Below are 144,179 nucleotides of genomic sequence, written 5' to 3'. Positions count from 1 at the left end.
AGCTGAGGGAATAAAAGACAACATTTAGACAATTCAGCTTTAAAAAAAATGATTATTCATTATGAAAATTGTTGCAGATTAATATTCAAATCGATTGACCGATTGATTCATCCACTGATAAAAATGCACGAGCCGACTGGCCCCTACGTTGGGCCCCCAGAGTACAAAGCAGACAAGTCCTGTTGTTGGTTGAAAACTGAACTTATTCAGACGCTGGAGATGAAGAGTCTGTCTACAGCAGATTCACACGACACTCCTCTGCGCTCATATCATACACAATCCTATAGAGCTCAAAAGAAGCAGACACAATAATAAAAGGATAAGCAGCACAAACGAGTTTCTTCGACGTGTAAAAATCTACCAGGCAGAGTCTCGAGTCGAGTATTTCTCTCCACATTTGCTGCCACAGATTGGACAATGCGTTTAGATCGGATTTTTACTTCGCAGCATCTGTTTTCGTTTTGTCAGATTCATCTGTTAACACACGCGTGTCCTCCTCGGTCCAGTCCGGCTCCTTTTTCTCGGATTTCCTCTGTTGTTTTTTAGTGACCTCGCTGTAAAAAACAACAACAACAAAAACATCAACATCATGAGTCGCAATCAAGATCTGATGATGAACCTCAGCGGCAACGCCGTTACCGTGGAAACTTTACTCTATTGCCATCGAGTTTTATCATATCATAGTAATATACCCTTCGGTGCAACACTTTGTGAGGAAAAATGAACGTTTAAGGGAAAAACAGCTGAAAAAGAAGAAAGATGTGACCTCTTTAGAAGAAGTGGCCAAGGAGCCCCACTCCCACCAGAGGAATCGTCCGCTGATGCTTTATTCCCTTTCATGCACATAAATAAGAGTTTTTCTCTCTGTGGTTGTGTTTTGTGTTGTTAACCTGATGAAAAGGCCTCAGCCTGAGATCTACTTTAGCTACAAACCCACCTGATCAATTTTTCAAAAGGGTCTTTGAAGTCGCCCTTGTTGAATGCAGAGTCCTGCTTCCATTTATGGCGAGGCCTCTTCCCCCTTTTAAGGATGTCACTAGGAGACTCAATAATGCATAAAAAGCAGGGCATTGTGGGATGCTGGCCTAGAAGGAGTATGTAAATGAATGCTGGGTAAGAAGGCCAAACACACAGGCCACTCCAACACATTGTTCTGATTTAAATAGAGAAAAAAACTAATTTTTCTGCAGTTTTAAGTTGTGAGTTTTTTCCCCATTTAATGTGTTTTGACCCGACTCGAGGATAGCAGCAGCTCCAGCAGGACAAAATGTTCTTTCTTCCCCCCATCACAAGAAGCTTGTAGAGTGAAAAGAGCAAAAAATAAATAAATAAATAAATAGATGCAGCATTTCACATTTTCATAGATGTCAGACGTACAATCAGGGCCCGACGCAGACAGCAGGAGGCCAATTTCTCCGAGCTGAAGTATACAAAATGGTTTCCGTAACAAAGACTAATCAGACTAACGCTGAGAATTTTTTGCTCTTTGTTAGTCCTTTTCCATAATTGACCTCTTTCTGCTGATGTCTGTTTAGCTGGCTGAGTGAGTCCATTGTCTGTTCCTAAAAAAGCCTTGACGAACGAACCACTTCCTCACCCACACACACACACACACACACACACACATATATACAGGCAGGAGACGGAGGGAGAGGCAACAAAAACCTAATCAGAGAGCAGTGAATGAGGCCTGGACAGCAGGGGCTGAGAAGGAACCAGCTGCTGTGGAAAAGACAATAACATTCCTCTCTTTTCTCCGCTCGCTTTCTCACAAAGACAAAGACCTGCGACGGCGAACGCCGCTCCTCTACACGTTCACGGCCGGAAACATCGAGTTTATTCTAAACTAAAAAAAAAGTATCTAAGAGTACGTAGTCTGCTGGGTGTCATTAGCAAAAGGTGTTTCCTCGTTTGTTACCGTCATATCTCGGTTACAGAAAGCCAGGTGAGCTTTAATCCTGTTTGAGAAACCGCACTATGAAAGGTAAACTCAGCATTTTGGCATATGAATCAAAATGTGTCTTAAAGTGGTCACATTATGCTTTTTGGCTTTCCCCCTTTCCGTCACTGTGTTATATATCTTTTTTTTTGTGCATGTAATAGTTTGCAAAGTGAAAAAGCCCAAAGGGAGTTTCCCTCTCCCACAGAAGACTCTGCTCCTGAACTGAACAGCTCGACTGCAGTCCGGCCTTTACTTCCTCTACTCTACATCGCTGTGTCGCACGCGTCATGATGCACGAATAGAGCCGTTTCAACAAGTACACCTAAATACGAAATTATAATAACGTTAGATACCCTCCAGGCAGCCAATGGGCATAAAGCTGTTACTGTGACGTAGAGACAGAGCTCATTAAAACGTTAGCTATGAAAGATAAACTAGTTACAAATGAATAACTTCCCACTGTGAAGCGTCTCGCTCCCGTCTGCGTTGTGGAGCTGCTTCGGGCTGTTGGCTGAACCGAAGCCGTAGTAACCGTCAGGACCGGCCCTACTCTGCTTCTGATTGGCTAGTAGTCCTTAGCTCGGTACTGCACATGTGCAACTCCCAACAAAGATCGAATAGAATCGCGACGCCTCACTCGGGAGCTAAAACGGAGCAGCAAAATTAAACCATGTAAACATATTCTGGTACAACCCCAAAATACAATTATGAACCTGAAAATGAGCATATTATGACCACTTTAAGAAGTGAGTATCAAACCTGTCAGGTAAGTTGGCATCGAATGTTTCTAACTAATATATATATTTTGTTTTATTTAAGCAAAGTTCTTTATGTAACAAAAAACTCTTTGAGCAGTTTGGTATATTTTCTATATTATTCACGGCAGCCACGAAATTACACTTCTGTACTTCTATATTATTTTGTATAGTGTCTAGTTTTACCTGTAAGACTCCTGTTGTAGCCTTAACTGGCATCAAACATGCTCATCATTGGAGATGTGAAAACATTGGGCACGCTGCTAGCGGGGCTAAATGTTTGGTGTCTCCCCACGTTCAAAGCAGTCTGGCAGTCCAGAAGTGTTAAAAATCCTTGAAAACATTATGTTCAACCACATCGTAATGGTCTAACAATCAAGAACGGTCCGTTTGTTTCAGCTCGCAACAGGTCTGTCATGTTCAGCTTTTAGTGGTTTAGTTAACACCCAACGTGGACCCATAAAAACTTAAAGTCTGCATCATGTGATCTGCTTCCGCCTCCCCAGAGCATACAAACACCACAGCCAGGTTTCTAATCGCTGTCTGCGCACACATCTGTGGCTCAAGTGGATTAAAAAAGAAAAACAAAACAATATGATGATAAATAAGACAATTCTGGTAGAAGTGAAAGCCTGAAGTTATTCAAAGTGAAGGACACGCTGATTACAGCTTATCGTCGTCTTAAAATCAAGACGGAGAAGCAAAAGTCATGAGGCTGTTTTGGAAGTTGAGGAATATCGGAGGTCAAATACCAGTAAGTATTAATACAGGTAGATACATCAGGTCGCTCCGTGTTGCACATCTCTCAAACCAGGACAGAAGTGCTTCTTAAAGTTTGAGGTTGTGTTGGATTTCCACTGCCAACACTTACAACAACATCCTAATTGATTCGCTGCGAGTCCACACGAGTTCAACAGATCAAGTAAAACAATTAATAATTTGCAGTGAGCAGTCATTCAACATTATTCATGGAACAGCACCCCTGGCATTTCCATAATTACCCATTTAACAGGGCCATCTGAGCCAATCAGGGGTCAGGATGCTGAGGAGGGGCTGACTCAGCAGCTCTGGAGACGGAGCCCACGCTGGCTGACGACAGGCCTGTGTTGGTGGAGGTATTAATAAGCAGTGGTTTAATTACGACACCAGACTTCTTCTGCTCCTAATCGTTCGTTTCCTCTTCCCTACAATCTCTGCACACCGTCAAATTGCGGCGGATAATTTTCAGTTTAGAGAAAAGGATCCAAACGGGACATGAGGAGGATTGCGGGACAGGTCAGCAGAGTTGTCTGATCCCTAATCGACTAATCCCAGCGGTGGGAGGAAGAGATGTGATCCGGTGATAACAGGAGTCGACGCCCGGCAGCCAAAACAGCAACAAAATGACTTTCAACTCCCGTCAGTCGCCCCCCCCCCCCCCTTGTAAACTCCCCAAACTGCAGCACTCCCACTCAATGTTTAATCAGGATGACCTCTTTAGTTCAGGGGATAAATAAAAGATTAAAGAAGAGCCCAGTTAATACAAAAGCAGGAGACTGGGGAGCTCAGAAACTCACTTTCGACTCCAGACTTCTCCGGGCCTGCGCCAGTTTGAGCTGTTGACTCTCCTCACCAACAATAACAGCAGCCTGATGAAACTGACACTGCAGCGAGGCTGACGCTGACAAACAACTATAACTCACCACTTTATGGGAGAGAACAGAGAAGGCGGTGGAGAGGTTTTATGTCCAAAACACTACTACAACCAGGGTCGGTTGTTCTACGTCTTCTGTAGCTGAACAGGTGGAGCAAAGGAACATTTTTCATTTATTTATTTAACCTTTATTTAACCAGGAAAGCCTCGTCGGGATTAAACATCTCTTTCAAGAGTATCCTGGCCAAGACAGGCAGTTACAGCGATGTAAATTTATCTGTGTTAATGTAAATATCACTTTTTAAATCTACACACGCTCATATCCACCTACCTAACGTTTAATGTAACAGGCTGCTTTATAATCATATTTATTTCCCCAATTGACATACTGTTTACTAATGTTACTGTTGTTTTTGTACTATATATCTACATTAAGTGTCAGTCTGTATGACCCGAAGTCACTAAACTGGACATTGATCATTAACATCTCTGCCATACTTGAAATAATTGTGCAATATTCTGTGTCAATACTTCCGTGCAATATTTAGTTTTCCCATGTTAGTTTTCCTATTTATTGATATTATTCATACCTCCATTACTGCTGTGCAATATCTTAATAACCTCAATAAGCTACACTTAACTCAACAGTACATGCACCACTGCTTATTACTTATATTATTAAATTGTATTATTATACCGTATTATCATCATCAACCGGTAAACCCACTTGGTACTTCACACTTATTTTATCTTATACTTATACCCACCTGGTACTTAATGTATTATCTGACCTGTTTTTATAGTTTTTATAGTGTATTGTATTATATTTTTTGCTGGTACTTTCTCCTGTGTGCACTGACGTAAAGGCGAGCTGCTGTAACAAAGAGTTTCCCTTCAGGGATCAATAAAGTATTTCTGATGCACATAGTAGCTTAATGTTTGTTTACCTTGTTGTCCTTGTTTTTAGCTGTTTTTATGTCTATTTCTGTGTATGTACACCGACAGTCAAAGTCCTTTAATGTGTGCACGTACCTGGCCAATAAAGCTGATTCTGAAGATAAAATTTCAACCTAAAAACAACCCAAGAGATGTCTAACACCAGAGAAACTCCAATAAAACCTTCAGAAACCTCAACGTCTGAAGCCAAGCAGCCGAGTGTCACCTGATGTAGGCAACCACAGAAAAGCGCCATTTTTAACTTTTAACCACCCACTATTCCACCTGCTAGTACTACGAAAAGCTACATGAATCTGAACATGCAATATGTGTATTGATAGGTGAGATTTCTCTCTTTTCAGCCATTGTGGTCGTTTTCAAACAGAACACCCTGTTGTAAAAATAATCCAGGTACAATACACAACCTTAAAAATACGGAGTCTACTTTCAAAGCAGTCCGGCAGTTCAAGCGGTTGTTCGACGGACTGTTAAAAGGTTAAAAGGCTAATTAAGTTTAGCTGTGTAGTGGTTTTGTAGCTAATGGAGGAGTTTCAGGGCTGAGCGATAAGATCAAAAGTCTGATTGTTTACTTTTATAATGAAAAAATGCTTTGAACTTCCATCATAGTCATCGTCCGTAAAACCTGGAAGTCTGCACGATACGACAGCTTCTGAAGAAATCTGCTCCCCACGTGAGCGAAGGTTTGTGGGTCGGTGATTCCCAGCGTCCGAATTAGACATCAGCCTCACGCTGTTCTGTGATCTGCTGTCCCGGCCTGCTGTAATGAAGTCTGCTGCTGCTTTAACGGTCTGAAAACTGGCAGAACTGACCTGGGATCTGTAGTTTCCTGAATGCTAACAAATGAATCGTGCTGTAGTGGAAACTCACTGATCTTACAATATGGATAGTAAAACCCAGAAACGTCACTTTTCAGAAAGAGCGATAGAAGAAACCCACACTGAGGGATTGTATGGAGTTACACTAACTAGTAATGCTAAAGTCGATAGCCTTTTATCGAATCTGAATCCTTTTGAATCCCACAAGTGAACGTCGAGTGATGCTTCTTTTACTTCACAGTCACAAAATGATCTTTGGTCAAGTGCAGTCGCCGGCTTGCAGAGAGCACTTTGCCCATATAACAGACACATTTTATTTTCACCTTTTGGCAAATTACCTACAAAAAGTTAATTATATGTGATTAAAGTTAATTTTATATGATTAAAGTTAATTATAATCTGCCACAAGAGCTACGGTCAGCGTCGGCTAAATATGTGAAGCCGTTAGCTGAATTCCAGTGGTGGAAAGTAACTCAGTACATTTACACAAGTCCTGTACTTTTGTATTGTACAGTTGTGAGGTAATTGTATTTGAGTATTTCCACTTTGTTACTTTATACTTCTACTTTACCACATTTTGGAGGCAAATGTACTTTTTACTCCACTACATTTATTTTGACAGTTACTTTGCAGATTCAGATTATTAACACAAAATTTAATCAACTAATAAATTCTGATGTATTTTTATGGATTAAGCTACCCAGCAGTATATAAAGTAATTAAAGTGAGCTCCACATTTACCAGCTGCAACATTAAAGTGATGAACACATTAATGCATCAATAATTAAAATCCAATAATGTATATTATTCTGAAATGGGCCATTCAGCAGAATGAGTACTTTCACTTTTGGTACTTTAAGTATATTTTAATGCTCATACTTTTGTACTTTTACTTAAGTAACATTTTGAATGGAGGGCTTTTACTTGTAGCAGAGTATTTCTACACTGTGGTGTTAGTACTTTTACTTACTTTGAGTACTTCTTCCACCTCTGTTGGATTTTCTAAACACCAAGAAATAAAGTATTTCGACAACCTGGAACCAGATCCAGCTATGGAAACCTGAACCTAACAATGGCCAGACAGAAAGTGGTGCCAGCACTACAGCTCTATATGTTTGCTAAAAACTGGCCCACATCTACGTTCGGACAATATTCAGGTTTTATTTTAAAGATGCTGCACTCTGCAGGCGATAGTTTAGGCGAACCACAAACCTCCTAACACATCATGAAGGTAAGAAACACATTTTCCTGCTGTTTGGAAAAGCAGCTGCAGGAATCTCAACATGACAAAGATTCAACGTAACGTTGTCAGGTCCAGATAGTGAAGCTCCTGAGTTTACACTCCTCTCTCAGTCTGACAGATGGAGGTGCAGTGGGTTATGGGAGCAGCAGGCTGCTACAGCCCATCATCCTGTCAGTCTGTGGGTTAACTGAATCAATTGTGTGCGGGGCGTCCCCCCCTGTCCATACATGCTTACCCTTTAATTGATCGAAGACACCGGACCCGCTCACCACAAACCCAAAGACCACACTTCCTGTTCGGGGGATCATCGCTTGGTGGGAAACATCGAGGAGAGGCAGATTTCATTTTCAAGGTCAAGTTTGGTTTCTGAAGGTCTGCCAATTAGCAGACAATTTTACAGAAATTCAAATGCATACTCCCATCTGCATCGTATAGCTGTTGTGTAATGGTTTAAGGTGGTCTCAAATAATAGCCTGGCCCACACGGACAAATAAAAGCTATGTATGTTCTATAATGGTTCACGTGGTTAATTCAGTATCATGTACATTTCCGCAGCTCTAGTTTCATTAGTAAAACAACAGAGCCATGTTATATTCAACACTCTGCTGGAAACACTTTGTCTTCATTCACTGATTATTTCCCAATCACTTATACTTCGCTTCGACCACAGTTTCTGTATCAACACGTAACAAAATAGAAATTCAGTCTGATTATCAGGCTACTGATGACTCACAGATGATTGCCATAGTGGAGTTTTTGTTATTGTTTGTATGAACTTGAACTTTTTACAGTACAAAGCATGATAAATTGAAAACATGATTCAAGGAAAGCGATAGAAAATGGATCTCAAAGAAATTCAGATGCTACGTTGACAGTCTGTGCCAATTACAAGGCTACAGCTTGTCCCCATTTGTTGGAGTATTTATACCAAGGTTGACGAAGAAGTGCCAAAGAATAAGCTCACTTATAAAATAAATAGATATCTTTGGCAAGCGGAGATGAAAAAAGTGGTATAGTACACTCCACTGCAGTTATATAACAACTTATGACGTGGACCATCCACACAATCCACTTCGCCTCATTGTGCTCTGTGGAAAAAGTCTCCATCCAGCTCTTTGAATCATAAAAAATACATTTTCATGTAATTCATTGTAGATATTCTTGGTCCACATGGGACGATTCAGACTAATTCTGGTGACCTCAAGACCTTTTCTGTAGCGCCAACATCAGGCCAAAGTTTTACGTGATTTAAAGCATGCTCGTGTTTACCAACCCGCCTGGTTTATAGTAATGGTTTTATAACAAAAAGGTCACCAAAGAAATACATAACACTTGATTTTCTCCAGTTTAGTCAGATTAGATTGTTTTTATATAAAAAGTCTTTCAAAATGCAGCTTTAAGGTAGAAAGTTGTGTCACTTTGAGAAGTTTTAAGGACATCTCCTTGTTGAAATCTCACATGAAGACATTTCAGACGCTGCTGTCATGGTAACTGTCAAAATAATCTGCCATAAAGTGGGGTTGAGATGTTGCGGCTCAGCATTTGATGATAAAGTGGGTCTATCTGGCCGGGTCCCACTGCTGACTGTGCACAGCGGTGTTGTCAGCCGGTAAGCTGCTGACCGAAGCCTCAGCCCGCCGCTGCACTCGGTTATCAACACAGAGACGAGCTGGAAAACCTTATCAAGGAAAAAGTCAATACGGCTGCCTTTCCTAATGCTGTGCCCTTTACAGGAAGGAAAAATGCTTCAACAAGGACCCGATTCTAATCTCTGTGGAAAAAGTCAGAACTGTCCTTTAAATTACAGCGTTCAAGGTGAGTTTATCGAGCCTCTGCAGGGCTTTCTGGTTGATTTACATGTAAGCAGCAGGACTGGTGGGTACTTGTTTTATTTCAGTCTCTAATTTTCTAAAATTCAGAAAGAAAAACGGTTTGTATTCATTGTTTATGAAGGTCTGTTACAAAGGTTCACGTGGGCAGAGCTACACCGATCAATTGGTGATCAACTGCTGCTTCGAGAGGTACGGAGGCCGTACAGGACCAAAATACTTTAGACTTTACCAGCTGGTCTCGCTGAAAATATGTTAATGCGTTTCAGAGTGACAACATGTTTATAACCAGGTGCTGGGAGTCAAATCACAACTGAGCCCTTTTAACATTTTCCTTATGTTTTCAATGTTGGTTAGTTATTTCTGTTCATTACTAGAGTCCTAATACTAATACTTGATTTGAGTTTTTTTAAAATATATAATATCGATTAATCTGCACATTATTTTCTCAATTAAATCATTTTGTCCGTAAAATTTCCCAGAGTCAGGGTTTTCATTTTCATAGCTTGTTTTGCCTGACTGACACCCCAACATATCACGTTTATTATCATAAAAGACGACGAAATCCAGCACATATTCACATTTGCAAACCTGGAACCAGTGAACTCGAGACTGTTGCCAAATAACCTTCAGATGATCGACTGATCGACTAATCGTTTCGGCTCTGTTATTGACAGATAAGGAAAATCAAACTTCTACAGCAGAAAAATAAACTTGTTAAGATATAACACTAACAGCAAACTATAACAGTACCTTTTAAACTGTAAATCTCACTTTGTACCAACAACAACAACAAAACAGCACACCAAAGAATATTAAAGTTGAGAAAAAAAGAAAATATTATATAAAAATAACTATGAACTATGTAACTTCTTTCAAATCACAACTATAATAAGCTGTACGGAAATATAATAAACATAAATGAAGTAGTCCGTCGTGTCGGCAGGCCTGTATAATGAGAAATACATTTTTGATACGAGTTGAAAAATAATGACTAATAACTTCTTTGTGTGATAAATTATTCTTCCAGTACTCTTTTAGCCGTTTCTTGTTACTTACGGTTCAATATACAGCAGCGTATGCTAATGCTGCTTTTACTGTGATATGCTAATAATATCAGTCCAGCAAACATTTTCATCTGGTTCTATTCATTAAAAGCACATAATCTACAATGTTTACATCTAATTTAGAGCATGAAAGTTCATTCTCAAACTTACTTAAACAGTAGTTTGACAAAAACCACTCAAAGTTCACTTACTAGCTTTTTTCCCTGAGCCTTCAGCTGCTCGGTGGTCATGGAACTAACTCCATCTGCTGAGGAAGACCACGACATACGGTCTTTTTTTGTCAAATATAACCAGTTATACTACGATGTAATTTATCAAAATCAGCATTAAATGTTAAAGTTGTATCATGACACACAGTGTTAAATGTTAAATGACGCCTCCACCTTTTTAACCCCTCGACCCATCTTTAGAAACTCACATCGTTTGTGCAAACACTATTCGAAATCACACAACTTTATTTGAAATTCTCCTGGAGATCAGGAACTCTGAATCACAGGACGTGTAGAAAACTTCTACTTGATGAAAACGTGTTTCAGTGAATGTAAAAAAAAAAATCCCCAATGAAGCACAACAGCAAGCAGACACCGAGGAAATGAAAGCGCAAATCAAAGCTGAAGAGGTTAACAACACCCAACAACATCTTCTGCTTTGGCGTCTCGAATAAAGAGAGCTCGGTCCACTATTGTCCGCTGATTGACAGATTAGTGGTGACTCAAACCTGAGCCGCACTGTAATCTGTTATGCATGAAAGAGCTCACGTACACAAGTCGCTTCCATGTCAAGGAATTTGCTCGCGTCTCGTCGTTCTCTTCAGAAAGACGTTATTCATCGTGTCAGTCAGCTGGACGGCTGAGACGTGGACGATACGAGTGGGTGGAGGAAGAAGAGAAAAAGACTGAATCTGAACCGTGCGAATGACAATGACCCGGCTGACAACAAACAGAAACATGTGTACACACTTTTCTAAACCCATTACCCTCAAATTAAAAAAAAGAAAATCACAAATTCAAATCCATGCCTAAACGCTTTTATTCTGAAGGTCTGAGAAGAAGATAATGACTGTTCCTGTACTTCTATTCTTGTAGAAGCGGCCGTGTGCACACAAAGCTGAGGCCCAGATGACTGGACGGTGATAAAGCGTGTTGCTACGATACCGAGGTGAGAAAATGTGAGGAAGTTCATTAAGGGTGAGGCCTGTGAATGAGGAAGACTGAAGCTCCACAGAGAGAGGAAACAAATGAGTGCAGCTTTTGTCCCTGCAGCTCATCACTACGCCGGCTGTGCAGCCGACAGACCGAAGCCCTTCAGATCTGACGGCGGAGATCAACTGACCTCCGCAAGCTGCCATGTGTCGCACAGATACTGCAGCTCCTCTCCGTCTGCACAGACGCAGAGATTCACGCTGTACATCGCTCGGTCGGCCGTTCTGTTACGTAATAAAAGGACATAATAACACTAAAGAGATTTACTTGTATGGCACTTTTCAAAAAAACAGCAGTAAATCACACCACTACACGCTCAGGTACCAACGTTAGCTTATCGCAGACGGAGCGGCATTGGTGTGTGTACGTCAGCCGCTAGCAAGTGAACAGAAATGTTTGAGATATGTAGAATACAGCGCGACAGACAAGCAGATATTTGGGAGTTGAAAAAAATAAAACAAAATCAGATATTGATATATCGACCTATAGCAAATTCTTTAAATCCCCTCATTGCATGATGGGATATGTAGCTATGCTAGTAACGTATTTTGTCATAGAACTGACTTTTAGTCTTTCAGCTGTAAGAGTAGGACGACAACGGCGACAAAGTAAGTTGGACTTTGTATAAATTGGTTTGACAATCACTTCTCAACACAATCACATTTTTAGACCTTCATGTCTACAACAAAATTCGTGTATTTCTAATAAAAAAGAGCTGCAAACCATTAGTGGATTTATAGATTAGTCGATAGACAGAAAATTAAACAGCAGCTATTTTTGATAAGCGGTTATTCACTTCGGTCATTTTTCAAGCAAAAATGCCGAGCTTTCTGTGAGTCCGGCTTCTCAGGTGTGAGGATCGTAAACTGTTTCAGACAGGTGGTCGGACGAAACAAGACATCTGAAGACGTCGATTTTGGGGCTCTGGGAAATTATAACTGGCATTTGTCACTAACTGGTGACACTGTGTGGAAAAAATGATTAAAATCGAGGAAATAATCCACAGATTGCTGGATAATTTCATTAATCGTTAGTTGCAGCTCTACCAATAAAGTGTAGTTTAACTGTAACCTTCTGGCGTAAACTGATTATTTTAACCTGGCACAAACAAACAATCTTGATACGGATCCATTAGATTTGTTTTTCTTTTCTACTTGTGACCCACAGACATTTTACAGTGTAAAACTAAACAAGTCTCGGGCGGACGAACTCCGTAAAGGAGACACCGTTTCTAAATGACCTCAAACCTAGTTTGGCATTTCTGCACTGCAGTTCTTTTGTTACTAATCGGCCGACATATACTCCGAAACCAACGTGTGCGTACTGGCCTGGCTGATTTATCGGTCTCGCTCTGATGTAGAAACAGTGTCTCCGTTAAAAACACTGGTGGTGTTGGTTAACGTGTTCAGATAAAAGAGAAAGTACTGCACTACTAGTTAGTTTAAGTACAACACTGGTCGTGTGCACTGTACATGTACTGCTCGCCTTGTAAGTTTGAGTTTAATTTGTATTGTATATTTGTATTGTTTAATTTGTATTGTTCTTATTTTATTTATATTGTTAAATTAATTTTATATCCACTGCTAATTATTTTTTACTTTTCTCTATTTATCTGTACTTATTTATGCCCTTGTGCTGCTGTAACACACGAATTTCCAAGTCAAGTCGATTTTATTTATACAGCCCAGTATCACAAATCATAATTTGCCTCAAGGGGCTTAACAATCTGTCCAGCACACGACCCCCTCCGTCCTCAGACCCTCGACTCGAATGAGGAAAAACTCCTCAAAAACAAACCTTTTAGGGGGAATAAAATGTTAGAAAGCTCAGGAAGAGCAACAGAGGACGGATCCCTCTCTCCCAGGAGGGACAGACAGGAAATAGATATGTGTACAGAATAGATTCACTACAGAAAAATCATAGTTTATACAATTATGGTGACAAAATGTAGATTGTAAAACATAAGAGAAGAGTGGGTTCCCCTTCTGGAAATCAATAAAGGTTTATCTTTTCTGTTTGTGCAACAGAGAATCGTATTGTTAGGAGCATAAATGTGTTATTCCTCATTTCAAAATGAAAAAGACTTCCTTTAACTGGTCAATTCCACCAAACATCAGCATCGTTCCCCTGTATAAGAATATTACCCTACAGCCTGTGTGCGCTTTGATTAATTAGCATCGCAACGAGTCCTGATTTATCTGTGAGTCTCTCTGTGAACTCCGCACCTCGTGATACTCAGAGATCCTTCCTTGGACAATCAGGTTGAACTTTGTAAATACCAAATACGCCGATATAATTGACTGTAAGTTTCCTCGCCCTACAGCGGCGTGTGTGGATGGTATTTGAGTGCAGGAGAACATAGCGCTGTGTCCGCTGGCAGGGAAAACACATTGATGTCCATGAAACCACAACAATTAACTTCAGGTCTGCATGAAATTGAGCAATGATATGGACTTGTGCTGAAAACACCGTCTCCACAAAAGGGCTCATAAACAAAACATGCAAATTACTCAGCCACTGTAGCACTTTGTCTCTGCTACACAAACACATCTTCAAAAAGAAGAAGAGGCTCTGCGCACGATGCAGGGAGGCAATTTTTGAATTATTACAGCAATTTTCTCTGCTTTTTGAGCAGGATAATCCGAGCTCTGCAGCACTCCAGTACATGACTCTGTCGTTCCCCGAAGGGAGAACAAGACAGTCTGACGGCGCTGAAGGATGTTTCCACCTGCCACCTTCACAGCTCGCTACAGAAGAAGAAAATGTTTCCAGGCTTCTTCTTTACTAATGAAGCCACATCTAAAGCACGGGGGCATGTCATCGCATCACTTCTATACCTGATGTTACGCTTCCCCTGGGGCTTTAGATCGGGCCTATTCAACTGGCGGCCCGCGGGCCAAATCCGGCCCGGCAGCAGCCTCCGAGTGGCCCAGCGTACATGAATCTGATGTATGACAAAATAAGTCAACTACACATGCGGTGTATGGAAGCAGCTAACGAGTGAGCCGCCTCGCTTCCTTCTCATCTCTGCTGAGAGCTGCACATGCGCAGCACCGATCGGGCGGGATGTTCGCGGATGTAGCGCCGCCGCCGCCGCCGATCACATCTTACACAAATCAACGTTTCCTCACGTGAGCTCCGACCAGCTGAGCAGCTCCTCAAAACATCTGGCTGTCGACGGTCACAAGCAGGAAGTGCTCTGCTGAAAATGTGTCTCCGTCAACGCTGAAACGCAAATCTGACAATGAAAGCCGTCAGTTTAACGCCGCCTGGACCGGCGAGCGTTTGTTTATTTTACCGCCATCTCCGAACGCCTTTGTTTAAAATGTGTCATTACCAAAAACAAAACAAAAAAAAGCTTTTAAATAGGCTGCTGAAGATGTCTGGCCCATCTGCATTTCCTGGTTTTAAAATCTGACCCGGCTGAATTTGAAACAGCCCTGGTTTAGACGCTCGTTAAAATGAATATGCTGTACACGCGGTCAGGTCTGTGAGGGAAGAGACGGCGTCACGAACACGCTGGAGTAACGCGGCCACTGTGACGGAAAATATCTGAGCGTTTCAGAAGAAAATTGTTGTGAGAATAGTGTCGTAATTTCATGAAAAAGTAATAATACTACAATAAAAAGTAATTCACTATAAGATAAGATGCACAGTCATGAAAAAAGTCGTATCATCAGAATAAAGTCATTTCATGAATAAAGTCCTTATTTTACAAGAAAATCAATATCATAAGATAATGTCCTGATATTATGGGAATAAATCACTTTTTCAAGAAATAAGTAATTTATTAAGAGTCATAAAAAGTCATAATTTTAGGATTAAGTCATAATTATATGAGAAAAATGTTGTATCATAACAATAAAGCTGTAATTTTACTAGATAAGTCAGAATATCGTGCCTTAAATTGTAAATTATGTCTTTTCTTGGAAAAGTACAACTTAAGTCTCATAATAGTACGAGGATTCAGTTAAAAGTGTGAGGAAAAAATGTAATATCATGAAAAATCACGTTTTTACAAGAACAAGTCAAAATATCATGAGATAAAGTCTTAATTTTACAAGAAAAAGCTGTCACATAATGCTGTAATGTTATTAGAAAAAGCGGTGATATCCTGAGATAATGTTGCAATTTTAAGACAAAAAGTCATAATTCATAACGTAATTATGAGAAAAGGTCGCAAGATAAAATCATGATTTCATGAGAAATACAGAATATGAGACAACAGTAAGTCATAATTTGAGGAAAAGTTATTATGCTAAAAGATCAAGTTGTAATTTCACAAGAAAAATAATGTTTTAAATAAATATTCAAAATGAAATAAAGTTTCTTGAGTATACTAGAACACTTGGGTATACCTTTACCTAAATAAAATACAGTCTAAAATTGCAATAACTTTGATTTAAATCAGGAACCATCTGATCGAAGAGTCAGTAAGATTATGAAACTGAGCAGATTTTCAATACTCTGCGGTATGGACGTATTTCGGTCGGTGCAAACAAGTGTTGTGGTTCAATAAACAACTAACAGGAAGTAAATACCTTCTCTTCTCACCTGTGATCACAGGTGTGTGACGTTACAGTGGGCAGAGAACGACAGTACAGAAGCCTCGACGGGACGAAGTAAAGGAGGAGTTGTGTCTGCAGCCGGTCTGAACACCGTCTGTGCAGCAGTTACAGTACAGTATGGACGACTCGCCTCACGCTCACACTATCGATTTCACTAAACTTGCATCTTTCATTCTTCACTCTACTAAAAAAAAAAAAAAAAAAAAGCAGTTTTCCAAAAACAATCTCACTCATTATTTATTATTTCCCAGGGGGAGCGGCTCCAAACGCAACAAATAAAGAGTTGTGGAACAGAGGAAGATGAAATTTAATGACTTTTTGGTCTTTTTGTGAACCTGCTGTTGTTTCCAGAGACTGTAACTCTGCTGCCGAACGAGCCTGAGGGAAGCTTCAGCCTTGCCTCCTCGCTTTGAGCACACAGGAAAGACTGTACACGCAGAAACCTTCATCCCCTCCGATCCTGTGATCTCGGCCATATATCTGCTACTAAACACTGAAGCGACGTAAAGCAGTAAAACAGACTTGCCCTCACTGCATGATGGGATATGTAGAGCTGTTAGTCACCTGTTTTCTCATGCAATTGACTCTGGAATACAAACACGATGACGATTATGAAGAAGCTTAATTATTGTGTCATGCATACAACGACACCCAGGCAATTATATTTTCAACATTTGCTTAACCGTGAGGGTTTGTGAGGCGTAAATTGGTCCCCTGCTCACGTCTGCGAGGGAATAAATAAAAAAATATCAATCCAAAACACAACGACAGCATCTCCCTAACGACGGAGCGACTCCATCCACCAAGAAAGGCCGCCAGGTGTGGCTGAAAGCGTCGGAACAAACAAGTAAGTTGGACTTTGCGTTGAGTGTTCGTATCTTTTACAGATATTTCAGATTTTCAGACCTTAAAATCCACAACAAAATGAATGTATTAGTAATAAATAGAGCTGCAACGATTAGTTGATTTTCTGCAACTATTTTGATAATAAATTAGTCATTTCAGAGCAAAAATGCCAGATTTTCTGTGATTCCAGCTTCTCAAACGTGTGGGCTTGCTGCTTTGTTCTGTTTCGTATCTCTGCTATCTGAATATAACGTGAGTTTTATACAGATGGTCGGACACTGGAAAATTATAATGGGCATTAGACAAAACGATTAATCTAGAAAATAATCCACAGATCATTAGATACTAAAAAAAATCATCGTTAGTTGCAGCCCGACTAATAAAGCTCATCTTCACTGAAACCTACCGGACAAAACAAACACTAAATATTCCACCTTGCCTTCTTTCTGAGCTTTTCAGGTTATTTCAAGTAAAACTGAAATCACAGAAGTTCGTATACAGATGAAAATGTGACTCAACTGCCACGAGCGCCGCCGCCGTACAGAAAACATACTCTGCTTTGACGCGCGGCGAGCGGCTGCGGTGTGTTTTAGCCCTTTTCCCTTTTCATTTCATGTCTGTTGAACTGTGACCCATAAAAACTGCAGGAGCCCGTTTTAATAGGATGCAGCTGAAATATTTAAAAAGAAAAGAGCCAGTTTGAGTATTTAAAAAAGGAACTAAAACATTACACATGAAATAAAACTGATGCTAACAGATTTCAGTATTTCTAGGACGTCCAAAACAGCGCGAGGACTAAATTAGAACGAAAAATATAAATTATATGCAAATCAAATGTAAAAAATTGTATATTCTGGGTTGGTAGGCCGGTTTGAGTTGTGTACTGATTTTAGTATTTTCTGCAGAAAGTGAGTTATGATCTTCCTTAGAGGGAAAAAACCAAAACAGATTTACTGCTGCTCCTTTTTTACATTACAGTCTGTTGCTGTGTGAAGAAAGATGGCAGTGTTTTAGAGAGAGCAGCAGCAGCATGGCAGTCAACATGGGTTAATTCATCGCAGCCTTTCTGCTCCCTCTGCCTGCCAGCTGAGCTACATCAGCACTTTTCTGTGAGTCTCTGGAAATGACTGTTTGCTGTTCGGTAATAGGAAGCCGTCACACAGATCCACGACTGCAGGGAGATACAAACCTGGACTGGACAGCGCGAGGAAGGCTGGGTTTGAGTCTGCAGCGGCTGATCTGCAACCTGTTTACCAGCCAGGGCTTCCTAACAAGGGTGCTCGTTAGAAAAACATCCGAGTTTCTAACAAAGTTTTGATACATATGTTCAAAATGAGTCCGGCCGGAGTTTGTTGCATCTCTCTCTCCTTCACTTCCTGTCGTCCGTTTACTGTCTGTAATAAAAAGCTTAAAAAGCCCAAAAACACAAAATAAACAAACATGTAATTCCTGAAGTTGTCATATGCACCCGTTTTAAAAACTTGCTGTAGCAACGTCTCGCTTTCTCACAGAAGACGTCATCGTTAATCCTCAAGTAAAAGTCTAAAAATATATATATTAAAAACACTGAGGTTGGATTTACCTGTACGATTATAGTTCACGTGGTAAATTCAGTTTAAATTAAAATGTCCACAGCACTAATTCCATCAGCAGAGTCATGTCATACTCACCACTCTACTTTCAAAATCGCTGTTAAGTTACTGTCAAGTGAAACAAAATATTTCAGATGTTTGAAATTAAAAGTGTACAAGGAACAGGTGGGATTGTGCTTTTAATGTGAAGTGCAGGAAGTGTTGAGTTTTACTGGCGGAAGCCTAACAGTGACTGAAAAAACTGAAATAAAAAAAGCTTAACAGACTAATCACTGAGATGAAACTGATATTTATCTTCTCATCTCTAAAAAACAGCAAACGTGAGGATTTCCTAAAATGTCAGACTGCTCCTTTAAAGCCGTTTCCTAACTCTCGCTCTTCACTCCAGGCGGTTTCAGACTAACTCCAGGAAAGCATCACAATTCGACTGAAGGTAACACGGATTAAAACACTGATGCAGACACCCTGCTGATCTCCTCGAAGCTGCTAGGGGGCTCAACATTTTTAACCTCATTTGAAGCGGGAACGACCTTTTTAACCCCAAAAAAAACAAATGCACGCTGCCGTTAATGGCCTCTGTTTAGAGGGGAACCATCGGATGTGAAGGTATGCGTTAGTAAAAAAAGAGTAAAAAGACAGACTGCCCTCCCTCAGGAAGAGTCATCACAGGGTTTCCTGCTACGTTGCTTTTAATTAAAGCCGAGCGCTGCCTCCCAGTAATGATTAAAAAAGAGTCTGCAAACAAAAAAAAGAGGAGATTCGCTGCAGCCTCAAGAGCAGGAGGACAAAAGAGGGCAGATTTACAGTCCTGAGACTGAACAGGGATCTGCTGCTTCGTGCTAGTGATATGTGGGTGCCCTTTAGTTGGCCCGTCCCACTGAACACACACCTCCATTTGTCTTACTACAGTGTGAGGATCTAAACCTGTAAAGCCACAATTTTCTCAACAAGATTAAAGTCTGGAAACCATCCACAGCAATTCAGCTCAAACAGACGTGCGTCCGACCAATCAGAGAACTACAGGAAGTGTTTGCATCCACAGCAATTCAGCTCAAACTTCCTGCGTCCGACCAATCAGAGAACTACAGGAAGTGTTTGCATCCACAGCAATTCAGCTCAAACAGACGTGCGTCCGACCAATCAGAGAACTACAGGAAGTGTTTGCATCCACAGCAATTCAGCTCAAACAGACGTGCGTCCGACCAATCAGAGAACTACAGGAAGTGTTTGCATCCACAGCAATTCAGCTCAAACTTCCTGCGTCCGACCAATCGGAGAACTACAGGAAGTGTTTGCATCCACAGCAATTCAGCTCAAACTTCCTGCGTCCGACCAATCACAGAACTACAGGAAGTGTTTGCATCCACAGCAATTCAGCTCAAACTTCCTGCGTCCGACCAATCAGAGAACTACAGGAAGTGTTTACATGATGACAGCTGCCCCTAAAAACTTCAAAATAAGGTGTTGGAAATAAAAATGGTAGCACGATTCTTCAGATGCACAACCTGAAATTTACTCCGGTGACTCTCGACAGGAAATAGCAATAGACAAAATCTCCACTCAAGGTGCACTTACTCACTTTCAACCGTATCACACAGTCTTCATCGGTGCATGCAGTTTGCTCAGTTGTAATGGAGCTGTAGACGTTCAAACTTTTCAATTATTCTGAGCAGTTTTAGGACTCAGCTTAAAAGTTGAGCTTGACAGTTCATTGATGAAAAATCTCCACTCAAGGTCCACTTACTCGTTTTCTCACCAAGGTAAGGAATTAACTGTCAAGCTCCACTTTTAAGCCAACAAGGACAAGAAGTCCTAAAACAATCAGTTGATTAAGCAATTTGTCGAGCGACAGGAAATTAATCTGTAACTACTTTGGAGATTTTTTTTTTTTTTAAATTCACTGGTTCAAGCTTCTCGAACGTTTTCTGGTTTTATAAAAAATAAAAATAAATAAATAAACAGTGAGTGGGTGGACCGTGAGGAGATATTGTTTTGTCAGCTGCTCTGAAACTTATTTTGGCAATGGCTCCTGCTCCAGCCAAGCAAAAATGGTTAACGAGTCCAATCTAAAGCTGATCAGTTAGTTGATTGATCAATTAGTCAACTGGCAGAAAATTAATCAGCAGCTACTTTGTCATTTCTGAGCAACAACTGCCAAACATTCTCTGCTTCCGGTTGCTCAAATATGAGAATTTGAGGCTTTTCTTTTTCTTCTATGATCAAAACTGTTTGGGTGAAACAGTTTGTCAGATAAAACCAGCAACCTGAATCAATCAAGTTCGGCTCTGGGAAGTTATAGCGGGCATTTTTCAGCAGATTAATCAATAATGAAAATAACTGTTTGTTGCTGCTGGAGTCCAATCAGGTGTAGAAAGGGTTGACGTCTCAGTGAAGGACGTCGATCGTTTATGCTACAGTCTACCTAAAATGAGGTGTGGAAGCCATGACTCTAAAATCCACTCCATTTTCTTTCTGTTCAGGGTGACGGGACTGAAGTGCATCCCAGCATGCACTGAGGCGCCCCGCACAGGCTTCCAGTTCCTCACAGAGCGAACAAAGACGGACAGACGCTCCAGTTCATACTGATGGACGAGTTAGCGACCACAGTCCAGCTGAAGGCGAGAGGAGCAGGAAATGAACCTGAAACACTTCCTGCTGAGACTCTCACTCTGTCCCCTTCCACATTATAAACTACACACCGTACTAACGTTATCTGTGCAGCGCTTTTGATTACATGTGTGTGTGTATATATATATATATATATTAGCATTTTATATTAATAGAAAATGATAAAAGACGTAAAGGCAATCTAAGAAGGTCTCAGTATCATCTAAATAGATTACAAAACTGCTAAAGAGATAATGGGAGTATTTGATAAGCTAGCAAGAAAGCCATCACATAGAAAATGCTGCAGACAAAATCCTCCAACTACAGCTACAACTAACGATTATATAAATTATTGATTTATCTGGTAATTATAATCACTTCATTGTCTGTCTATAAAATATCAGTAAATGGTGAAATATATCCATTTCCCTTCGTTTTCCAGATTAATCAAAAATATTCTTCGAAAACTACGAAAACCCTCATTTACGTTTGAGACGCCGGGACCAGAGGATGTTTGGAAATTGTGCTTTAAAAAAAAAAAAAGTGACTTAGCTGCTGGTTAATTTTCTGCCAAGCAACTAATTGACCAAGAACGACTGGACGGCTATTGTCAATTAAATTAACTGTACAAACCAACTGACCTTTATCTGAATAAATAAAAAGATAAATAAAAAGACGTAACCCATTACATTTGTCATTGCAAGATCCTGTTGCCGATGGCAACGCACTCATTTTGCTTGAAAATATTAAAAAAAAGTCCCAACTAAAGGCGTCAGTATGCTTCAAGCAACGTGCTCCGACGGTGGGATTTGGGGGCTGCGTCCAACAGTTTTTATAACTTTCGGAAACAGATAAGATAATAATGCCCAACTGGCCAGGTGTGATTAGGTGTGAAAGTAAGTAGTAGACACGTCATTTGACTTAGTTAGTTTGAAGCATACTGAGTTCTTTACTTCTTCTGCTGTGTGTTGCATTGTGGGACATCAGTACACTTTTAATACACATTGTAGGTACCCTGTTTCTAGGTTTACGGTATTAATTTGTAATTTTCCCACTGCGAACATCCTGCATACTAAAAAACCCCGTTAGAGGAAGTGTGTATTTTGCCATCAGGCCAGGGAACAGCGAGGCCATGTAGTCACAGTAATTATCCAGTTAAAGCTTCCTTCAGTTTAGAGACAAAAGAAGAAAGAAAGCAGGGTGAATTCAGGGAGAAAGTTGTTTAAACGTATAGATCGGCCTCCAAAAGAAAAGCTGTGCGTGAGCCTGGAGGGAACCCTGGTCCTTTACACCAATCTGCTCTGTAAAACCACGAGTTAGTCCAGCAGAAATCCCTAAACCTTCCCCTGGTTTAATCAGCCCTGCAGGAGCCTGTAATGAGCCGTCGTGGGATTAGCCGGAGTTTGGTTTGAGTTGCTGGGAAAGTTCGCCTGCTCACCGGCTTCCTTACGACCGCAGAGAGAAAAAAAGCCTGTCCTCAGTCTATACATGGTCAAACGTGACTACCACCCCCCGAAATCTTTACCTCCATCCCAGGCCTCCTCGTGCTGGGCCGGGGATGGAGGGGTGTAGGGATGGGGGGGGGGTCTCGCTGACGCCCACCAGAGAAGACCAACAGCTTCTCCAGCCTCTCAAATGTCCAATTACTGAGCAGAGCTGATGTATGACACAGTACAGTTAGCAGCGCAGGCCGACCGCTGACCCTCGCTGACTAATGTATGTGCAAAGAGGAAATTAGTGCAGAAAAAAAAAAAGACAGCGTTGTCTTTAAATGGCTTTTAGCTAGACTGGAAACAGTTTCTGTACGAGTTACAGCAGCTGTAATGTCACCGGCAGAGCTGTAAGAGAACAGATAGAAGGGATCCTGCAGGGTTCACAGAGTTAAAGTCTATACTCTGCAAGACCTCTTTAAATACCACTCAGAATAAAATCTAATACCTGTTTCACGATCACACCGGCCAAAGGAAGCAAATTATATATCACGTTTTCAGTACTTCAGCGGTACATATATTATTTCTAATGATATAATTAATAATATTACCTGGATAAGCAGCAGAAAATGGATTTAAGATTCATTAAGTTCATTTAAGTTTTTGCTAAAAATCAACACTTGGCCACTATGAGCGGATGAGCCTCCTGCAGCACAATCACACTTTTAGTTTAGAGGTGTAGAGCGTCTCCTGACCGCGCGCAATCACAATCAGAAACATTTTATAAACTCACATTACTGCCAACAGCAGGCGAGAGACAAGATTTAAGACTTTTATTTTTCAGAAATTTGCTATTTACTCAAGAATCTACCTCTGATGTCTTTGCTTCACTACATTTTGAGAATAAAACGCATACTTTAACGCCATGATCATTTCCTAGACTACATACGTTACTCACTACGAAATAAAAATGCTCACAGCTATCACCCAGGGCTGGATTACTGACCGAGCAACTGGCTTGGCCCCCCAAGAGCTCCAGGGCCCCTGAAAGCTCCAGGCTTACTGTGCGTCAACTGGTTTGAGCTCATTTTATTGGGTTTGGGAGTGTGCAGCACTTTAAGTGTGTCCTGCTTTATTACCTGACCTTGAGGCTCACAACCTAGTTTTGAGACTTTCGCTATTTCAGTTCTGTGTTTATATACGTTGCACCTAAATTAATGTTTAATCCAACTACCACACAGCAAACCTGGGGCCCTGGGATGTAAAACTAAACGAGTTAGTAAATTAATTTATTACACTATCAACTGATCCTAGTCCCAGCCTACAGTGCTCATGGCAACACTAGTTATTTGCCTTTTTACAGAGAAAATCCAGTAATTCTGTCTTCTAGACCCCCCCCAAAACAATCCGTGAGAAATCTATGACGTTGCCCGAGACATTGCATCCCTGAACTACACAGCAACGATGCGTTCGCCCCCCGCCTTACCCAAATTAAAATAACGGTAGCTTCTTCATCAGCCCTGCTTGAGCTTCATCTGATTCATTTTGTCATGAAGCTCCAGTTTTATGAAACACTGCGAAGTAGCTTCATGAATTCTGAGCAGTGATCTCTCATTTTACAACTTACTATCGAGGACAAGAGAAAAATTCAGATTATGGAAGAGTTAACCAGACTAAAAACCCTTATATTAAATCCGATCTATTTTAAATCTTAGTGATGCAGAAACTGTTGTTCATGCTTTTATCTCCTCACGCCTCGATTATTGTAACAGCCCGTTCACTCGTCTTAATCTAAACACTCTGACAGACTGCAGACTGTACAGGACTCAGCTGCTCGGCTGTAAACCAGGACCGAGAGCTGCGACCACATCACACCTGGTTCAGCCTCTTTACATCGGCTCCCTGTTGGTTTCAGGATCGACTTTAAGATCTTGTTGATTACTTTTAAGGCTCTTCATGGCCCCAGATCATATTTTAGACCTTGTAATCCCTTATGAACCTCCACGTAGTCTGAGATCTTCGGGCAGGGGTCTCCTGTCTGTTCCTGAGTCCAGGATGGAAACTAAGGGGGACAGAGCTTTTGCCATCAGGGCCCCGAGGCTCTGGAACAACCTGCCCGAAGACATCAGGCTGTCTGAGTCAGAGTCTTCGTTTAAGTCTCGTCTCAAAACCCATTTTTATCTGAAAGCAGATCCTGATTTTACCTGAACTGGCTGTTTATTGCTTTTATGTGTTTTATTTCTTTATATTTCATCATTCACTGTGGTGTTTTATTTCTCTTGTTGTGAAGCACTTTGTACTTTGTTTTGATAAGTGCTCTATAAATAAAGTTTTATTATTATTATTAGCATTAAACTCTCTAGGATTCTAATGCGTTCACCATGTATAGCATATTCAAGCTGTTTTAAACGGTAACATAACAGCCATGTTTAAGTGTATTTAGGGTTGTTGTTTGCATGCAGCGTTGCAGTCAGTGGCCAGTTCTTTCTAGAAATGTTTAACACCCCCGTTTGCACACTACATGCAGATAATAATCAGTTCTGAGTGTGTAGTGCATTCACATCGGAAAATGAAACTGAAGTATACTTAAAAATGGCAGCACTGGTACTAAAAGTTACATTTTGTGTGGTGTTTCTGACTGTTTACGTGTATTTCGGTAACCAGATTAAAGTCAAAAGCCTGGTCTCTGCAGTCGGTGGGGGATTAGACAAACTTGATCTCCCAGCTGGACGATTTCTTGGCCGTGTATGCTGGTAACCAGGTTTCTAACTCGTCTTTTTACACGTGAGCATGTGCATGATGAAGACTTCAGACGGGGAAAGTTGGGATAAAAGAAGAGATCACTGCACATAGAGATGCATCCTTGCATTCAACATAATCAAACAGAAAACTGAAACTAAGAAGCAGCCTCTCTAAATCCACAGGCGAATATTTGACTATTTGTAAAATCCAGACAGGAAAAAAAAAAAAAAACTAATCAGGAAGCTGCCTCTTGTATCACTTAAACACTCCAAAAGAAGCCTGATTACAGAGCTGCTGCACATAAACACAGATTTTACATTCACCAGGTCACTGCAGTGCACGCACACTGATGTCTCGGAGTAACCTGGTTTCTGGAGTGCATGTAAATGTACTAACTTTCATCCCACAATGCAACACAACAAAAGGGAAACCGAGCAGCCGCTCACAGCTGGAAAACAACATTGGAATAATAGTAGGGCAGCAGCTCAGAAAACAAACTCTTAAATCCTCAGAAAAACATTTTCGACAACAGCTTGCGTTAAGATAAGGTAAACTGAATTGATCCCATGCAGGAAAATTCAAGTGCAGCTAAGGGACTTAAGGGAAATACTCGAATACTATATACACGTACTACATCTAAATATATGAATATATAAATGAAGCGTGAAAAACCTAAAATAAAAAACGGAGGTATAGACTAAATACTACATACACCAACATAAATAGCAACTAAGTGTATTGAGCCAAACATTGTCACAATTAAAAGTGAGGAGACAAGGACGTTGCAATAAAAGAATTAAGCACAAACATTGGACAATTGCTGTTATTTACTGTTAAAGCACGATCACGTTACACTGCCATCCTGCAAATAATCACTCCATTTGTTATTCACTCCAGCTGAAGCCTGCACGGCTGAAAACGTGGTTTTTTTTTTGTTTGCGAACTCTTTAAATTTTTCTTCAGTTCTGACGTGTGAATTCACGCCGTGCAGCAGTGGAAACACTGGAAATGCAGAAGTCATTATTCTAGCTTTGTAAGACCATCACACTACCAGACTACAAAGTGCAGCATCACTCTGCTTGAAATGTTATTTATTCACCCCATCATCAGAGTTTCATCTAACGAGTTTAATGCGACAGTACTTTCTGGTGCATTCATTTCTTGTATACTAACAGGCAGAATATTAGTACATAGTGTGTACTTTACGTCCTCGGTAAACAGTATGCAACTGGGACACACGGCGTTAGTCATGACCTTTAAAAACACAGCAAAGTCCCGGATATCCAACCACCCAGAAACACACCATTTTCTCACTAGAACAAAGCTGATTAAAACCACTTACTTTAAACTGTGAGCAGACTCTTGACCCGCCTTTTCCTCCATGTCATCCAATAACAGGAGCTGTCACAGGTAACTCGCACCAATCAGACGCCTGCATTCCTCTTCACAGACCAAATAAAAAAGCAGCTCCACGCCAACATCAGCCTTCATCCGTTTTACTACAGCTGTGTCCTCCTCTCCTGTCCTTCATCGCTCCTCCAAATCACACTCCTCTCCAGCAAATCACATTTTAGAGAGCACTACTTTCTCTTTGCTTTGACGCTGTTCACATGTACACACACACATATATCAAAAATACACTTCCTGTATAGATGTCCCTATGCGAAACTTTAAAAAAATATAAATAAAAAAAGCCTTAATGAAGTCTACACACTGTGAATGTGTAAGAAGTATCCATGGTTACAGATGCTGCCTTTGAAAGGACTTTACTACTGTCACTGGAAATCTTTCCAGTCAATTAGCTGTGGCCTTTGTTTCAAGTTAAATGTAACACTTCTCAAGACAATAAACAACAATTTTACTCCACAAATGGAATAAATATAAGAATGAAATCCTCGACTCGTCCGTATTCGGGAGTTAAATCCACTTAAGAGTTTTCTCCAGAAGCTGCAAGCACCCTGATCGATGGTGATCTGCTTTAAGAAATAAATAAAACAATAAATGGAGCAGAACTGTCTAAAAAGGAACAAAAACAACTCGTCTCCACCTGACAAGCCAGTAAAAACTGATGCCATGATGCAACAGCGAGCAAGTGGAGCAGAGTGAAGAAGAATCAATGAATCCATTCTTCTTCAAGGGCCAAAAACACGGCCATCAAGGATAAAGGTAGTCGATGTAGATGTTATAGTGGAGAGAGGCCTTCACACTGAACCAGAATATATGAGGGGAATAAAACTGCACTCAAATTCATGAATGCATCCCATCTATTTTGCAGTTCTCCAGTTAAGTTATTTTTATTTTCTAATCATTCCTAGTTTGCATTTACATCCGTCAGCTCCGGAGAGCAGCCTGTTCCCCCTCCTCTGATAAACACTGGCTGTTTTCTGGAGCAAAACAGGGTGTTATTAAAAACGTGTTCTTATTCACAACATGGACGCTGAAGACAGACTGCGCTCCATATTCAAAGCTCGACTCCAAATTAAATCCTCCCGCTGATTAAGTAGAAGCTTTAACTTACATTTTCTCCCTCTCTGTTAAAAAGGAAATAAAACTTTTCATCTACAGGCCTCAAACTGTGACCATGAAATGACCTCCAGGCTTTATTCCAGCCAGGAGACATTTCCTCAATGCTACTAACAAACACTTGTGCAGTTATCTAATTATTTCTGCTTCCAACTGATAAACACTCGCTCTCTTAGCCGCTTAAAGTTCAAGGCGAGTTTATTTCGAGGTAATAGCAAATGTTGACTCAGCCTCAAAGTGTACTTTAGTTTTGGCCAAGATCATCGTGAAATCTCTCTCGGAACAGTCCTGTGTAGGTGTTTAATTTAAGGCTAATTTGGTTTAAGAGAAACGCAGCGGTTCATACGTGTGCAGGGGGAAAAGTAAAAGGTCACATTTTGCTGCTAAAAAACAAGAAACAAAATCAGTATAGTGTGTTGTGATTAAAAACACCGCCGTGCAGTGCTGACTGGGCTTTCTGTCTCTCTTTTCCCTGCCACCCCTCCCCCCCTCCAAACCAAAAACAGCATCAAAGCAATCAAAATGGTAATGTTAGGCATGAATGGGGCCCATCCCCCCCTCCTCCTCCTCCTCCTCCTCCTGCATGAAACTCTGCAGACTTTTTTCCTCTCCATGTTAGAGGGGGGAAGAAACCACCCCCTTTCTCTCTCAAAATGGAAGCTTCCACTACCAAACTGAAAGAAGAAGAAGAAGAGGAAAGAAAATACACACACTACAACACAAACAACAAGGATTTAGATTCAGGATCCAGGCCAGCATCATGACTAGAAACTGGATTACCAGCTGGATGGTGCTGTGTCTTGCTATTGTCTTGCTATGTGGGGTTTTTTTTAAACACACAGCAAGTTTAATGGGTTTAACTGTAACTGCAACAAATCAAGGCGCTGCTCCAAGTGCTTAGAAACTGCATTCCACAGGAAATGGGATCGATTAAAGTCAAGCAGGGGGGGGGGACAGACCTCTAACAATTAAAATAAAACACAATACAACGAGTGGCTAAATAAAAATCGACCTATTTTCCGTGAATCATTCTTCTTGCTAATGTGGGGAAGTTGTGTGCGCCGCTGTCGGGCCGGGACCGACCGGCGGGGCGGTGCAGCAGGGAGCCGGAGCAGCCGGGGGGAGCTGGCCGCGGTGCTGAACACTGTTGCTGCCTCCCTCGGCATCCGCCCAGACCCCGCTGCTACCCGGCTAGCCACTTAGCTTAGCTTCAAAGTTAATATAGGACACCGCTCGCTAGCTCCAAAGATAGTAAAAAAGTGAAAGCGTAATCGGTGGCGAATCAAATGCACCGCTGTGGTCATGTGACCGACAAGAATTAATACCACCAGACTAAGTATAAAGTAACAAAACCGGGGTGTTTAACGGCGTAAAAGACGTTTAAAAAGGCAACTCCGGGGTGATATTAACGGTTAGTTTAACCGATTAAACTTCAACAATAATGTTTCCAAAAAAAAGTCCGAGCCGGATAGTTAGCTAGGCTGCTCCTTTATTAGCCTCCGCCGTTTACTCTCCAGAAACATGTCGACCTACTCTCAAAATGGACGCTAAAAAAATTTTTTTTTTTTTTTCCTCAACATTACACAACTTTGAGTGCCGAGACAAGAACCGGAACGAAGCCCGGCGGTTAAGCTAGCTGTGCTACCCATCAGAACACAACAACGAGAGGGGGTTAACGGTCCACTTTCACGTCCACCATGTTGTTATGGCTAGTTGTGCCGGGAGAAAAGCTTCCTCAGCGGGCACAGAAATGGCAAAAAAGCCCCCAAACAATCCTCAAAGCGAAACACATCGGAGCTTACTTGTTTATCGCTTAGGGCTGTTATTCTTGTTTGCCTGTCGTGCAGCTGCCTCTTAAGCTCTCCGTCCTACAATTAAACAAAAACATTGTCAGTGTAAATGACCTTTTTTTTTTACAACAATGAAACTTCACACCACATAAAACGGGATGTATATATATAATATATATATATATTTTTTTTGTATATCCCCCCCTCCTCCCTCCCCCAGCAAAGTCACGACGAAGGTAGCTAAAGCTGCCAAAATACAATAAAATAAAAGCCAGGCTGGCTAACTAGTAAGCTAGTGATGTTAACCGAAAAGAAGAGGAGATTTATGCTGATAAAGTTTCTCGCACACTCCCCGATCCGCCCGCTCGGATCGCATGGCGGAGAAGCTCTCGGGGAAAATATAACGTTTACCTGTGGGTCTTGCTTCATCTGTGCAACTAGTTTGCAAGCGATGGAGGAAGTGAAATGGGAATTACAAAAAAAAAAAAAAAAAGTGTCTCAAGTTAGTATGTAAGGGAGGAACAAAGCGGGGTTGATGATGATGATGATGAGCCACGGCGACTCAGTTTCTTGCACCTCATAAATATTCAGGTCGCGTCCCGATCGCCACACAGCACCACCGCATTATCACTCCAAAAAATTCTTGTTGCTCGGAGAAAAAGACCTGCGACAATTAGCCAAAGTACTGCGAAAAGTGCACTTAATCAGACTTGGAAGTGGACGCTGTGTCGCCGGCGGACATTGTAAGCGACATGTCGCATAGTTCTTCCCTCGGAGTGTTAACCTCTCGTCCCTTCAGATTTTCCCCCTCCTGCTCTCACTTGCTCATAACACCAATAAGGGTAGAATAACACGATGTTTCATTTACCTGATGACATTGGATTTCTACTTTCAACGCCTCTTGCAGGCCTTGTAGTTCCATGTTCCGACCGGAAAAGCACTTTTCTCCCACTTTCGACGCGGCCGAGACGAAGTTTAAGTGAATTAAAGATTTTTTAAAGCGACAATAACAATTGAAAGAAGAACTACTCAGGCTGCAAAGCAAGTTCTCGCTTCTTTACAGGCTAGGACTCATCACCCACTTTCCGCCCGTCTTCAAAAGTGCTCCAAACCCGGCGGAAAGAGCTCAGGCCCCGGACGGGTCCTCTCCAGATTACGGCCGAACGTCGAGGGGTCCGACGGGGAAGCGGGTTAGCTTTTCTTTCGATAATTTTAAGTTGAAAAACGGGGACTATATTTTGTCCGAGTCCGCGGCTTGATTTCACTTTGCCTGGGGAAAAGTTGCGCTTCGGCTGTCAATGGTAATTCTGAAGTTCCCGGATGGAGCAGGGAGCGCAGAACCCCGCCCCCCCCTCCACAGATCGGGCATGCGCAGTGAGCCAGGGAGAGCCACAACTACTTAAACACAGTATTTCTCATAAAAACTCATATTATCACTAAATAATAAAACTACACACAGATTATGGAAGTATAGAGCTTGAAAATAAATTAAAGCATTCATCCAAACTGGACCTCTTTATACTTTTTTTAATATAAGGAGCCACAAAACAATACCAACCATATGTTAAAATAATCATACAGTCATAATAATCATACAAAAATAATAATAATTGTAATCGTAAAAAAACAAAAATACAAATTCATCAATTTCATCAGAACAAACATCCATTAATCTTACATATGGTAACCTGGAAGTTGTTAATTTAAGCCTGAAATTGATTTGAGTTGATCAGAAGTTGCTATACTTATTAGAAAACTGTTTACAGAACAGCCTCAGAGCTTCAGAGCAACGTTTATGATCACAAGAGCAAGAGAATTAATCACAGGACAAGTTATTTTCTATAAAAGTTGCTATTTTTACGAGTACAGATTTTACTGATTCTGGTGCTCGTACTTGTAAAAAGTACATTATTTGTACCGGATACTCGTTTCAGCCCAGTACTCGCTCAACCCTAATAGATAATCAGTCAGTATAGTCATATTTGGATATTTCCATCAACTGTTTCCTGTTCATGTGCAGAGCTGAGACTCCTCGCCCCATATTGTATGCATTACACATGGACATACTGGCTTTATTTGGTTCTCAAAGTAATCTTTGACTAGCCGATACCTAAAAACATCCTGGTTCTCCGAGTCATATTCATAGTGATTATTGCTGTTATGGCCTGTTGTTACTCCTCTACAGTTCCATATCACAGACTGTATATAAATATAATAATAATAATATATAATATTTATATACAGTCAATGTTTATATACAACCACAGACTGTGAAATTAGTATATCATGAACATAATTTCGCAAACTCTAAATCTTTTTGACCCCAATCTGAGGCCCAAGGGTCTGTAAAACCAGTCCCGGGGACCAGGGGGTTATTTGTACAAATCTTAAATTGTTATTATCAATACCTTGTGAGATGATTAAAAGGCTACCATTTTCTTTCCATTGAACAATGATTTGCCTTATTTAACATAGCTTGTCACCCTCAAATTTCAGCCAAGTCTAAAATAATTTGTTAAATTGGGCTGCAACTAAGGATCATGTTCATCCTTGATTAATTAATCGTTTGGTTTAGTTTATAAAATGTCATGAAATAGTGCAAAATGCCTGTTTGTTCCTACATATTAATGCGCGACTTATTCATTTACAAATTTATAATCTAACTTCAGATTATTCTTGAACAAGTTTCAGAAGTAACTTAGTTCTAAATAACCTATAAAGGCCGTGGTTAGACATCTAACATTATTCATCTACTCTGGATTCCATCATTAACAAGAAGAGCAAAAATGGCAGCAGCAGCATCCACAGCTACAGTCAGAACTAAGTGAGACAGACAAGGAGAATGTGGGAGATTACAGAACATAAAATATGTCGATACACATGAGGCCTCCAACCAAATCTGCCCAGTTGTAGTTTTTTCCTCTTCAAACACAAAGAGGCCAAATGTGGCAGTTTGTTCTCAGAAATCCAGCCTCTTCTCCCCCATTTCTGTCAGTCTGACCCCCGCCACCTCCTCCTCCTCCTCCTCCTCCTCCCGCCCTTTGCACACAAGCCGAGCCGCTATTGGTCCAAGCTGCTGGCTCAGTGCGCGAGGGACGAGAGGGGGCGGGAAGGGCGAGCCAATCAGGAGTTGCGAACGCGGAGGGACGGGACCGGGAACCAATTAGCAAAAGGGGGGACTCAGGGGGGCGGGGCTATACGTTGGAGTATGTGATCTGAGAGTTGATGAAGAGCAGATATGGCAGTTAGTGTTTGAATTTATTGTTAACTCGACAGCGAATAACTTCACTACAGTTTTAAGCACACATTATCTCACTTTGAACATAAAACGGCGGTTATGTGTGTGTTTTTGAATGTTTTAAGTTAGCACAGCGGCCGACATTTTGACGGGTGGAACAGAAAGTAGCACCATGGACAGAGGCAGCAGCTCGAGGGACTCAGAAACGGACATTGCAATTCTTTCGACGGCTCCTATGAGGCTGTTTATTAATGTCGGCGCCGCCACCAGCCTCGAGCTACATTGTGTTTATTAATACAACACTTACATCCGAGGGGAAGTCCCCAAGCCAACATCTATAAATACAGGCCTACATAAAACCTTACAGTAAAGTTGTAGTTTGTAGTCAGCTTGCAGCGTTGACAGAAAGTAGTCCCTCCCTCCGCCGCCCCCGCCCCGCTGCTTGCCCGCCCGCCTGCCCGCTGAACCCCTCCCCCACCCCGGCCAGGTCTGCTGCTACATCAGCTGCTACTTTTCATTTCACGGCTCAGCAGTAAAACTCTTCAAGTCTTCTCTGTGGTGGCTTTCGATTCCAAGCTGCTCCGAGTTTGTAAGCTCTGAGTGGATGCAGACTTTAGATTTACTGTAGCTGCTGCCTTTAGTGTTTGTGGGGTTTTTATTTTTTATTTTTTGGCTGTATGTCTGCAGGGCCGGAGCCAGAAATATATGAGGTCAACCCAAGCCCCCACCCCCTTTATTTGGATTCTATTTAATTATATCATCTGTACATTTTATTTCACAACAATGACACCTAAACATTGAAATGGTGTTTCAGAGTGTTTCCCACAGTGTTCGTTTCGGCTAATAATTTGTGTTGGGCTGATATGATTACCAACAAGAGCCACAAAATATGTTTTTCTTTCGACATACGCTACCTCTCCAAACGTCTGAGGACGCCTGAACGTACTATGTGATGGTTGTGTGTGATTCCAACGCCATGTCGCATACGTGTATCCATCATAAGTGTGATTTTAATGTATATCTGAATGGTGTCTGTAATACTAACGAGACGGCGGTGGTGGAAGAAGTAAAAGTAGTAACACCACCGTGTAGAAATACTCTGCTACGAGTAAAATCCTGCATATACTTTTTTACTTAAGCAAACGTACAAAAGTATCAGCAACGAAATATACTTAAAGCACCAAAGTAAAAGTACTCATTATGCAGAATAATGTATATTATTGGATTATAATTATTGGTGCATTAATGTGTTCATCACTTTAATGTTGCAGCTGGAGCTCATTTTTTTACAATATACTGTGTACTGCTGGGTAGCTTGTGAATACATCCTGATTTATTTGTCGATTATATTTTGTATTATTAATCTGAATCTGCAGAGTGACTAAGAGTAGCGGAGCAGAAGTATAAAGTAGCATAACATGGAAATACTCAAGTAAAGTATAAGTACGTTAAAATTGTAGTTAAGTACAGTACTTGAGTAAATGTACTCGGTTGCTTTCTACCACTGCAAGAAAGTCACAACTAACTGAGAAGTCTAACTTTTCTGATGGCAGACGCCCGTAACGTAAGAGAATGGGGGTGACTGACGTGTTTCGGGTTGACCAAATAATCTCACCACAAGTTACATTTAGTAGCTTTTCTGGAGCTTTCAGTCATATCACATGATATCATCATCATATATCATATTACAACGTTTGAGCAATAAAGTGCTCGAGAAGTGGAAATTTGAACATCTACAATTCCACGACAACGGGGCAAACTCCAGCTGCTGATGAAGATCATGTGGTATGATTGAAAGTAGCAGAACAGCTACTAAACAGCTACTAGATTATTCTTTTTTAACTGCTGTTTCAAAGGTCAGTGGTGACGTTTGAATAAAAATGGCTGAAGATGAAAGCGGTCACGTTACTTTTCTGTAGATTGAGTTTCTGTTCTGAGACATTCATTTTCAATTATCTTCATCTAAAGTACAGTCAGAGGAAGACACGCGGGAACTCAAACAGATTTGATATCAGCTGGACGTTAGTTTTATCTTATAGTCTACCTCGGGCCAGGCCTGGACCGGCCATCTGTCAATACTGGCAAAACCCAGTGAAGCCTGGCTGGTCCTGGACCCAGCCTGGGTCGTCACTCACAGGAAATGTTTAATGAGGAATATTTGGAAAACAAATGACGTACGGCCGGCTGCTCCACTAGCTACGGAAACAGGATTACAGAACTTTTATTTTGGTGGTTTATGAGGGAGGCGTTAGTCAAGCTGACTGAAACAGAAGGCTCAGAAGCACTGACGCCCCTGAATGCAACACCACAAAATGGAGTGAACTACAAATACACGACAGGCCAATTTAATCAGCGGTGGAAGAAGCACTCAGATCCTTCACTGCAGTAAACGTATTAATACCACACTGTGAAAACACGCCACTACAAGTAAAAGTAAAAGTATACCACACAAATGTAAAACATCATAAATAATAGTTAAACACTGACAGGTACGTATACTTTAAGTACATGTTGCTGAGAATACTTTTACTTAAGTAAGGTTTTGAATGCAGGACTTGTACTTGTAGCTGAATGATTCTTTACTGGTAAACGCTGACTGTCGGTATGTCGCTGCTTTGTGTATGCCACTCAGCAGGGGTGAAAGAAGTATTAAAATCTTATACTTCAGTAAAAGTAACAATACCACAATTTAAAAATACTGCATTCAAAATCTTACTTTAGTAAAAGTACGTGTTATCAAGAAAGTGTACTTAAAGTATAAAAGTACTCTCTGTACTGTCACTGTTACATCGTTATATATTATACTGATGCAGTAACGTGTAAGATGCATTTTAATATTGTAGCTGGCTGCAGCAGAGCTAATCAGATTCATGGGTGGTTTCATTTACTGTATAACGATGTGTTGTGTGTCATATGCTCATTATAGGTTTGCAGGTACACAACTACAGGTGCTCAAGTAAAGTACAACTCAGAATTGTACAGCACAGGTACTTAGTTTCCACCATCGGCGCTGCTGAAACAAAACCCAGACTCACATCTTGTTTAATTAAAGCGCTCAAAATTTCCCCTTCGAGCTGAGAAACCTCAAGGCCAATTTAGTAACTGCTCTGGAGCTTTCGATCATATCGCATTGTCTTCATCCATTTTTTTTTTTTAGCACTTTTAAACTGTTCAATGTGTGATTTTGCTCCTCTTAATTCATTAATAAAAAATATTCCAGTTTCTGTTAAAAGTAGTTCGAGAGGTCGGAAGAAGCTCTCTCCTTATTGACGAGCAGCTCTTAGTGAGCGATGAGAAGCCACAGGGTTTCAGATTAGAGATTTTTCATTATTTGTCCTGAATATCTTCTGCTCTACACTGCCGTAATTAAGAGCGGATAGAAAAGCACACAGCCCAAAAGATAAATTAACACGAGGGAGAAAAGCCAGTGTGGTAATCTTCAAACTGAGCCATTAACCTTCTCGTTATGTCACTACAGCTGCTTCTCACAGTGTATTTATTTGCGTGTTTTCTAGCATTAATATGAACATGTGTGGTATAAACAGCAGCAGCGGGACTGACAGTTAAATTTGGCCTAATATCAGCAGAGACACTCCATCACCGAAGTGGTGCTCTGACATTTTTATTTGGTCTTCCAAATGGATGGTTGGCAAACTGCGTCGCACCATGCAGACGGCGCAGGAGCCAAGAACATATCCTTCACTGCTGATGAAAAGATACACTGACATTTGTAAGGATTGTGTCTTTGGGCTTATGAGAGGTTGACATAAATGTCAGCCAAGTGCAGGCAGAGAGCTGGCAGCAGCAATCAGAGCAGAGGAAACACTGCATTCCTCTACCTACAGAAACCCAGTCTGTGTACTGCACTGAGCTTTAAAACCACTGCCACACATACTAATTACCCTGAAAGCTATGTTTAGGTACTTAAATGTAACACAGGAGGTCAACACCTGACAGTATGTATGTTTATGTGTGTATATATTCATATAATATATATATATATATATATATACACATACATAGGCTATTTCTTCACTTCAGAGACGTCTCTTTGGGCTGTTATGTGCTGCTTATCTGGATCTGGATCAGTAAAGCCATTTAATCAATAAAGAATAAATACAACCTTTGTGAAGCTTTTGATATTCAGTTTGACAGAACTCAAGGTCCCCTTATTAGGATGTTCCAGAGCTGTCAATGGTATCTCAAGGATCTGCGGATATATATACAAATTTTAAAGATTCACTAATCAATATTTTTTATTAACACTGGATTAAATAACTCTGCGTAATGTGAACGGTGTTGCTCATACGGACAAACCCACAAATAACTGTCTCCATCTCTGCAGCTCTACGGAGCTTTTCAAGCCTCTTTTAGCTCCTAGTTTCGGTTTTGCGGCACATTTCCTGTCTGGTTCAATTTTAGACTCGCATTCATCGGGTGACACAAACACGACTCCTGATGAATGATCATGTTGCGCTCTAACTGCTGGCGTGTTGTTCAAGTTCAACATATCAACTTAAAAGCTTTGTTTTTGCTGCCCCCAAGTGGCCAAAAAAATGAATGAATGCAGATTTAAAGGGCCAGTGTGAAGGATTTAGTGGCATCTAGTGGTGAAATTGAGCTCGCTCGCATCACCCTCCCCTTCCAAGCGTGTAGGAGAAACTACGATAGCCGAGAAACGCTAACGGCCCCGTCTAGAGCCGGTGTTGGGTTTGTCCGTTCTGGGCTCCTGTAGAAACATGGCGGTGCAACATGGCGGCCTCCGTGGAAGGGCACCCGCTCCCTCTGTAGATACAAACGGTTGATTCTAAGGTAACGAAAACACAACGATTCTTATTTTCAGGTGATTAAACACTGATGAAAACACAGTTATGAATATTATATTCCATTTCTGCCTCCTAAATGTTACAAACTGCACCTTTAAGTTAAAGTCCAGAGATATTATCAACAAAAACAAAACAAAAAAAGTAGTGAAAGTAAAAGTTCTCGTAACGCAGAATGAGTTTATTATCATGAATTATATTATTGTAAGTACTTTAATGTTGTAGCTGGAGCTCGATTAACTATTTCATATACAGTTGGACAGGATGACTACACTGAGGTATTACTACTTTTACTGAAGTAAAAGATCTGAGCACTTCTTCCAAGCTCTCTGTAACAGCGCATCATATTTTATAAGCTGATATGTTTTGTGTGAATGAATGAAATTTGTAAAAATAAATAAATATAATTATATATAACCAGAGTACTGTGAATACATTTTCAAACAATTAAAAATAAGAAAACCAGGTCTCAACTGTACAACTAAAGATCTTTTCTTTAGATAAACGAGATTAACAGATGATTCAGGGACAAACTTTTGTTTGATATTAATACATGTTCTTAAAACTTTTAATAAAGTTATCATTACAACACAAATGATTCTTGTAGATATTCACACATATCAACCTCTAAAAGTGAGTGCTTGTAGTGGGGTAAATGTTTAAAGTAACATGAATGAAAAAACTCAAAGTACAAGTTCAGTTAAGTACAGCACTAAATGTACTTCCCCCTCACTGTTTTTATTTCTTGTCAAAGCTACGTTAGCGCCGTGTGGCGATGGCTGAGTTGAAAAAGCTGCGCTTGTCAAAATTAAGAGTAAACATGTTTATTTTTGAACTGACATGAATGGAAACTAATGGGTGGCTGGCAGGAAGGAAACACATTCAAAGAATCTAAAACAGTACAGAACGCTTTTAGGATGCAAACTACTGCTGCGCTGGTGACAGTGTAGTATTACAGTGAGCGTTAAAGTGGTACCTGTATTATGTGACATCTCATTCAGACTAATGGCAGAGACAATACAGTCGACTGCTGCTCTTTCCAAACAGCACCGACCTCTCCGGGTTGTTGCTCTGCCGAGGCTGTGACCCAGTTCTCTCACTCAGAGCTTCTTTCACTTCACCAATAAACAAACACTTCCTGCGAGTGGTCTCGGCTCGGGCTGCCAGCCGAGCAATTCTGCAGCACCGGGCACAAAGACACAGCTATTGAATGAGTCGTATTTGAACAAAAAAATAAGGCTGCTGCAGTCCCATTCTGCTGTTGTGAATGGGTAGAAAAATGTATTGTTCAGCTGGAAATTTTCATGCAGAGATAATGTGCTGACATAATAATGATTCACGGTGTTTTTTGTGTTACAGAAACATGCAGCGTAGCGGGGAGGAGGCAGCCAGTGCTGGAGGATATCTCGTGTTTTTTGCACTCTTTGTTTTGTAGATTTCTTTGAAGTTGCTGCAAAGAATTCTCTCATGTAAACGAACATCAGGCAGCGTGTGATTAGATTTCTACAAGCTGCAAAGCAGTAATTATCAGATGGTTAACAGGCCTGAGCTCCACAAGCTAACATTAAACAATTATGTTTGATTTCTCTGTGTATTATCACCGACATGACAGGGAAATATACTATTCACAAGCACTTCAGCAAGTGTGATGTATTTAAGTGAATGTAAACTAATGCAAAGCAGCATTGAATTAACACCAAGATCATGAGACATTTCCATTAAATGTAGAAATTAGCGCATGAGGAAGGCCGAGCGTTTGACAGACTGCAGTTTTCCTGCAGTAAGTACAAAATTTTAGCTGCTACAAGAACTATTTTTAAAGGTAAAAAGGTATAAGTTTAGGGTTGAAATGATTATTCAATTCATCGATTAGTCCATTGACAGAAAATTAATATGCAACAATGTTAATAAGGATAAACAAAACATTTTGTTGGATAAAACAAGATGTTTGAATTTGTCCGTTTGGGTTCTGGGAAACTGTGAAGGGTATTTTTCTCTACTTTTGTTATTTTATACACCAAACAACAACAAAACATCCATTAATCCAGAAATAATCGTCAGATTAATCAAGAATGAAAATAATATTTGATCGCAGCTCTATATTAGTTTGCAAAATGTAAATGAGAAATAAATAATAACTATAAAGTTCTAATAAACATTTCGGTGTGAAGTTTTCTTTCTGCCACATACACAGAGTATAAATAGTATAAAATCTGGATAACGAATGAATAATCAAAGCATATTTCATTCCCATTCTTTTAGTTAGCTAGTTTTTGAATGTCTGGCAGCCTGAAATAAGCTAAGAGACCACAAAGAAGCTTCCAGTATTCCAACGTCAGCTAACGTCACAAAGCTAACACACCCTTAGCGGGGTAACATTAAAATCAATCCAACATCAGCTCATAGAGTAAAAAGTTAACATAAGATAACATTAGCAAGAATAAGCTACTTGTTAGCCAAAATCACATACAAGGTTGGTTAGTTAACTTTAGCATGGCTAAGCTACTAGTCACATTAGCTAAATTAGCTAACTGGGCAAGCAGCTAACATCAGTGGATATGAGCTAACAGCAGAATGAAATAGGCCTGGTAGTGTTAGATTAGCTTTGTGTCTGTAGCTTAAACCTCTGGTATTCCAACATCACCTACTGTAACAAGTCATAAGGTTAGCATAACATTAGCAGATCTAAGCTATCATAGCCACCCAAACTAAGATAACAGGTTATGAAGTTAATATTATCATGGCTAAACTACTTGCTATTGAACATGAGCTAATGGGGCATGAAGCTAATATAACATTAGCAGGGCTAAGCTATCAGCCATCCAAAATGAAGGTTACATTGTAAACAATTAGCATGGCTAAGCTACTTGTTATTCAATCAGCTGAGCATGAAGATAACATAACATTAATATGGCTAAGCTACTTGCTAATGAACATTAGCTAACAGGGCATGAAGCTAACATAACATTAGCAGAGCCAAACTATCAGCCATCTAACGTGAAGGTTACATAGTAAACAATTAGCATGGCTAAGCTACTTGTTATTCAATCAGCTGAGCATGAAGATAACATAACATTAATATGGCTAAGCTACTTGCTAATGAACATTAGCTAACAGGGCATGAAGCTAACATAACATTAGCAGAGCCAAACTATCAGCCATCTAACGTGAAGGTTACATAGTAAACAATTAGCATGGCTAAGCTACTTGTTATTCAATCAGCTGAGCATGAAGATAACATGATTTATTGAGGCTAAGCTACTAGCAACATCAGCCAACAGGGTAAGCAGGCAGCATAGTTACCTGTAAGCTTGTAGAATACCGTAATCCATCTGTTTACCTTTGTGTTAATTTAGTGCAGAGGAGCATACATTTTCAACAAAATAACTTTTAGCTTTTCTTCTCTGAATAAATAACTTTCAAAAAGTTCAACTTACTTACAGGACTGCACTCAAACTCGACTTTCATTCAGTGGTTAAGATCCACATCAGCTAGCTAACCTGTCAACTTCCCGACTTATCAGTGCACACAGTGATGCAGAATGTGTCCAAGTTTCAAAGCAACAAGGCCATTAACAAGCTAATCAACATTGCTCAGCAGCTAGCAATGGTATGTTACTTATGCTAACTTCCATGTTGCACAAATCTTCAAGGCCAATGATACAAAACACAAGTTTGGCTTAGCTAACACATGAATCAGAACACACAAAAATAATATAATCAAAACCCAAAATGATTGAACTGTTTCATATGTGTGCTAGCAGAGCTAATTATCACAAGAGTACATGAGAATTTAACACCACAACACCTCCAGGTGTATGATCCTGCACATGTTGCACCTTTTTATCCCCTCAGCCACAGCCTTCACTGACACTACCTGCAGTGTCGGCCATGTTTGGTACTGCCTGATTAAAGCTCCGCCCCCGCCTTCTTCTTCTTTAAAGCCCCGCCCACTGAATTCACAAAAACAAACCCCCCATACTGCCTTACTTTATTTTTACACGCAGAACGCACATTAATTACCATCAATATGATGGAAATGTGTCAGAATTAGCCAAAAAGGCTACTTGTGGAAAGTAACTTTTACTCAAGTACTCAAGTGCAATTTTGATGTACATGTACTTCTACTCCACTACATTTATTTTAAAACTTAAGTTACTAGTTGCTTTGCGTATTCAGATTAATAATACAAAACATAATCATCAAAAAAATTATGATATTATTATATCAATGAGACTTTAATGATCCTCAGGGGGGAATTCACAAGCTACCCAGCAGTATTTAAAGTAATATATATGATATATATATTAATGCATTAAAATGAGCTCCACCTTTAGCTGCATTAAAGTGATGAACACATTAATGCAACAATGATTATAATCCAATACTATAATTATTATTCTGAAATGGGCCATACAGCATAATGAGTACTTTTACTTTTGGTACTTTAAGTATATTTAGATGCTGATACTTTTGTACTTTAACTTAAGTAACATTTTGAATGCAGGACTTTTACTTGTAACAGAGTATTTCTACACTGTGGTGTTACTACTTTTACTCAAGTAAAGAATCTGAGTACTAAAATTAAATAATGTTATTGTTGGTCAGGTTTTCTGTTGTGTTACATGCTGTTCGCAGTATTATAATGACACACTGACAGCTTTAAATTTCCTCAAACTGCAACAAAAAAAACCTTGTTTTTAATCCAGTGGTGACGCAGCTCTTTGGCAACAACCACTTACTTGTTCTAAGTTTGAGGATTTAATAGGAATGAATTATTAATCAGTATAATTCAATCATCTCAGTCTGATTGTTCTAAACTCCCTTCAGTGTTTGCCAAGCCACTTCATATTAAACCAAACAGACAGTTTGTAATCAGGCAGCTTTAAAGAGTCTGACGGGCGAATTCATTTATCAGATGGATATTTCCCCAGGTGGAGGATCAGCTTCACAGGCTGTTATGAGCTCTGATCCAGAGCAGCAGGGAGGAAGAACTCCCAAAAAACATCTGACAGCGTGCTGTTAATGCTGCATCCAGCAGTGAAACATCAAAGACACAATTCATATAGCTGCTGCATCTGTATTAAACACGACTGATGAACAACTACAGGCTGATGTTCTTAAAGAAATATTCATTTCATATTATTCATTTATTTTCTAACCTCCAGGGTCAGCATGTTGGAGGGTATCCCAGCATGCACTGAAACACCGCGGTCATTAATGACAACAAACCGGCATACAAAGACTTTTAACCTGCCAACTTTTACCGCCTGTTCTCGTGGGTTATAGATGAGTTTTCACTCATAACAAACAGAAACCAACCACATTAAAACCTGCAGAGCCAGAGGCAGAGACACTATCTGTGCAATTTGGGTGAAAACTCAATGTTGTGTTTAAAATTGCTCTCAGAAGGAAAATCTAACTTTTATAGCGCTAATATACTGTTGATTGTTTACAAAAGAACTTGGCAAAAGTTGTTGAATGTGTTCTGACTTTTCAAGTCGATGCTTTAAAACAGACGCAGAACTGAACAATGAAAGATGGAAAAACTTTTATTAATTATTATAGCGCTGTTGATGAGTTGTTGATGAGATTTTTCCCCTCTGACCATATCACATGGTTTCATTTAAATAACTATTTCGAATCCTAAAGAGATCAAATTATTCAATACTTCACCAAAAATCAAAGATTAGAGAAAAGTCCAAAATATCAAAAGAAATTTGTGCATCAGAACTGTGTTTTTTCTTCTTTCCTCTCCCATTAATCATCTCACGACCCCTCAGATTTATCAGGTGACCCGTTGGAGGGGCCCGACCCCTAGGTTGGGAACCACTGGACTAAACTAGCTAACCGTATATAAAGTCGTTAAAACTAGCTAACTGTATATATAGCAGTTAAAACTAGCTAACTGTATATAAAGCAGTTAAAACTAGCTAACAGTATATAAAGTACTTAAAACTAGCTAACTGTATATAAAGCAGTTAAAACTAGCTAACGGAATGTAAAGCAGTTAAAACTAGCTAACTGTATATAAAGTATCTAAAACTAGCTAACTGTATATAAAGCAGTTAAAACCAGCTAACTGTATATAAAGTAGTTAAAACTAGCTAACTGTATATAAAGCAGTTAAAACTAGCTAACGGAATGTAAAGCAGTTAAAACTAGCTAACTGTATATAAAGTATCTAAAACTAGCTAACTGTATATAAAGCAGTTAAAACCAGCTAACTGTATATAAAGCAGTTAAAACCAGCTAACTGTATATAAAGTAGTTAAAACTAGCTAACTGTATATAAAGTAGTTAAAACTAGCTAACTGTGTATAAAGCAGTTAAAACCAGCTAACTGTATATAAAGCAGTTAAAACCAGCTAACTGTATATAAAGTAGTTAAAACTAGCTAACTGTATATAAAGTAGTTAAAACCAGCTAACTGTGTATAAAGCAGTTAAAACTAGCTAACTGTATATAAAGTAGTTAAAACTAGCTAACTGTATATAAAGTAGTTAAAACTAGCTAACTGTGTATAAAGCAGTTAAAACCAGCTAACTGTATATAAAGCAGTTAAAACCAGCTAACTGTGTATAAAGCAGTTAAAACTAGCTAACTGTATATAAAGTAGTTAAAACTAGCTAACTGTATATAAAGCAGTTAAACTAGCTAACTGTATATAAAGTAGTTGAAACTAGCTCCACCTCGAGCAGCTACAACAGTAAAATGCTGCTCTAACATTGATGCATCTGTATTAACAATCTAATAATGTCAGATAGAATCAGATATCAGTCACAGGGACAAAACAAGTACTTTTGATAGTTTATTTTGCTGAAAATATGTCTGTACTTTTACTTAAATTGGATTTGTCATGCAGGACTTTTACTTGTAATGGAGTATTTTTCCATTGTTGTATTAGTAGTTTTACTTAAAGGCCCAGCGTGGAGGATTTAGTGGCATCTAGCGATGAAATTGCAGTTTGCAACCATTTGAACACCGCTCGCCTCACCCTCCCCTTCCAAGCGTGTAGGAGAAACTACAGTGGCCGTGAAACTCGCGAAAAACACGAAAGAGCCAGTGTTTGGTTTGTCCGTTCTGGGCTACTGTAGAAACATGGCGGTGCAACATGGCGGTGCAACATGGTGGCCTCCGTGGAAGGGGACCCGCTCCCTCTGTAGATATAAACAGCTGATTCTAAGGTAATGAAAACATAACTATTCTTATTTTCAGGTGATTAAACACTAATGAAAACACACTTATAAATATTATATTCCATTTCTGCCGACAGCTCCTCCTAATTGTTGCACACTGCACCTTTAAGTGAAGGATCTGAATACTTCTTCCACCACCGGTTGCAGTGTATAATTTTAAGTTTAATCTTGTTAATTAATTTAACTCGCTTGAAAATTCAAAGTAGGTACAATTTAGCCTACAGATTTGAGCTACTTTAAAGAATATGTTTGATGGGAGCGCTGTAATGTCTGTGTTCTTATGAATGAATAAACTGAACCCTTGAACATTATTAAAGACCATAAAAATCAAACAGTAGTAAGTAAATTAACATGAGTGAGTTTCTCCATAGTTAAATTAACAGAAGTGAACATTTTACAGTGAATACACTCAAAGGGAAAACCTAACTAAAAATAAGTTAAATTGTTAAAGATGTTGAAGTTTTACTCAACTTTCTCATTTTTACAGCGTCTGAATTTCACACTAAGTGTTATTTGTTTTCAGACACATTTTATGTAAAAAGGAACAGTGACTCCCAGATTTCCCACAAAGCAAATTAAATGAAGTTATATTGTGAAATATTGCTATTTTTGGGACTTTTGAAGGTTGAATCTCTGGTTTGATGGATTGACAGAAGCATTAATGTGAATATAAACAAGTTTTTAAAATTATAAGTGGTAGATTTGTCCTTTTTCTATTCCCTTTAGTACCACTCTCAGCCACTAGAAGGCATTAGGTTGTTTTCCTCCCAGTACATTAAACCTCAGTCCAAACAGAAGTCCAGTTTAAATTTCAGCCCTTTTTCCTCAGAAAAGAAACAGATAAGATTTTTTAAAATGTCTTCTTCCCTTTTTTTAAAAATTGATCCAGCATTTTGGATTATTAAGAACATCAGTTCTGCTTCCTTTTAATTTGTCACTGTACTAATTGCTGTCCACATAGCCAGTCAATTAATTCAACCTAATTATAGCTCCATTTGCAAATGCCTAATTGACACGTAGATCTGTCTGCTGAACGGGCAATTAGAGATGAGATGCATGAAATATTGTACGCATGAAATAAAATGATGGCAAGATCTTAACGATTTAATCAAATATAATAATTAATTAGAAGCAGGAATCTGAAAGCAGTTTTGCAACTGCAAGATGAGATTATTAAGAGAGGTGCTCATTTTTATTCACACAAAGTAAACAAAATACGTTTTCCCTTCACTTCAAAACCTGAAAACACACCAAACTCCATACAGAAAAGAAAGGATTTTATTTTCTGTTTTAGTTTACCTTTATTTTACTGCGAACTAGATTTCTTTAATTTAATTATACAGGAAATGGAGACTTGGCCAATAACTAAGAAACATAATCCAACAGAAATTAATGAAAAAAGATAAATGAATCATTCAGTCATTCATTCAGTGTTGTTTGTTTAAATAAGTTAGATAACCTAATTGAATGAGAATTAATAAATGAATTAATGGATTAATGGATAGGTGGATGGATTAAGGAATGAATAAGAAGAATGAATGAACAATGTATGAATGTACAGTAGACAGATGAATAAATATGTGAATTAATGAAAGAAAGAATCAATGAATAAACTACTAGATTACCTTGTGAACTAATGGATTACTGAATGAATATGCTGAACTAACAGGTAAAAGTAAGTGAATAAATTGGTAGGGGAATGGATGAAATAATGAATATGAATGATTAACAAATTAATCAGTCAATAGATATATTACTGAATAAGAGAATGAATGAATGAATGAATGAATGAATGAATGAAAAAGCCAATAGATAAACTAATGAATGAATAAGTAAATAAGGGACTCGATTGGTTGATTAAATGAATAAGTGACTGAATGAATGAATATATGAAAACATAAATAAGTGAATGAATGAAATAAATTAATTCATTCATTAATGGGTGAATGGACTAACAAATGATGAACAAATGAACTAATGAATGAATGAAAGGATTAATTATTCAAATCAACAGTAACAAATTGGTAATTAATAGTAATGGTGATTAGTTAGTAAACGAATAAGTTAATAAATGGGCATATAAATGAATGAATGAATGAATGAGAGAACGAAAGAATGAATATATGGAATAAAAAACAAGTGAATGAATGAATACACAAATAGATTAATAAATGAAGTAAATCCACAAATAAAATAAGTAAATCCACAAATAAAAACACTAGAAAGGGCTGGAACGCTTGATGCTTAGGTACAAAGACAGACTGACAGAACAAAGGAAGCACGCAGACTAAATACATTCAGGTGAGGGGAGATAACGAGGCACAGGTGAAACTAATCAGAGCGGAGCAGATAATCAAAAATGGCGGAACAAACAAACAAAGACAGGAAGTAAAACTACTAGACGCATGAGGGGAAAAGAGCATTTCAAAACAAAACAGGAAATAACCATACACAAACTTCCAAACCATGACAGGATGGATAATCAGAATCAGAATCAGAATCAGAAATACTTTATTGATCCCCGAAGGGAAACTCTTTGTTACAGCAGCTCGTCTTTACGTCAGTGCACACAGGAGAAATAATAATACGTGGAATAAATAAATGAATGAGTGAATGAATGAATATGAAGATCCAGTAAAGATCTATTGAAAATGTTCCACACCGAGAATTGTGCAGAACTCCAGTGTGTTTTTGTATTAATTTTTAGACGCGCCGTCTCTGCTCATGTGGATCTCAGTTATAGTCATTTTATACCTGTCCCCTGTGTTGTTTGTGGATCTCTGAGGTTAGCGTTCCCTAATCTCACCTCATTTGCAATAATCGCTGATGTTCAACATCCCTTCACGGCCGTTGATCAATAGCTTATCAGCTCTCTCAGGGGAGACGCCGGCTTTGATTCTGCTCACAGATCTGAAGTTTGGTCCCATACAAACCGGCCCCGCTGAGCTCCGAGGGCCCAGACCGACTCGCTCTGAGCCCCTCCAGCTGCTCCAGGCTTCAGTGGACCCCTGCTGAAAGAGGGCCCCCATACTGAGCTGAGGGGCCCTCCATCTTATCAACACACTGTAATTCACTCTGCACAGCAGGAAGGAGCTGCCTCTATTAAAGCAGCAGCCTCTGAAGGAGATGGAACAAATCCTTGACCCGGTGAAGAGAAATCCTGCACAGGAATCATACCACTATCTATTGTTTGGGGAAATATACTAACATTTATAGATACAGACTCATTTTGCAATTAATTAATTATTTGTTAGTCTATAAAATGTCAAAAAAATAGTAAAAAAAAATGCAAATTCCCAAAGCCCAAGGGGACATCTTCAAACAGTCCAATTCCAAAGATATTCAGTTCACTGATATAAAACAGTTTGTTTACGTAAAGATGCATTTGTGATTTCATTAGGAGACAATGAGTTTTAATGAAGTGTTTCAGGGTCTTCGTCCATTATATCTTACATGTAAAAAATTTCATTAAGATTTGGTGCCAAATTACAATGCATCCTCCTTAAAACTTTCATATCAGACAGTTCCGAACCTCACAATTTACATCCAATTTGTGTCCTGTTACGGAACTGCAATTAACGTTAGCATTTTTATTAGCTGTAACAATCTAATTCTAACCATAACCAGGTGTGTTAGCTGTCTAACCCTAACTTTACCTTAACCATAGTGTATTTGTAATAACCACTGCAGATATTATTGAACAAAATACTGTCAGCGTGCTAACATGCTCACAATGACAATGCTAACATGCTAATGTTTACCAAGTTCACCATCTTAGTTTAGCATGTTAGCAGGCTAACATTTGCTAATTAGCAGTAAACACAAAGTGCAGCTGAGGCTGATGGGAATGTCTTTAGTTGTGCAGGTATTTGGTCATAAACCAAAGTGTTGGACACGTTAACATGTTGACCTGAATTCATCCTGAGGGGAACATGAATGTCTGAACCACATTTCACAGCAATCTATCTTGTAGTTGTTGAGAAATTAGTGGTGGATGAACGACAGACATCGCCATCTGTAGAGCTGTGCTGCTAGCATGGCTAAAAACACTGATTCAAGCAGCTTTAAAGGTGCAATGTGTAAGAATTGCAAGATTGTGGCCACCTGTCGAATTCATACTCCAAAAAAATCGAGAGCAGCGTATCACCTGAGTAACCGCTAACTGCTGCTAACTGTAGCTGCCCCGGGGAAGTGTTGGTGTTTACACCTCTAGCACAGGAGCTTTGGACCGCCAGGAGGAGGAGGTTTTCAGGCCTGGGGCGAGGGGGACCCAGTGGGGAATGCCAGTGGAGAGCGGCGCCGGAATAGGCACCAGAACCGGAGCCCGGCGCGAAGGGCAGCGAAACCGGGCTCAGCAGCCTCCCACTGAACACGGCTGGACCGGGACTGAACACAGCCTCCGAGACCGATGGACGCCAGTTTGACGACAGGGAATAAAGTACTGTAGTGGAAATTTCTGCGGAATAAAGAAACACTCAAGGCAACCACTTGTCTTTCTGCAGGTTTACTTCAAGCGTCTGCAGACGGACTCACAGCAGCAAAACATACATCAGTATAATCTGCTCTGAATGAGCACCGAGGGAAAGGAGCATCAGTTATTTATCCAGTCTTCAGGGTCGGGCTCCTCAGCCCGGGGAGAAGAGTGTCCCTGAAGTCTGGACATAACAGTCACTAGGATGTTTTGTAGTTCCATCTCATCATTATGTACTGTTCTCATCACGCAGTCCAAACAATCATGCACAGATCAAGTATAGACGTCAAACAATTATGTACAGCATCTGTATGTTATTATATCAGAGAGTCCGTTTGTTCTTTCCATTACAGTACCAAGGTAATTTGCAACGGCTCCAAACAAGACTCTGACAGAAGAATGTGTGATGAGAAGCAAGGGAACTTTAAATTCAGAGAATTGATGAATGGAGTTTGGTTTGACGTTCTTTGTTTACAGGCGGAAACGTAGCGTTTCAGGACTAACGCTACATCCTCTCCTGATAACAATACCCTCTAACCATTAATCCCAGTGAACTCGGCTGGACCGGGACCATCCAGACCTGGGACCGGTCCTTAATTCTTGTCGTCACAGTGAGGCCGGCTGGTTTAGTACCATTGTGCCAATACAGAGACCAAAACCAGAGATGTCGGTAGGTGTATTTTTGAACTTTGGACAGAGCCATTGTAGCTGTTTCCCTCTGCTTCCAGTCGTTATGCTAAGCTAAGCTAACCATGTCCTGACTCCAGAAAGCAAATAAGCATATTTCCCATAATGCTGGACTTTTTCCTTAAACTTTTTGAATGATATTGGGAATATAGTTTTTATTTAGTTTTATGTTTAAGTTTTATACTATTTAGGGAGAAACCATAAATCAGTCTCTGGATTTCATACTACTGTATATAGTGTATATTTCTCTTTTTATGCTTTAATTTGTACAAAATGAACTCTGATCACTCTGGACTCTTTCTAGCATGTCGATAACAATATCCTTGCTTCCTTTTTTTGGAACTAAACATAAAAATGGTCAAATATCAGAAAATAAAATGCTGGATTTGATTCGAGCCTTTAAAAAAAGCTCAGTCAGTGAGATGTTAGGCTTTAAAGAACCCCTGCTTCTCTCAGCCTCACATGTTGGCTGGCCTGTTCCTTCTACATTATACAGGTTTCCTCTTTTTTCTACTGCCAAGTCTTTCCATTTTCTCCTCGCCAGCTGGTCAAGGGTCTCCTGCTGCCGCTAGGGCCCACAGCTCACTTCCTACTTTCTCCAGCACCTGTTCCTATTTGGCAAGGCCGACTGGGATCCTGAAAGCTTGGAGACGAGCCATCTGCTGCCCAGCTCTGCACCATTTTACCCCCAATCCCTCGAGTCTCTGCATGCATCCTGTTTTTTTCCAGCTCTGAAACACACAGCACTGCTGAAAGATGGAGTAAAAGCTGAAACGCATTGGCTGGCAAATCCCAAAATCTCCATTTAGCTGAAGGGAAAAGCTGAGTACGCAGGTTAAATCAAAGCAGGACGCGTGCAGCAGAGCTCATTTACCTCATGCAGGTGGAGTGATAACTGATGTTTTTCATCTCAAATCCTGAAGGTTATTCTGACCTTGACGTAGCAACAATGGCTTATTTCTAATAGACATTGTTTATCTCAGAAATAACTTTTCAAGCCTCTAAGGTTGAGGGATAAGTTTGAATTCCAGTATCATGTGACACTTTAAAGATGCAAGAGTTTGTTACAGTGCCTGATATGTGACTTGGTGGCACTACGATGAAATCTTACATCTTTAAAGTGTAACATGATGCTTGAAATCAAACTTATCCCCCAAACCTATCAACTTTAAAAACTACATTTTGGTCTACTAAAAATAAGCCATTTTTGTTTTCGTCAATGTTGAAATAACTTTCAGGTTTTAAGATGAAAAATTACAGTTTGAAAACTTAATTCACATTTCAAATTTCATTTAAGGATTAGTTAGAGGAATAATTAAAATTTTGGGAAATACACATCTGTCTCTGTCTTCAAAAATCTCTTCAAGAAGTCACGAAAAGTTTGTTTTTGTCAGCAAGTTTCGAATTTTGGATCTTTAGCATCATATTGTTATTGAACAAATAGTTTCACGGACTATTTTTTGTGTCCAAAGTATAAATATAGCATGTTGTTCATTTGTATTTCTAAGAAAAGTAAGATGGCTTCTTTCTTGACACAGTGTCACACAGTAATTGTACAGTAGTTTTAGAAATGAGGACTGAAATGTGCTGAGATTTCAGATTGTGCAGAAAAGTCATTTAGTATAACAATTTTATTATGAGTATTAGTTGTGGTGTAAACTGTTCGTTACAGATTACTCTGGTAACCACTACAGATGCATGTGTTTAGCTACCTGAACGTGTATTAGCAGGGTAAATGAGCCAACTGAGACGGCAGAAGCACAGAGCCCAGATTTTCTCGTTCTCCCCTCGTGTATGTGTGAAGGTCAGTACTCAGATCTTTTACTTAAGTAAAAGTAGAAATATCACAGTGTAGAAATACTCTGCTGCAAGTAGAAATCCTGCATTCAAAATGTTACATAAGTACAAAAGTATTAGCATCAAAATATACTTCAAGTATCAAAAGTCAAAGTACTCGTTATGCAGAATGACCCATTTCAGAATAATGTGTATAATTTAATTGGATTATAATCTTTGATAGATTGATGTACATATCACTTTAGTGTTGCAGCTGGTAAAAGAGGGGCTTGTTTTAATGACTTTATATACTGCTGTGTAGCTTAATGTATAATAATATATCATATTTTATTTGTTGATAATATTTTGCATTAATAATCTGCAAAGTATCTAACTAAACTGCTGCATTGAGCTGATTTTAACTGCTTTATATCCTGTTGGGTAGTTTAACCTGCAGCAATGCATCATGGTCTATAAGATCATCACGTGTTTGCAGCGTCGCTGTCCTGTGAGAACCACGTATCTCTAAAAAGTCTTCCTGAGCTCAGAGAAACAGCCTGTTTTCAGCTCTGTGACGATGCGTTTTCCAGCTGATCCGAGGGGGGGTTAAAGAGTTTATTCAGCTTCAGGAGGAGGAGAGTTTCCTCAGCACATGAAGGAAACTCTTCATCCTTCAGCTCGTCACAAACACCTGGAGATACGAGGTTTCCACTGGACAGGAAGGGGATGAAACACTGTGATCTGTAAAGTAACTGAAGCCGTCGGTACTTAATTTATCTGTCCTGTATTATAGTGTATTATATTTTTTGCTGAGTACTTCTCTTCCTGTGTGCGCTGATGTGACAGTGAGCTGCTTTAACAAAAGAGTTCTCCCTCGGGGATCAATAAAGTATTTCTGATTCTGAAATGTAGTGAAGTAAAAAGTCCAATATTTACCTCCGAGATGTGGTGGAGTGGAAGTAGAAAGGTGCATAAATTACTCAAGTAAAGTACAAGTACCACAAAATTGTACTTAAGTGTATAGTACTTGAGTAAATATACTTTAAACCACTGCATCTTTCATATAGAGCCTAATTCCAGTGTTTTTACAAAGGAGATCAAACACTACATGGGCTCAGTTTGTTTCGCTATAAATCCCAAAGAGATATATATATATATATATATATATATATGCTGTAGGCATATATACGTATGTACGTATATAAACACACAAAGTATTTTGCTCAAAATCCTTTCATGAATCCCATATCTGTACACTTTAAAATCCTGGCAGCCTGTAGGCCTACTTGTTGTAATGGACTACAACTCCCGTGGTGAAGTAAACGCCGTGTCTGCTGCGCAAGCGCAAAAAGGTGGGGCGCGCGAGCCCATGCGGATATACCCGCTATGTAAAATGGCGGCGTGAGAGAGGCTCGTTCAAAACACAGCGGTTTTACCTGTGGAGGTGGTTTTACTAACGTTTCTAAAACGGTCTGCGTTACGTGGAGCTGTCTGAGACTCATTCAGAGGTAGAGGTCGGAATTTACATTCCAGAAAAGGTACGTCAACTTTAAAGTCATTAAACATTCAAGTCAGCCTTGTATGAGGAGCTAGCTGTTAGCTTTCAAGCTGTGGGCCCGGTTAGCGTTAACGCCGTGAACCCGCCGTTAGCTCACCGGCTAACAACCCGAGGATGGATGTTAGATACCTGAATGAACACTTTACCGGCTTTCAGTGCCTGCACAGTTAAGAGTTAACTGTTTTACCCAGGCTAACTGTTAATCTGACTGAAACTTTAGTTATCGTGGTCCCTGTGAGGAGGAGCTAGCGTCAGTTAACGCTTGTTAGCCTGGAAAGAAGCGCTAACAAAGTAAAGCTAGGTAACTGTTAACTTCTGCATGGCGGTTTTGTTTATCTGAGGTTGAACATCTGTAGCCAACTCTTTAAATCTCGATCAGCACGTTGATGGAGTGAAAGCGGCGGATTAATGTTACACATTAACGATGCCAGCTGCTGTGTTCTCAGGTTTTGGCTGGATGATTGTTGATTATTTTCATCACTCAAATGTTAGTTACTTCCTCTACTAATGCACAAAACATTAGTAACTGGGCAGGATCATTGTGCAGCATTTCAGTACATATTAGAGTTAGAGTAAATCTTTAGCTCAGTCTCACAGACTTTATTCTTATTCTTATTATTTATGGCTTTTTTATTGTATTGTTATTTGTTGCTAACCTACCTCATTTGTTTTGCGATTTATCTGTCTGTCTGTCTCAGTATTTTCTCAGTTAATTGCTTCATCCTTTGGTCCTTTTTTAAAGAAAGTAGTGTTAAATGCCCATTAGAAGTTCCCAGAGCCCAAGGTGACATATTTAAGTGTCTTGTTTTTACCACGAACAATTCAAAAATCAAAGGTATTCGGTGTACAAGCGTAGAAGACTAATACACCAGCATATATTTACATTTAAGAAGCTGGAACCCTAAAATTTGGGACATTTTTTGCATTAAAAAAATTACAAATAAAATTCAATTCAATTTTATTTATATGGCGCCAATCCATAACAGAAGTTATCTCATTGCACTTTTCCTACAGAACAGGTCTCGACCGTATGCTTTATAATATTGGAATAAAAGATGAACTGATTCTCAAAATCAATGAATCAGTTAACTAATAGATGAGTCAGCTTATCTCAGCTGTAGCCCTTACACTCTAGACATGTTGGCAGGATGTCTGTTGGTGTGTCTGTGGTCTCACTAATTATATTAATGTTAAGGGAGATGTATTCAGATGCTTTTATTTAAATAATAGTAGTAATACCACAGTGTAAACATACTCTGCTACAAGTCTTGAATTCAAAATTGTAGTAAAATAAAAGTACAGGAGTGAAGGGACTCATCACAAAGGTAGAATACATCCTGTCAGTGTTTATATTATTATATATTATTGGATTATTATTATTATTATTATTATTATTATTATTACTACTGATGCTTTAGTATTTTGATGTTGTAGCTTGTCAAGGTTCGGCTAATTTGATGCATTTTATATGCTTTTGGGAGGTAAAAAGTGCAATATTTCCCTCTGAAATGTCGTGGAGTAAAAGAATAAAGTAGCATAAAACGGAAATACTCAATACATCCCGACCATACTGAATTTTTTTACATATCGTGTTGCTGTTTTAATGCTTGTCGAATGGTAAGTCCTTGCTGCTGATGAACTGTTTAGATTAAGATGGAGGCCTGCTAACTGTGCGTCTGTTCTGTGTTACAGAGCAGGTGGGATGGCGAAGAGGATCGCTGATAAAGAGCTAACGGACAGGAACTGGGATCAGGAGGAGGAGGGAGAGGAGGTGAGTCGCAAATAAACACAGAAGTTAAACAAATTCAAACTAATAGTCGTTGACAGAAATATTCTTGTACAACCTCAAATAATCATCTCCAGATTTCCCCCCAGTTTACTGCTTTTTATTTTGAAGCTCAATAAAAACTGAGTTTTTGTTTTGAAACTCATCTGTGTAACAAGGACACAAGTTGACATCAGGTGAAAGACGTCCCTCAACCAATGCTGGAATATAAATCGAGTGAAAGAGAGAGAGCCAAGCGACCAGTATGTCAGATCTTGGACGTTGGTGATGTATTAACCTGTAAATCTAACCCAGACACCATGTTGTTCATCAGGCCGGGACGTTTTCAGTTGCAAGTGAAGATGTGTTGAAGAATCGGGCGATTAAGAAGGCCAAACGCAGAAATACTGGAGAGGTAAAAACCATAAATGTCGACGTATAATTAAACTTCCTTACGGAGTTTTACATCCACTTGTGTATGAGATATTGAGTAAATACTGGACGACATACAGAATCTTTATTTTCTATAAATGGCTACAAAATTCACATCAGGTTTGTTCATTTCTAAATGTTGTATTTTGTTTCAGGGTGAGAGTGGAGGAACCTTTAAAGGGTTCAAAGGGTTTTCTTTGGCCACGTCACCAGCGAGTGGAGCCTCGACTCCAACAGCCTTTTCTGGTTTTGGGAACGGTGGAGGTTTTAAGGGCCTCAGCAGTCTGACCAACGGAAACAGCATCACTCCATCGTTCGGAGGTTTCTCATCTCCTGCTGCATCCTCCACTGCTGCACCTGGTGAGGAGACTGATATTTATTGGCTGATATTTACAACATAAGTGAGAGAGCGTATGCGTTATACGTGACTGACAAAGAGAAAAGCTCCGTCTGTGGTGAAGGTGTTTGCGGTGACGAACCATCAGAGGAGAGCGACGCTAATAATGTATGTGTTTGTTAATGGAGAGGTTTAATTTGTGCCTGTCTGCGGGGATCAGGTGGACCGTGACCATCATAGGTACTGCTGTAACAATGAACCAAAGTATTCTCCTCCCCGGTTATTTAATTTAATAAACTGTCTATATTTGGTGAGGTCGTGGCCTAGATTACCTTTTGTTATATAACTAAAGAGTTTGTGAGGTGAGGCCACCTTCGGCCAGACTGTCCGATATTTCCAGGAAGAGATGAGAAAAGTGAAATAAATCCACAGCAGTTGTTTCCCTGACGTTCATGATCTCTTTACAGTGGAGGCGCCGCGCCTCTCCTGAAATAAAGAGAGCCTCTTCTAATGTCAGGAAAAATCTGTGCATTTTTATTAAATATAATATCGGGCTTATCAGGCTTCAGGAAAATGAGCAGTGGTGCGACATCACGCGGTAAACGGCACGTATAACAAGATGAGATCCATCAGGATCCTTTTGATTCAGCTGAGCAGGTGATTGATCGATCACATCATACGTTCGCTTTGAAATCTATACCGTGCGTCTGCAGTCTCCCTGAGAGCTGACTGATGAGGGGAAACCCAGTGATCTTATCACATCTGAAACGCAGCTGATTCAGGGCGCGTCGACACGTGTTTTATAATGTTGATGTTGTTCATGTTCACAAAACAGTTTTGTTCTTTAAACTGGCTGTTACCAATAATAGGTAAATGCCGGGTGCCTGTACTATAACGTTACAGCACTAATTCCATCAGAACAACAAAATAATCACGTTCTGTTCCTCTCATCGAGTCAGCTTCTTTATTTGTGTGTGTGTGTGTGTGTGTGTGTGTTTTTTGTTGCCGCTGATGAAACTCAGCACTGCAGATATTTCACAATAAAAGCCAGAAGTCTTGACTTTGCATCAGCAGCATAGAAATCAGCATAGAAATCAGAAAACAGGCAGGATTCTTACTGAAATATAAAATATACCTGAACTGGAAAATTAGTCATAATTAATAATAATGTAAAATAAAACCTTCTCTGTTCAGGTGTAAATTAAGGCACCAGACACTATTTTAGAATTGACTTTATGAAAGAAAATGGCATGTTTTGATAGAACATAAAGATTTATTTTATGCTCTAAATGTTTTTTTTTACTGTATTTACTAATTTTTTGAAGATTAACAAGTAAACTCTCACATCCGCTTCGGTGTAGTCGATTCTGATTTGATAACCAATAATAATCTTGCAGTCGCAAAAATGAGGATAACAAAGGCCTTCACCGTTCCTAGAACAAAGACTAGATTTAATTATTGTAAATGTGCGTGTAACAAATATAACCTCAGTTCATTGTTATAATAATTATAATATTTCGGCTAATTAACGCCACACCCCGTCTCTGCTCATTGAAAAGCATGTATAGAGGTTACAAAGAGCATTAGAGTAACTTAAACTGATTAAAGGTTACCTAAAGCCTTTGGCTTCACCACTGTAGCGTTGTCTCGTGTGAACGTTATCAGCTGAAATTATCGGAACAAAAACGATGTAATTTTCTAATTTTTGGGCACTGATATATCGAGCATCCCCACATGCAGTCTGTTGGCTGATATCCGTTATTAAGAATCTGCATGTAGCGTCCTGTATTGTTGTTTCTTGGCTTCTTTAAACTGGATTGTGACCTGATTTCAGATCATGTTAATGTTCTCCAGACTTAAACATAAAGGGCCGTGCGCTCTGCTGGCTGGTTTAAGTCGGCTGCTGACATGTAATGGAGTTGAAAATCTGCTCCATTGTTGAGGGTTCTTGGTTTGGCATTAGAGTGTAATGGAGCTGAATCAGCGGGGGTCTGTGTGTTTGCGTCTGGCTGCTCTTTCATTTCATGTCGTCGTGTCGCTGCAGGGCAGGACGGGCGCTGCAGGGAGGGGGGGGGGGCTCTCCTCGCTTCTCTTCCTCTCAGCCTCATCCAGCTGCTGTCACACTTAACATTTCTCCCTTCATCGTCTCAGGTCTAACATTCAACGGCCCCACCTCCGCCAAGCCCACCGCTGACATCACCGCCAAGCAGACCAATGGCTCCGCTCCGAGCCCGACTCAAAGCTCCAGCTCCTGCAGCAGCAGCACTGTCAGCAACAAGGAGTACAGCCGGCAGCTCACCGCTCTCAACTGCTCAGTGCGGGACTGGATCACCAAGCACGTGAACGACAACCCTCTGTGCGATCTCAACCCCATCTTCAGGGATTATGAGCGGCATCTGGCCAGCATCGAGCGGCAGTACGGAGCCGGGTCTGCTGACGGAGGCTCCGAGGAGAAGAAGCAGGGAGGGACGCTGCCAACCACGGCCACCCCTCCTCCTCCTCCTCCTCCTCCTCCTCATCTTCCTCCTCCAGCAGAAGCAGCTCGGCGGCTCCAGCTCCAGCCGCCGCTTTGTTCTCCTTTGGCAAAAATAAGACAGACGACTCGGCCCGGGACAAAAGCGCCGCCGCCGCCGCTCCGATCAACGCCGGCGTCACGTTTAACTTCGGTCAGAAGGTGGACGGCTCGGTTCTGGGCTCCTTAGGGTCCAAAACGACCCCCCCCAGCTTCTCCTTCTCCTCCTCCAGCGCCTCCTCCAGCCAGACCTCCCTGTTCGGAGCTCCTGGATCTGCTGCACCGCTGTCCTTCAGCGGGAAGACATCCGTGGACGCTAAGCCTGCAGGTACACCGTCAGGAAAATATCATTATGTCCTTAAATGTAGAGAGCAAGCTGAGAGGCTGAACTCTGTCATTGTTAAATTCATAATGAACGTTTATTCTTCAGCCAGTATCACAGGAAGCGCAAACAACTAATACTTTGTGTTAATCGGTTTTAGCGCTGCGACGATTAGTCGACCGAAAGAAAAATTAATCTGCAACTAATTCGATAAACTAATCGTTTCAGTCAAAAATGGCAATTGTCACTAGTTGCAGCCAATTGTTCCATTAAATGTCAGAAGTTAAAAATGCCCGACACGAGTTCTCAGAGTCCAAGGTGACGTCTTCAAACGTCTCGTTTTGTCCGACCAACAGTCCGAAACCCAAAGATGTTCTGTTTACTGGGATATAAAACACAGAAAAGCAGGAAATATTCGCTTTTGAGAGGCTGAAACCAGCAAATTATTATAATTTTTTTCCATAGAAGATTACTTAACAAATGTTTTGATGATCGACTAAACGATTAATCGACTAACTGTGTCAGCTCTTCTTCTAATCACTGTTAGGTGAGTTCGCTTAATCAGGTTTTATCTGCACACGATGGTCACAAATGACATACATTCAAATTTTACACAACCCAGAATATAAGAATTAAAATTTTAAGATAAAAACCGCCGTGCAGAAGCGGTTCAGATGTGGTTAGGGTCTCTATTAGTCGTTAATAAATTTGTATTTATCTAGTACTGAAATCAGAAGAAGTCAGAAAACCCGTGTTTGTCTTACTTGTATAAAAGATTTTCTGTCGATCAGCTAGGCTCCATCGATTTGATCGACTCATTGTTTCAGCTCTAGCTAAAACCTTGTGTTTTTTTAATGTACTCTGGTTGGAGAAGTATTCATTTTCATCCTTTTTCCCTTCTAGATTAATTTGTGGTTGAGTCCTTTTCTCCTGTAACAACCCTCATAAAAATCTTTAAAACTGAAGCTCTGCGAGGACTTTGGTAAAACAGTCAGTTATAGTTGATTTTAAGATTTAGTCGCGAGGGATTCGACACTGATATCACTGTTAAACTCTGTGTATATATATATTACATCTATTACACGTCTGTCTGTCCTGGAAGAGCGAACAACAATTCTGAACACAAAGATATTCAGTTTACTGTATTAAAAAAAAAAAAAAGAAACAGGCTGGAAGAAGCAGTTACACTGTGGTTAGTGTCTCTTTTATTTGGTTTAATTGTTAATTAATGAGTGTAAATATAGTAACGAAGTCACCTTGTCAGGTAACTTGAGTTTGTAATTAACAGACAAAGATACAAAGAAGGTGTCGTGTCAAGCAAGGCTTCAGATAACGTTTATTGTAATTATCGGTTAAACTGCTGATTGTTTCGTCAGAGTTGACAGATTCAGTTTGCTTGTTTTATTTCACCATCAGTCCAAAACCTGAAGATATTTTAAGGATATGTTCGCGTTTGAGAAGTCACAACTAATTGTGGGGATTTTGGCTTAAAAATGATTTGATTAGCAAAATAGATGCTGATTCATTTTATGTAGATCGTTTCTGCTCCAGTCAAGTATCAAAAATTCAGCCTCCTTGTTTTTACATTTTAGATTTTTCTCTCGCTGACGGTCTGAAAGTGTAAAGTCAAAGCATTAAATATAAAATGTTATTTTTCTGTCACTTTCTGTAGCTGAGAACGGCGATGAAGAGTCGGAGGAGCCGCCCAAACCTGAGGTCAAAGAGGTGAAGGAGGACGACGCCTTCTACTCAAAGAAGTACTGTTTTATTAATGAAACGTTTTAAATATATTTTGGTCGCACAGTGAAATAATCTCTTCCCCTGAATGAGACCTGTGAGAGCAGGAGTGTCTTTATCTTGTAGTTTTTAACTGAATTGAATTCTTTGTATTCAGTAAACTTTATTTGCCCCCCCAGTGCATTAGTTCCCGACCTTTTTAGCCTGTAGCCCCATTAAAACGAAGAAATCTCTCATTACAGGTTTATCATGTCTCAAGAGATTTCCTCTTTTCGAATAGGAATCATTTTTAGAGGCCTAAAGGGGGAAACTAGCCGCTATTTCACAAGAAAAAGGAAATTATTAGAGAAGTCGGAAACAATTAACAGGATTTATACTGAAGAAAGGTACTGACCCTAGGGTTTCTGTCGTGACCCTTTTGGGGTTCCCCGACCCCCAGGTTTGGATCTACTGCCTTAAGGGGGCAATAAAATAATCAAAGACAGCCAATAAACAAATAACGGGTAGTAACTGGGGTTTTTTTAATGTACATTGTAGTTTCTGCTCTTAGGACTAAATCTTTATAAACTGTAACTGACTATATTTTTATTATATAATATGAACGACTTAAGCAAAAACCCTTACAGAGCTTCACTAAGTGTGTTTATATGTAACAGGAGAATAATCTAGAAGGAAGAGGATGTTTGTCATATTCTTTCCTTTTTAAAGTGATGTTTGTTTAACCAGATTCCATTAAAAAAACATGAGATTTTAGCCGTCAGACTGTAATGTAATCCAAATATCCCTCGATCCTGAAGCTGGTGTTTGTACTTATCTTCAGTCGTTATATTTCTTAAATTCAGAAGTTTGAAATGCCATTTTGCTTTGTGGAATATATGAACATGAACGCGTGGTCACTAATAGATGGTTGGGATGTTTTTATAGGTGTTAACTTGAAGTGTGTTTTTGTTTCTGTCAGGTGTAAACTGTTCTACAAGAAGGACTCGGAGTTCAAAGAGAAAGGAGTGGGAACTCTGCACCTCAAAAAGATAGAGGAGGGAAAAACTCAGATGATCATTCGCGCCGACACCAATCTGGGTAAAAAAATAATAATTCAAAGCTACGTCTTCAGGAGTTACTGGTTTGAGAATGAAACTGACATGTTGGGTTCACTGGAGATCAGTGTTAAATGTCCTGAGCTGAACTGCAGGTTGATGCAGACAAGTTCTGCATTTTTAAGAGAAGATTGAACACTGTGGATGCAGTGAGGAGGTGATTACATATATAAACGGAGATGAAGTCATTTCCACCATCCACCAGGCTTCTAAACAATATACATAAAGTTATTTTTTGTTTATTTTTGATTTACAACAGATCCAGAAGTCCACTATTGATGAAACTCACGGAGCTCACACAGCACTGATTTGATTTGATAGACGTACATGCTTATTATTTATTGATTGTTCGTTTGGTCTTTTAAAATGGCGTCAGAAAATGTTTCCCAGAGCCTGAGGTGACGTCTTCAGATGTCCAAAAACCTAAAGTCACTCAGCTGACGTGGACAAACGAAACCCTGGCAAAACATTACAGCAAGAAGGAGAAACGTTCCTTCTCCACGTTGTCCTCGTACTGTAGAAAGCGTGGGCAACCCGAAGGCGATAAATGATTCAAATACACATAAATATTCAAAGGACAAACTCGCAGACACAGACCAAAGAGGGAACAGTCATGTTTTTCTATTTTAATCGGCTCACTGACAGACGTCAGACTGCAGCTGTGATCAAACAGCTCCACCTGCTGGTCAAACCGAGGGACTGCTGCTTCCTGTAGCTCACGAGACCTCAGAGTGTCCGAACGTCTTAAATCCAGCCATCAGAAGGTTATTGGAGATTACGTTATGTGGCTGAACAGAACAGGTTCGGTACACGAAGCTTTTTACCTGAGATTCATACTGAGGTTGCCGTGGTAACGCTGCTCCTGCTCAGGGTTAATCAGAATCAGAAATACTTTATTGATCCCTGAAAGGAAACTCTTTGTTACAGCAGCTCACTGTCACGTTAGTGCACACAGGAGAAAGTGCTAGCAAACAATATAATACAATACACTATAAAAACAGGTCAGATAATACATTAAGTACCAGGTGGGTATAAGTATAAGATAAAATAAGTGTGAAGTACCAAGTGGGTTTACCGGTTGATGATGATAATACCGTATAATAATACAATGTAATAATATAAGTAATAAGCAGTGGTGCATGTACTGTCGAGTTAAGTGTAGCTTATTGAGATTATTAAGATATTGCACAGCAGTAATAGAGGAATATAATATCAATAAATAGGAAAACTAACATGGGAAAACTAAATATTGCACAGGAGTATTAACACAGGATATTGCACAGTTATGTCAAGTATGGCAGAGATGTTAATGATCAGTGTCCAGTTTAGTGACTTCGGGTCATACAGACTGACACTTAGAGGGAGGAGTTAAAGAGTCTGATGGCCACAGGCAGGAATGACTTCCTGTGGCGCTCTGTGGTGCATTGTGGGGGGATGAGTCTACTGCTGAAGGTGCTAATCCACTTCCTGATTTGGAATCAAAATGGTTATTGGCGGGGTTTTTTTATTTATTTTTTGGTTATTAAAACTGAAAAGGCACCGATCCCGACGGATCAGAAGAAAAGTGTTTTTTAGTTTGGACGAGTCGGTGGCTCGGTGAATAATCACTTGTTCAAAAACAATTATTGACGGATCAAAAACTGTCGTTGAAATATTTGAGACAGTTTAAAATGTCTCAACACGTTGAGTCTTTGGAGCTTTTGTCTGTTAACGTTCAAAATCTGAAAGGAGTTCGAGTGCTTTGTTGCGTTCGTGCTGACTTTAGATGTGACATCATCACATTTCTGCTGTTTACCTCGTGATCGCCGTGACAACAGATCAGATAACTGTCACCGATAACTAACATTACACACCTGTTTGGTGTTTTGGTGTCGGATAAACCTTCATTCAGACCTTCAAACTGGACTTCCTGGATCGTGTGTGTGTGATGTCTCGCCTTAAACAACGCGCCCCCACCGAAAGCAGTTCAAGTGGCATTTTATTGACTGAATGATCAATCGAGAAAACAATCAGCAGATTAATTGATGATGAAAATAATCGTTACTTGCAGCCGTAACTTTAAGTTTCGGTGCTGAAAGAAGTCGAACTGATTCTTAACTCCTTTCAACGCTTTCACTCAAACTGACGCTTCAAGCTCTGAAAGGAGTTGATGTGCCACTTTTTTATAGACTAAACGAATAATAATAAAAGTGAAAGTAGTTGAAGTGCCATTAAAATGTGGATCTATCGGCCCGATTGACGACCTTTTTGTGTTTGTGTTTCTTTAGGAAACATCCTGCTGAACATCATCGTGCAGGCGTCCATGCCGTGCTCTCGGGTCGGGAAGAACAACGTGATGGTGGTGTGCGTCCCCAACCCGCCCGTCGACGAGAAGAACGCCAGCAGCCCCGTCCCCCTCCTCATCCGGGTCAAGACCGCCGAGGACGCCGACGAGCTCCACAAGACCCTGGAGGAGAAGAAAGGCTGAACCCCCGAGCTTTTAGCAGACTTCGCCTGGTCGTCCTCGGACCCTCCAGACTCATCGACCTCACCACGCCGGTTTTATCCACACACACTCACGTAAACACATTTGTACTTAACTCATCCTGGTAAATCACGTTTCCCTCAGTCTCCCACAATAAATTGGTCGTCATACTGTGAAATATTTTCGTTTTATTTTCAATCACGAGCATCAGAAGCAGGTCGTCGTCGTCGCTCTCCGACTCGGCTACATTCCTCCCGGTTCGATGCTGCTGCTGCTGTTTTTATTAGAGAAACAGAACGATGTATCTTATCAGAGTCAGTGTTTCATTTTACTGTTTTAATTTGGTGGTCGAGTGACAGACAGTGTGAATCCAGATGAATTATTAATATTTTGCGACATCTACGATCCTTACCACTGAGGGTTTTTTTTTTGGGGAATCCTCCAGATAAAAAGGTCCAGTCGATTTGGTTTTACAAATTAAATACTTGCAGTAACAGTTGATTTTTTTAAATGAACATGTCGAGGATGTAGTGCGTCTGCGGAGTGTTTTTTGCTCTGGAAACTATTTATTGTGTCGGCAGGATTTGTACTCACTGATTGAACCTCGTGTGAATGTTTCCCCTGAAGAGCTTCTGAAAACGGTGTGGAAGGGAAGTGTGAAACGGGCCGGTTGTTTTTATTTTCTGTAAACATGGACTCTGTTGTTTTCCAAGTGTCCTTTTGTGTGGCCTTCGGTTCGGCCTTCGAGATGAGGCATGCTGTCATCGTCTGAGAACATTTGTAAAGACATTTATTGGGGAATAAAAAGAAACAAACCACCATGCCTGCTGCTTTTTCATTTTTTATTTTTACTTTCAGCTCCATATAGGATTAAACATTCGCCTCCAAAACGTCCTTTAGAAACGATCCTCTGGGTAAATGATATAAATTCAACGTCTCGCAGTATTTCAGGGTTTAAATCTGTGAGGTTAATGGGGTTTTTACGGGACGCCGACAATCACTGATGAATAACCTCACAGTAGCTCAAAATTCAGCCCATTAGTTTCCATAAACTCTTCAATTAAGTTGCTTTACATAGTTAAGTACGAGGCAAATCAATCAGTACAGGACAAAAACAAAATCATTCGAAGAAGATGAAAAGAAAAGACGAGGGGTTTCAGTGTTCTCGTATCCTTGCAGCCGCTGGCGGCTTTGTTGGTCCTCCACGTCGGTCCAGACTGAAACATCTCAGCAGCAGCTGTTTTAATGTGATGAACTAAAATAACTCTGCTGATCCTCTGACTTTCCATCTAGCGCCACCATCAGGTCGACATGTTAACGTGTCCGACACTTTGGTTTCTGACCAAACACCTGCAGAGCTGCACTCTGTGTTTACTGCTAACTAGCTAATGTTAGCATGCTAACAGGCTACACTAAGATGGTGAACATTATAGCTGCTAAACACCAGCATGTTAGCATGCTGATGTTAGCATTTAGCCCAAAGCACTGCACAGCCTCACAGAGCTGCTAGCATGACGACATGTCGACTCTCAAATCCAGACTACAGACTGATTCTGTTATTAGTCTGAAGTGTGTTCACACTGGAAAAGTGACAAATTAAAGTTTACTCAAACCAGATTATTCAGACTAAATAATGATGTATTCTCGCAGCTGGAAAACATTAAAATAAACTTTAAAAAGGTGGTGAAATGGCTCCAGAAAGATCTTGGGAAAACAAAAATAAGTAATTAAAGACATTTTGCAGTAATGCTTCAGAGTCGCAGTGTGATGGAGGTCTGATGTAATGTTTAATTTCCTGTTTGTATAAAGCGGTTAAGTAAGTTTTTTAATTCAACTTTATTTATACAGCGCCAATTCATAACAGAAGTTATCTCACTGCACTTTTCCTACAGAACAGGTCGAGACCGGACTCTTTTAATATTAATTAGAGACCCAAAAACTGCTAAAACAGAACGATTTGTATGTAGTACATACTGTATATGGACACATTTAGTCTTGTTTTAAAAATGGAAATGTTCCCTTCTGATACTTTACTGCTGGACTAAGTCTCCACATCCGTTTATTTATTTTGAAGTGTAACTTCCAGTAATAAAAACAATTAATAGTATAAAGTGTTGGACATAAACAACATCCTGATGATTTATCTGTTCTTAGTCTTACCTGGAGTGGAGTTTACAGGTGTAAAGTTTGTCCTGAAGGTGGCGCCAGAGGCCCGCTCAGGGCAGTCGTGATGAATCTTATATAAGCGAAGCCCGTAATCGTGTTTAACTTTCTTAAACTGAAGCAGGAATCAGGAAAAATCCACAAGCATGGTTTTTTTTTCTGGTAATGTGTATTTCAATAAATAAATACAGGATAATGTACATACAGGTTGGAAACAAAGCAACAGAAGTATGACGACAACACGCACATTAACTGTCTGTGTACAAAAGCCGTGATGAGAAAACACGCCGACTAAGTTTTAACAAAAAGGGTCTAAAAGCGTTTTACAGTGCAAACTGTCACTCTGCTCGTCAAGCGTTCCTCAGTTAAAGCCGTCTTTGCTATTGATCAGCGTGGATACATTCAGCTGGAGGAACTAAACTACATCGTTAACACTGACAGAGTGCCCTGTGGAATATTCGCTGCTTAAATACGACGGAGGAGGAAAAAAACACTGTGGACTGACTTTGATCGAGGATGGCTTCGTCTGAGTGCAAATCAATCGCTGATAATAACTGATCAATAACAACGGCAGCTCACTGACTTCAAGCTTGTGCCTGAACTCCTCGGACGTCGACTCGTGTTTCACCGTTAAGTCATGAAAGCGTGAGACACCAAAATCTTCTACAAAATCAGCGACTGAAACCGAGTTTAATGAGTCACTTATCGATTCTCGAAACAACATTTTGACTTTATTTCTCGAAATCGTCGATATTTTGTCCCCAGCGGTGAATCTGAGACTCCATCTTACCTGGAGACGTGTGATGCATGTTCACTACCTCTGGACATTTGTATAAACTAAAAGAACTGATCAAACAATGTGATTAATCGACCCTCACTGTTTACTAAACGTTCTGTGGTTACTTATTTTCCTCGGTCCATAAATTTAAAAATGTCAAATGTATTTACAATAATCTGCATTTAACGGTATTTTCGTGTTGCTTCCTCGATGATGATAAACGTTTCCAGGAGAAATTCTGAGAAGCGTTTTCATATTCATGCAATCTTAGTATTTATCTGATGATTGATAAATAATTCAGTCATTTATCAAAAAGCAACATTAGGGTTCAATCGTTTTCGTCACAAGCTGATATTATTATTTTCTCAAGAAATCGTTTTTAAAAGTGTCCAAAAAAGTGAAAAAACGCTCATCAGAAAGTTCCCAAAGTGCGACGAGTTATTTGGGGGATAAAACTTAAAAAAAAGTCAAAACGTTACAAGCCGAACTTTGAGATTTTGACAAAAGTTGGAAATTTTTAATACTCAATTATCTGAGTAGAATTGATATATTACGAGTGCCTTTTCAGTTACTTTCTCAAAATATTACGTATTAAACTTAAACATCTCAGTGAAAATCATAATAGTAGGATTCAGGTCTAACTTGTAATACTGTCAATTCTTACTGTAGATTATTTAGTTTTACATTTGAGAATTGAGTTTTATGAACTTTGTTTCTACATTTTCTGTCAATCTGCTCGATTAATCCACGAACGATTAATTATCTGGTTAATCGCATCTTTGAAAGTGTAAAGAAGCTGAAGACACGAGTTTGGGAACGTTTGTTATTTTTGCCGTTTCGGCTGATCGTGTAGAAAGATTCTGGCGTTTTTGCTGTTGAACACTGAATAATACGGATCTTTGGAAGCCTCAGCTGGTTGTTTCTGACAGAATTAGTTTAAATGAACGTGAAGTGAAAGAAGAAACATTAAAGTTACACACACAGTCAGATTTAAGGCTTCAGGAGCACAGAGGGAGAAAAAAGCCACATCTGTCCACATGTGGATCCAATCAGGTCGCTTCCTTTCGTAACTTCCTGTTTTGGGCTTTTTATTCCAGTTTCCCTTAAAAATCATCTTCACTGTTGATACTTTAGTCGTTTTTCAAGTCACTTCCAGTTTGTGAGTCGCAGCTTTTAAACAAAAGCCAGTAGAAAGTCAAAGCTGGGTTTCTGTGAGTTCTTTTTCTTCTTTTTGTTTTTAATTTGGTGAAAAGTCGTCGACCGTACGAATCGTCACACGGCGGCGCCGATTTATTAAAATGCAGACGCCGTCTGCCAGGTCGGGGTGTCGTCCATCACCGGTGTGAAATTCAAAAGAACCTGAACAAACAAACTCACAAACGGTAAGAACTTCATTCGTTCCTCGTTAGTTTTTTTTACTAACTACGTCTGTTTTGAGCCTCAGTCCTTCGTTAGCACCGACTGAACCGCAGCCGTCTTCACGGCTCGAAACTTTGGGACCCGATCGAAACACAAACTTGACTCGCATGAATTCATTTCCGAGATTCAAACTCTTGTTAACTTTGATCTGATATCCTCAATTTATTATAATGTTTAAAGGAAACGATCAACTTTTTTTAATTTTATCTATAAATCGTCATAAACTGAACCTAATTGCGACGCAGCCGATCGGACGTAATGCGGTAACCCAGCTGGGCTGATTGATCACTTATTACTGATCAATCAGTCAGCTGAGCCACAGAAAATTTGGAGGAGAAAAGTTATTTCATGATAATATTTCTGACTTTACTCACAAGCTGTTCTCTAATGAGAATAAAGTGGTACTTTTTTTCTGAATTCTTTTGGTTTAAGTCGTTTTTCAAGTAAAATAAAGTTTTACCAGATTAATACATTTTCTTTTATTTGTTTAAGTAATTATATTTGTCACATTGTAAGTGTTGCTGTGAACGTTTGCGTGGGGGGGCGATTAAATCCAGCTAATGGTCTCAGACCGACGCTGTGATTCACCGTCACTCACAGGCAGTTTGACACATTAAAGTCAGTGTTTTCTAAAAGTTTCAGGTAGCTGCGCAAAAGAAAATTAATCTGCTGATTATCACAAAAACATTAAGTCATTTTTCAAGTAAATGTACCAAATAATTGCTGGTTACAGGTTCTCAAATGTGCTTCTTATCGTTGGCATTTGAGCACTTTTGGAACATTTTTCTGACAAAATAATCAACATGAAGTCAAAGTTGTGACGAACATTTGTTTGTTTTTTCATATTTGTGACTTTCAGAGACTAAATGAGTCTTTGAGAAACACATCTGTCAACGAATCAATAAAAATAAGTGTTAATTGAGCGACTTGTGATCCATTTCCTGTTGTAAACGTGTCTTAATAGACGAGGATTTGACCCCGCTGTGACGTCGCCTGCCGTTTGCTAACGGAGCCGACACTTCGCCTGGTTATAGGAGAGAAGCCGTCTACACTTCCTGTTTCCTCTCGTACAGAAACACGTTTCGCCGCACGCCGTCGTAGATATATCAAAGAAAGAAAACGGACTCCACAAACGTCCACAACGAGTCGTTAAAAGCAGAACCTTCAGTCAAGGCGTCTCAGTGAGTAAAGCAGCAGGATATTTACAGGAAAACACATTCTTCACTTCCTTCTCCTTCCTGGTCAGAGTTCAGCCAATGCCTTTTCACACCGAGGTCATGTGATCCCGACGCCCGTTTCCGTGGAGACGACCTCGCACACAGCGGGAACTGAAAAGAAGAGGAGGCACTTCTCGAATGGCTGGTTTGGTTGTCGTCCCTCCGACTCGTCTCCAGGTGAAGCAGGTGTTTGGGTGTCGGTCTCGCTCTGGACACCGGGGGGCGCTGCTGTCGTCTCAGTGGCCTGATGCAGGAGGCACTTGGTAGTGATGCTCTGAGGGGAGTCCCGCTCTGCTATGTCATCAGGATGGGCTTCTGCCTCACCTCCAGGATGTCTGACAGAGAAACACACATTACGTCAGTTGGACTGATGAACTAAACCCACTGAGGCACATGTAACCTCAACGTCCCAGGTTTGATTCCTTAAGCACCCCGTTAGACGTCGTACTTCTCTCTTCCCTGCGTTTCCTGTCTTTGTCTTCACTGCTCAACTATCTAATCTCATATCTATTAAACTCTTAAAGAAAAGTCTGACTGAAGAACTGACAAAGTTAACAACTGACTAAATACTAACTGACTGTCACTCAAAGTAAAGAGAACTAACTAACTGGTTAACTAAACATTACATGTCTTAGTTCCAGCTGTGTTTTGTCTTAAATCTGACTAAAGATGAAGAATCCGTCAGAACCTGGACTTGTCTCAGACCTGTTCAGTGACTTTCAGGCCCTGCGGAGGATGAAATCAACGATCTGTGTTTGGAAACTGCAGCTTTAAGAAAACAAGATGATCAAGAAACACGACGCAACAACGTTTTAACAACGAATGATCAGAAGAAACATGATTCAAACAGCGGATGCAGTTTGATTTAAAGGAAATGAGGTGAGGAGTGCAGACTCAATACCAAGACCTGAAACCGTCTGTGTGACCTCTGACCTGTGGTGATGCGGTGCAGTGTGTGTGTGTGTGTGTGTGTGTGACCTCTGACCTGTGGTGATGCGGTGCAGCGGCAGGGTGACGTAGGTCAGGTGTGAGTAGAGCAGGAAGTAGTCGTCGGTCCGGTTGAGTTTGAGCCAGGAGCCGACCAGAGAGCGGCCGGTGCCCGACAGAGAGCGAGAGCGGAGGTTGGTGGTGGTGTGAAGATCTGAAGCACAGAACAGGTTCGTCATCCACACCTGACTCACATTATTACTGATTATTAATGTTTAATTATCGGCTGATTGGTTTCAAACAGACATGTGACACGTCTTCTTTAATTAAAGCTGAAACAAACCAGGATTCCTGTTTTCAAAACTCCCGACAAACGTAGCGTTTCATTTATTTCTGACGTGCTGAGCTCAAACTGCAGCCGAGGCCACGACCTTTGGATCTGCTCTTACCAGTAATTCTGCTAAAAATAGATACAGACTAAAACTGCAGGAAAACCAGCCTGACCAGTTTTTTTTACCTTCGTCTTCCTCCTCCCTGAAGAACTCCTCGCTGTCGTTGGCCGAGTGAGACTTCTTCATCTCTGCGATTCGGTTTCGGGGAACTTTACGTCTCAGAGACGGCGAGAAGAAGGAGGGACGGTTCCTCTCAGGAGTCGGAGGTGTGCTGAAGGACGTCACCTGGAGGACGACAGCGACTTAGACACAATATTTATAATATACTGCGTACGTTTACTCAACTGCCGAGTATTTCCATTTTCTGCACCTTTCTGCTTCCACTCTCCACATCTCAGAGATAAATATTGGACTTTTTACTGCACTACATTTATCTGACAGCTTTAGTCTCTAGTTACTTCCTGTCCAGTGAAGACCTTGTATCTCCAGGTGTTTGTGACGAGCTGAAGGATGAAGAGTTTCCTTCGTGTGCTGAGGAAACTCTCCTCCTCCTGAAGCTGAATAAACTCTTTAACCCCCCCTCGGATCAGCTGAAAACAGGCTGTTTCTCTGAGCTCAGGGAGACTTTTTAGAGATACATGGTTCTCACAGGACGGCGACGCTGCAAACATGTGATGATCTTATAGACCATGATGCATTGCTGCAGGTTAAACTACCCAACAGGATATAAAGCAGTTAAAATGAGCTCAACCTGAAACATCTGCAGCAGTAAAATGCGACACACACATGAATGCAGCAGGAATATGAATCCAGAAACATCAGATATAATAAAACACTGACAGGAAGCGTTTTACTGCACAGGGACGACTCTCACTGTCACACTTTAACTCCATGTTGCTGATGATACTTTTACTTTAAGTACATTTAGCTGATTATACTTCTATCTGCAGGACTTTTACCTGTAGAGGAGTGTTTTCAGAGTGGTGTCAGGACTTTCACTGCAGTAAAGGATCTGAATACTTCTTCCAACACAAACCTGCAGACTGAGCAACAGAAAAATAATGTCTATCTGATAACTGATTAATCAGTTATTAAGTAAAACTAACGGTTGCTGACATTTAGCTCAGGATAACACGGGGCGACTTTGTGGACGATTGTAACGTTTGGCGCTAATCATTTCCGTTCTACTGTGGAAGCTGAAATGATCGGCTGCCACAGACCCGCGTGCTAACTCCGGTCTCAAACAGCGAGCTTAACAGTCAGCTGATTCTCAGTTTCTGTAAATATGAACGTTTTCTTTCCGCCGTCTATGATAAATTAAAGGTTTAAAGTTAAAGTGTCTTTTCATCCTGCGCTCTGAGAGTCTGTGAGACACATCTGGACGACAGACTGTTAAATGATGCATAATCCAGTCCGGCTGCATCTATTATTGATCTCGACCTGATTTCATGTCTTTGTATGGCGCTCGTGGAAGCTCTGTGCCGTTAGTCGACTCTCAGCTGCTGAGCTGGAGGCTTTTGTGGTTTTCTGTTCAGTTTCTCGACAGCCGCAGACTAACGGGAGGAAGTGAAGCCCAACTCCTCGTCTGCTTGGAAAACCGCCTCAACTTGTAAACGGGAAGTTTCTGTCGGCTGCCAAACACCAGACTGGTGACGTTTACGATACCTTAAATACAACCTCAGATTTCATTTCCAACTACTTTTATAAAACAAAGAATCTAAACTAGACCTTTTCTAATGAAACAGACATAATAAAAGTTGTTAATCTGCAGGAAATGTTTTCAGGGAAATTTGTGTTTGCTAAACTAGACAAGGTAGAGAAAACTTCTATCTAAGCAGACCAAAAATAAATATCCAGTTCTATGATGCAATGCATGATTAAATGGACATTTTATGTATGTTTTCCTTCATTTTAAACAAAATTAGCACAAACAAAAGGTCAGTTTTGATAACTTCACTAAAGCTGTCAGATTAATGTAGTGGAGTAGAAGCAGAAGTAAAAGAAAATGGAAATACTTAAGTAAAGTACCTCAAATTTGTACTAAAATACAAATAGTACTCGAGGTTACAGGTTCCGTGCGGTTTGTAAATGTGCGTTTGTTTTCCTCACCCTCTCGTGCATGGGTGACACCTGGTCCTCCTCGGTGCCACAGGGCGAGGTGTCACCTGTCGGCACCCTGCTGACGGCCATCTCAGCGTGACCTTTGCCCTGCGGACCCTTCATCCTCACAAACTCCATGTTGTTGTACTTGTAGAAGCCAAAAGACATCCGCTGGGCCATCTTAGCAGCAACACTCACCTAACAGCACACACGCATTAAAGAACCTCAGTATGTAGTAAAAGACAGATGTAATAACGTCGGTTGTGAGGGTTAAAATACTGTGCACAGTCAATATCACACTGTATTTGTATTTAATCACCTTGAATGACGTCTGTATTGGACGTAGTGACCGTATTATTTAGCGCCAAGTCGTACGTAGAACGGAGCTTTTTCAGATAAGTCAAATCCAAGAAACATCCAAGTCGTAAGTTAACTTTATTTACAAGTCAATAACTGGAAATTACAGTAACTCCGGCATTTCATTAGTCTTAGCTTCAGCTATGATTTAAGCTTCATGCTAGTATTAACAGGCCAATATGCTAATAGTAGTATACTCACGTTACATTATGTATGTTGACGTGTTAATGTTGGTATGTTAGCATGTAAACATTACATGCTTAATACCTTGTTAGCGTAATAACATGCTAGTATAAGCATGTTAAGATGCTTACAGTTATAGTTAGCAAGTTAACATACTAATGTTTGACATGTAGGCGTGATATAGTAGCATTAGCTTTTACGGTATCATGTCGTGGGATTTAAGGAAACAATTACATGTTTCTTTTGTTTAATTTGTAATACAGAAGGGTGAGTTATTGTAAACTTCAATAAAATTAGTTTTCAGAATCATTAAAGACAATTTAACTAAAAAACAAACAAGCAAAACACTAATGTTAGCATGTTAACGTGTGTGCAGTTAACATGCTAACGTTTAACACATTATCTTGTTACATAACGCAACATAATGAATTTGAGACCATAAGAAGCGGCTGAAAGCTAGTAAGTGGACATTAAGTTTAGACTATTCTGTCAAACATAATGTATGATTTAGCATTAGCAAGATGGTAAACATTAAACCTGCTAAACATCAGCATGTTAACATTGTGAGCATGTTAGCATTTAGCTCAAAGCACCGCTGTGTCTAAGCGCAGAGGATGCAGCTTCTCACCCGGTTGTCGTAGACCTTCTTGAGGGCCTCGTAGCGGATCGAGCCCTGGAAGATGACGCCCTGGAAGGTGTTGCTCTTGTCGCTCGCCACCAGCTCCACACACACCATCTCCCCCTCGCCCACCGTCATGTCACTGAACACCTACACAAACAATAGCATAATATTACTTTACCTGCAAATAGCTTCACTGACTGCATTCATTCTTTCACCCAACAACCCTCAAGCTCCCAGCCATAAACAGTGGCAAAATCCCCTCATCTTTGTATGTTTGTGAGGACCTTTTGGCTTTAGAATCAGAAGCACAAGCAGAGTGACTGTTGGCTGTTTCAGCTGGCTTTGTGTTCGCCTCTGAGCACCAAAAACGCTCACTGATTTCCAGGAGAGAAAACTCTCTGATCCGGTGTTTTCCCCTCCAGTCGACCTATAAAACGGGGTGTTAGTGCAGGAGCTTGTTTCTAAATGGAGTGAAAAAAGCATCAAGTCACACTTCATTACACCGGCAGCAGCAACTGGAGCCAGATCATCAGCTGCTGTGGTGTCTGACTGCAGACAGTAAAGGCTTCATTACTGAAGGGAAGGCTGCTTTTACACAAACTTACTTTTTACAACTAATTCACTTCAGTTGATTTCACTTCCTTGTATTTACAAGCTCATGGCATCACTGCATGTTTTAGCTCAGCATGTCATATATTGTTATTTTCACGTTGGGCTCTTCACCAGAGGTGGAAGAAGCACTCAGATCTTTTACTTCAGTAAAAGTAGTAATACCACAGTGTAGAAATACTGTTACAGGAGTAAATATCCTGCATTTTATAAGTATTAGCATCACTTCAATATACTTAAAAGTATCAAAAGTAAAAGTACTCATTATGCTGAATGGCCCATTTCAGAATAATGTATATTATTGGATTTTAATTATTGATGCATTCATGTGTTCATCACTTTAATGCTGCAGCTGGTGAATGTGGAGCTCATTTTAATGACTTTATATACTGCTGGGCAGCTTGTGGACCCCCCCCCCCCGGGATCAATTAAGTCTTATCTTAACCTATAAGAATAATAATAATAATATTTTGTATTATTAATCTAAATCAAGTTTTCAGATAAATGTAGTGCAGTAAAAAGTACAATATTTGCCTCTTAGATGTAGTGGAGTAGAAGTATAAAGCATAAAATCTGACTGGTTTATGACGAAGAAGAAGAGGCAACATGGCTCATAAAGGGTTAAAGTAAGTCGTAGTAGAGAGTACTAAGTGTGATCAGACAAAAGTTACCTCCTCAAAGTTGTCGATCATGAAGAAGATGTTCGGGTAGCTCATCTTGGACTCCTCTCCTTTGCTGTCCATGGCGTGTTTGCTGGGAGACGCAAACACTTCCTGTGAAAAACGGCAGACAGAATGAATAAAGATCAGCAGCTTCATTAACCTCCGCTGTGATAAATGGGGTCTGAATCGAGCTAATTGGAGACTGCTCTGGTGTAATGACTGGCTGCAGAGCTGTGTGGTTTCCTACCTGACATTTCTTCTTGTGGATGTGGATATCGCCTGCGTCTGAGCGCGTGCAGACCGCACACGTCACCACGTAGTCCAACTGGAAGAGAGCAGTTTTTAGGTTATTGTGGGAATCAGTGTACAAAGCATATCACAAGATCTACCTTCTTTCAGTGTTTTACTTTAGTAGTTTTCTTGTTTTTTTAGATGCTTTCTGTCTTCACTTGCATGGACACTGACTGAACAGCTACCTTGTTACTGCTTTGTCTCGTCTGTTTAGCTTAAGTTAATGTCATACCGTCCAGATTTTTGTAGTAAAACAGGAAATGCCTGTTGTCGCTATATTCTGAGATAAAACGTTTTATTTTGGGTCAACATTTAAGTCTCACTACTCTGTTATCTCCTGCATTGATGATCTGTTTTCCTCTCTATCCCTGCTTTGTCAGATGTTTAAATGTAAATGAAACCACAATGTAAAACGCAGTAAAATATTCATAAAAATGTGTAGTAAAAAGTTGGTAGTACATACTGTAGTTATCTATCTGTGAACACACTGTATGTGTCCCCTCCATGTGTCCCAAATAAGACAGAAAAGGGCCTAATTAGTACATTTTGCACAATCACACCAAAATCCTGATACATATTTCTGCTCCACTAGCAGTTTGGCCTAAAGACAGCGACATCACTTCGTCACATACCTGACCAAATCACAGGAAATTTGTTACGGGTATTCAAAATTCCTGTTTTTTGTTTATGACAAAGTATCTCAAACACAAATGGCCTGTAAATAATCACAGTCCCCACGTACCACATGCCTCAGTATTGCCTGCATTTAACTTACAGCCAGAATTCAGTCTGTAAATCTTTATAAAACTCATCAATTAAGGTATTGAATCACGTACATCTGAGATAAAACAACACATCATCTGCATAGAAAGACAATTTATGTTCATCACCAATTTTTATACCGAATTACTTATCGCAAAAAGGAGGGGACCTTGATGCACTCACCTCTTTTACTAAAAAGTTTTGAAATATGTTGAATATAAAATCTGAACCCACTTAATGAAATTTGAAGTGTCTGGAACAAGTCCGGCCAAAGTCGTGTTCTTTCTACTCTGAACAGAAGTTATATCGTGGGGATGAAGCCTGCGGGAGACCTTTCCTCTAGCGCCACCATAAGGTCATAATTTACATAACAGAATATCAGAATCTAATTGGCAGATTACCATGAAATCTACAGAACACATTCAAGCTCCCCAGAGGATGAAGCCTGTGCATGCTGGACACTACATGAACACTCCTCCAGCGCCACCTTCAGGCCAAAATGTCACGTTTACTCACAGGATGTGTCATGAACTAATATGAGATGATATTTGTTTATGAGGTGTTATTACATTAGTACTTCTGAGTACTAGTTAATGCTGTAGTTTGCAGAGTTCAGTGTGAGTGTTAGTCACCTTCTGCAGGATGAGGTTCAGGTAGACGCTCTCCTCCCAGTCGATGTCTGGGTCTCCGAGGCCGGGCAGCTTCTTGGAGTCTCTCCTGTAAACCTCCACCTCCACCTGAAACACAACCGACACACTTCATCAGAACCCAGCCACTGATGACATTACAACACACACACATATCTGACGGTGAGTTTATGTGAGCGGGTCAGTCTCGGTTCAGGTGTAGAGGAACCAGGACTCTGGAGACCTCCCGTCACATCGGTTTGACATCAAAGGAGATCAGAGGCTCGGAGGACGAGCTGCAGCAGGTAGATCAGACTTCAGCTACAACAGAGTCCTTTATTGATTCGTTAACTACGACAACATCAAGAAGAGAGTTAAATATGCAGGTATCACTCCGTCAAAGGAAAAGCTTCTGCTGTTTATTCCTGCTTTCCAAAAACAAAAACATGCAGAACGCCCCTTTGTGGTTTTGCCAATTTATTCAAAATCAAAAAATTAGTATATAAATATTCAGACTCCAAATCGAGCTCAGGTGCATCCTATTTGCTTTGATTATCTTTGACATTTCCCAAGAACCTGATTGGAGTTAATTCAATTGGAGTCAGCTGGTGACAAATTCAATTGATTGGACGGGATTTAAAAAAGGCACACGCCTGTTTATATGATCGGACACGTCGCTGCTTTGGGACCAGGTTTATGTCATATTGGAGTTATTGTAATTCCAATTTTTTGGTTTGTAAATAGCATTTATGTCAACATACAAGCCGTAATTAGGGATTTTTCTGAAAGCTCTGATATATTCGACTTGGCGCTTAATAATATGTTAGTGCCTGAAAAGACGCCTCATGTCAGCCAAAGTCCATTCAATTTAACCCAAATTTAGTGGCTACAGTATGTATGCATATAGTAGTAATCACAACACCAGCAAACAAATAATTATTCAGATGAGTGTACTTTTTTCACTTCACTAAACCTTATTTACATTTGTAAACATTATAGAACGTGTGTAAATAATATAGGCTTATACTGTCGATATATTTAAAAACACATTTCTCATTTCTACCATCGCCTCTTTAGCAAAAGGTCAGTTGTCACTCTGATCCACTTACTGAAGGCAAAATGGAGAACAATGTAAACTTGTGCAGGACGACGTGAGCACGGCTGAAGAAAGTGCAAACATCCATATGAGCCACAAAGACATTTCCCTGTTTTTCTGCATATTTGCACAATCAGCAGGTTTCTGTTCCTGTTTCTTCTTGCAGCAGAAAACAACAAGATCTGAATGTGTTATCAATATGTTATGTTTGTGGTGTTGAGTTGCTGTTGTTGTTGTTGTTTGAGACGTCCATGAAGGGGTATTTCCCCCATCGCCTTCGCAGTGTAACCATGGCAACCGTTCCTGTGCTCTAAATGGCTTGTGAGTGATATGAACGCTGGCATGCGGAGACCTTTTACCTCCCTGCAGACCTGCTGAACCTTTATCAGGTCTGTTTAAACAGAGATGTGACGGAGTCGGAGGGGAAGACGACTGCGTTCGCGCTGAAGAGCTGATTCTGAACATTTACTACTGATAATTTAGGGCTGTAACTGTGGCTGATAGTCAGGACAATCACTAAATCCTTAGAACTGTAAAGACTGAGCCTTGAACGTGACAGACTAACACACAATGACAGAATTCAGTAAAAAGGAACTGAAGAAGAGGAAGATGAAGTCGCAGCACGGCTTGAATAATAACGATCTTTACAGATTTCTGGTCCGGCGCTATATCGAGCAATTAATGAAGGTAAATAAACAAAAGTATTTAGATGATATTCTATTAAAAGTCTTCATAGAGGTCCACAACAAACATGTAACTCACTGAATGTAAAATAAACATGGGAAAACCCTCCTCGGGTTCTTCATTACTTCACGAGGCAAATCATTATCGTACGTTCTTTCTGGCAGGAGGTTCATAAAGTTTTACAAAAAGGTGGACTTTCCCTTTAAATAGGAGACTCTGTATTTGGGCGTCGCGCCTTCAGAAAATGTTCCCTCTTATGTCAGATACCTGTCCTGTTGGCAGAACGTGAGAAGAGATCCGGGACACTTTAGACTTCATACGCAGTCGGACGGCAGATCTAGTTCGTCTGAAGCATACCGAGGCCTTTAGGCTGTTTTCACACCAACAGCATCAAAATGCAGCCTCCTCGTTCATTTCAATGAGAGGTCCCGGTGCGGAGACTTTGGCCTAAAATGTCTGACTCATGATGTTTTTTTTTTCATTTTTTAAATTTTTTTATTGTTGAACTTTTGCTCAACTTTCTCTACATGACGTCACTTCCTGTCTAAGTGCAGTTTCTGCCATCGGTGTTCCCGGAGTTTACTTTCCATATTCTCGGACAAATCTAACACCAGGACCTTTTTTTTTTTTTAGCAAAGAGTAAAACTACAGCTCCCAACAGCAGCTCGCGTACTCACGTTATCGTAACTTGGTTTCGTCTCTACTAAAGTAACTTTTTAGCTTCTACAGCGTTCAGTCCTCTCTGTCCTGCTGTTGTTACACACACACACACACACACACGTCTGAACTAACCGTGAACCCTCCACTCGCCGTGGCGTTTAACCTGCGATGGTCTGTGGGCTTATGGGAAATGGTGTTCGTTAAAGGCCGCTAAAAACATGAATATTGAATAAACAATGATATCAGATTGTTTTTTTAAAAGATTACCATCCCTGTCTAGACGTATGGCGTGAACCACATGACACACTGTTGAGTGAGGCTCCGTTGCGATTTTGTTTTGTTATAAAGTGACTCTGAATGCGGTTTTCTGGAACAAAACCTGTAACTTCCTGCTTCACTTCGGCTCTCTACGCAACATCATCTGGCAAAGCCGCATACGTGCAAGAGCCTGAATCCCCAAACAGCAAAACGACATCACTGTGACTGTCTGAAACTCAGCACCGGTCCTCAGAAGAATACAGAAACACACACACAGAAACACACTCCAATCTTTCTGATGCAGCTTGTGTCTTTGACGTGTCCGGACTGCAGTCGGCCGATCTGTGCGGAGATGATGGGAGCTGTTAACCCAACCTGGACGCAGAACGATGCTGTGTAACCATGGAAACCAGGGACGGAGGGGGATGCAGGACAAACTACAAAAGGCAGACAGAGCGTCTGTCCGGATGAGTGATGTTCATGAAATGTAATTATAAAAGAGAAGAAGAGACCAGAGCGGTTATTATATATATTATTATACACACAGTTTTTACATTTAAACCTTTTTACTTTTAAAGGTTATGGGTCTGTAAGAAGTCTAAAAAAAATTTAATTAAATTAAAAAATTGTAACATAGAAACTTAATTTGATTCACACATTTATTTTCAGTTAAATTTACTATATTTTAGTCATTAAACTTGTTAAAACAGTCAAATACAATTCCAGGTAACAACGTAAAGGTTTTATAAGACTTCTATTTCTGTATTTTTATTTCTTTGTTTGTCTCATATCTTTTTATTAAGTATCTCTCTTTGTCGATCAATATATTTATGATCAGAATGACTCATAAATAAAGGATTTCCACCTGCTGTGAAGAGTCTGCCGACGGTTTGTATAGTGTGTTTTCTGCTGCAGCTGAATAAAGCTGGATTCTGACGTTGGAAACGACAAACTGCTGAAAGCTTCGGCTGATGGGAAAATTGATAGTCGCTGTCGGTGCCATTTGTCTCATACGGTGTTATTACATCTGGCCTTTGTATCGTCTCATCTGCCTTCATCGTGACGAAGACCAGAACAAAAACGTTCAGACTGACGCTGTCCTGGTCCAGAAACAAAACTGCTTTGGGTGAAAACTACCGGCGGCTTCTTGTTTTACCGCAAAGCAGCCTGAGTTTTTGCGGGTGCCTTTCTTTTTATGCTGTAATAAGACCGGCTGTAATATAGTGCAAATTACAGCCAGCGTCCAGTTTATTAGGTACACCCAGCTACAACAGCCCTGCAGTAAATCCTCCCTCAGTTATATTATTATTATTATAATGTTCAGTTTGTGTTGAAACTGTTTCAGAGAGCTGTTTCTGTTATTTAGCCTATTCTCTCTCATTTTTTTTATATGTATATATATAAAATTCGTACTCTGCTTGAACTGAATGTGTGTTTACGTGTATAATCTCTCTGATCAGGTGACATTTGAGTGTCAGACCGGTTAAACTGGGAGCTTGTTTTTGGTGTTTTGCTGTTACGAGTCAAAAACCTCAGAAACCTCAGTGGCTTCTGCACGTCTGCGTGTTCGCAGCTGCAGCGCAGCCGCAGCGCCTGCAGCAGCCGCAGCGCCTGCAGCAGCCGCAGCGCCTGCAGCAGCCGCAGGGCCTGCAGCAGCCGCAGGGCCTGCAGCAGCCGCAGGGCCTGCAGCAGCCGCAGCGCCTGCAGCAGCCGCAGCGCCTGCAGCCGCAGGTCAGACCAGACGGATGAGAAATCTGAATCTAAAAGATCTCAAAACCCTTTCGACGTTCAAAGACAGTTACAGTATGCGTGTGAACACGTCTGTGTTTGATTTATGAAACGTAAACTAGAGAACGTGAATATTCATCACTTCACAGGTCAACAAGGACGAAACAGATCGTTTCTAAAAGGATCTGAACTGATAATCATCCCAACATCAGATCAATAACGTCCCCGTCCTGTTCCCAGGGTAAAGAGAGACTCACGTGAAGATGAGTTGCATTTATTGATCTATTAGAAGTGAGAGACTTTGTTGTAGAGAGGTCTAAAAATAATAATCTTATCAATAAAGATATTTGATGTTTTACTTAAAGAAATCAATGTCATCATTGGGATTTTGGTTCAGGTCAGGGCTCTGAATACTTCCGATCAATAACTTGGAGTTTAAAAAAATGTGATAATATATCAGCTGATTGATTAATACGGATCCCTTACATATGTTTTTTTCTTTAAAAATTATGACCAAAATACATTCTGAGTTGAAAAATCATCGATACCGATATGTCTGCAATAAGCCGATTTATTGATCTGGAATATTTTCAGGTGCAAATGATTAATATTTTAAGGGATTGTTGTTTGACTTTCAAACAATAGTCAGGTTTCTTTGTTTTATTTTAGGAAATCCAAAAATTGTAATAAAATAATTCCCGGATTATAATAAATTAAGGGGTTTTAATGGATTATTTGCATGGTTTAAGGGTTTTTTCATCTCTAATTTCGGATCATTAGGATTTTAGTTTACAGAATGAAATGAATGATGTTTTAAGTATTTCGTGGCCTCTACCCCAATGTTTCAGCAAAATTATTGGAATATAGTTATAGATTATCTGCACAGTTTAGTTTTAGGGTTTTTGAAACGATAAAATCCCCTTTAAACCGATCAAATAACATTACATGTACGCATTAATTTGTACCTTAAAAGAAGCTTAATTTTTCAATGTAAGGGCAACTTAATAAATTCACCAAAGGGAATTAAGCCCTTTTAAAAAAAAGTATAAATTAAGAGATGGCTTCTGTGTTATTTGGTCAATTTTAAGGGGTTTTAACCCGTTTCTATCACAATCTATGAATTTATCCATTAATTGTGAATGTGAGAGGTGATTATTTTCGTTATCCTCGAGTAAATCGCTGCTCGTCACCTTTTTGCCCTCGGTGTTTTCTGCGCTGACGTAGGCGAGCTTCCTGCGGACGTAGAACAGCATGTCGTCCTGTCGAGGAGCCCACTTCTCCATGAAATACGTGGAGAACATCCAGGTCCAGAACACGATGCGGTCATCCTTAAAACAACCTGCAGAAACAAAAAGGTAAATGTACGCGATGAAACAACACTGCAGCGCTGTACGCGGCCGTCCTCAGAGGCCATTAGCTGCACGCAGGAAATACAGACGTCTGCACCTCTTCTTTATGCTGACACCTTCGAAACTTTATCAGAAAGCTCTCATATAACCATCTCCAGACTTCAGCACTCCACATTTAACGGATCCTTGTTCAAAATGTTTGTTTATGTTGAAAGAAAACTAATAAATCAGCCAATACAGCGTTATCAGATGTTTACATTTTATTTATTCTTTCACAGACGTTGAACACTTTAAGAGGAAGAGGAAGGAAAGGAGGGAAGAATAAACAACTTACAAACTGAACACATACAAAACAGAACAGAACATTTATAACACACAAAGCTACACACACACACACACACTGTGTGTTTAATGTCTGAAGCTCTAAAAACGGCGTGCGAAGTCGATGCAGTTCGATCCTGCAGTGGTCAGACTGAATCATTACAATTTATTATTCCATTCTTCTCTTCTGGCTTTTGTTCAAATCAAAAAGCAATCTCTCTTTATGGCCACTAAAACAGCTGATAAATTATTCACACGCTGCTGGATTACTACACTCACGCTCTCTTTTATTTTGAAAAATGATCAGACGCCATAAAAAACTGAGCCGCAGTCGATCGATGTCGCACTGATGGTGTGAGTTTCAGACGTCGACCTCCTCCATCACCTCAGGGTGCTCTGCTACCTTTCTACAGGCCGCCCGGCAACTGTTGCCAGGCAACCAGGCAGAGGATGACATGGCAGTAAGTTAAACTTCCTGTTAGAGCAGCTGCCCCCCCCTTCAGGACTCACCACTGATGAACCTGATCAAACTAAAATTAATATTCATTATTTTAATTAAATCTAAAGTTAGAAATAAAGACTTAAACTTCTGAAACAAAAACGTCTTTTAGTTTTTCCACATCACTGCTGACCCCGTGTGATTGGCTGCCTGCCTGTTGCTGAGTTGGACGCTCCAATCAGCATCGAGCTGGCCAGTTTAAATGTCCTATAAGGACGCACGTATGTGGCGGCGTCTTTGTTAAGATCCACATCTGCTTTCCCTCAAACTTCTGTGAAGCAGTTTGTTTAAGATAGAACTTTATTGATCCCAAAGGAAACGTTTGTGCTGAAGATGAATATAATATAAAAATATAAATAATAATCAATGTTGGTGCAACACATGAATGAAAGTGCAGAGCACCGCTTACTATATATAAATATGCTACACGTAGCATTTAAAATTAAATCTTGACACTTTTATTCTTCCCCCCTTTTATGAAACTGAGAAGTTATTGGGCAAATCTCTATGGACAATTATTATTATTATTATTATTATTATTATAAGCATTCAATAAAAATAAACTAATAAAATACATTTTATCATTCAGATTAATTTAAAGATCTCTTGCCCTTGATTTCTTTTCTAGAAAAGGAGGTTTTATTTTCTTTATTTAGCCTTTTTGGTGATTTGTGGAGGTAGTTTCTGACCTGCAGTTAGATATTAAATAGTCGAACTCTGCCAATATATATTTCGTGACTGTTGATGTGAATGATTCAACACAGACGTGAGGCTGGGATCCATCTGAACGTCTCACTTTCAGGAAGAAAGGAATGACCCTGCTGCAACCGGAGACTTTCCATCAAACGAGCACATTAATCAGCAGCGCGAACGACTCGTCAGGCTGCTGCAGTGAAGCTGCTCAGCGTCCACGCAGGAGGACACGACCTCTGGCCTCCGTCCAGTCAGGTTTGGCATAAAGGTCTTCTTCTCGGACAGAGGCGAGTCGGTGAACACAACCTGCCGGCAAACAGAGCGGGGGGAGCTTCCAGAAAGCTGCAGGAAACATGAACTCAAGCTCCTCTTACTGGCTTTTTGCACAGCTTTGATCCACATCTAACGTGACTTTGATGGTATTGTCCTCGCCTCATACATCACGGTACCTATTGTGACACTGAGTAATAATATGGGTCATCAGAGCTGTAGAATACCAGATACTTATATATATATATATATATATATATATATATATAATATATCAACAAAACGGCATAAACTACTCTCAAAACAAATAGCAAATGTCTGTGCTTAAAAAGGTTTTAACGCCACGCGTACGCAAAGACACTAAAGTAGTTTTCTCAAGGGAAACCTGCATTGCCATGTTGCACCACTGAACTTGTAATGTCACTAGCAGTCGCACATGTTAGCGTGAGGGCTCGTTAGCTTCCTGAACACGAGAACAGCCAGGGTTCCTCGGACAACAGCACCCTCGCGGCAAAAACAATCACAAAACAATGACTTTTGGCAAGAATTTTAAAAGTGACCTGAGGTTTAATGGATCCTCGAGGTTAACAGGTTGTGGGACTAAAGGCTTGAGAGCACAAATACAGAACACGCTGTGATATCGGGATTATAAAATGGTTTACACCAACAGAATCACAAGGCTTTGTGCTGTCAAAAATGTAAAGATTGTCAAGGTTGTGAGGATTCGACTGGGGGCCGTCCCGAATACAGTGAGGAAAATAAGTATTTGAACACCCTGCTATTTTGCAAGTTCTCCCACTCCCACTTATTATCCTAAATTAGATGCACCTGTTTGAGGTCGTTAGCTGCATAAAGACACCTGTCCACCCCATACAATCAGTAAGAATCCAACTACTAACATGGCCAAGACCAAAGAGCTGTCCAAAGACACTAGAGACAAAATTGTACACCTCCACAAGGCTGGAAAGGGCTACGGGGGAAATTGCCAAGCAACTTGGTGAAAAAAGGTCCACTGTTGGAGCAATCATTAGAAAATGGAAGAAGCTAAACAGGACTGTCAGTCTCCCTCGGACTGGGGCTCCACGCAAGATCTCACCTCGTGGGGTCTCAATGATCCTAAGAAAGGTGAGAAATCAGCCCAGAACTACACGGGAGGAGCTGGTCAATGACCCGAAAAGAGCTGGGACCACCGTTTCCATGGTTACTGTTGGTAATACACTAAGACGTCATGGTTTGAAATCGTGCGTGGCACGGAAGGTTCCCCTGCTTAAACCAGCACGTGCCCAGGCCCGTCTTACGTTTGCCAATGACCATTTGGATGATCCAGAGGAGTCATGTGGTCAGATGAGACCAAAATAGAACTTTTTGGTCATAATTCCACTAAACGTGTTTGGAGGAAGAAGAATGATGAGTACCATCCCAAGAACACCATCCTTACTGTGAAGCATGGGGGTGGTAGCATCATGCTTTGGGGGTGTTTTTCTGCACATGGGACAGGGCGACTGCACTGTATTAAGGACAGGATGACCGGGGCCATGTATTGCGAGATTTTGGGGAACAACTTCCTTCCCTCAGTTAGAGCACTGAAGATGGGTCGAGGCTGGGTCCTCCAACATGACGATGACCCGAAGCACACAGCCAGGATAACCAAGGAGTGGCTCCGTAAGAAGCATATCAAGGTTCTGGCGTGGCCTAGCCAGTCTCCAGACCTAAACCCAATAGAGAATCTTTGGAGGGAGCTCAAACTCCGTGTTTCTCAGCGACAGGCCAGAAACCTGACTGATCTAGAGAAGATCTGTGTGGAGGAGTGGGCCAAAATCCCTCCTGCGGTGTGTGCAAACCTGGTGAAAAACTACAGGAAAGATTTGACCTCTGTAATTGCAAACAAAGGCTACTGTACCAAATATTAACATTGATTTTCTCAGGTGTTCAAATACTTATTTGCAGCTGTATCATACAAATAAATAGTTAAAAAAATCATACATTGTGATTTCTGGATATTTTTTTTTAGATTATGTCTCTCACAGTGGACATGCACCTACGATGACAATTTCAGACCCCTCCATGATTTCTAAGTGGGAGAACTTGCAAAATAGCAGGGTGTTCAAATACTTATTTTCCTCACTGTATGTTAGTATATTACAGTCCTTTGTTTCTTTATTTTGGTTCATTTGGTCTTGAAAGTCTCATTTAAAAAGGTTTCATACTTGGCTGCTGTCCTGCACATCTGAGTGTTCACGTTATTCCGGAGGACAGCTCTGCAGCAGCCTCAGAGACGTTCACAAAAGTCCTGCTCTATTTATAGCTGCGTATCCCATTTTAAAAATACATCAACTGTGTTATGAAGCCCGCCGCACTATCACTCATCATCTGATGAAAGTGAGCTGAATCACCCAAAATCTCTCTCTGCTGGCACCGGGGAGAAATATCACGAGCCATGGCCGGGCGGTAGTATTTTTCATGAGTTATATAATACCTGGTGGGCGCTCACTGAGGCTCGGTCAAAGCTCCAGCGGCCCGGATGAAAGAACGAAAGGATGGACGAACAGAAACGTCCCGTGTTTCCGTGTCTGTCACTATTATGAGACTGAAACAAATTCACTGAAATTTTATTTTCCTCATGTGGCGTTTTGATGATCGTGGAGAGCGTTGGAGCTGAACCACCTGAGGAGCCCTTAAAATATTAAGGACCACTAGAACCACCTTAAGGACCCCTCAAACCTCCTCAGTGACAACAAAAACCACCTTAAAGACCACTAGAACCTCTCACACTATTAGACTATTAGAGTCACTTACAGAACTGTTAGAAACACCTAAAGAACTCCTAGAACGATCTCAATGATCGCTAGAACCTCCTAAAGGACCTCTACGACTTCCTAAAGGACCTCTACGACTTCCTAAAGGACCTCTACGACTTCCTAAAGGAAGGACCTCTTGAACCTCCTCAGTGACCACAACAACTACCTAAAAAGGACCACTAAAACCTCCTAAAGGACCTCTACGACTTCCTAAAAGGACCACTAAAACCTCCTAAAGGACCTCTACGACTTCCTAAAGGAAGGACCTCTTGAACCTCCTCAGTGACAACAACTACCTAAAAGGACCACTAGAACCTCCTAAAGGACCACTAGAACCATCTACAAATTAGTCTGAAGAAACAACATTTCATTTTAGCTGTATTGTTCTAGTTTGAACGGCTACAGACGTTATGAACTTTAACTCTCAGACATGCACGACTTGTGACAAGAGGTGCAAACACATATTTCTCTATTTTAAAGAGGCCATAAGGCAAAAAAGGTTGCGAACTATTGACCTAAAGACGCATAGAACCTCCTCAAATTACTATAATTAAAATAAGTAGACTCCCTCTTAATATTAGCAATGTCCCACCTCCAGTTTTACGTACCTGTTATGTCTCAGTGTGTGTACTATACTGTTTTTTTTATAACCTTGTGTTGTTTTCAAATGCGCTTTTTTAAATAAAGTGACTTGTCTTGATGAAAAGAGGAGGTTCTGCTGTAGGGAGACTGTAAACCACGTGGCTGCTCTGTCACGTGTTCAGGATGGATGAATGCGTCACGTGATGCGGCCCGTCGTCACTTCTTAGGATCTGAAGCGGTGTAACTGATGACACGCAGCAGGATGGATGAAAGGATTTAGCTCGAAGACGTCACGCGGATCAGACACGACAGCGTCGACTAATCCTGCAGTCAGACTCGAGCTTTCCGCTTCTCGCTGCAGCTCAGTGCTGGCACGCCGTTGACCATTTGAAGCCCGACTGTTGTTCACCAGACTACTGTTTGTTAATGCTGAATTTAAGCAATTTTTCAATGCTGTGTGAAGTTGGATATCTTACCAGAAGAATCTACCAAAACCTAAACTAACTGGTCAGTCAGTAAAGATTTATTTATTCTGAACTTTTCCAAATAAAACCTGCGACGTGCTTCACAACAGGAGCATTAAATATCAAACAGGCAGACAGAGAGTCAGTTAAACTGGATCTTACAGTGAGGCAGTAAGTGTCTGAGCTCTGGAAACGGCCAGTAAACTCTGGTTAAAGTTACTAAGTGGACAGTTCAGTCTTTTGGCCGGTAACAAGGGTCATTTAAATGTAGAAAGTTTTGGGACGTCACCGCTGGTGGCGAGTGAGAAAATGTCTGCTTGTAATTTGGGGGAACCGATCCTTTGAATCAAATCAGAGGCAGAGCAGCAACATCAGAGGCGTCTGGGTTTGCTGACGTGTCCATTTAGCTCCGTTTTATTATTATTTCACTGTATTTATCTACATATTTTCAATTTCATTTATTCTAACTTTTTATATATCAACTGAATTAAACGTTTTGTTTTAATCTCCTGTGGATGGATCCTTCTCAGGTTCATTTACTAGTTTCAGACGCCTGAATGTACGTTTACAGTATTTACAGACCGCTTCATCGCCGTAACGGTCGGAACACATTCATTGTACAAACAGACTGTACAATGTAAACAGATGGGAGACCTCGCACTGCGCTCGCCTTCTGTCTGTGACGTCCTGCAGTCACCACACACACAAACACATATGTGCATATAGATTATACTAATATAGAAACTGTCACACAGACAGAACGGTTGTTTCACTTTGACTCAGATGTGACTGAATCTGCTGAATATTTAATGCAGTCAGAGCGTGAGTCACAGTCAGATCACACTCAGCTATTCCTGCTGTGCAGTTTATGAAGAGCAGACGAGCGAACGGCCTGCTTCTATCGACCGATCCGCGTCTATTTTCTCCGTTACTGAACAGCGTTACAGCCGAGCACTGACGTCTGTGTATTTATAGCAGGCAGCAGAGCCGTATTTCACTGTGGAGGGATACGCTGGTGCGTTAGGAGGTAATTAAACCTGAATCATTGATGTTCATCTCTCGCTCGTCTGACCGTTTCTGCTCCTGTTTGGACTGGTTCCTAAAGGCCGTCGAAGATCCACCCGAGCTCCGTACGTTACAGGACATATTCGATATTTTATGCCGTACATTCTTAAATAAAAGCCGGTATTCAAATTATAAGAGCCGGACGCTAATAAAGGCTGAGTAGAAAATGTGTACTTTCATAGTTTACATGGTTAATTCAGTATAATGTACAACAAAAGTACAACAACAGAGTCGTGTCACACTCACCATTCTGCTGAAAACACTTTAACAAATACCAATAAAGTATCTACCAATACTGTTTTCAATCATTAAAAAAGGACTGTATGAAAATTACTGGGACTTAAAACTTGATTTTATTAGAAAAGCAAGAACTCCTCAGAGTTATTAATATTATAAAAAAACTGCAACACCCTCCTTCTGATATCTCAAACTAATAAACATATGGTGCATTTCTACTTCAACTTTTATATGTTTATGGAATGAACAGTAACTTTATCACTGGCAATTTCCGTCGCCCAAATAATGAAAATTATTTGTTTTTTTTTATACAAACAAATCTCACGAGGGAAGAATGAACACTTCCTGCAGATGTTTCACTTTAAAACGCCTACCAGAGGCGGATGGAACTGTGGCCTCTGAGCTGCAGGAAGGCTTTTAATGTGAAACAGCCGCGCAGGAAGGCTTTTAATGTGAAAGAGCTGCGCAGGAAGAGTTGGGATTCATTGACAGCAGCTTAACAGCAAAGTAGAACCAAGTGGTAATAATTAGTGAGTGAAAACAGCAGAGTGACGACATGACAGCTGAAGCTGGTTGAACGTGATAAACCTGCTCTGCAGCAGATTTGTTTTTGTCATTAAGGGCTCGTCTAACTTCCTGTTTCTCTACACGGTGTGGCCGGTTTGTTGTTGTGAGGCTCGAGGTTCCTCCTGAATCTGGACTTTCTGTTGTAAATTGTTTTTAAAAGTTTTCTGCAACTTCAAATGTTTTGCTCAGCACATCATAAATATACCAACATGTGGATAAAGAAGAAACACAATTCTTAGTCATAGTTTCCTGTATCTTTCACCCTTTCAGTCCCAGGCCAGAAACTGTGTTTTTGTGCTACTTCCATTTATCAAAGTCTCTTTTTAGCTTTAAATACGAATGTGTTTATATTTTTGCACATTTTCTTCTTCAGAGTAACCAGGACCGTTTGAAAACGAAGATTTATTTGATGCGAATAGTTGCAGTAAAGATTTATGATCACAAAACGCATTTGATCAGAATTGTGAAGTTGATCAGAAACAGTGACGCAGCTGATCAGTGACGTCTGTGAGGTTTGTGGAAACTATGAGCTCAACACCAGCCTCGTAATCAATAAATAACACAGGCAAGAATTAATCAAATAAAACAAAGATTTCCTCAAAGTAACTTTCACTCAAATCAAAATCAGGTCACTGACCTTTCTGACTTCATGGGGTCAAAGGTCAACACCTGGAATGTGAATAGTTAGAGAACATAACCAATAAAAAACAGGTGATGCTGACTGGATTTATATAACACACAAGGAGGAGTTACAACCAAGTGTGATGGTTCACGCTGTTCATAAGGACCACGGCTATCGATATGCTGATTGACCAATCGGTTCGTGTACAAGCTCGAGGGCGGGACGCTGGCGTTCTGCTGGGACTGATGCTGAGATCTGGGCACGCAGTGACGTCGCTAAGACGAAGAAAGACGGATGAGTACAACGTCATCAGAGCTGATGGGAACGACGAACGAAACTACCAAAATAAGACTCAAGTTGTAATAAACCGGAACTGTAACTGAATCAGCGTCGACTCCGGTTGAGTAAAGACCTGCGTCACAGTTGATGCTGACGGTCAGAGTCAGACTGAGCAGCCTGTAGAGGACCATCCAAGGACAGAGACTACGGACTCTGAATAAAGAAACACCAGCTCCCGTCAGAGCAGAGGAACCAGCTGCCAGACACAGACAAGCACCTGTGAGGTAACAGGAAGTCGGTAACCTAAACATAAGGATTAAATACACGAATGACATCATGAATATCCTCAGATGATACCCGGAAAATGGCACGGGAATGATTTCCCTTGTTGATCAATCTCTCCGATTAGAATCAAAATCATGATCAAAAGCTCCAGAACACCTGCTAAATAGACCTCGCGGTGAAACTGCTGTTTCCAACGCTGAACCTAAAGTCCTTAAAGCGAAGATTTTTAAATCTACAAACTCCATGACAACTAGGCAATCTCCAGCTGCTGATGAAGACCATGTGATATTATCAAAAGCTCCAGAAGAGCTACTAAAGGCACTTTGTGGAGAGATGTATGTGTGTATCCATCATTTAGTCCAAACAAAACGGCAGAAGAAAGGTTACTGCAGAGAAGTCCCTCTCCTCTCAAAACGGACTACATTCAAAAATGGATCAATTTAAGCCAATAATGTTCATACATTTAATCACAGACCTAACAGAGAGGGACCGCTGGGGTTTTACAGGTCAACGGGGTTTTCTGCTAAATTCGGCATACAAGCGATTCACGTATCAGCTCATTGTTTTAATAAAATGTTAATAACAGTTTGTTGATTCCAACTGGCCAGTCACCCTCCACAGAAATACTGTTATATGAAGTGACTGAGAGTTCGTTAGGACCGTGGGAACAGCAGGTACGTTCATTTCATTACTGATCTTTTTTTTGTAATGAATCAACTAAATGTAAATGTAAAGTAAAACCCATCAGAGTGAAGAGCGAGTGTCGCTGCAGGAGACTAAACTGCAGAACTCCAACTATAAATGCAAACAACTCAGCAGCCGGATCAATCAGTGGAGAGAGAAAGTTCACCCGCATTTTCAGTTTTTCTGAAATTAAGTTCATCACGTCTTTTTATAGATGAACGATCCAAACTGTAGGAAGCAGAATCCAACTGACAGAATTTACCGTTTCACGTCTGCGTGTTCGGCACAGAGCTGGAGTCAGGAAGTTGTTAGCTTAGCTTAGCACAAAGACTGGAAACAGGGGGAAACAGCTAGCCTGGCTCTGCCCAAAGTGAAATAATGCAGCTACGAACTTCTAAAGCTCACTCAACTGCTTCCTTTCAGTATTAGTACTGCACCCGAGTATTTATTCTGGGAGGCTTCACACTTCTACTCCACTTCTCAGAGGGAAATACTTCTCGCTCCATTGTTTTCACGCAACGGCTACAATTAGTTGCTTCGAAGACTTTACAAACCAAACAGCAGTGGATCCAGGACGGCATCCTGCCTACCACTACGGATCAAACGCAAACTTAAAATACATTTTACATCTCACTTCATTTTGAATGCAATACACCATGTAACTACTCTACAGTTCAAAGAGGAATATTGGACTTTTTACTTCACTACATTTATCTGACAGCTTCAGTCTCTTTACAAATAAAAACATTTAAAAACACTTCCAGCTCCTCAGATGTGCAGATTTTCCTCTGAATGACTGTAATAACTGTAATGTTTTTATAACAGCCACAGGGACGTTTCACTGCTTTAACACTTTAAGCACTTTTACTTGTAACGGAGTATTTTCACAGTGTGTGTCAGTACTTTTACTGCAGTAACGGATCTGAGTACTTCCTGCACCGCTGGTAATAAAGGACCAACCATGAGGCCTTCATCATCAGCTGATATTGATCTTTATTAGCGCACATTTCCAAACAATAGTTCAGTTAAATGACCACAAAGTGAACTTGGGAGTTTTTGGCAGGTAATCCTGAAGATACAGAACTCGGCTGTAAACCAGGACCGAGAGGTGCGACCACATCACACCTGGTTCAGCCTCTTTACATCGGCTCCCTGTTGGTTTCAGGACTGACTTTAAGATCTTGTTGATTACTTTTAAGGCTCTTCATGGCCCCAGACTATATTTCAGACTATATTTTAGACCTTGTAATCCCTTATGAACCTTCATGTAGTCTGAGATCTTCGGGCAGGGGTCTCCTTGTCTGTTCCTGAGTCCAGGATGGAAACTAAGGGGGACAGAGCTTTGGCCATCAGGGCCCCGAGGATCTGGTTTAAGTCTCTTTTCAAAACCCATTTTTATCTGAAAGCAGATCCTGATTTTACCTGAACTGGCTGCTTATTTTATTGCTTTTATGTATTTTATTTCTTTATATTTCATCATTCACTGTGGTGTTTTATTTATCTTGTTGTGAAGCACTTTGTTTTGATAAGTGCTCTATAAATAAAGTTTTATTATTATTATTATTATTATAATAATCAGATCTTCCTCATCAGAGGCCCGGGAGTGAAACCGACATGTTGAATTAAAACAGGCTGTTGTGTGTAAATATGTATTAAAAACTATAAACTCGATGATATCAGCTGAACTGAGATGAATATAACAGTGTGTAGAGACCTGCAGGGACCCCTCCACACTCTCGGGGGGCCACAGCAGATCAGTAACGGATCGGCTCACCGAGTCCGCTGATCTCCTGTCGGATGTTGAGTCGGTTCCTCTCGTCGGCGATGGCCTTCAGCATCTGCTGCAGAGAGCCGTCCAGCTCTCCGTTCTCCTCCTCCGCTGGCCCGACAGCCTTACACAAACCGGGGAAGGACGCCATCTCCGAGCTGGGATCATGACAGTCCGGGCTAACAGCTACCGACGGCACCGGTTCACGGTAGCTAACAGACGCCTCAGATTAATCCCGGATGAGATCCTGGCTGCAGAGCTGCCGGTGGCCGGTACCGGTCCGCTCTGACGTGGAGCCGGAGAAAGGAGCGGGTCGGTCGGTCGGGCTGCCGAGGGAGACTCCGCTCCTTCTGTTGTGCAGATCAGCTGGAAACACCCAGAGCACTTCCTGTAACAACACGAGGCTTTTAAAGGGACAGAGCACCTAAACGCTGTTCACACGCGGGCTGACCCGGAGCACGCACAGGTGTCACGGCCAATTCTGTCACCCGGATCATTCTGTGCCCTGGGAATTTATTTCCCCCTCAAAAAAAACTTTCCATTTTATTACAGTCAAACCGAATAAAAGGAAATATATTAAAATACAAATGACAAGAACAGTAAAGGAGTAAAATATGTGTTTTCAAAAATACATATTTAATTATATATATAATCTTGTTTTTACATAATTTTAAAGAGTTTATCAAATGAGTGTGGAGGCCCATTCCCGCAAATGACTTATAATAATTAATTTTGACTTATGAACAGTTTTTTTTTCTATTTTCATCATGAATTATGAGATAATAAGTCAATGAGACTCATTATCTCATAAGTCATGATATAAATAACAATTCTTGTGATAAATGTTGACAAAGTAAGCCAAGATGGTGACTTAGTGACTCTTTATAAACGTTTTACTTACTGTCTCGTTAATTTGGATTTACTATCTCAAACTTTTCACTTAGTATCTCACAATTTTGACTTAGGCTACATAACATTTAAGCTACTGTCTCTCTTTGCAGATCACAAATTTGACTTAGTATCTCATAATTTTAACATACCGTGAGTATTTAAAGCTTCCCCGGTGTTACTTTACGGTAAATCCTCACAGAGACGAGTATTTGGGGTAAATCTGACGGGTCACAGAATACACTGTAACACTTCTCCTGAACTGGGTCTGAATGTGTTGTCCTCCGGTGCTTAGCGGGTCGTGAATCAGACGCACCCCTGTTAGCATCGCTGCTAGGCGGTAGGAGCAAGCAAGATAGTCCCCGCCCGGCCGGCGGCGGGAAAGAGGAAAATATCTTAAATTACCGGAATATGGACAATAGATGATTAGTTCCCGGTAAACTGATCAAAATCTTGGCTCACACATTGCGTAGTCTTCACAGTTTCCCAGTCGAGGTTTAAATTAGCATCCGGCTACACAGCTACGGTTAAAGCTAACGTCAGTTAACTTAACGTTACTTCCGAACTCTTTGGCTGTTTAACCAAAAATACTTTTAAGCACTGGAATAAATCACGGAATGTCACAGAAGAGTCCCGGTGCTTCGTTGTGGCGGTGTTACCGTGAAATGTGCTGTATTTGCCGTTGTTGTGCTGTCGTGACGGACCGTTTTCACCCTTCGTCGGTTGGAACAGGAGTTACAGCGAATTCTGTGACCCGTCAGATTCTGCGACGCAACAGAATCAAACACTGAACCAGACGTGATAGTTTGATGACTTCCGGGATCACCACCTTATCTAAACACTAGAAAAGAACAAGTGTAATTGTGATTTTTTTTAAAAACAAACATATGTTGCGATAACACAGCTGAGATTCATCATCAGGTCACGGGATGTGACGGGTAACAGAATTCTGCGTAACACCGGTGTTGCACCGCATCAAACCCCGCCCGCCCATATGGGACATCACCGCAGTTAAACGAGTGCACCCTTTTGTTTTAACACAAAGGATGACGTCATTGCCTCACGCGCGCCTGGCCGTCGTCACAGTGGGAACAAACATTTAGTGTTTTACGCTTCTGTCTCAGTAACAACACGAATGTTTTATAATGTTACACATTAAAAGTGCTTTTTATGGATTTTATGAAAGGATTAAAAGGTTTTTAAGGGGCTGAAAACCCATTAAAATATACATAATAACCGAATGCATGCCTCTTATTTTGCAGCCTTTTCAGTTAAGGTGCAAATTTATTAATTATTATGTTGAGATAATAAATCTAAATTATTAAAACACATTTAACCTTTTAAGTTAAATGTGTGAAATAGCCAAAATTGTCATTTGATAAAAATTATAAAGCACTAAATTCAAATTATCAAATAATTTTGTCAACATTTTGACTATTTAAGTCAAAATTATGACATCGGAAGTGAAAAAGTGTGATTTAGTACCTCATAATTTTGATTTATTAACTCAAAATTAAAGTTATAACCAAATTTGTAAGCAAACCCCTGAATGTGCACCTTAATTGAAAGAAGTACCTGTATTGCTATTTTGGTTTGTAACCCTTAAAAACTTTAATTCTGACTTTGAAAGTCAGAGTTATGAAATACCAAGTCAAAATCGAGAAAATAAGCAAAATTAGGACTTTAAAAATCAAACTTAATGTAATTCTAACTTTTATTTAACCAGTTAAGTCCCATTAAAGTGCTCTTTGGCAAAGATGGCAGCAGAAACAGTTCGGAGTATCAAAACAAAAACAGGTTTAAACAAAACAGTTTAAACACTAACAAACAGAACAGCAAGAGACAAAGGATTTAATTTAATTTACATTAAATTTGTTTAATTTCCTTTTGCAGATTATTCCAGTGGTTCTCTGTCCTTCCAATACAATTATAGGAAGACAAAAGTTTGTCTTTTTCTGAGTCAAAGTAATAATAAAAATTATAAGTTAAAAAAAAACAACAGATAAAAAGAATAAATACCTGATTACTATCTCATAATTTTGACGTACCTCCAGTTCTTTTATTGTCGTCTTTCCAAACAGTTTGTGTGTTTATCTGTTTCTTGGCCTAAACGGGCTTCCATACAGTGAGACTGTTTATTATAACAGTATAATCTGTTTCCTGACATCACGGCCCGGTTACTCAGGTGCGTTACATCCAGAGATATACAGGTAAAAAGGGGAAAACGTGTATTTTGTTTGCTGCGCTGCGTGTAGTTAGTTTATTAAAACACAAATTAATTCAACAACATCAAGCCGGAAGTTAAACCAGATTAGATTTCACAACTAGATTTTGACCCCTCTCACACAAACGGGGCGTAAAGGTGGGGAACAGCCGCTCAAAGCCCTTTTCCTTCCAGATGATTCTGTGCTTTCGTGCATTTTCATCAGCTTTTAATAAAAATCCCCACAGAGCGATTCACGGCGAAGCTGCGGCTTCGAGGCGAAACACTCTGCAAACAATCCCACACAACGGCTCCCGGGAACATCGCTCCACAAATCGGCACTCGTGTCGTTCGGATCCGTGCGTTTTATTACTGCAGAAGAAGAAGAAGAAGGAAAAGAAGAAGAACAAACAGTCAGATGAAACCGCGGCGGACGTCAGCGGCTCGCCCTCTCGTCGGTCGGACTCTGCGGAAGTTGCTCGGAGGTCTCCCGTCGAGGTCCTGCAGCAGGCCGACGGGGTCGAAGCGAGGGCGGGGGAGGGTCAGCCTCTGGTCGTACTCGCCCCCGATGATGCCGGGCAGCGGGGGGTGGAGGGGCACGGGGACGGGGTTGAAGATGTCCCGGGGGTTTCGGTGGTAAGGAGGGAGGGAGTGGTGGCGAGCCTCGCGTCGCAGCTCCAAACGGATCTTAAAGAAGCGTTTGTAAAGCTGACGAGAGAAATAAAAAGTCAGAATCAACATTTAATCTGTTTCCACAACGACAAAACGGCTGAGAAATAAATGTGGCTTAAACATTTGCTTGAATAATTGTGCAATATCCGTGTAATACTCGTGCAATATTTAGCTTTTTCCTATTTATTATTCACACCTCCATTACTGCTGTTGCAATACTACTTATTACTTATATTATTATACCAGTAAACCCACCTGGTACTTAATGTATTTTCTGACCTGTTTTTATAGTTTTATAGTGTATTATATTATATTGTTTGCTAGTACTTCCTCCTGTGTGCACTGACGTAAAGGCGAGCTGCTGTAACAAAGAGTTTCCCTTCAGGATCAATAAAGTGTTTCTGGTTCTGATTTAACTGCTGAGATCTGCACGTGTCTGCCTCCTGGTGGTGACTAGATTACAGATCATTTATTAAAAAGGAGAAGCTGAACTGAAACGATCAGCTGATCAGTTAATGGGCAGAAAATGAAGCGATCAGAACTGATTCATTGTTTAAACGCTGGAAACTGAATATCTTTAAATAGTTTGGGACTGTTTTTCAGGCAAACTTGGGATAAAATATCCAACACATTCATGTTCTGCAATATATTAAGTGTTTGTTTGTTTTAATGGGGTTTCTGTGAAGACTAACATTATGGGTGCCCCCATATCATAAATCCAGGTGCTCTTTAAGGGACACGTTCATATATTAAAATACACAAAGAGGTTTTTTTAAGCATGAATTCCTTCACTGAAACATTAAAACCCTTTAAAGGTAGAAATTAAGGGGGGGCTTCATGTTATTTTGGGTCCGTTACCCCTTAAACCAGGCCGACGATCCATTAAAAACAACATAATCTAAGTTTGGGGTTAGTTAACGGATACATGAATGGATTTCTATCAGGGCGGAGGTGTGAGGGATTATGTGCAGATTATGGGGTTTTTAGTTAGTAAATAGCGTCACTCAGTCAGTGTTAAGGGGTGTTTCAGCTTCTCATATACCTCTGCGTGGATTAAGGGGTTTTTAAAGCGGCTAAAATGTATATTTTCATAATAACAATGTGCGTTTCAGGGTTAAGATGTACTGAACAGCCATTACTGACGTTTCACTGTTGCTTTTTAGCTCTTAAAAACCTTAAACTGCACAGATAATCCGTTAAAATAGCTTTATTACATCATTATAAATGGGTAACGTAATTAAATGTGAAGGGTAAACAACAACAAGGGGTTCAGTTTAATAATGAATGAACTGGTTTACAGACATCGCCCGAGCTGTGCGGCCTCCTGATGAGCATTTTTCACTATTTTTAGATGTTTTATATAAAAATATTTACGTTGATTTATTGATTGGGTGTCTTACAGTTAATCTAAGTTGTGTTTACTGTTTGGTGAGCCGCTCACCTCTTTCCAGTCTGTGTCTCTGGGTCTGCCGGGATCTGAATCTGAACCACAACACGGACGACGTTAACGATCTCACCCACAAAGACACACGTTTTTCTTTCTGTACTTAAACGCCTCGACGGCGGCGCAAACATCACCTGTGAAGTCTCTGCGGTACAGGTGTCTCCACAGCGCGGAGTCGGCCGTGGCGGTGTTAAAGTGCCTGCAGACCGAAGACAGTCTCACCACGGAGCCGACGTCCAGCAGTCTGAGGACTCTGAGGAGGAGCTCCGGAGGAAGAGCCGCCAGGCCGAACGCCGCCGGCAGAGCCATCGCTGGGAACACAGAGACATCGGAGACTCAGCGGCGACCTCAGCGCCCCCCCAGCTCACTAAAGCTCATATTCTAACTCAGTGCTGTCCTGAAGTTCGAGGTAACGTCTGGCAGCTTTAGTTACGGGGATAAATAAAGTATCTGTCTGTCTAACTAATTCAAAATGCGTCACTTTGACTGAAAGACTCTACATGTCGTGCTCTCAGAGCAGCGAGACGGGTCCGTACCTTCTCTGGCGGCGGCGATCAGCGGGTACGCCAGCTGGTCTTTGAAGGTTCGGGACAGTTTGTTCAGGTCTTTGAAAGCCGCAGCCGCACTTTCTCCTGAACAACAGAGACAGAGAGTTATTCACAGAAGCTCCGACGCCGGGTTGGTGTCACATCGGCCGATCGGAGCTCTCTACCTGGCCACTCGTCGGTCACGTAGCCGGATGGATTCAGACACAGTTTGCGGACCGCGTCGACTGTTTGGTTCACCTTCAGAGTCGCTGCGGGAAGAGGAAACAGGTCAGAGACACGGCAGAGGTGTTTCAAGATACGTTTTCCATTGTTATGATATCTTTAATGTTACAAGAAATAAAAATCTTTGTGAAAGTCTGAAGTAAAATAAAATGACGACAAGGTTCAAGGGATCGATTAGTTGTTTCCCCCCCGACTCCAAAGCTGCCCCGTAAAACTACAAATCCAGACACAGAGCTTTTCCAAACTGTTCTCCACAGGGTGTAAATCTTAACAGATAAGCTGCCCAACACTCATCATCACGTAGCGTCACATCAGTCGATGTGAGGGGCGAGCGTCTCCTCCGACCTCTCGGTTGAAATGTGGATGTATCCGTTAACCCGGATCGTGAAATAACGGTAATAAACTCACCGTTAATGACGAGCACGGGGGCCATGCACACAGCTACCACCATGGCGAGGCTGTTCTCACACAGAGGATGAGTGTACTGCAGTTTGTAGACTCCGCCTGCCGACCTCCACCCTGCGGGCATCTCACCCGCCTTCATCTCACAGCCCTGAACACACACACACACACAGCGTATTTCATCCATCGGCCGCAAGACTTCAGTCCATAAGGTTCTGCAGTGAGAAGCCCGCAGCCTCACCTGAGGAACAAACCCGGTTTCGAGCATCAGCAGGTGTCCGGCCACCACGACGGCGTCGCTGGGACTCGCGGTTTGGGCCGAGTGGTAGAGGAGCTCCAGGGAGAGGGGAGCCTGCCGCTCCTCCGCCTCGCTGCACAGCATGGGCTCCCAGCCGGAGGCCGGAGGTCCGGACTCTGCAGGGCCGCTGCCGGGCTGCTGGTCACAGACACGTGTAAACACAACCGCGCTGAGCAACACGTACCATCGGTTTGGAGGAGATGTGAGTGGAAACATTACAAATATATTCAAAAACATTTAACCTTTAACATGAGAAACAAGCTCGCCAACACTGTCACACTTCAATCTGTGTGTGTGTGTGTGTGTGTGTGTGTGTGTGTGTGTGTGTGCGTTCTTTTAACACTTGCGTGCACTTGTGCTTCACGTACCCGTGTGAGCCACGCCTCTTTGCCGATAAAGTTTTTCTGATTAACGCATTTTGGGAGAATAAACGTGTGACCGTGAGAGGCATTTCAGCTCGTGGGATTGGTGAGGACAGCGAGGAAACACACGCATCAGCTTCACTGCAAACAACGAGGACAACGCCGCAGACGTGACGGACACGAGGACAGTTCCCGCTTCCGTGTTTGCTCTTGTGAAAAGTCTTTACGTGGTCACCTCAGTTCATAATAACATAAAGCAGTTCCTGACCTCCGAGCTTCTGCTGAACAGTTTAGACTCCTCACTTTAACAGCTGATTTTTAACTTGATTTGAGCTGTTTAAAGTTAAACTTTGTTGGTTCTTCTGACTCTTTTCAAGTCTGAAAATTGGATTTGTTATATATGTATTTTCCACACAGTAAATTATGTATCGTGGTTTATAACGAAGCTTGGTTTAGAAAATCCTTAATTTTATACAGTTTTGCAACTGACTTTGAGATGTTTGCTTTGGTGTAATTTATATGTGGTTTGTAATTTCAGACACTCGAGGTTTAGAAGGAACTTTCTGATCAAAGTCAACAAGATGATCAATCTGACCAGATGTTCGACGACCTGCAGAAAGTTTGCCCTTGTGGTTGGCGGCTTGTTCAGATCTGTCTCTGCGTGCTGTGACGTTTCAGATAGACACGTTTTAATGATGATGCGTTCAGAGAAACGACTCGGCGTTAGACGCGCTGAGTTTACTGTCGGGGTTCAGGGTTCATCAACACGACAAGTCCGAACAGATTGAGTCCGACGCGCAGCTCTTTGACTTCATACTGGATTTTCTTTCAAATTATTCACACGCACGCTTCACTGACAAACCACTTTCACTTTGTTCCTTAATGTGTTCACTGACGCCACGATGAAAACTGAGACGACTTAGATCTTTTTCACATATAATATCCATTTTTAAAGACAAACCGGACTGAATCCTATTTAATTTTTAGCATAAGAACAGATTTTACTTAAATTTGATGAAAAGTTAATGGAGTTTGGTGGAAAGATGCCTATTTCTACAACAAGTCATCATTGAACATTTTTGCATTTTTCTCATGAACTACTGCTTTTACTTGCATGAAAATAATCTGCCATCACTTTGTGTATTTTGCGTACGAGTGTGGATCAGTTTATATCAAATCAATGCTAGAGCTCGACTTCTCCGGTTCAAAGTGATCCGTACTCTACATTACTCCAAAAACATTACTTTTTCTATCGGTTTCACCTTTCTGTAATAAATATAAAGCATCAGAGGGCCCACACTTTGAATCAGTTTTCAAACCTTCCATTAAATAACGTCATGTTTTAACTGTCTAACTGTCTGCGTGAGCATGTTTTATTGTTTTTTAATGGCTACTTTAACACCTGGCAGTTAAAAATGGGCCTTTTGTAACGCTGGCACATTTACAGTGATCATCGTCCCTGAGAAGAAACTAATAAAAGAAAAATGATGAAAACCAATCTAGCCAACTATTTATTGTTTTTAGATCAACCCAATTTATCATTAAAGAAATTGTTTAAACACTAAACGAATAATTACATAATATAATAAAAGATTACATTTTGGGGCTTTTTCCCTTTATTTGATAGGAGCAGCTGAAGAGAGACATCTTTTAACTCACTTCTCAAAACTGATCTTTTCAAAAAAGCCTTTTGTTAATGTTTAACACGTCTTATCTGTTTTATTATCATTATTGTTTTGATCTTTATATATATATATATATATATATATATATATATATATATATATATATATATATATATATATTATATTATTGTTGGGTATTTTATTCCATTTTATTTTTGTATTATTTTTATTGTCAAGTTTTTATTTTCCTCGTTGCCTCCTGAAATGTTTGAATCCTGGTTCAACCATGTAAAACACTTGGAACTGTGTGCTGTATAAATAAAGTGTATTATTATTATTATTATTATTATTATTATTATTATTAATAATAATAATAATAATAATAAATGTAGTGAGCAGGACATTTTACAGTGTAAAAATACTGTAAACTTGTCCGTGCTCTCTGATGGACAAACAGTGACATCTTCTTATTGGTTAACGTTTGTTATGATATATATATATATATATATATATATATATATATATATATATATAGATATATATATATATATATATAGATAGATAGATAGATAGATAGATAGATATATATATATATATATAGATATATATAGATATATATATATATATAGATATATATATATATCTATATATATATATATATATATATATATATATATATATATATATATATATATATATATATATATATATATATATAGATATATAGATATAGATATAGATATATAGATATATAGATATATATATATATATAGATATATAGATATATAGATAGATATAGATAGATATATAGATATAGATACATATCTATATCATATCTACTGATATGATATAGATATAGATACACACACACAGACTGTTGTAACTGTAACTGGACCCTTATTTCACTTTCTGTTTCTTGTCAACGTTTGATCTAATTTATCTGAAATTGTTAAATTAAATCACGTCTGCTGAAGGTGACATGATCTTCTCTCTAAGGAGCAGCTGCTGAGCTTCAACAGAAAGTTACTCAAGTGCTCTTACTTCCGTATAATTTTGAGGTACTTGTACTTTACTTGAGTATTTCCATTTTCAGCCACTTTATACTTCTGCTGCACCACATCTCACATAAGACTAATAATACAAAAGATAATCAACAAATAAATTATGATGTATTATTATAGATTACAATAAAACTTTATTGATCCTGGGAAATCCACGAGCCACCCAGCAGAATACATTCAAAAATACATACTTTTGTACTTTTACTTAAGTACAATTTTGAATGCAGGACTTGTAGAGTATTTCCACTCTGCGGTGTTACTACGTTTACTGAAGTGAAAGATCTGAGATGGACAGGTTCCACTCACCTGGTTGGACGTCATGGCAGCAGCCTGTCGGGTCTGTTGGTTCTGCTGTTGCCTCTGGGTCTCTGTTCTGCTGCTCGTGGGGTTGGTGGAGGCGGTGGAGGCGGTGGAGGCGGCGGAGGCGGCGGCTGCAGATTCAGGCAGGACGACGCAGATCAAATCTCCGGAGACGATGCCGCAGGACGCCAGAGTCTGACCGGTGTCCGACAGAAGCTCCGAGCCGTTCAGAGACAAACTGAACTCTGTTTCTGCACTGAGAGAGAAATTACCATGCCGATTTATAATAATACATGTATATTTACAAGAAAATAACAAACACATCAGCTTATACAGATACTACACAAAAAACACAACATTCAGACACAGAAAGAAAGACAACGGAATAAAAGAGACACGGAAACAAAAGAGATAAAAATTTAAATAAAACAATCCTTAAATACAGTATATTCTGTAAAAAACATACAGAATAATAATTATCATAAAAACATAAATAACAATATTGATCTTTGAGAGCTTTGTTCTTTTTTTCTAAAGCAAGTAAAACATCTCTGTCTTTGAATAATCAGTATTTAATTAGAAACTGTTCCTGTTAATAGTTTATTAATAGTCTAACAGAACGTGGGTCCCGGACTCAGGGCTGGCGTCTGACCTGAGTCCGTGAGAAGGCAAAACTGTCCCCCTGATGTGATCTACGAGCGCTGTCAGACTGGGTTCTTCTCCCGGTAACTCCACCCTGCTGGTCTGCCGGTTGATCCGAACCCGCAGCTTCATGCTGTAGACGGCAAGTGAACGAACACGAACAGACTTAACAAGAATAAACCAAACAGATCAACCACAACCTTTTTTTTTTTTTTTTTTTTTTTTTACTTACACAAGAAACTAAATAAAGTACTGGTTCTACTGCTGATATGGACGAGAGAGTTATCATCCTGTTTTTATTTATGGTGGGGGATCGAAGTTGCTCTACTGCTCATTTAAATGTGATAATATTATGTAGAGTTATGGTACTAGACGACTTTATGAGTTATTGTGTATTGGTGTTTGTTGCAGTCCACATACTTTTGGCCACATATCATACCTAATATTATACCTTCATCTGTTTTCTTGTTTGTTTTTGTTTTTTTTTACAAACGAACAGGAGTAGGGCTAGTGCAAAACCTGACGCACAGATTTCATAAGAATTTGATGGAAACTTAATGGAGTTTGGTGGACAGATGCCGATTTCTAAAACAGAGCATCTTTGAACATCTTTGTATTTTCTCATGAACTATTACTCTTACTTGAATGAAAATAATCTGCCACATGTATTACACGATCGCCCATCACTGTGTGTACATTTACAGCATTTAGATACACTACATTTAGAGCACTGTCATGTTGAAACATGATCAATCTTCCCCAAACTGCAAGCATAATGCTGTCCAAAATATAACTGTATGCTGCTAAGATTTCCCTTTATTGGAACTAAGGGGTCTTGACCAGACCATGAAAAATAGACCCAGACCAAAAGTACACTAAAGTATGTGCACAGGGGTGTCCACAAACTTTTGGCCTTATAGCGTACTTGATATTTCTGTTTTTACAAACAACAAACAATCATGTTTGCATTTTTTGCAGGATAGCTCAAAACCGTTTTAACAGATTTCACTAAACTTTGTTAAAAAGTTAATAGAGTTTGGTGGAAAGATGCCTGTTCCTACAACACATCATCTGCAAGCATGTGTGTCTTTTCTTATGAACTACTGCTCTTACTAGATAGGAGTGTGTCCACATACTTTTGGCCTTATAGCATACCCGATATCACACCTACATCTGTTTGTTTTTTTTTTACAAAAAAAAAACTGAATCCTGTTTTTCTTTTTAGCACAATACCTCAAAATGACACTTTTCACTAAAATTTGGCAGAAAGTTAATGGAGTTTGGTGGAAAGATATCCATTTCTACACCAGACCATCTTCGAAAAGCTGTGTATTTTTCTCATGAACTACAACTACTTGAATGAAAATAATCTTACATATATACCGTATAATTGTCCATTACTATGTACTAAGTTATCCTCCTGATAGGACCTAAAACAAAAACTCCACGAGTCATTAATTTGCTCTTTTTCTGGATGAACGTTTAGCTGATTAAAGCACAAAATCCCACCAGAAATCTCCATTTTTATTTTTTTGACGAGTCATTAACGTTGCTTTCCGTGTTGGGAGAACTGCAGCTTTGTGTTGGCCTGAAACCAGACTGAGTTTTCTAATTCAGCCCGAAATTCAGATTAAAATAAACTTTAATTTTCCGTTAACTAACGTTAGGAACCGATAGTTTGGCTGACAACAAAACCATCAACACGTTAGATAAATAAATACAGCAAAATAAATACAGCGAGACAGAAACAGATTCAAGAAATCCAGCACAAGTCTGACATAAAATGCTTATTATTTGAGAAGAAATTAAACGTTTCGTTTTCGTTTCTAGTCAAGAGTCTGGACGTTAGCTAACTGCGTAACAGTGGAGCTTGCTAGTTAACTTAGCGTTAACTAGCTTAAGGTTAGTTGACTTTAAGCAACGTTGCGGTGATGAAAGCAGTCAGAGCTTCAAAGCCAAACAGAAAAACACTTACATGATGAATTAAAGTAATTATATCCAGGTCGTTTTTAAGACACTTCTCCGATAAATCGCGCTGTAAACACAAACTAGCCGAGTCAAAGCTAGCGCAGCTAAACAGGCAACTTCCGCTTTTCAAAATAAAGATTTTCAAAATAAAACCCGCGTTAGCGTGTTTCAAAATACAGAAGTGGAAAAATACTGACCTCATATTTATGCTAATTTCAAAACAACTCTGAACTCATAAAAGGCCTAAAACTATATTAGAGTGAATTTCATTGATGGAACCTCTGTAAGAACTTATTTGTAGGCAATTCAAAGTTCTTAACATAAGACACAAAATGGCATTTAAGTCAAAATATAAAAGAAACACGTGAAGATATGAAAAGAGTCAATTTAAGTAGAATGAAAATATGTCTTTAAATATGTGACCTGTGATATAAATTTCAGTACCCTGTTGTGACTGAGTTTGAGGGTTCATTCATGAAAATAAAAAAAATAAATCGTATCACTTATTTGCTCAGTTGCCATGGAGATGGTTTAATTGCCAACACGTGACCTAAAGCTGTAATTCTGGTCACGTGATTTTGTATAGTTTTCACTTATTAGTATTTTTTAACTGCAAGTCTACAATTGTTATTAATATTTGTATCTTATCTTAGTTATCTGTATATATTTTAATAGCCAATTTCTGTTTTATGATTATTTTGTTTGTTTGTTTTATTGTTTACCATATCATGTTTCACTGTTGACAGTGTGATAAACATGTTCCACCAACTGTACTGTAAATTTGTTCAATAAAAATAAAAATAAAAACTTTGTCCTTCACCCTCCGCGGGTGGTCTCGTCCTCCGAGCTCGGGTCCTCTACCAGAGGCCTGGGAGCTTGAGGGTTCTGCGCAGTATCTTTGCTGTTCCCAGTACTGCACTCTTCTGGACCGAGATGTCTGGTGTTCTTCCAGGGATCTGCTGTAGCCACTCCTCCAGTTTGGGGTCGCTGCCCAGTGTGCTCCGATGACCACGGGCACCACTGTGGCCTTCACCTTCCAGGCCTTCTCCAGCTCTTCTCTGAGCCCTGGTACTTCTCTAGTTTCTCATGTTCCTTTTTCCTGATGTTGCCATCGCTTGGTGTCGCCACATCAACCACAACGGCTTTCCTCTGCTGTTTGTCCACCACCACGATGTCAGGCTGGTTCTCCATCACCATTCTGTCAGTCTGGATCTGGAAGTCCCACAGGATCTTGGCTCGGTCATTCTCTACCACCTTTGGAGGTGTTTCCCACTGTGACCTCGGGGTTTCCAGTCCATACTCAGTGCAGATGTTCCTGTACACTATGCCAGCCACTTGTTTATGGCGCTCCATGTATGCTTTTCCTGCCAGCATCTTACACCCTGCAGTTATGTGCTGGATTGTCTCAGGGCCTCTTTGCACAGCCTACACCTTGGGTCTTGTCTGGTGCGGTAGATCTGGGCCTCTATTGCTCTGGTGCTCAGGGTCTGCTCCTGTGCAGCCATGATGAGTGCCTCTGTGCTGTCCTTCAGTCCAGCCCGCTCTAGCCATTGGTAGGACTTCTTGATATCAGCCACTTCAGTTATGTTCCGGTGGTACATCCCATGTAGGGGTTTGTCCTCCCATGATGGTCCCTCCTCCAGCACGTCTTCCTCTGTTCCCCATTGCCTGAGACATTCCCTGAGCGCGTCATCTGTTGGAGCCTTATCTTGGATGTACTTGTGGATCTTGGATGTTTCATCCTGGATAGTGCCTCTCACACTCATTAGTCAATGGCCGCCTTCCTTACGGCTAGCATACAGTCTCAGGGTGCTGGATTTGGGATGGAACCCTCCATGCATGGTGAGGAGCTTTCACGTCTTAACGTCTGTGGTCTGTATCTCTTCCTTTGGCCACCTTGTTATTCCTGCAGGGTATATATAAAAGTGTGTGTGTGTTTTTATGGAACAAATTTCAATAAAAAAAACAATATATTTTCAAGGCCAGTCGCCAAACTTCCGGCTGTACTTTGTCTCTGCTCAACTTGACTAAACTGACTTGACTACAACTACGGCGAGCGAGGAGTAGTTTAGTTGTTGGCTAACGTTAACACTCCGACTTAATACAATATTAGTTTTTAACAGCAATTACTGTAAGAGTTCCGCATGTACATCAAAGGAGTCACACAGACGACATTTTTGTTTTGTCCTTTAGGAGGAATGTTTTCGTGCGTCATGCCAAATTAACAACCGCGTTTTGCTGTCAAAACGCTTGCGAGCTTCCGTACCGCTCTGACTGGTGGCACTGGGCATCAGTTGAAACGCAGCATTAAACTCTGTGACATTAAACCTTTTGGGATCCGAACAATGAGTCGAAGTTATAACGATGAGCTGCAGTATCTGGAGAAGATCAGCAGGAACTGCTGGAGGATTAAAAAGGGTTTTGTTCCCAACATGCAGGTGAGACTCTGGACACACTTTCAGCTGCTAACGTGGCTAGCCGGCTAGCCGGTTAGCTTACGGAGCCACAGTTACACAGTCAGTTAGCACACGCTGGATATTTATGTAAACTTTGACCAGGCAGGCACTTCCTTATGAAAATATGACGATAATAAAATCAATGTAGTCACAAGAATCAATTAAATGATCTCCGAAAAACCAAAGTTAAAACCTGCTGACGTTGCTCAGTGATGTAACTATTAGGTATAAAATGTTAGCCGAATTAAAGGGCGGATCCTACTGATAAAATATAATCTAAAAAACATATCTAATTACAGTCTACAGTATGATAGGTAGGCAACCTGAACTACAATTAACAGTTTTTCTAATCGACATCCGATTTTGTTTTCGAGAGATTAAAACCCTGATGGCATGTGTTGTAAAATGATTAATAAATTACCTCGTAATCAAACACTTTGATTGAGATCCCATAAATCTGGTTATTAAAGATTTGTGACAAACAAATGAATAGGATCTATACATAGACTATAAGTAATGTGAGTAAATAATAGAACATATTGTAATTTGTGCTGCCTGGTGAAGACAAAGACAGCTTTCCACATTGCAGCAACTTCCTAACTAGTTAATTTAACCACATCAGGTGGGAGCACCAATCAGATCAATCAGTTAGGAGTGCATAAGGGTTTGTTTGGAATTATTCCCAGCTCATCACACTGTGTGTTGATTTGATTAAACGCAAATTAATGTAGAAATTTGCAACATGTGAGCACAAAACTGAAATAAACTAGATTTTGACACAGCGACCTTCTTTAGGAAGTAAAGCACTGACACGCAGATGAAATTTGGAGCTTCTGGAGGCCCGGGGCGTTTCCCCACCTGGTCATCCAGCCGTCATGTATTAGACAACGTGAAATAGAAATGCGCAGAAAGAAAATATTGATTTCTTTAAAGTACTTTAGTGATGCTTGAAGGAGGCAGATTTGCTCCTTCAGCTCAAAGTGGATTAACCGTGAAAATCGTAGAAAAGGTTTCAGTCGTAGAAAACAACTCAAGAATAGGCAATTTTTTCTGAAAACAGCGTCCAGACGACTACGACTGAAACCTTTTCTACGACAGAGCACTCCTGGACGAATGAGGGAAGACACCGTCTTATTTTGAAGAATTTTGGGCAGAAAACCTTGGATCTGGTTCGGGAACTCGAAAACACAGCCAGGAAATTAGCAGACCCCAGGAACCATCTCCGCTTTAATCTAAGATGCAGGCAGAGCAAGATTATTCCCAAGAGCCTACAGATTAAACCGGCAGTAAAAGGACAAGGAGCAGAGCAGATTTGGACAAGAAACCTGACCCAGATGCTCAGTGAAAGGATCAGGAAAAACAACTCAAGAATAGACAATTTGAAGAACAGAGCAGAATTTTTGCAGAAGAAGTTAACAAGCATTGTCCCAGAAGAAATCCTGAAGAGAGTGATGGATTTTACACAGATAGCACAACATCGGAAGAGCAAGGAACGGCAAATTAAGAAATTTAACATCCTTTTGAATAAGAAGAATCTGGGAAAGGACCAGCACAACAGGAGATCAGGGCCTGAACAAAGGGAGACGTGTGTTGACATAACTATGAAAATGATACGTTGTCATTATAGTTTCTCATTGTATTGAAGCTGCGTGAACATTAAAGCAGTTTTTCTTTCTCTCTCAGGTTGAAGGAAACTTCTACGTGAACGATTCACTGGAGAAACTGATGTTTGAGGAGCTTCGTAACGCCTGTCGAGGAGGAGGTCAGCCGCTGTTCACCTGAGCTCTGTAACCCGCTGAAATCATCGCCACGAGTTTCGCTTTACTGACTGTTTTGTTCCTCAGGTGTGGGCGGCTTCCTTCCGGCCATGAAACAAATCGGGAACGTGGCAGCGCTGCCTGGGATCGTACACGTGAGTAACGCGATTACATGCTAAACCCTCGGAGAGGTTTGACCGTGAGAACGTGCTGAAAGTCGTGTGCGTTCACGCTGCGTCTGATTGCTCCACAGAGGTCCATCGGCCTCCCAGACGTTCACTCCGGATATGGATTTGCGATTGGAAACATGGCGGCCTTCGACATGAACAACCCGGACGCTGTGGTGTCTCCAGGTAAGTTTCTAATTTCAGGTATCTTGAGTGAATTTAATCAAAGCAGAGTTTTATTGCAATATTCATTCAGTCATGTGCAGATGGATCATCACACCGTTTCTCCGTACAGTCTCAAACGCCACGCAGCGTCCAGACGCTGACAGTTACCTTTATTTGATGCACAGGCGCTCAGCTGTTCAGTCATCTCTCTCTTCTTCAGGGAGTTTCTTTCTCGTTCGGAATCGAGTCGTGACACCAGGAGTGAAAATCACTTTGAGGTTCGCACTCCAACGCTAACAGCAGACGGATTAGTATCAGTAACAAATGTAAACAACAACAACACATATTTTAAATGATTTTTAGTACAAACTGACACCATAACAAGAATAAACGCATACGCAGACATGATGTAACAAACCAGGAAGCGACTTCACCCTCCAAAACAACAACAACAACAACAACAACAAACAGAGCCGCGGTTTCTCTCTCAAATTACACTCAGTGGGAAAAAGTATTGTCAGCAACTTAATGATTATATAATTATCTAATGCCAGGACCTTATTTTCTGTTAATATCAATGAGCTTATTTTCCAAAAATGTAATAAAGCAAACAGCTGATACTGATGTTCATCTGTGGCGAGATAAAATCCGTCTGTGTGAAAGTCGAAATGTCCGCCTGATGAAGCAGCGTTTGGTTGTTCCTGCAGGCGGCGTTGGTTTTGACATAAACTGCGGCGTCCGTCTGCTGAGGACGAACCTGGACGAGGGAGACGTTCAGCCGGTGAAGGAGCAGCTGGCCCAGTCGCTGTTCGACCACATCCCAGTGGGAGTCGGGTCCAAGGGAGTCATCCCCATGGGGGCCAAGTAAGGAGGGATCCTCCAGGACTGAGTCTAGATCCACAGCACAAACCTGCTGCACCTGTTTACCTGTGTGTGTGTGTGTGTGTGTGTGTGTGTGTGTGTGTGTGTGTTCAGGGACCTGGAGGAGGCTCTGGAGATGGGGGTGGACTGGTCTCTGAGGGAGGGCTACGCCTGGGCCGAGGACAAGGAGCACTGCGAGGAGTACGGCAGGATGCTGCAGGCCGACCCCAACAAAGTCTCCTCCAAGGCCAAGAAGAGAGGCCTGCCGCAGGTATCCCAGCAGCCCCGGCGCTCAGAGCTTCGTTTACACCTGTTCTCCATCCGTCTGCTGCCTTGTTTAACCCCCACCCTTTAATTAACCCCCTTAAAATGAACGGGGGCTTCTCTGTGAAGTGATTCTCTGGTTGTTGCCACACCTACGACTGTTTATTGAATGACTTAATGTTCGGGATCTAGCCCCAGCTGGTCCAGGTTCAGGTTCAGGTTCAGGCTCTCCGCACTCTGAACTCCGAAGCTCCCGAGTTTTTATTCAACGTTTCGTCATCGGGCAAACGTCCACGTGAACAAAAAACAGGCCGAAGAGACGAAACGCGACGGCTCCACCTACCAGGAGGTCACATGACCCAAAATAACATCCATGTGAATTTGCTCTGTGCAGAGAAAACACCGAACAGAACAAACAGTCCTTTCTTTGGGACGTTATGTGTTTTCTCACGTCATGTTGTCGGTTTATTCAGTCCAGACACTCAGACGGGTTTCTGACCTGATTCGTAACAGCCTGGTTCTCATTTGTTTGTTGTATTTACAGTAGTAACTATACAGAAGGTCTGTGTCCAGGCGGTGAAGACGTCTTGTGTGTGTTTGTGTGTTGAAGCTGGGGACTCTGGGAGCAGGAAACCACTACGCTGAGATCCAGGTGGTGGATGAGATCTACAACGACTACGCCGCCAAGAAGATGGGCATCGACCACAAAGGTCAGGTGTGCGTGATGATCCACAGCGGCAGCAGAGGCCTCGGACATCAGGTCGCCACAGGTAGGAAGTGCAGCTCGACACGCACCTGGAGGGCAGCACCAGTTTGTCGTTATTTAGCAGCTTTTAAACTGTCCGACGTCCTTTTTATTCAGCACAAGCTCAGCTCAGTATGAAGCTGCCAGGAACCCAAAATACAGCAAGACGAATGTCACAGGCTTATAAAAATGTACAAATCTTTAGTGATAATCCCTCAAAATATTACTATACAACAGTTCAACGTTGTAAAAAAAACATAGTTTCACTATTAATGCACACAAATACAGCAGAAAAATGTTAGAAATAAAACTATAATACTGTCTGTTTACATGTAAAGTGATTTTATCCAAACTGGCCTTTGTGCCTTTTTCATCGAAAGTCTATATTTTCCTGTAAATCACTGAAAATATTAATAATACGTTTTTAAAAATGTCTTTCAAAAGAATATTTATGGCCTGCAGACATAAATGAGACGAGCTCGTCTCCACAAGATGTATAAATAAAGTTATGTTACTATAAATAAAACTCACTGATGAACAGGTTAAGGCCTTTAAATGTCTTTATTGGATCTCAAACTGTCCTGCCACCAAAGGTTTAAAATTAAAACTTTATTAAAACTCTTTTGAAGATTTTAGAATATTAATCTCAAGCACTGATTGTTTCTGTGTTCAGGCTGTTTACCTTCTCTCAGGACATTTAGATCTCAGTGAGACTTCCTGTTTAAATAAAGATTAAGTAAAATCACTGAGCTGCACTGTGACATTTTTATAGAAACGATAAATAAATGCGACGATGACATAAAACTTCAACACAAAGCCGCTTTAAATGAATCCAGACGCTGTTGAAATGTCACGAATGTTGTTGACAGACGCTCTGGTCGCCATGGAGAAGGCGATGAAGAGAGATAAGATCACGGTGAACGACCGTCAGCTGGCGTGCGCTCGCATCACGTCACAGGAAGGACAGGACTACCTGAAGGGGATGGCTGCCGCAGGAAACTACGCCTGGGTCAACCGCTCGTCCATGACCTTCCTCACCAGACAGGTACGCACGCCTGCAGCGTCGCAGCACGTCGGGGAAATCGGAATATTTGGTCAAACTTTTTAAAAGCGTGTCACCGACTCTCTTGAGTTCGGGATTTGTTAGAGGAGAGATGTTTTGATGACGATGAGCTCATTAAAAGACACCAAAGTAATAATGTTTGAGAGGAAACGCGCGATGTGTCTGCAGTAGTGGTCGACTGATACAGGTTTTTAGAATGGGCCGATATCAAAACAAAGAAAAGTCACGTACAGTTCCATTACTCCCATGCACGTCGCACTGTAATACACGTGGTTATCTCAGCCAGTAACATGTTGTTTTAGAAGGGATTTTTATTAATTATGAAGTAGAGAAACACACTGGGTTGTGCTGTAGGTTTCAGAACGTGAGTGGTGTTTGAGGGAGAGCGGGGGACAGTAACATGTTTAACGCTCTTTCAGATTAGATTAGTCATTTAGGAGAAAACACGATGGCGACTGAGGACACTGAGGTTTGCAGCAGGAGAGTTACAGTACGAAACGCTGACGTCGTTCCACGGCAGCCGGCGACGGGGCTGCAGACGATCGCTACTCTGTCAGAAACAGCAGTTTCAGCTCTCAACTTAAAGTCTGATCGCTCCCACAGCTCCTCGTCAAGACGCCGAGCACAACTCGGACTTCCTCGTCAAGAGCGGAATAAAAGTTTAATGTTAAACACTATTATGTTTCCATGTTTAGGAGTTTTGTTTCAAATGATAGGGGGAGATAACACTTTATTTTACAGGTCTGTCATTTTCTAATAAATCATTTCCAAGACAGACAAAGTAATTTGGCTCTAATTACAGGGGAAACCATCTTTAATTGGTAAACTTCCAATCAGTTGATTCTTAGTAATTGCAGGACAGATGAACACGGCCCAGCGCCAGTTTGTCTCAAACCTAACTGATCTTTTAAAACCTTTTTTCAGGCCTTCTCTAAAGTGTTTGGCACCACGCCGGACGACCTGGACATGCACGTCATCTACGACGTTTCTCACAACATCGCCAAGGTCGAAGAGCACATGGTGGACGGGAAGCAGAGGACTCTGCTGGTCCACCGCAAAGGATCCACCCGAGCTTTCCCCCCACACCACCCCCTCATCCCCGTAGACTACCAGGTACAAAACTCCTCAGACGGTCGAACAGGTTGTTTCATGGGGATTTTAAAAGTGCGGGGTCAAGGTTTGCTGTTGTTTTCAGCTCACAGGTCAGCCGGTGTTGATCGGAGGGACGATGGGGACCTGCAGTTACGTCCTCACAGGGACCGAACACGGCATGACGGAAACGTTCGGCACCACCTGCCACGGAGCGGTACAGTCACATGATGTTGAAGCTTGACCACACCTTCACAAAGCAGCGGTTTTAATGCCCAGATGTTACATCTTTGGGGTCCATAGTAAATAATTAAACAGTTACATGTGTGAGTCTTGTTTTAGTGTCTGAACCGGAAACTAAAACCAAAAACTAAAGCGGTGACTTCATTCGTTGACGTTTCAAACAATCGTACTTTTCCCTAAACTACGGCTGAACTACAGAAGTCCGAAAGATTTATATTTTTATCTTGTGGGAACATCATTTATTAATTCACAGGTTTCTCCACTGTGTCGTTGGAGTGTACTGACGACATCTTTTTTTTTTTTTTACTCGAACTTTAACTTCCAACATCTTTTATTTTAAGCCTGTTTAAGATGTGTTGACAGGCTTTAACTGCAGTGAAGCCGCCAGTCTTGTTGACGTTTCTGCTCGATTATATATTTACGACACCCTGCAGCAGATTGTTAATGTCCGTAGAACAAATTGTGGCTTTGGAAGAGTAAACTCACCGTCCCGTTATAAGCTGTATATTTATTTTTGGATGTTTGACTTGTTATTTTAGTGATGATGATGATATAGTGGTATTAATTGCGTGGGTATGTTTAGTTTGATGTCACCTGGAGTCCTGAAGCATTAACGGGTTAACGGCCTGAAACGTGTGCACACTTTAAAAAATCATTGGGGAGTTTGGGGGCTCCGTATTAAATACCTGGAAAGTTTATACAAACACCGATTCTTGGAAATTATCTCCAACTTCAGTATTTAAAGCACATTTTTGCACAAATTGATCACGTTGATACTTTAATTTAGCAAACATTTGACAAAAAAACTCATCAGGGATTTATAGTAACTGACAGAAGAAGCTCGTATTTACTGTAAAGCTGACGAGGCACGAACGCAACAGCTGATCTGAACTCTGGATGTTTGTTTCGTGAAGTTATTTTCCGTTGGTTGTTTCAGGGTCGCGCTCTGTCTCGAGCAAAGTCCCGCAGGAACCTGGACTTCCAGGACGTCCTGGACAAACTGGCCGACCAGGGCATCGCCATCCGAGTCGCTTCCCCCAAACTGGTCATGGAGGAGGTGCGGACAGTATTCTTGGTCAAGCTATAAATATGGCTACGATGCTAAAACGTTATTTCAGTATGAATACTGATGTTATCATTAATGTTTTATACTTTTTTTTGGCTTGTGGCAGCAGTTTTGTTTAAGGTCTGACATTTCAGAAACAGTTTTTCTGTCATTTTTAAAGTTTTTATTTAATTTGTGTGCTTCAATTAAAAATTGTTTTTTTTTTAAGTGGCGCTAAACATCTTCTGTACGTAGACGATCGAGAATTGTTATTGGTGTCATCAAGTTGTTTTTAAATTTGTTTTCAGGCTCCTGAGTCGTACAAAAACGTGACGGACGTCGTCAACACGTGTCACGACGCTGGAATCAGTAAGAAGGCGATCAAACTGAGGCCGATCGCTGTGATTAAAGGCTGAAGCTGCACGACTCGACGTCTAAAGACAATTTGCACGCAACAAAGGATGTCATGATGCTTAAAAACCCAAGAGACTCGTGTTCAGGAAAACAGAAGATATTTGCTTCATTTTTTCTTTGTTTTTTTGGAATGAATTTATGTTTGAGCACAGAGAGAAAAATGAGATTGAAAATTTAATTTCTAAGCTGAAAATGTTTGTTTTTTTGTTCTGTGATTCAAATAAAGGTGATCACTGAATTTAATGTGATACACGCCGTTACAGTACACTCGCTCTACCTCAGCGGTAGAAGAAGTATTCAGATCTTTTACTTAAAGATCGTAAAAATAACAATACAACGATGTAAAAACACTCCATTACAAGTGAAAGTACAGAGGCATAATCGGCTCATATCTGACTTTATTATTATTATTAATACTGAAGCATCAATGTTAGAGCAGCATTTTACTGTTGTAGCTGCTCGAGGTGGTTTTAACGACTTTATATACTGTTTGCTAGTTTAGTCCAGTGGTTCCCAACCTCGGGGTCGGGCCCCTCCAAAGGGTCACCAGATAAATCTGAGGGGTCGTGAGATGATTGATGGGAGAGGAAAGAAGAAAAAACTAAGTTCTGATGCAGAAATCTGTTTTCAGTGAAATGTTGGATCATTTAAACAGTTATTGAAATGAAACCATGTGAGAAGTTTAGCAGAGAAATGTCTCTTTGGTGGAACTGACGACAACTCGGACATCTGAAACGTGACAAGGAGACAACTACACAGATTTTGTGGTCACAAAGTTTAAGTTTTCTTTAAATTGTAACTAACTAAAGCTGTCAGACGAATGTAGTAAAGTTAAAAAGAACAATATTTCCCTCTGAGATGAAGTGGAGTAGAAGTAGAAAGTGGCGTGAAAAGACTTGAGTAAATGTAAGTAGTACAGTAAAGTACTAACATTTACTGTACTACAGTAAACACTGCCAGAATCCGTGGTAATCATGTGAGATGAGATCATTTAGCTGTTGATTTATCCTGAGTTATATACTCAAACTTACCTTTTTCCTCTTGTTTTTCCTAAAATCATAAAACTACATCTGAGCTCGTGATGTGAAGCAATAAATAAAGCAGAGAGTTTGATATCTCATGATTAGTAAACACTTTATTGGTTCTAAAAGAAGGTTTATCGCCATATAAAAACAAAATAAACATTTCACCATCAATGAACAAATGAATTCATTTGGCAAGTTTTTCCTTTTATATGAGCAAACCTCAGTTCCCTCTGCTGAAGATGATTTAAACAGAAAAATAAAAATAAAAACAGGCTGCAACAACCTGAATATTCATCAAGCGTCTAATGAAGCTGATTTTTCAAGTGGTCATGCTATTTAGCACAGCTGATTCTACTTTAACGGGTTTACTAAAGAAGAATAGATTTGACTTCTAGTGTCTGAGTGAATACTATGACGGTAAGATGAGGAACACAAATCACATTAAATCATTACTTCAGGTGTTTGTGATATTTACCATTCAAGTTGATTGGACCTGGTTCATATAAGTTAACAGGTGAATTAAGTGCAGATCCTGACTGAGCCCACTGTGTCGGTGTTTCGTCATTTTAGTGTTGAAACAGATGCATGTGTACGGAGGTGAAACTGTGACAAAACTGAAGACTTTAGAAGGAATAGTTCAATATTTGGGCAAAAATATGCTTATTTCTTTTTGAGAGCGAGATGTTCAGATGGATCTCAATCTCCCGTTTGCGTGTGTTGCTAACAGAGCTAAAGTCAGGACGTGGTTAGCCTAGCTTAGCGAGAAATAGTTACAGCACTCCTGCTTAAACAAACAAGATTCAACATGTTAATCAGTTAGCTTTAGGAGGTGTGCATAGGTGTATTTTTTAAACTTTGGACAGAGCCAGGCTAGCCGTTTTCCGTCTTTATGCTAAGCTAAGCTAACCACATCCTGATTCAGGCTCTGTATCGAACACAGAGACATGAGATTGATATCCATCTGAACATGTCACTCGCAGATAGAAAGTAAACTTCCCAAGATATTGAACAATTCCTCAAAAAAAAAGGAACGTATCAGCTTAACACACTCAAACTGTTAAACTTAAAACAACTGTTAAAAAACAGTTTTTAGCAATGTTTGCATTCCTGAGCCCACACTGTAATTTTTCTGCAGCTAACTGAAAAAAAATAAATAAAAAATACAGATTTATAAGTCCAGTCTGATATTTTTTGGGGGAAATCCTTTCATTTGTTGCTTTTATATTTATAGATGAGAAGATCACTTTCATCTGTGCGTCCAGTCCAGATGGCTCAAGCCCAGCTTAGCATAAAGACTGAAAGCAGGGGGAAACTGCTAGCCAGTGTAGTATAATCACTAGGTACTTATGGCTAGTTACTGTTTTTTAATCTACAACAAAGTTAGCATATCGAACAGTATGCCAGCTGGTTGTAGCTAGCTGTTATAGTATTTGTTTTTAGCTAAAAGACTGGACGCAGGGGGAAACTGCTAGCCTAGCTCCATCAAAAGAGAAAAATAAAAATAATCCACCCTTCAAAGCCGTCCGAGTCACATACAGGTGTAGAAACAGAAATTTAAAAACAAGACATTGTGGTTTAGGAGCAGTTATTTGTTGACAAACAACCACTGTGATACAAGTAATGAAAGTAATAAAATACACCTTTTAACAACTTATGGAAATGTCTGATTTACAGTACAGAGTACAGAGAAAGGTCCAGCTTGTGTTACTGAAAGCAGGGACAAACTACTAGCCAGTGTAGCCACAAAACAGCTAGCATATATTGACTAGGTATTTATAGTTTCTGGTTTGTTTTTTGTTGCTACAAACAGTAAGCGTATTAAACATTAAGCTAGCTGTTTGTAGCAAGTTGTTGCAGATAACTGGTGCAAGTTTAAAGCAAAGCTTAGCAGAAAAGACTGGAAGACAGGAGGAAACTACTAGCCAGTACTGCTACAAAACAGCTAGCATAATTAATGTTATGTGTTCATTAGCTAAATTATGTTATGCAAATTTCCCAAATTGTTGAATTATTCCTTTAAAAAAAAAAAAAGGAACAAAGCACCTTACAACAACTCCAAACTACAGCTAGCATACCTGATGTTGGTAGCTGTTTGTACTAAGCTAGGCTCAACACATCAATGGTATATACCAGTTACCTACAAAGACTGGAAGCTGGGGGAAACTGCTAGCCTAGCTCCATGTTTATTGAACAGGTTTAGAAATAGAAATGTAAAAAAGGAGACATTATGGTTTTAGTAGCAGCATCTGTTGACCAACAACTGCTGAGCAAACTCTTGGATGGATTGGTGACTAGACTGTTAGCTAACAAGATACAACATGTAAATCAGACAGCTTTGGAGTTCTTTGAAGGTGGATTTTTTTTCCTCTTTTGATGGAGCTAGGCTAGCAGTTTCCCCCTGCTTCCAGTCTTTGTGCTAAGCTAGGCTAAACCGATCTCTGTAGAGATGAAACTAATATCCATCTTCTCATCTGACCCTGGAGATGAGGGATGCTAACTGCATATCCATTCCAATTTTGTAACATTAGCTTAATCTGTTTGGCAAAAATGTTTTTGCTAAAGGTCCCCTTATTAGCTTTTTCTGGAGCTTTAGCTAGTAAGTGGACATTGAGGGGGTGGGTCAAGATTAAAGTTTAACTGAATTATTGTGCATGTGAATTTATTTTTCAGCTTTCCAAATATCAAGTTAATGTCAGATTTTGGTTTTGTTGCCTCAGAAAAAAAGCTTCTTTTTACAGATGCTATTTTAAATTGTCGTTCAATATATTTTACACACAGAAATCCATCGAACCAGAGGAAGACCAACCAATTTCATCCTGACATGTTGCATTTTGAGAAATGGTTTATTATTATTAAATATACTGGAAGGATAAATTCGGTGATATTCTATATATATATATTTTTTCTTGTCAACAAATCCAACGTGCAGAGCCGAACTAAAAATGAACTGATCCTATTAACAAATATTGTGTAAATCCAAATATTTATTAATCCACCACTGAAAATAGTCCAACAAATGCATTATTTCCTCCTGTTTGAGTAACGTTTGATAAAAACTACAGTGACCAGCTGTTTCAGGAAATTACTGAGCCTCTTTGAAAAAAAACAAAACAAAAAGAAACTATATATTTGTGAGTTTGTTTGTTTGTTTTTTTTTTTTTTTTAAAAACGACTTTAGTAGAAACCAATGGACCATAAAAAGTACTGAGATGGGTTGACACATTTTTGGTTTTTGTCTTCTCGTGGGATTTGTTGACAGTTAGAAAAATGTATAACGCCACCTGGACTTATACTTTAAACTAGCTTTATTTATATGCCTGCATGACCACATTTAACTGAGCGCAACACTTTCAGGCACTTTCTCTGGAGGTTTTCAAAAAGGTGAAGTTTCTGGGAAAATATAATAAGTTTAAAGCCAAAGAAAAACTGTTAAACTGCTAAACCAAATCACTAGGAACGCACTGAACATCACAAACCGATTTTAACAGTGGAAACAGTAACTGAGATGTACAGTGAGACAGAACAAAGTGGGGCGTCACAATATCCAAAGTGTTAAAGAACAGAAACATCTGTACAGAGTTTTCCCACATCAGCAAAAATGATCAGTCACAAAGTTTACAGTTAGATCTCGTCTCACACTGATTGGTTTCGTTACTGTTAGACAGCTCCTTCACAGTATTGCTCGCAGTAAAGCGTTGCATAATCAATTAGTCGATCATCCTGAATTGTCACAAATGCTTCAATATAAAATTTGTCGAGCTGCTTCTGTACACAAGCAAATCGAATGTTTTTACACGAGCTGTACATGAACGGTTCCTACGAACGAGTTCACGTATTTCTATGGAAGCTCATTATCACCAAGAAAAGACAAAACAAATATATTAAACGTTAGGAATGACAAAAATAAAAATACTCAAAATAAGTCGAATTCATGATGTTTTAAGTCAGACTTGTGAGATTTAACAGGCCAGAATTAGTTAAATGTTACTTACTTTGTCACAAAAATAAGATTTCAGTTCTTCAAAGTCAACATTTTGATAGTAGATCTCATTTAAATTTTTACTAAGTCAAAAGTATGAAGTCACAATTATGAGATTTGCAAAGGTCAAATTATGAGATACTAAGCCAAAAAATATGACAAAAATACTGAAAGTCACAATTATGATAGTAACTGAAAATTCTGACTTTTTAGTAAAATATTTTTAGGTCAAAATCATGAGATTCACAAAGTTAAAAATATGATAAATAAAAATAATGCTAAATAAATATACTCAAAGCAAGTCTTATGAGATTGTAACTAAAAATTATGATTTTTAGTCAAAATTAGATTTACAAGGTAAAAATGTTATGCTAAGTTCCAATCATGAGACTTACAACTTCAAGTTTAAGTCACAATTATGAGTGTAAGTCAAAAATATTATAAATAAAAATAATGATAAACAAAAATACTGGCAAGTCAAAATAATGAGATACTAACAGAAAATTATGACTTTTGAAGTCACAATTATGAGATTTAAACAGGTCAAAATTTGAGAGACACTAAGTCAACATTACGGGTAGTACGTCAAAACTTAGTATCTCATAATTTTGACTTTTATCATTTCTGACTTTTAATCCTTTGTTTTCATTTTCTGGCAGAGATGGGCTTCCATATTTAGTTTCCAGATGGGAATGAAGATTAAAAACAAAAAACAAAACTAAAGCTAGGAACTTTATTTACATTTTTTTTAACATCTTATTCTCTTATTTACAACTTTGTTCCTCTATTTTATGTTCATTTCCACCTGAAATTAAAAACAGCCCAAAATATTTGTCATATTTCCAGGAAAGAAAAATATTCCATGGACTAATATCATGTCTTCAATTTAATCATAAAGGGGCTGATGTAACTGAAACTGGAATATCTACATCCCATCAGGAAACAAATATAAAGAGTGGTTGAGATAATACCGATAATATTTGCTTTTAAATGGAGGATTCTGGAAAGTCCGTGGATGTTTGCAGATCGAGCCGGGCCGTAAGCACTTAACGTTTCACTTCAAACTTAAAAATCAACCGTCCATTCCTCAACACATAAGGAAAAAAATTAAATCAATGCCACATTTTGAATAAAAATAATACAATTCAGCCCTTTTTTTTGTCCATTCTGTGGCAACAACAACATCCAAAAAACTCAAACCTAGCATGTGGATTCTAATGTGAAGGTTTAACTAGAATAAAGCTATCGTTTCACAAGTCCTAACCGACAGGTGCTCAGATTGTTTAAGTATAATTACCAAAATGTTTCCCCAGATAGGTCGCGTCCTCTCCCACAGATCTGTGTTTACTTCTAAAAGCCTTTTTCCACACGACTTTCCACAAAGTTCTCCATATTTCTGATCGTCAGTCAAGCTCCTTTACGTCCACGTGGACAGCTCGTCTCGTCGGCGGCTGGAGGGATTTATCCGTCCACCGACCTTCTGTCCATGTCCCGACTTAGACAAACTGGGCTTTGTTACGCATTCGCTTTTTAAGTGCAAAAGCAGCTCCTATGCTAGGTTCCATTGTTTTGTTGTAAGTGGCGTGTACGACCACTTCCTGTGAAGTGTCCTTTCAGTCCCAGTGAACTTCCACTTGTATTTCCTACAGCTTGGCTCGCAGAAAGAACGCCTGCACAGACAGGAAGGAAGCAATTGAATTATCAGGTGATCAATACATCGGATAAACAAGCTGAGAACTAGCCCGTCTCATTGATTATAATAAATACACTTGTACCTTAATGTAGTTTTTCAGGACTTTGACGTCTGGCTGCTGAACCACTTGACAAAGCTCCTGTAATATCAAGTTCACAACATGAGAAACTGTAACCGACACACCCGGAGTAAAACCTCCCATCAATATTTTCCAGACCACAGAGGCGGCGTCCCACTATTAGACCAAGTCCTGTTTTTCGGTTTCTTCTCTGTTCACCCTCCCTCACTACTTTCCTGCATATCTGAAGTAGTGCGGCTTTTAGTTGTATCTGTATATTTTTGTTATTTATTGAGTAACTACAATGAAATATGCGGGAAATAAATGGGATTTGTTCTCCGACTGGACAAATCACAGGTGTGATGCTAACTGAGATAAACCTCTTTGTTTCCGTTACTTGAAGTGTTGAAATTATGACATTTTAAGTCAGAATTGTGAGATTTACCAGACCAAAATGATAAGCCAGATGTCTGATTTACTACGTCACAATTCTAAGATTTTCTACCACGTTAACATTTTGCAATAATAAATCAAAATTATGAGATTTACTAAGTCAACAGTATGAGATACGAAGTCTAAAATATTACTAAAACACTCAGTAGGTCACAATTATGAGATAGTAACTGAAAATTGGGTGGGAGGCGGGTTTACATTTAAAGGAAACGACCTTCTTACCTGTGAGATTTCTGGTGACACCTGAAGTGAGGGCAAATACTCCTGCTGCAAGAACTGAATAAACTCCGGCCCCTGAAAGAAAAAGATTATACAGCTATTTACAACTAACCAGTGGGAAGAAATTCCTCCACACATCGATTATGAGGAATATTTCAAAGCTTCACAAAGTAAAACAGTTTTTACCCTTTTGAGATGAATCATTTTCAGCGTGAGAGCACACTCTGACAGCGTCTGAAAGACAAAGAAGAGTGGTGTTTTATTCTGTTAACAGATTGTCAAAATCTTGTGTTTGCAGGCTGGAGTCTGGTAGAGAAACTTACCAGGACTGTTTGAGCGTCTGAGAGGTCAAAGGTCGGTTTGAGAGGAGCCAGGAAACATGCAGGAACGATGTGTTTGTAGATAAAGTCGGGGAAGCCCACCATGCCGTCTTTACCTCCTGCAGGTTTGATCAGAAGACAACAAAACATAAAAACAAAGAAACACTGAAGGAAAAAAGGAACGCAGTAATAATCTAAACCAGTTTGTCGGATACTAGATTTCTCCTCTCACCCCACAGCTCCACCAGCTTGGAGAGGATGATGAAGCAGGTCTTCTGAGCGATGGGGTCGGGGAAGTCCACGGCTCCCTGGATGATGGTGAACACAACTCGCTCGATGTTCTCTGCTCCTGAAAACAAGAACGCAACATTCACACGATCAAATAACTCCAGCTGTGCTTTGGCAGGAAAGTCTGACTGCAACTCTTCATTATTTTAGTGATCAATCAAATAAATCTGTAATCCCCCCCCCTTAAACTTCTGTGGTCTTATCAAACGAAAACTGAGTTAAAACAAATTCACTGTGTTTTCAGGTCTTTGAGGTCAAGACTCCATTTAAAAGATCTGCGTAATTATGAATTACAGTAGAATATTTTGTGTTAATAATAGAAATTCAAAAATTAATGAGAGCAGTAGTTTGACATCTTGAGAAATCTTCTCTTTCTTGTTGAGAGTTAGATGTTCAGAGTGAGACAGCATCTTCAAGTTACTGCCTTGCAGTTAGTCTTGTGTTTTTTTCCAAAATTCTTAAACATCAAAAACATGTTGTGTATAACTCACCCTGGTTGGCCATCACCTCGTTCATCCCACTTCCTGTGATGGTCTGGATGAAGGTAAAGTAGCTCCTCCTCAGCATCTGTTTCTCCAGAGCGGCCGCCTGGTCGTTGTCCTCCGCCGGCCGGGCCAGCACCTCGAAGATGGCGAGCACCAGCGGCATGAAGACCTGCTGCAGGAAGGGAGACACCTGCCGCTGCCATGGCAACGGGAGAAAAAGCTTGTCGTTAATCAACCCGAGGTCCTCATGCTGGTCATCAGTTTATAAACGTGTCATTTTAGCTGCTCTCGAGTGTTTCCTGCGTACCTTGAACTTGGCGGTGATCTGGCTGATGAGCGGGATGAACTCCTGCAGATCTTTGGCCTCGCAGTCCTTCAGCATGTGTTCGGAGGCGGCGGGGATGAAGGGCAGCACCTCCTCCTCCAGGCAGATGATCATTCGGTGCAGGAAGGAGCGGACCGAGCTTCGCAGCACCCCCCGCTGGACGGGACAGCTCAGTGCAGGCAGGAAGGTCTGCAGACAGTCTCTGTAGACCTCCGTACAGCCGCACTGCTTCACCGTCTGCTTGTTGCTGAACGCCTTGCTGGTCCGACTACAAACAGAGCAGAGGGGGGAGGATCAGTTCAGCTGTGCAGTTGACCAAAACTAATTTCAGCCTCTGATTTCAGCAGATTATTTGTAAAGACCGACAACCTTTGGGTGCAGTCGTGCTTGAACATCGAAACAATGAAAATTAAAAAAGGCACAATTCCAAGAGCCATAACCGTGAAAACGTGCGAGCATTGTTTAAAGACAGACTTGCGAACCTAAACTTATTTCCTCTGTCTCTCCAGTCAGTCAGTTTTGGTTTTATCTGTCCAGGTTTGGAGAAATGTGTCTCTGAGATTTCTGCCTCCACTTTAATATAATGGAGGTGAGTGAATGTGGTTCCATCCAGATCACAAAACCTGGACAAATAAAACCAGAGCTGTCAGCACGGCTGCACACTTCAAGTAAGAAGTTTCCTTCTTTTAATTTAGGTCAACTAAACCTTTAACTACTACCGTATATAGTCGTGTATGGGCATTAATTCACCTATGTTACCAAATCAAATGTCAACATTTTGAGAAACTGCTGGTGATACTGAACTGTCCAATCAAAATGTTTTGGATCTGAAGCTAAAATGTGTCCAAACGCTGGATTTGTTAAATAGCAGAAATCCTCCTATCCATCCCTATAAACTCCACATCTATGAAGAATCAATTAAAAACATGAAAGGCTCAGTCTGGATCAGAGTCCTCACCTGGCGAATCCGACAGCGTGGCTCAGACAGTCTGCGAGGACGGTCTTCCTCTCCTCCTCCGTCTCCTGCGGCAGTTTGGCGAGCAGCAGGCGGAAAGCGTCCATCAGTGGCAACAGCAGGCTCCTCATCAGCGCCTGTTTCCTCTCTACGGGACTCTCTCCGTTCACGATCAGAACGCCCGCCGTCTCAAACATGAACAGCTGGTCATCACTGGTCAGCAGCGCCGGGAAGCCATTTTCCTGGACAGAAGGAAACCGCATCACTGCAGAGGACTGATGTAGATATTAAAGCTTGGATGGATAGACTGGTGACCGCTGCCTTCTCCCCCCCCCCTCAATGATAAGTGAATGATCACATGTTGATACTTACGGGGGGAGCGAGTTCAAGCAGGTCCTGGATCCTGGTCAGGATGTCCTCAACAAAGGCATTCATGTGTTTACTGTTAACACAGAGCGTTACTGATGATTACACACAGTCAGGGAAACAGCTAACACATCTGATCCCACAACTGTCACTAAAAGCACTTATTTCTATCACATTTGGTTAAACTGTTGAGTCTCTTTGAATCTGTGACAGAACATTTCTTAAATAACTACGAACCTCTCCCCAAAGTCCAGAAAGATGATATCTCGCACAAAACATCTAAAATCATCAAGATATCACGTTATTATCTTGTTTTCAAGATACCTCGTTATTGTCTTCAGCATACAAGTTATCTTGTTCGCACAGAATTTATATCTTGTTTGTTAGATATTTTATCCAGATCAATAATAAGAACTCAGAGTGAACAAGATTATAACTTGTTCACAGTAAGTTATTATCTTGTTCGCGCGAGATATTTTATCCAGAAGTTATAATTTTGTTTGTTTTCTTGTGCGCACAGGATATCTCGTTATCAAGTTATTACCTTGTTCACACATGACATCTTTGTATCAGGATATCAAGTTATTATCTTGTGTGCACAAGATTGTTTTGGGGCTCCACACAGTAGCCGTGCAGTTAATAAAAATCTGGCCGAGCTCAACTTGTTTGGTTCTTGTTGAAACTAGAAAAATGACCATAAAATTGAATCCTGTGAAAATCTCAACTAAATCCAAACACACGGAGCTTCGCTAGACTGGCGTTACCTGCAGGACTGTTGTAATGCTCTGTATTGTAACGTGTTTCTGTTGCTCAGCGAGCGTTAACTGACTGAAGCTGGACTCACTGCAAAGTTTTGACGAATCTGGAGAAGAGGTAGGCCACTCTGCTGCGGACCTTTGGGCTGTTGTGTCTCAGTCCTCTTTGGTCCAGAAACGCCATCTGACAGTGAACACAACACCGGTCTGCTTTACACATGTTCCGACACACAGGAGTTATATTTGATTTGCAACACACAAACACACAAAAGAAACCAACCTTATCGTTTGTTTAAAAAAAAATGGATTTTAACGTGTAGATTTTCTTATTCCTGCTAAAAAGTCACTCACCAAAACATTTGGGATGTGCTGAGGCTCCACGATGAAGAATTTATCGTATCGAACAACTGTTTCGAAAAACTCCAGAGACACTGAGCTGTGCTGGTAGCTGCTCACGCTGCAGGACACCAGCTGAGGATTCAAAGAAGAGAAAACATTGATCCCTGTAATGTTTCCACATATTTACGGCCATTAGTTTATCTCCTAATGTGGTGAAAGCAAAGGAAAGCCACGGACAGCAGATTCTGAACAAAACATTTATTAGTAGAGTCGTGTGACCGACCGTCCTCATCATGTCCTGCAGGGCACTCGTCTTCGCCGTGTCTCCGGTGAAATGAGCGCCATGAGATGCCGGCAGGGCCTCGCCCAGCATGTACAGCAGCCTGATGGCCACCTCCACCTCCATGAACGGGGCCGTCTGCCAATTCCTGAAGGACAGATAAGGAGAGAGATAAACTTCTGTGTTGGAGGGCTGGAATGAAAACCGGCAGTCTACATGACCGCATCACTGACACCTGCTGGTTTAGACCTCCGTGTTTTTAAGAGTTCAAAGTGTGATTCATTTTACTGCTACAATTTATTCCCACCAAATTTAAACTACAAAATGGTTTTGTGGCCCAAACTGTAAAAAGTGCAAATGTGAACTCGGCAGGGAAGCCAGAGAAGCCAGAACCAAGTCTATAACAAATACGAATGTGCTTTGTTTCGTATACATACCCACGCGTTCCTTACATAAAGCTGCATCTACTAATGTAGGCTACACACGTTTCTACCAATAAAATGTTTCTAGTCTGTTTTTTCTTCTTTATTGTACTTCGTTTGCTAGCAACATGACTTGTTACACCACCTGTTAAAGTCCTATGCAGCGATGTTCCTGGCTTCCCCATTGCCTCAGGTTGGTGATTGGACCCCAGCATACCTGCTTGCAAGTCTTTTTTCTCTCTAAATAAATAAAGAAATAAATAAATAAAAGCGGGCTCTTACTGCATGGTGTTGGTGAAGACTCGTCGTACGGCCTCCAGCAGCAGCTCAGGAGACACCTGAGCCAGACGATCCAACAGCATCTTCAGCTGCTTCCTGTACTCCACAAACATCGCCTCGTCCTCGCCCTGACGAACAAAAAACCAGAAGCGCTGCTACGGTTTCGTGCTCTCCGAGTGTAACAGGCGACAGTCAGCAGTGAATGAAGAAACTCACCTCGTTTTCAAAGTTGTATTCGTCGTCATACGTCAGTTTTTTCATGACAGCGAGCATGATGGCCTGTGGTGAAAAAGGCAGGAGTATTAACGTTTTTGAACCTCAAACAGACGATCATATATGTGATTTCATTGCTTACAGTCAAAGACTCACCTCTACGTTTGTTTTCTGCTGGTCTGTCAGTTGGGGAAGCTACAAAAGAAAACATAAGAATTTTCTGTCATTTAATCGTTTCAGCTTTATTTTTATCATCTCAAAAATTATACCGATGTGATCGTGAAGGATGTGATAAGGCACTAACTCTGAAACCTTAAGATATTTATTTATATTCATGTGTGATACGATCAAAAGCTCCAGAACAGCTACTCAAAGGACCTTTGTGGTTTCGTACATTGTTTTGCCAACTCAAGATATTTTGTTTCCGATCACATAAGATTAAAAAAAGGCAGCAAATCTTCACAACTGAGAAACTAGAATTAGGAAATCTTTGACATTAATGATTAGTCGATTATCAAAACAGCTGCCAATTTATTTTCTGTCGATCAATTAATCGACTGCTTGTTTCAGCTCTACAACTGATATTTCCTGACCCCCCTAGAACTACACGCCTCTAAAATCCAATAATATTCCAGGACCTCCTTGGTCCAGGAGAAATCTTGAATTCTTCCTGACCCCCGGGACTCTGACTGGTCCAGGTGAAGCTTCCGGCCTCACCTGTTTGAGAACGTGCAGGTATTCGTAGCAGAAGCCGACGATGTTGGCCGAGATGTCGTCGTCCTCGTGCACCAGCAGCTGCAGCAGCAGCGGCACTTTGGTCTCCACGGCCTGCAGCGTCTCGGCCGTGTCCTTCACATTGCCGGTCTTGGCCAGTTTGGTCCAGCTCAGCACCAGACTCTGACCCATCCCGTTCACCAGCCGCGAGAACTTGGCCAGGAAGTCCACGTCCTCCTCCTGCCGGACGGGAAGAGGGAAATAAAACATTCTGCCATCCAGGAAGTGAGGAGAAGCAGGAAAAGCATGTGACCTTTTGGCCTCTGGGTGTGAATATAAACATGTGGTCTAAAGTAAACCTGGTCCTCTTATCTCTCATATCTGCACTGACCTACAGCGACAGACCAACAACAAACCGGTGTTTTACTTCCTGCGCAGCAGGGTCTGTGCACAACGACAAACACATTTTCAATATTATCTGACGTTTTTATGGCTGGAAATGTAAAGAAATGTCAAAAACATAAACCTCTAAAACCTGCAAATACTGTTGTATTAAAGGACATATTAAGATCTAGTGTCCACGACATGACGAGGTATTTTCATGTTATACTTTAATTTCTCATTCATCAAGAAACCTTCTTGTTATTACACAATACCGACTTATCTCATTACTTATGGTGTTTTTTTTTTTCGCTCCACGTGATATTTAAACACAAAGTCGAGCTCTGAAGGTGAAATCGAACCTGTTCCACGTTGAAGAATCCAGCAGACTGCAGAACTTGGCACAGAGACTCCACCAGCTTGGTTTTATCCACGGGGTCCATTCCTTTGTTGACGATTTCAAACAGGCAGTCGCAGGCCTCCTCTCTGAGCTCCTCCACCGACATCTGACTCAGCAGCAGGTTCACAAACCTGGAAACACAGGTGAACCACAGAAACCTCTGAATATCAGAGCGCTCTGGTGCCTTCCTGCCGTTAGCCCGTTTGTAATCAAAGCTTCCCTCTTCACACACTAAGCAGAAGGTCACCGTCAATGACGTGGACTTGATTAACCCAGAAAAGCTGAGAAGTGATGTCAGTTAGCTGCGCAGAGCACGCTCAGGTTTACCACCCAGCCTGATCGTGATAGTTTGTATAAAAGAGACGTTAAATGGACGAGAAAGGTGAAACATGAGAAACTGCCTACACACACACACACACGCAACACCAGAATTTAAATTTCGACAGTAACAGTTCAACTTCACTTTCCCACTGTGAATGAAATAATTTCTGTCTAATTATCCCAATAGGCTGATAGATGTACGGTTTGGCAGCACTACGGTCTCCAAGTAAGTTACACTGGACAAAGAGCTCAGATGAAAACGTGGCGCTGACAGCGTTCGGTCAAAGTTGCGTATATTTCCGGTCTATAATGCTTGTGGATCTACGAACGCGATTTTGTGTCCAAGCTCTCATCCGTTAATCAATAAGATTATCACTGGAACTAAGCTTGTGTTGCTATGTCTGTTATCGGTGTTAATCGCTCCATCGCAGCTCATTTCCTGTGTGAGGCGACTCACCGGTCGTTGGCGATGAGGTTGAGGTCGATCCAGGACACGTACGCTCCCACCACCTCCAGACACTGGCAGGTGAGCTCCGGGTGGGACTGCTGGTAGGTCTGCAGGATCTGGAACCAGGACTCCACCAGGTTGGGGATGCACTGCTCCCGCATGCTGTCTTTGATTAAGGTGTTTCTACGTGTCTCCTGAAGGAAAGATTCAGGACTCTCAGCTCAACTTAAAAACTTTTACAAGTCATCAAATTCTGATTCTGACATTAATGTCTGAAGGAAGAATAAGATGCAATGATACAAAAATCAATGATCGCCACCTTAAAAACAGCATAAAATCTGACATTCAAAGACTTTTACTGGATGGTCCATCACATGTTCATGCCAGTATAAATTTAAAGTCACATTACTTCCCTTCCTTCAAAACCAGTTTTGTCATCACAACATTATAAGTTATGAGTTGGTCAACATTTTGTGGGTTTTACTTCCTTTTCCTGTATTCATCATCTCTCTTCTCTTCCTCTCACTAGTTCAGCTTTCACTTTATTTGATTGTTCAGTCAAGATTTAATCAACATCAATGTCTTTTCATTTTTTTCACAGCTTAAGAAGTTACATTTACTTAAGTAGCATTTTTGAGTGAATCCGACTTGTTGGAGTAGTTTAAAAGCAGCATACTTTTTCCTCTTTATAATAGTATATTTTGGGAGATAAATTAAATTAAAATAGCTGGTGATTAATTTTCTGTTGATCGATTATCTGTTTCAGCAGTTACTCGCTGCTCGTGTAGTTTGTTTCAGCAGCTACTTTTGTACTTTTACTACTACTTTACTTCTGCTAGAGGAGCGTTAGTACACAGTAACAGTATTTGGGTGAACTTTTTGGCATCTCTATCAGTCTCTGCTGTCGCCATTTTCCTTTCATTTGTGCCACATTGCTCCTTCCAGTTAATGTCCAATGAAATTATTAAGAAAAATAAAGATTTACCATTTTCTTCTGTGTTTATATTCAAATTAATCTTAAATAGGAATTTACTTTAATATTCTCTCGCAAACAACTAATTTCTCTCACTGAAGGAAAAACTTCACGACGCTTCCTTTAATTCTCATGTGTTTAACTTAAAAATGTATTCTTAAACAAAGTGATGTTAAGTAGAAGAACTAAGGAGGTTTTGTGGAACCAGCCCAGAGCAGAAATAAAACAATATAGTGTAGTTGTTCACTATATATGTCAAAGTTACAGAGCCCCTAAATATCAGAAAAATTAAAAGCGAAAAAGTTTCTTCATTTTAGTTTATGACCTTTACTTTTCTCCTCATTGAACAGTCTGATTTCCACCAGCTGGGTCATAGATCACATCCCTCTGTGCAACCCCCCGACATCCATTTTCAGCCTTTTCTTGCTTCAAGCTCTTCGAATTCCCCGATAAACTCCAGGATCAACAGGAAGCCTGCGAGGAGGAAGAGTGCGTCTTACCTCAGGCGAGTGGAGGATATCTCTGTCCACCACCTCGGCGTCGATGGCCATGAGCGTCCTCAGGTAGATGTCGACGCCGTGAGGGTTCAGACCCACCAGCGACAGGATGTCGAAGAAGAACTTGGGCCACATGGTCAGATACTCCATGACGAAGGTGAGGGCGAACACCTGAGCCGCCTTGTTCCTGATAAACGGCTTCTCAGGCTGGGCATTCATGAGCTGCAGTCAAGGAGAAGGGACAAAAAACACATCAGCAGTCTGCGGGAGATTCTCAGTTACAGCAACATACTGAATAATTGTTCATTTTTATTAAGTACAACATAAGTTTTGTAACTTTCTCTAAAATATGTATATTTTTAAATCATTAGAAACACACACACACAACCATTTTCAAGTTCAATATGGGAGCAGACAAACCGGATCCATAATGTATATTATTTTTTATTTTCCTCTCTCCTGTCTCACTTATTGTCTCGTTTCCTTGTAATTATTATTTATTCAGTTTATCTTGTTTTGAGTTTTAGCAGAGGTCTTCTTAATGTACATATGCGAGTGTGTATGTGTGTACTGTATGCATCTGTGAAAAGACATTGCTGTAATCCCAATAAATTATTAAATCCATAAATAAGTGTGCTAGCTGTGTGAGAGCAGCCTGTGGGACAATGCACTGACGTTCTTGTTTGCGTTGACTGTATCTGTAACTATAATGTTGTTTCAAAGTAAATCTGTTCATTGCAGAGTTTTTCTCAGCTCACATTACAAGTACAAGTCCTGCATTCAAAATTTTACCTCAGATAAAGTTTCAAAAGTAAAAGTACTCATTACGCAGATTATGTAAGTTTATTTTACCAGCTCGGCTGCTCCCTCCACTACACACTTCATGTATATGTTGTATTTTTAACTCCTCTTGCTTATTGTTTAAGATCACTTGTCAGACCAGTAAATCTTCTGTTTATACCCTTTAAATACTTAATATACGTACTTTATATAAAAAAGTACTGTCTCTCTTTTACATTATATTCTCTTTTGTTGTCAGAATATTGCACATTTTGTTCTTATTATCTTTACTGCACTTTGGTTTTGTTGTCTTTTGCGCAGACAAAATCCATGAATTTTGAACATATATATTATCAGATTGTTCACACTGGTGCATTTAAATTATGTAGTAGGCTGAGGCGGAGCTAATGTTAACTACTTTATATACTTTGACTTTATTATTAGCCGATCACATGTTTGTATAAATGTAGTGGAGTAAAAGTATAAAGTATCACAAAATGGAAATACTCAAGTAAAATACAAGTACAGTCCTAAAGAAGAAGCACTTTCCGCCACATCCTGTCCTGCAGTACCTGACACTGGAGCCACTTCATCAGAGTCTCTCTGATGAGTTGCTGCTGAACTGCACTCAGACCAGCGTGTCTGCAACACAAACAACAGATCCCAGGTTGAGACGGTTCGTTCAGATTAAACTAATCCACGTTTCCACAGAGGAGATCGTGAATCGGAGCCTCGTCCTCCTCACCTGAACTTAATCTGATGTTCCAAAACTTGGAAGCAGAAGAACTTCACATGGTCGTCACTGAAATAACAAAACAGATGAAATGTGTTTAGACATATCTGAAACAACCCATCAGCAGCTATAAGAGGATCGAATCATTCTGTATCAAAGCAGGAGGCGTCACTGTAGCTGTAGACATGAATTATAAAACCTGTGTTGCAGATGTGAAACTCACTTGTAAATCCCTTTAGCGAGGGCCTCTGCACACACCTCCCAGGCATCCTGAGACTCCTTCAGCTGCTCAAAGTATGCCATGGCCTGAAGAAACACAGACAGCAATATTACAGGTTCAACACTCAATATAGCTACTATCTAACAATGCCAAAACGCTATCCTGCTCATCGATTTATAACCTCTCCCACAATGATCTTCCACCCGAGAGAGAACCTAAAGATGGTGCAGAAAAATCACTACCAGTTAACAAATCTCTAGCTCATTAATGAAAATAATTAAGGATCAAAACATAATTGACACACAAACAGCTTGGACTTCTTCCCATGAACGTCGAAGGCGCTAAAACGCCAGAAGATGGCGACAGCTGCTGTAAAACCCCCCAGCGAAGAAGAAGACAGGCTGCAAACTATAGCTAACATTGTACAATCAGCTGGATTAGCTTTCTAACATAGCTTCACGTGCAACAGGCTAACAAGTAGCTAATCACATCAAATCAACTAGCGTGACGTTAGCTAGCGGTAATAAAAAGAAACAGGACGTTTTGGTTTTAACGTTATATTGTTCAGAACTTGTAAACGTGACGACAGCTTGCTGTTAAGTTAACATTTATACCCCAAAATGTCAACAACACAACTGCAAGACATCTCCATGTAAACCAAAGCACCATTTTGTCTGGTAGGGGGCACTAGGGGTCAAAGTGTGAACAGTATTAAAATGCATTTCATTATGTGCATAACCACGCAAACAAGCTCAATATCAAATACGGTGCCGGTGCTCACGAGCCGATACGTTAAAATGTCTTCCGTGGAAAAAGGCCTGTCGCAGCTGTAAATAATAAAAATTAATGATGGCTGGATTCCATTTAGCTGCTTCAGTTTCAGGGTGCTGGTATTGTGAATGCTGACTTACTGGGACACCCGAATAAAAACAGATTCATCCTTAAAGCCAAGACAAATCCGAGGTCCATCCACACAGGCGTTCTCACTTAATCTACCTGATTGTATTTCACCTTTAAAAAAAAAAAAAAAGGGCGCATACACCTTTATCATTTTTATTGGTTCTTACGAGTCTGAAGAGCTTGTGTAATTGGCAGCATAGCTACACACCTCTCCAACTAAAGCAACGGTCCAATCAGACAGAATAACTGAAAACACCTGTGTGGGTGTGCAGGCCCTTTAATGTTATTAACAGCAACACCTGGGATTTTCCCACCATGACAAGTCAAACTGTCTTCTGTGAGAGAGGCCTTCAAAGCTGTACCATCCCAGGCCAGATTAACCCTCTACTGGGCCCCTATTGGTTGTGGTACTTTGGTTAAACACAAAGTATTGCGTGTAAACTCAGCAGTATAATAATGCAGCGTCTCACCCTCTGCCTGTAGCGGGCATCGGCGTTCGGGTTGAGCCCCAGCAGGGCCTGCTCGTCCATGACTGCAGCGACAGACTGGCAGGCCATTCGTGGGTTAGCTTTCCTCCAAGACAGGTTCACTCCTCTCTGCTGCTGACAGGCAGATTGTTCTCATCTGGTAAGAAGAAGGACAAATCATGAGGCGATATGTACTCAGAGCTTCCATCTCCACTACCCCTGCTATCTAGATAACACAAATGTCTGCATGAAAATAACCAAACTGCATTATACTGAGAGAATATTGTTTTTCCAGACCCCTTGCACTAAAATGCAGTCCAGCCCAACATCAACACTGACAACGTCCTCAATAAGAAACATATAGTTAAATCAACACCTCTGACTATAGCCAGGTTTCCAGATTTTCTAGAAAATGGTCCAAGAAAGACGTGACTCGCTGCTCGTCTCCGCCCGCTGCTGCGAGAACACGAGTTCACTGGCTGATGGAGGCGAACAGCTGGTGGAGCCGATCCTCCAGAAGAAGAAGACACAACGAGATGACCTCATTAAAACAGCGCCAGTCGAAGCTCAGATAATGGAAACATTTCTGTTAGTTTCCTGTGTTAATGAGTGAGGAGGCTGAAACCTTCCCCACACTAAGTCTGTTTCCATTGCACTTTGCTTTTATCGATACATCAGCTTTTCCACCTCAAGCAAGCGTAAAAAAAATAATCTAAAATCATTAGTCGCAGCCCTGGCAGGGTTGGCTATACGCGACATCCAGGTGAGGTGACTAACAGAAACAATGGGAGTGAGTTAGCGCTGGTTTGGGTCACTGTGTTCCCTTCACAGACCTCAGCGGGGAGAATCAGCAGGTTGTAACTTCAACGATATCTTAATAATCCCACAGATGCCTCACAGTTTGCCTGAGTCCGTTTGAAGGATAAAACAGATGGACAGTCTATGGAAATATTGGATTTAAAAAAGGTTTCAACCCGGACAAACGACTGAATTTACAGCAAGACGGTCCACACCTGTGGAATCACCAAACACACCTCCGAAAGAGCAGTCCACAGAAAAACAGCGGAGTGACATTTACCTGAGTTTTGTGATCTCATTATAGCCCCCCCCCACACACACTCGTGTTTTAGCATTACCATGGAGTCACAGAGGTATCTGTTTACCTAAAAGATGAAGTGACCTCGCTTACCACTGCTCTCCAGATTCCTCAAATCAGTGAAGACACATCCTGTCCACCTCCACCCTCCAGGTAACCACCATCTAACATTTCTGTGTAGATTAGGAAACAATGTTTTTTTATATCCAGGTGGTTAGAAGAGTCTTTGAGGATCCTGGAAATACCTTCAGAGCAGCGGTAAGGTTTCCAGGTATTTCTCTTTCAGATGCTTTGTGACTCTAATGTAATGATAACGCACGAGGAGCACAAACTAATTCAATGATAAGTCAGTTAAGCTGACAGTTAAATGACGTGGCTGGCTGATGGCCTCCTGTAACGCGCTTGCTTCCGCTGACAATGTGGCATCCAGGTGAGAGTCAGCACAGGTGTGTGTTGACGGATACCAGAAATACCTCAAATATAACAGTTTCCTTTGTGTTGTACTTACAGAGGATGGAGAGGAGGAACAATACAGCTCAGCCATCGTCCCTCTGCCTACATGATGCAACGCAGCGTCAACACGTTTAGCCACCATGTTTTATTTATAACGTTAGCATCGTAAATAAATAAAACCCACTACAGGACACATAAGTGGTTAAATAGCGACATCGATGAGCTGTGTTGTGGATGTGGATGCGACCTGCTAGCCGGGCCACTCCTCAGAAAGTTGACACTGCGGTGCTAAAAGCTAACAACTTCACTCAAATACACAAAATAGCTGACTGCTGCTAACTCAAGCTAGCGTTAGCCGACTAGCTTCTAAGCTCAACTGCCGTGGCGATCCTGGCCGTGTAACGTTTAATAAAAACCCCGGTCATCACCGGGAAGCTTTCGCTAACAGAGATACTGACAGTCTGGGAGGAAGTAAAGGCGGTTTTATTGTGTTTTTATTCTTGTTTATCACGGCTCGGTAGCGTTACCTGCCGATGTCTCGCTCGCCTCCCTTAAACACATCAGCGCTGCGAAAATCTCACGATGACAAACTCCGCTAACGTTAGCCGTTTCTTATCAAGCTGAGCGCGGGAAAAAAAAACAAAACAAACAAACGGCACATTGTGGGGAAAGCTCACCTTAATGGAAACTTAATTCATCAAGTGTTTCTCCCGTCAACTCATCGCGGAGCCGCCGAGAAGCCTCCAGAAATCAGTTGCACGTCGGTCCCAACCGCCAGCAGCAGCAGCGGTGCGGCGTGTCCGCCCCGTTAGCATCCGGGTCACCGCCACAGGAAGCGGTTCGCTCATTGGTCGACGTAAAATAGACATTAATCATAAAAAAAAAAATAAATATATAATTAAATATAATTTATATCGCAACCACAGTTGTATTTTATGTGATATATGGCGTGTTATTTGTGGTGGATAGTCTGAAGACGTGACGGTAGATGTTTGTTAGCTGATGTTAGCTTATTTTCAAGCGGCTGAAGTTGGCTTCCGATCGGTAGGACAGTTAAAGGACCCTTCAGGTATATTTCTCAGCTGTTACTCCACTTTAAAGTTGTGAAATGTCTACTACAGATCAAAAGTAAAAGCATTAACTCTTTTTAAAACCTTATTTCACATTTGTGAAACCTTTATTTCACGTTATAACCAGGGAAAACAGCAGAGTTTTCTGCGTACTACGTATTATTTTAACGCCCAAAGTCCATTTCTTGGGCGCGCAAGAGAAAAAACATCATGTTTTAGGATTTTTGGGGGGGCTCTGTATCATCCAGACCAGGGCTGTCAACTCAAATACACAGCGGGCCGAAATGTAAGACTTGAACAAAGTCGCTGGCCGACATTGAACAAATGAACCTTTTAATATATAATGTCCTTATGGACCCAAACAGGTTTTGCTTTAACGTTGAATATGGAACCACACGACATACAGTCCCCGACAACATTACAGGGAAATGAAGATATTTGAATTGACATTTGATTTGAACCAAATTTCAACGTAAAATATTTTTATTTTTGATATTATTTTTATGTATTTTTTAGTTTTCTACATGATGCAATTTCTTTTATAAAAAGAAAGAAAAATCCAACAAAAATATAGTGAAATTAATCATTTATTGACACATCTGAACACCTATCTGGCACACTAACAGCGAGACTTTTCACTGAAACTCACCGCTTCATAGTGTCGTCTAATGTTAACTCCTTAGTTAAAGCCACGTTGGCTCCACATACGAGACGAACAGGTGTGTCTTTACACAGGTAAACAGGTATTCTGCTCCCACCTGTCCAAAAAGCTCCTGTTTCCTTTCTTTCCGCCATTTTTGGGAAGGGGTAGCACGGTGACAGTTGCAGCATGAGGTCGCTCTGACTGCTGTCACAGAGGAGAGGGCGTTTCTGGGTCCTGTCATGATTGACGCGCCAAAACAACAGCGGAGCATTATGGGATTTGTAGTATTAGCGGTGAATGCGCTGTTTAATACCGGCGGGCCAGCTCTAGCAGTCATTTGGTATTGCCTCGCGGGCCAAATATAATTACACTGTGGTCCAAATTTGGCCCGCGGGCCAGAGTTTGACACCTGTGATCCAGACCATATTTGTAGAAACAGGTCTTTAATAGAGTTTTAAAGGATTAGCCCAACATTTTCTTGCAGAGAGTTAGATGTTCGTAAGGCTACAGACACACAGACACCCTTTTTACACCAAAATTAGCACATAGAGGTTAAACCTGCTAAAAACAGGCGAGTGACCCCTTTCCCACTGCCCGACGAGTCTGCCTTTTCTGTTTTTTCCCGCCGCGTCACGTTCAGCGTCAGCAGGAAGTCACTGCGTCCTGCCAAGAAATAGTCCGACACATATTCCCCCTTTAAAATCACACCTTGTGGTTTTTACTCTTTTTGTTTTTGATCGGAGATGTAGCGTGTTAATCAGCGAGCCGCAGAGCTGCTGCCAGGTGGATTGTGTTACCTGCGGACAGAGCCGGGATACCTGTTCAGTTCCTAATTATATATTTGTGTGGGGAGAAGTTGTGCTTGTAGATCATGGACCTTGCTACCAGACGGGATTCTTCTTCTGTACTAAATTACACATTAATAGACATTTTAAACTAAGTGGGGAAAAAACATGAAGTTTTTTATTTTCTTAGCCAGACAGGTTTAGAATGTATTATTGAAAGTATATTATAATAAAATATAATGTAATACTCTCATATCTCCATATCATTACTGAACATCACAACAGACCTTTTTTTGTATAATGTGTTGTGTTTTTCCAGAGAAAACTAAACAATATTATCAAAGATTTTACAGGTTTGGCTATATATTTTATTATTGGTTTTATCTTATATTATTGTTTTTTTTTTGTATTATTTTAATTTAATTAAATGATTTTGTTTCCTCATTGCGGCCCTGAAATGTTTTAATCCTGGGTCAGTGCATGTGAAGCACTTTGCAACTTTGTTTTGAAAAGTGCTTTCTAAATAAAGTTTATCATCATCATTATTATTATTATTATTATTATTATTATTATCATTATTGTCCATACAGGGGAGCGATGTGTGGAAACTCATCACTCACAGAACTCAATGGATCCTGACTGAATAAACTCAAGTTAAAACTTGAGTTTTATAGTAATTTTATTGTACCAGTGTTTGTGTATTTTAAAGGCTCATCTATTCTTGTCCCTATAAAAAAAATAAACATTAAATAAATAAACATATTGAAGAGACACAGCTGCATAAGTGAGCTTCTGTGTTTTTGTCGAATATGAACCCATCTTCAGCCCGGTTGACGCCGCCTTGCCGCCCCGGAAGTCCCGCCCCCTCCCTCCTCTTGACGTGCGCAGTCTCCGCCCTCCTGCTTCCTCTTTTACTGTGGCAGTGAGCGAGAGACACCATGAAGGCGTCCGGCACAGTACGTAAAACTGTTTATTTACCAATATCTGCTAACAACACACGGACTGTATGAACCGATGTAGCTTTATAACATTATGTTTGTTTGATTTATGCGTAAATGTCCCCATAAAGTCCACATTTAAGTGATAATCTGAGTCTTTTTCGTCACGATGCTTTTGCGGCTAACTTACAACATGGCGTCCGCTGTACCATGTGGACAATGTGGACAGCGCTGGCTTGAAATGGGACGGCGTGTTGTACAGTTAGAGCCCCGAATCAAATGACAGGTATTCACAAACAGTAAAAGACCAGTTACAACTCCTGAAAGATCTCAACTAGATCAGTAATCGCGCTAAAATTGTCCGTTTAACGTACCGCATGATCGGCTTTTAGCCCGAGCGTTTAGCTAACTTAGCTCCCATGAAAGCTAACGTTAGCCGCTAAAGTGTGTTTCCCGGTGCCGTGTGCTCTCAACGCGGTTTTTAACACGGGACACGTATGTAATAATCAAAATGCAATCTGTTTTTAAAATGATTACATATAAAGCCATGCTCCCACCCACATACCTGTAGAGAAACAAGGCAGACAGGTTTATTTCTACATTTCATACGACAGGCGTGCTTTAAAAGCAAGAAAAATAGGCATATATGCATGATAACAACATATAAGAGAGGGAGGTATCACAAATATGGAAACATAAAATAAAAACGCATTACAATAATAATGGAATACGATACGTAGGTGTTATTATTAAAGTAATAATAATGATAAAAACACTGATTGTATGATTTAAAAACTGTTAACCTCACACTTTACACCCAACTAAAAGCGTGTGGAAAAGTGCTTTTAAAAGAAGACACTGTTGCAGCCGACCTTAGTTCATGTGGTAGAGAAATCCAGAGAGCAGGACCATAATGACTGAAGGCAGCGTGAGCTGATTTTGAATTGATTCTGGGTCTAGTGAGACCTTTATCAGAATCAGAAATACTTTATTGATCCCCGTGGGGAAACTCTTTGTTACAGCAGCTCGCCTTTACGTCAGTGCACACAGGAGAAAGTACTAGCAAACAATATAATACAATACACTATAATACAGGTCAGATAATAAATGAAGTACCAGGTGGGTTTAAGTATAAGATATAAGTGTGAAGTACCAAGTGGGTTTACCGGTTGATGATAATACTACAGTATTATAATACAATGTAATAATATAAGTAATAAGCAGTGGTGCATGTACTGTCGAGTTCAGTGTAGCTTATTGAGATTATTAAGATGTTGCACAGCAGCAATGGAGGTATATAATATCAATATCCATAAATAGGAAAAACTAACATGGGAAAACTAAATATTGCACGGGAGTATTATCACAGAATATTGCACAATTATTCAAGTATGGCAGAGATGTTAATGATCAATGTCCAGTTTAGTGACTTCGGGTCACACAGACTGACACTTAGAGGGAGGAGTTAAAGAGTTTTACTTGGTGATCTGACCGGTGTGTATTCAGTGAGCATGTCAGCCACGTAGGAAGGAGCTAATCAATTCTTTGTTTTACTGGGAGCCAGCGAAGAGAAGTTAAAATAGGAGTGATGCGTTTTAGTCTCTGGCTGCAGCATTTTTAATAAGCTGGAGTTTATTTAACACCTGCGTTTGTCAGCCCAGCCCCTCTTCATAGGAGAGAACATGAGAAAGAAAATATAACACCACAAGTGTTAAATGTGCACCTTTTTCCAAAATAAGCTCCACTAAATCCACATTTTAATGTCCCTTCTGTTCGTGTTGTAGCACAGCGATATACTCGTGCACCCAAACCCAAAGGTCGTATCGTGTCAGTGGTATGATTTTGTCTGGTGTGCAAACAGAAAACAGATCCTTGTCGCCTTTCTCTGACGCCGCAGTGCCTTTGAAAGTGAATTCAAGGGTCGACAAACCGTCCTTTTTAAATGCCTCATCGTGAACTTCTGTGTGACGCACCTGGATCCTAACAGATTACGCTTTTCTCTCAATCCAGCTTAGGGAGTACAAAGTCGTTGGGCGTCTCCTGCCCTCTGCCAAGAACCCTGCCCCTCCTCTCTACCGGATGAGGATCTTCGCCCCCAACCATGTCGTGGCCAAGTCCCGCTTCTGGTACTTCGTCTCCCAGCTGAGGAAGATGAAGAAGGCCTCTGGAGAGACCGTCTACTGTGGCCTGGTAGGTCTTCGGGCCTGTATTGGTGGCAAAATCTAACATTTTAAACTCTGCGGACAAAGATCAGTTCTTTTTTTCTGCCTCAAATGCTCGATCTGGATTATCCAGTCAGGATTATCTGACAGATTGAATTTAAAGTCCTGAGTTTTGACTTAGCTATTGTTTTGCAAGTCTGTCGCCAAAAAAAAAAGTCAAATTGTTTTCTGCAGTTTTAACCATGACGACATCGAGTGTTTCGGTCTTCAGTCTGTCTCTGCAGCCTTCCTCGTGTAACTGCTGACACCGAGTACAATCAGATTCCAGTGTGTCTTTCCCCCAAATTTAAAATCTGTAAACCTCACAGCACTGAACTCCTTGGGATCATTTTAATATAGCGTAAGGAAATACAACCCTCCTGTTCGTGTTGTAGCACAGCGATATACTCGTGCACCCAAACCCAAAGGTCGTATCGTTTCAGTGGTATGATTTTGTCTGGTGTGCAAACAGAAAACAGATCCTTGTCGCCTTTCTCTGACGCCGCAGTGCCTTTGAAAGTGAATTCAGGGGTCGACAAACCGTCCTTTTTATATAACGTAAGAATGGAAAGAAACTACAAGTAATGTGGATCAGTTACTTCTGGCTCATACCTGCTTAGTAAAGTCACAGTCGGCGCTGACACCATCTTTCTATATACAGAGATGTGACCACCTTGTGAAGATAAAGACAAAAATGTACTTTTGTTTCCTGACTTGCTCACTCAAACACAGACCGAACTGCGTCTCTGGGCTCGGGGATCTTTAAGGCTTAAAGTCGTTTCGTAGGGACGTCGCTGCCACCGAACGTGTTTTATTCCTCTGACGTGCT

At 40.5% G+C, this 144,179-nt stretch overlaps 7 protein-coding genes and 2 non-coding genes across 21 annotated transcripts in view; 5 read left to right on the top strand and 4 right to left on the bottom strand.

Moving 5' to 3' along the window:
• phf21b (PHD finger protein 21B) overlaps positions 1 to 30,897 on the bottom strand; it is a 105,392-nt gene extending 74,495 nt beyond the window's left edge. The window contains exons 1-2 of one of the 7 annotated variants that reach the window (XM_044186047.1): positions 30,410 to 30,897; positions 29,554 to 29,619 (exon numbers count right to left, since the gene is read on the bottom strand). In XM_044186047.1, the coding sequence (XP_044041982.1) occupies positions 29,554 to 29,619; positions 30,410 to 30,463 (120 nt within the window). In that variant the 5' untranslated portion in view covers positions 30,464 to 30,897. Of the gene's footprint in view, positions 1 to 29,553; positions 29,620 to 29,952; positions 30,357 to 30,409 lie in introns of those variants that run through there. The other 6 variants (XM_044186051.1, XM_044186053.1, XM_044186050.1 and 3 more) reach the window with 6 other exon arrangements.
• A 22,205-nt stretch (positions 30,898 to 53,102) lies between these two features.
• nup50 (nucleoporin 50) lies at positions 53,103 to 64,773 on the top strand. The gene is given in 9 exon segments (XM_044186046.1): positions 53,103 to 53,272; positions 54,985 to 55,063; positions 55,392 to 55,472; positions 55,645 to 55,849; positions 57,978 to 58,333; positions 58,336 to 58,666; positions 60,333 to 60,417; positions 61,356 to 61,474; positions 63,759 to 64,773. Coding segments are annotated over 8 exon segments (1,446 nt in total). The 5' UTR covers positions 53,103 to 53,272; positions 54,985 to 54,994; the 3' UTR covers positions 63,959 to 64,773.
• Positions 64,774 to 65,725: 952 nt separating this feature from the next.
• kiaa0930 (KIAA0930 ortholog) lies at positions 65,726 to 96,061 on the bottom strand. Of its 2 annotated transcripts, none has more exons than XM_044186043.1 (11): positions 95,013 to 96,061; positions 93,979 to 94,360; positions 82,680 to 82,828; positions 77,070 to 77,174; positions 75,632 to 75,709; positions 75,394 to 75,495; positions 74,120 to 74,260; positions 72,961 to 73,149; positions 70,977 to 71,136; positions 70,518 to 70,673; positions 65,726 to 69,867 (listed from the first exon to the last, which is right to left on the bottom strand). In XM_044186043.1, exons 2-11 carry the CDS (start codon positions 94,121 to 94,123, stop codon positions 69,827 to 69,829), a joined length of 1,266 nt encoding a protein of 421 aa, XP_044041978.1. In that variant the 5' UTR covers positions 94,124 to 94,360; positions 95,013 to 96,061; the 3' UTR covers positions 65,726 to 69,826. The 2 variants fall into 2 exon arrangements, with proteins under 2 accessions (XP_044041978.1, XP_044041979.1); XM_044186044.1 differs by having other exon boundaries at positions 95,520 to 96,061.
• Positions 96,062 to 96,710: 649 nt separating this feature from the next.
• Positions 96,711 to 106,772, bottom strand: fbxo7 (F-box protein 7). 2 transcript variants are annotated; one of them, XM_044186041.1, is made up of 10 exons: positions 106,615 to 106,772; positions 104,650 to 104,772; positions 104,004 to 104,253; positions 100,593 to 100,787; positions 100,358 to 100,502; positions 99,892 to 99,975; positions 99,716 to 99,811; positions 99,314 to 99,490; positions 99,177 to 99,217; positions 96,711 to 97,771 (listed from the first exon to the last, which is right to left on the bottom strand). In XM_044186041.1, the coding sequence occupies exons 2-10, from the start codon at positions 104,769 to 104,771 to the stop codon at positions 97,478 to 97,480; spliced, it is 1,404 nt and encodes a 467-aa protein (XP_044041976.1). In that variant the 5' UTR covers position 104,772; positions 106,615 to 106,772; the 3' UTR covers positions 96,711 to 97,477. The 2 variants fall into 2 exon arrangements, with proteins under 2 accessions (XP_044041976.1, XP_044041977.1); XM_044186042.1 differs by having other exon boundaries at positions 100,593 to 100,784.
• A 2,004-nt stretch (positions 106,773 to 108,776) lies between these two features.
• Positions 108,777 to 120,280, top strand: rtcb (RNA 2',3'-cyclic phosphate and 5'-OH ligase). Of its 2 annotated transcripts, XM_044186038.1 has the most exons (12): positions 108,821 to 109,045; positions 110,747 to 110,825; positions 110,908 to 110,975; positions 111,074 to 111,173; positions 111,860 to 112,016; positions 112,128 to 112,284; positions 112,888 to 113,047; positions 113,892 to 114,067; positions 115,010 to 115,198; positions 115,281 to 115,391; positions 116,355 to 116,474; positions 116,771 to 120,280. In XM_044186038.1, the coding sequence occupies exons 1-12, from the start codon at positions 108,953 to 108,955 to the stop codon at positions 116,876 to 116,878; spliced, it is 1,518 nt and encodes a 505-aa protein (XP_044041973.1). In that variant the 5' UTR covers positions 108,821 to 108,952; the 3' UTR covers positions 116,879 to 120,280. The 2 variants fall into 2 exon arrangements, with proteins under 2 accessions (XP_044041974.1, XP_044041973.1); XM_044186039.1 differs by lacking the exon at positions 115,281 to 115,391 and having other exon boundaries at positions 108,777 to 109,045; positions 116,771 to 117,124.
• Positions 117,992 to 138,555, bottom strand: xpot (exportin, tRNA (nuclear export receptor for tRNAs)). 4 transcript variants are annotated; one of them, XM_044186035.1, is made up of 26 exons: positions 138,391 to 138,555; positions 137,354 to 137,433; positions 136,168 to 136,321; positions 134,801 to 134,883; positions 134,590 to 134,646; positions 134,417 to 134,486; positions 133,068 to 133,286; positions 131,604 to 131,788; positions 130,788 to 130,956; positions 130,048 to 130,284; positions 129,487 to 129,525; positions 129,334 to 129,396; positions 129,121 to 129,245; positions 128,420 to 128,564; positions 128,149 to 128,268; positions 127,887 to 127,981; positions 127,049 to 127,118; positions 126,680 to 126,918; positions 125,704 to 125,989; positions 125,403 to 125,592; positions 124,856 to 124,972; positions 124,627 to 124,742; positions 124,490 to 124,537; positions 124,307 to 124,378; positions 123,656 to 123,712; positions 117,992 to 123,550 (listed from the first exon to the last, which is right to left on the bottom strand). In XM_044186035.1, the coding sequence occupies exons 3-26, from the start codon at positions 136,252 to 136,254 to the stop codon at positions 123,524 to 123,526; spliced, it is 2,916 nt and encodes a 971-aa protein (XP_044041970.1). In that variant the 5' UTR covers positions 136,255 to 136,321; positions 137,354 to 137,433; positions 138,391 to 138,555; the 3' UTR covers positions 117,992 to 123,523. The 4 variants fall into 4 exon arrangements, with proteins under 4 accessions (XP_044041970.1, XP_044041969.1, XP_044041972.1 ...); XM_044186034.1 differs by lacking the exon at positions 137,354 to 137,433; XM_044186037.1 differs by lacking the exons at positions 137,354 to 137,433; positions 138,391 to 138,555 and adding an exon at positions 138,241 to 138,355.
• A 2,481-nt stretch (positions 138,556 to 141,036) lies between these two features.
• rpl18a (ribosomal protein L18a) overlaps positions 141,037 to 144,179 on the top strand; it is a 5,571-nt gene continuing 2,428 nt past the window's right edge. The window contains exons 1-2 of the mRNA XM_044186045.1: positions 141,037 to 141,167; positions 143,160 to 143,339. Coding sequence (XP_044041980.1) covers positions 141,150 to 141,167; positions 143,160 to 143,339 — 198 coding nt within the window. The 5' untranslated portion in view covers positions 141,037 to 141,149. The remainder of the gene's footprint in view (positions 141,168 to 143,159; positions 143,340 to 144,179) is intronic.
• On the top strand, positions 142,948 to 143,079 carry LOC122871670. The gene has a single exon (XR_006376918.1). It is a non-coding gene; the product is annotated as a small nucleolar RNA SNORA68 (small nucleolar RNA).
• Positions 143,760 to 143,891, top strand: LOC122871671. Its single transcript, XR_006376919.1, has one exon. It is a non-coding gene; the product is annotated as a small nucleolar RNA SNORA68 (small nucleolar RNA).

The sequence above is a fragment of the Siniperca chuatsi genome, linkage group LG23 (assembly GCF_020085105.1).
Source record: "Siniperca chuatsi isolate FFG_IHB_CAS linkage group LG23, ASM2008510v1, whole genome shotgun sequence".
Lineage (NCBI taxonomy): Eukaryota > Metazoa > Chordata > Actinopteri > Centrarchiformes > Sinipercidae > Siniperca > Siniperca chuatsi.
This window is presented reverse-complemented; position numbering and strand designations above follow the sequence as displayed.

Coding starts and splice junctions, on each gene's coding strand:
- kiaa0930 (XM_044186043.1), bottom strand. CDS start 94,123: ATGGCGTCCTTCCCCGGTTTGTGTAAGGCTGTCGGGCCAGCGGAGGAG. Junction 77,175..82,679: donor AAAACACCGAGGGCAAAAAG/GTGACGAGCAGC, acceptor GTTGTGTTTCAG/GTGGAGGTGGAGGTTTACAG. Junction 75,710..77,069: donor TGAACCTCATCCTGCAGAAG/GTGACTAACACT, acceptor GCTCTCTTCCAG/TTGGACTACGTGGTGACGTG.
- fbxo7 (XM_044186041.1), bottom strand. CDS start 104,771: ATGAAGCTGCGGGTTCGGATCAACCGGCAGACCAGCAGGGTGGAGTTA. Junction 104,254..104,649: donor TTGCCTTCTCACGGACTCAG/GTCAGACGCCAG, acceptor TTTCTCTCTCAG/TGCAGAAACAGAGTTCAGTT. Junction 99,812..99,891: donor CGTGACCGACGAGTGGCCAG/GTAGAGAGCTCC, acceptor TCTGTTGTTCAG/GAGAAAGTGCGGCTGCGGCT.
- rtcb (XM_044186038.1), top strand. CDS start 108,953: ATGAGTCGAAGTTATAACGATGAGCTGCAGTATCTGGAGAAGATCAGC. Junction 111,174..111,859: donor GGACGCTGTGGTGTCTCCAG/GTAAGTTTCTAA, acceptor TTGTTCCTGCAG/GCGGCGTTGGTTTTGACATA. Junction 114,068..115,009: donor TGACCTTCCTCACCAGACAG/GTACGCACGCCT, acceptor ACCTTTTTTCAG/GCCTTCTCTAAAGTGTTTGG.
- xpot (XM_044186035.1), bottom strand. CDS start 136,254: ATGGCCTGCCAGTCTGTCGCTGCAGTCATGGACGAGCAGGCCCTGCTG. Junction 133,287..134,416: donor TGAAGTGGCTCCAGTGTCAG/GTACTGCAGGAC, acceptor CCTTGACTGCAG/CTCATGAATGCCCAGCCTGA. Junction 130,285..130,787: donor GATTCTTCAACGTGGAACAG/GTTCGATTTCAC, acceptor CCCGTCCGGCAG/GAGGAGGACGTGGACTTCCT.